Consider the following 144179-nt stretch of genomic DNA (forward strand, 5'->3'; position numbering starts at 1 on the left):
GAATCCTTTTTGGCTTCAAGAGATTTCTGTCACTTGTCTGTCTGACTTTCCTCATCTTTCCTAGTTTCCTGCTCTGAGAACCTGTATCCTATTAAAATTACCTTAAACAAAGAATACCCTTCTCATCTCTGGACCTTCTCTTTCTTCTTACCATCACAGTTACTACCAAGCTGAAGCACCCATGCATCCTCTGAAATCAGAGCGCTTTATTCTCCCACTTTTCCTCCTTCAATGATTCTCAAAAGTTGCTTGAGACCTTTACACAGCCTGGTTGCTGAGTTCTATGAAACAAGAGGTGGGTCAGTTTGAAATATATTTAAAGACAGCTGTGTATGCTAGAGCCAAACTGAAGTAACATCTCAAATCCCTGAATGCGCTGTGCTGTGTCTCCACAGAGATTAGCGCGAAGCATAAAAAGACCGCAGTACTAGTTTCACAGACTGATGGGGAAACCCAAACTGCCTCCATGTAGCTGCTCCAGAAGCCTTCCATCTTTTTTTTTTTTTTTTTTTTTTTTTTTTCCACTCTAGTCTTAAAGAAATGCAACTTTCAGACCTTAGAATTACTTCAGCTCCACTGGTGGCTGCAGCCTGTATTGTATTGGCTGGCTGTCAGGCATATTATAATGTTGTTGGTTATTAATGAGCTTCAAGTTTCACGTGGCACTTCATATACACGGTCTTGGAAGTGGTAAGGTAGGTGGACCTTTCCTGAGGTGAAAGAAAAGGATGTTGTCTCTGTAGTTTTCCCAGCTCAGTGTGCGTGCCACGTGTTATACTCCTAGCAGGGCAGACCCCACTTAGGGTCCCGGGATGAATATTGCTGTGTGCATCCTTGAAATATAAAATTACAGAATAATTTAGGTTGGAAGGGACCTCCGGGGGTCATCTAGTCTAATCCCCTCCTCAAAGCACGTATGAACTGTGAAATTATTTCCAGTGAAGAGATGTAGTGTCACACTGGTTCCTTTAATACAATAGTGCTTCTTTGGGTAGATTTTTTTCCAGTCTGTATGTCAAAAAAACCAAATTGTAGGATTTCGTTTCCTAAATATTTAGATACATAGGTGTTAGTAAACAGTAAAATTGATGCCAAAAAATGATGTATTTCTACTTTGCTTTATTGTGTATTGTATACAAAACTAACATTCAGAAATGAGAAATTTTTTTATTACTTTTTACCAATCTAATTTCAGAGGTAATTCAAGAAAATAAACTAGTTTTAGTTCTGGTTCTTGCCTTAACAATGGAGTTTATAGACTCCATAAATCAGTCAAAAATTATTTTAAGGCATTTTTTCCTGGAAATAAAGTATATGACAGAGATATTTATACCTGATTTTTCCCATATAATCTTTGAAGACAAGGTGGTGTTAATTATCCATCTTGCCTCTGTTTCCATCTGTCCAAAATGAAGCGGTGATTGGAAGCACCAAATTGCATGGTTCTGAGAGACTTAGAGCAACTTTAAATAAGCTCTCATTGAGACTCCTTAGCTGTTACTATCATCTAGTCCAAAGGAATCTATTTAGAAAGTGATATTACAGATTGATTTTTGCAGAGGTAACAGCCTTCTCCCTCCAACCCCTCTCACCCCACCCCAAATGAACAGATATGATTTGGATTTAATCAACCAGGAAACCATAAATCCAAGCTGATATTTCTACAAAGTCAGTTTTCAGAACAGAGCTATGCTTAAATTACACACTTTAGTCTCTCTTAAACTCCTCTGCTTCCAAAGGAACTTTCATACATAAAGGGATTTTTTTTTTGTTAGAAAAATGTAAAATCTACTGATAAATCAGAAATGTGTATTTATACAAGGGAATAAAGTCTTGTTGATGTCTATTTTCCCCCCTTCCAACTGAAAAAAATGTCTAATTTCAGCAAGAGGTGTATTCATAGTAACAGCTGTGTCTATCTCATGGGCAAGTTGAACTTCAGAATTTGGGGTGAGATACTCTCAACAAAAACTTAACCATATCTTTTTGCAAACAAGTAGTTTAGTTAGCCAGGGTACGGATAAAAAAGGCATATAGCATTTCATATATTTTGAAATGTTGGTTACTTTATGGAAAGGCAATTGCTTTTTACATGCAGTAAACATTGTCCTTTTTTTTTTTTTTTTTTTTTTTTGGCAAAGGAATTGTTTTTACTGTTCTTTTTATTCCAGGCCACAATGGAATAGTATAACAAATTGTTCTTTTTTGTTTTTAAAGTCACTGTTACCTCTTACCTGACTTGAAAAGTATGCAAAGGACAAAAAGAAACAGTGTTTGCAGTGTATCATGAGCTGAAGCCAGCTGACACATGTAACCGCAGTTGGCGTGATCAGGCGGTTGACAACAGGCAAAGAACTATTCTGTATAGACCTCCCACCCCAGTTGATGTCTGTCTAGTGCCACCTGTATAAGACCTTGCAATTGCTCGCTGGGGTGATTGGGCTTTCAGCAGGCTACAGCCTACCAGGCAAGAAAATACCTCAGCTCATTGCTGCAAGCATTAGGGTGCAGATCGGACTTTCTTTTCAGAGAGGAAAAATAACCTCCTTTCCTTAGCACAGTTATGCCACAGAACGGGGAATTAGTCCTTCAGGAGCAGAGATATAGGTCCAGTGGGCCTAAAGTCTCTGACCGCTGCAAGACTCGCAACACTTAACTAATATTTAACACATGACGTATTGTCTTACCTGAAACTAAAGTTTCAGTAAGTCGTCACTGAAGCAGAGTAGTATTTGTATAAAAGGTGGAAGTGGGAAGTGCAGGTGACCAGCTCTAGCTGTTGTGCTGCTTTCTGAAGAAATAATGCTGCTCGGTAAATGTATTTTGTGGGGGGCTTTTTCTTTAATGATTCTAAAGCTGTAGAATAGACCGATTCCATTTGGTAACTGCATTTGTTAATTGTTAGTAAGTTTGCTGTAGTAGTGTAACTCAGTTGTTCCCGTGTTTTTCTTGGGCCTGATCCAAAAATCTCTGAAGCTCTCCATTTATTTAGAATGGATTTTGGATCAGGCACCATAGTGAGTTGTCAGGTTTGTGTAAATGTTTATTTATTTTGATTTGATTTTAATCATTCCTTGCAGAATATTTGGTTATGTGTTGGCAACGTGTAGCTTGGTGAGTACAAATGAAGTTGACGTTTATCTCCATGATTTAATCACTTGCAATGTGATCCATTAACAAAACAAAACTTCAGTCATCGATGTTGTGTTCATGTGTTAGATCCACATCTGTTTGTCTGACACCTGATTTCTTAGAATCATAGTTACTACTGTTATCTTTTACAATTCTAAAAAAAGAATCTGTGAAACTTGATTTGGCATATATATGAAGTATTACTTTTTTCTTTTTTTTTTTTTTTTTTTTTTTTTAAATATACTAAAACAGGTACCACAAGCGGATAAGCGATGTGCACTGCCCTGAGCCCGAAGGCACGTGGGCCTGGCCTCTCTGACATGCATCAGTACAGTCAGTGGCTTGCGAGCAGACATGAGGCCAACTTGCTGCCGATGAAAGAGGATTTGGCCCTGTGGCTCACAAATCTACTGGGTAAGATACAATAAGATAGACTACAGATACTGGACAGTAAGAGAACTCTGTACGCCCTTAGTTGGGAATTCAGTCCTTCAGACTTCTTTGCCTTTCAAAAATGAAGGTAGTTATGGTTAGATAGCAACCTCCGTACAGTGCTACTGTTAGCAAGACAATAAGTAGTTAGCCTCCACAGTGTTTCTGGGAGCGGCATCGTTGAACTTCCTTATGCGCTTCATGCTTCTTTTTCCTCAAATTTCCTTTTAAACGTTCTTTCCTGTGTGTTGCCTGTATTAATACCATTGAGCTGAATGGTGCTAATTACTGCCATCAAGTACCTCTTCCATTTTTATTGGTTTTCTCCGAAAGACTATGGGTGTACTGGCTGTCTTGAATGGAAGGAGCCATTAAATAGCTCTTTGCTGACCAAGCAGTCTACTGATGGATAATTGCCACTCAAGGCAATGTGTGCTAAGACTTGTGTAAGTTTTTGCATGGAGGGGCCTGACCTAGTGGCTGCAGCTGGGACCTGGGGATTTACTGGTTGCAGCTGTATGTCTTGGTGTGTGAAGCTGAAATATATTGTTGATGAAAGGGGATGCAAACCAAAAACCAAGAAAAAACAGGTAGATCTGAATAGGAGTGAATTGGAGTATGTCCTTGGCAGGAAGGAAAGAGTCAGTTCTTTGGGATATATGACTCGTTCAACAAGGCAGCATTTAGAAACTATGAGCCAGGAAATAGTACGTTGTTTGGTGAGAGCATTCAGGGGGAAATGGGTTTTGTGTGATCTCTGTAAGTCAAAAGGATTCTACCAAAGAAATACTTGACTTACACAATACCTCATCCTAAGGGAAACATGCCAGTAGTTAAACAGAGGAGAAAATACTTTAGAGGAGGTGATGTTTACATGAAACTTTTGCTGATGTTACTTTAGAGGAAAACTTGGATGAGCATTTTTAAATTTGTGGTGTGTGGTTTTGGGTTGTCTTTTTTCTGTAAGTCTGTTCTGGTGAACAGTCCTTTTCAGCATAGGAAAGACACGGACCGGTTGGAGCAGGTCCAGCTCTGGGGCCACAAAGATGATCAGAGGGCTGGAGCACCTCTCCCATGAGGACAGGCTGAGAGCGTTGGGGTTGTTCAGCCTGGAGAAGAGAAGGCTTCACGGAGACCTTATCGTGGCCTTTCAGTACCTAAAGGGGGGTTTTAAGAAAGATGGAGACAAACTTTTTAGCAGGGCCTGTTGTGATAGGATGAGGTTAACAGTTTTAAACTGAAAGAGGGTAGATTTAGATTGGATATTAGGAAGAAATTTTTTATGCTGAGTGTGGTGAAACAGTGGCTCAGGTTGCCCAGAGGGGTGGTAGATGTCCTGTCCGTGGAAGTGTTCAGGGTCAGGTTGGACAGGGCTTTATGCAACCTGATCTAGTTGAAGTTGTCCCTGCTCATTGCTGGGGGTTAGGAATAGATGACCTTTAAAGGTCCTTTCCAATCCAAACTATTCTATGGTGAGACATAAGCAGTATCTTGTCTTGGCAAATGCTGTGGCTGAACCATCTCAGTGATATCATACAATAATAAAGTATATCTAGTGCCTTTCATCTGCCCATCCTACATTGCTATATTTCCTCTTTTTCTAAGAGGAAGGGAAGTATTGTTATGTTATCAGAGGTGTAGTCAATAAGTACAGTGTCAGTAGAATGCAGGAACACAGTATTTTGCAGGTAGGCGATACCCATTTTAGAGTTGGAGTGGTTATGAATCCACAACTGCAAAAGTGGCACTTTCTTTAAATCACATCTTTGTGTGGTACTTCCATTTAAATTAATAAATTTTGAATATAAAATTGTCTAGGAAATGCCAGAGCAAAATGCAGAAATCCTGACTCTTCATTCCAATTACCACAAGATAACAATCCAAAAGACTGTTTTTCGAATTAGAAGCAGCACATTCCATTAAGGATTTAATATATTGTTTAAATATTTTAAACAATGAAGTTTTAGTGAGCTGCTCTAAAACAAATAGAAGCTTGTTTGCAGTTCATACCAGAGTTCTCACAGTGACAAGTTTAGGAATGAGGTCACTTTTTTAGCAAGAAAGTAGCAACCAGCAGGAGGTTCTGAAATGCCAACTATAATTAAAAATCTGATTTTTCATATGGACACCAAATTCTGCACTGCAGAACTAAATAGGCACAACCTTCTTTTAATTAAGCAGCATACACAGTTCATTTGCTTAATGCATTCCCCCACACCTTCTCACACCAAGCTCCTCTTTTCTCAGAGTTTGTCCTGAAGAACTGAAATTATAGTGTTTTGTTAAACTGCTTTGAATGCCTGTGTAGACATTGTTATTCAAATTAATAATTCAATTAAGTTAAAATTCATATTGAAAATAAATTAAGTGTAACTGAATTAAAGTAATTAATATTCATATAAATATTTTATCTCAGAATTCAAATTTGGTTTAATTACTGTTTAATTTAGGTTAACTTTAATGAGAGGAGGGACATGTGAGAATGTTGCTGTAAGATAAAATAGGTTTGAATTTATAGCATTCTGTTACCTTCTTGTAAAAACCTGTTTGTATTCTCTCACTTTTCAGCATCCAAAAGGATAAAAGGATCTGCAAGACTTTGTTTGTTTGTTTTGTTTTATTGTGTTTTTTTTTTTCCTCCATGGGAGAAATAATGTACTTTGACCATTAATGCAGTAGATTTTCATGTGTGTGGATGTGCAGATAACACAGAGCAGATAATATTCTGTGTATCCACACAGATCTAGTATCTAGTTTGCTCTGTGCTATGACTTGTTTGGCCTCATTTTAACTGTCTTTATGCCAGTTTTAATACAATAGGACTTCTCAATTTATAAAGAAAATTAATATGTATTTCAATTAATTTTTGTCGTGTTGGTTCATGCTTTTTCATCTATATTTTGTTTGTTCATTTGTACTGTGACTCAACAAGGACACATAATCTTTTCAAATAAATGTAGATTTAGGCAAGAACGTTTCTGAGGTATTTTGATCAAGTGATGGTGTCTTTGTAAATTTTTGTGGAGAGGCAAGTATGTCCTACAGTGTTACTGGCAGTTAAGATGGTGACAGTTTTGCAGCAGCAAAGCCTGGTGTGGCTTCAATATTGCAGACTGGAAAATATTGGAAGGATACTGCATTTTATAATATGAATGAAGGGTTTTGATATTGGATGGAAATCAGGCATAGCTGGAATTTGACCTTACCCGAGTGATAAATTGGAAGACTGAGATACATGGTGCAGCTGGAAAATAATGCTGTAAGAACTTTTAACCCTGAGACTTTGGACATTTTCTTCTCATTTAGCGTGGACATTGTTGTGGTGGTTTTTTTTAGTAATCACTAGTACTTTTGTAGGCATTTTGCTAATTATTTTTGGAGCCATGTCAGAGAAACCGGGAGCTTCTGAGAGGGCGATTTGTCATTACAGCTCCATTGCTGAATGGATTTTAGCTGCATGTGTTCTGGGGGCTGGAAAAAGGACATTGCAGATGAAATCGATGTGTCAGATGGGATTGACTAATATGATATGGTACATTATAGCATCCTCAAAGTGGGACATGTTAGCGTCGCAGAGGTGGGGGTTTGCATGCTGGAGAGGAAGATTTGAGCTATGGATGTTTTATCTCTTACCCTCATTTCCCTCTGGTGAGCTCTGGTGGCTCAGTCGAGAGGTCCTTGCTGTGGCAAAGTTAAGAAGATGTATTGACTCAACTGTCTTGCAAACCATGATCATCTCTCAGCCTTGTTTTTATTGTGTATAGACCCAATGAAACAGTCAGCAATGCTTTCACTGCAGACACGCACCAAATTCGGTAGATTATGTATATGCTTATTTTAGTAGAATGCTCTTGTGAATAGGGAAAACTTCTGTTCCACCTCAAGTGAGCTTCGCACGGGAATTAGCACATGGGCCATAGTAGTCTTCTAGCTGAGGCAAATGGCAGTAAGATATGCCCTGGGCATACGTCTGCGCTCCAAGGTTTCAGTGTTGAGACCTCTTCCTTACAGAGCTCTCTGGGCTTCAGAAGCTCATAGGTAAGGAGCTGGGGAATGCAAGATACTGAGGAATTGAACGTGTAAATGTTGAATGTTGCATGAGGCATGTAAAAGTTCCTTGGGAGCAAAAGTGAAGTAGGCTTGGAGAAAAGGAACAGAGAGGTAAGAATGTCAGGAGAGGCACTGAGTTGAAGACCAGGTGTGGAATTTAAAGGTGTGTTGAAGGAGGACCAAAGTTTGGAGGATGAAGGATGGGACATCTTCTGCAAGAAAACTGTCTTTCTTAGACTCTGAATTAAAGCAAAACCTGCTTCAGCTCGGTGTTCTTGCTCATTTTGCTGTCTAAGAGGATTCCATAGCAGTACCTTTATTTTCAATATCAGCATGTTCAGCTCAAGCCAGTGGGAAATGCAGGTTTTAAAGATCTGAATATCAAGATGTTCCTGATAGTTCTAGCTATTCTGCTGACACTGGTGCAGTTTATTATTCAGTTGAGAGGCTTTATAATTTTAATATCAACATGCCTTTGAGATTGTTTATATGTCCCATTTCAAGTAAGTGATAATGTCTCAATGCTATCAAAATGGTTTCTCTTGCTGTCAGCTATTGTAGGAAACGGAGTAGCCATGTCAGAAAAGAACCAGTTTTGCACGTGCATAAAAACCATTGGCCTTTGTTTTCTTTGTTTTTATTGCGCTTTGTTATCTTGGTTTTAAACACCACGCAATTTGAGCGGACCAATTTGTTGCGCTGATGCCTTACTATTGTAGAAGCTCATCCTTCAGAGATTCACCTGAGTGAAATGTTTCAGTTTGTAAACTAGTAGTTTTGTGTTACCACTGAAGTGGACAATTGAAATAGTCGATCAGCTAGTTGCAAGGCTGGAGTCAGTGTCTTGCACTGTAGTTAGTAAACTAAGCATGGAAGAAGCCAGTGCAATAATAGAGGAACCAACTAGATTTTGGTACTTTGGTTTCGTCTCTCTTTGAGCCCATCCGCCACCTTCTGAAGGCTCTGCTTGTCTGAGATGGCCCATAGGGAATGCTTTATCTTTGCCCTCTTTGGGCACACACCCTGGGCATGGGCTCTTTTTAGTTGTTCATTCATAGACCTCCCAGTCTGGCTGCCCGCAGGACTGGGTGGTCTTATAGACAGCTGCCCGCAGTTTCCCAGTGGTAGGTGTTCAGGTATAACAGTTTGTCTTTTTAAGGGGCATCTGGCGATTGTGGTAAAAGAGAGGGTAAGCAACGCTTGGAGGTTTGAGACAGCCTTCATATTCCTGGGTTGTTTTTTTTCATACTTTTGGTGTTGTTTTTTTATTGTACTTAATGTTATTACCATTCTTTAAAAACATTGCAACTGCTTTCTTGTAATTATAGGGGGAGTTATACATTTTTAATGGAGTTTAATGTTTTTTCCATACAAATATACAGAGCCATTTTTTTCCTCAGGCTATGAACATTACTCTCATTTGAATCAATACATTTCAACTGTTAAATATGTCAGTGTCTGTTTTAGCAAAGAAATGCCACCTTTTGGAGCCATAAAATACAGTGAATTGAAAGCTGACACCTAATATATTTTTCATTGGATACAGATGTTCAATGCAAAACTCATTCTTTCAGCTTTCATAAAAGGGAACAGAACTAAAATACTCTGGCTTAGTGTACAATATGCAGTGACCAAACTGCTAATGCAATTCAGCATTTAAAAGAATATAAATGTATTGTTAAATAGCAGAAGAAGATAGAAGAATTTTTCCATGCTGTGTAAAGAAAAAATGCCTCTAAATAGTTTTAGGATTTTTAATGCTTGACCAGTGAAATAACACATTTATAAATCATAGGACAGAATAGATATGGAGAATGTGATTTTTCTTTTACCTGTGGAAAAAAAAAATATATATTATGCTTTCCAAAACAAAATAAAAATCTTGAGTAGGTTAAAAAATGTTCGATACACTTTTTTTTTTTTTTTAGAAGAAAATGAGTGGATTAGAGAATGCAATGCTGTATTTAAAATAAAGCCGTTCCTGTAACGTAGTCATTTTTCAAATTTAGCTTTCTAAAGGCTTTATACCTTTTGCCAAAAATGCTGATGGGGCAAAGGGGAAAATATGTAGGCTAGAATGATGATGAAGGTTTTTGAGGTGCTGAGATGGTCGATTTTTGTATCTGTGGGCTATTATAGCTTCAGTCCTGGCTTCAGCTGAGCTGGAGGCACTGCTAAAATATCACCAGTTATGCACAAGCTACCACATAACGTCTGCATTGCTGCTACTGCTCTTTTGCCTGGAGAAGTCATTTAGGTGTACAGGAGCTATGAAGTGGGCTGTATGGCAGAGAAAATTAAGGGGGAATAAAAAGGGGAACAAAACTTCACATTAAACAGATATTTCTGAGGTAGAAATGCGTTAGAAAAACTAAGTTTAGCTGCAACCAAAAATATGTCTACTGTTGTATCTGAAGATGATTTGCTGCAAAGATATTTATTTTAGTCTTTGATTTTTAACTGACAAAACTGGAAAGACTCACAATTTTTTGCCCAAAGGGTGCTGAAGTGTCTAACAGTTTCCCGACAGGAGCTTAGAGAAATCAACCTTCCTTCAGCATTTTTGTAATCGTAATACTGCTATCTTTAGTGTTATAAGTGACATTGACTATCAGATTACAATGTATAAGCAATATATCGCAGAAGTAAAATATTCATTTTTTATTATCTCCTTCATTGTTGTTAATCTTGAATATTATTTTTCCCCTCTCTTCTGAATGAAAAGGTATAGGAAAGCTTTTCTTCTTTTTTGAATCTACTTTTCTTAGGGTTTTTTTTTTTTTTTTACAAAAAAAAAAAAGTTCAGATCCTGTTCTAAACAGATTAATGTTTTCAGTTTCCAGACATCTTGTTGTAAATTATTTTCCTCAAACTAACTAGAAAAACAACAAAAAAACCGCCCGGTTTAGTCAGGCAGCTGCTTGTTGGTCAAAAATCTGTGGCAAAAAAACCCCAACCAGCAGCAGGTAGACTTCCACCTGTTGTCCTGATTGCAAACAAGCTGGTTTTTAGTAGCAGGGGTGGATCTGGATGGGATGAAGAACCGCTCTCGCTTCAGATTTTAATTTTGTTAATGTTTTTGGCAGGGTAGAAAACTTTTACTGATGATTGCTGTGTATAAGCCTATGAAAAATGAGTTGATAGTGTTATTCCTATTTCCAAATGACATATGTAATTCCTATCTAAATAGGAAGAGCAGGAATTAGTCCTTGATGCTCTACTAATATTGGTAGAAGTTAAGAGGGCTGAAGAATACAGCTGCTGGTCAAAAAAGTGTCCAAAGAGAAGGCAAATTTTCCAGTAGAAATGTGAAAATGAAAAACCTTCTAAAAGAAATAGGAATCTTTTCACCTGGAAATGATGTTAAGATGCCAGAAGTTTAGTTTAAGGTGGTAAATGATTTCCTTTTCATCTGGCCTGTCCAGCCTGGTCAGAATGCACAAGTCATCATGGGACTCTTGTGATCTTCTCTGCCAGGAAGATGTAATTACGGTGTAATGGAAGGTCGTCTGGTCTGCTGTAGCCAGGGAGGATGATCTGCTGAAGTACAGCTTCATGTAGCATGATAATGATTGGTATATTATGAAATAAAGTATTTTTGGCTTTGATCTTTGGGTGAAAATTTTAATCTGTGTGGCAAGTGGATACATGACATGAAATTTCACTCTCTCCCTTTTTTTTTAAGGTACCTTTACTTCTGAAAAAGCTCTTTCAAAGGAGCATTGCAGTCACTGTAGTATCTTGTCAACTTCTTGCAGGATCATGTCTTAAAGTATTTTTTAAAAAATACAGTCTGTTCCTTCTTGACATGGTTTTCTACTTCAGTTACAAAATAAGCTGCAGTATTGTTAGCATCTCTTATGCTGTAGCTACCTGTGGACACTGATGTAAACCATTTGCCTGCTGTGCTCTGTCTTTTAAAACATTATGTTAAAAGCACTGGAATTTTGTAAGTAAAATGAGATATGTGGATTCTGATATGCTGGAATTACCGTTGAAATAGCACATGCCTTCCCAAAGCAAGTATGTGATTTCTGAATAATTTGCTGTGTGTCTACCAGTAAAGCAGTAGTGAGGTTATTCACTAAATATTCGTAGTAATGCAAGTGTCTCAGTTAAAGCATATGTCAAGATTTCTGTTAATTTCTCTATTTACAGAAACGCAGTCTATGTTATTGCACGCTTTCTGCCATGTTAACTTTCTGTTTGCTGTTCAGGTAGAGAAATAACAGCAGAAACCTTTATGGAGAAATTGGATAATGGTGCCTTGCTTTGTCGGTTAGCTGAGACCCTGCAGGAGAAATTTAAAGAAAACAGCTTTGATGCAAACAAGCCTGGCAAAGTAAGTGTCGGTAACTGTTCTAGCATGTATTATCATGTAGTATGTAGTATCTAGCATGTAGTATTCTAGCATGTAGTATCGGAGGTATCTGACTGTTTTGGTGCTGAACTTTTTTGGGCAGTTAAGAGATTTCATTTGTGGAGGTTCTGCAAACGGGCAGGGAGGGAATTGCTCTGTGTAGAACAATTACAATATAAAATTGGGGAATTCATACTTCTTGGGTAAATACTAAGGTAACTATGAGAAGCAGTCACGCAAAAAATGAGTTGTAAGATGAGGAGGAGAAGACCTAGAACAAGATCTAGCAATGTGGTGGGGCAAAGAAAATGTGACCCTTGTATTTATTGGCGAGGGGAATATTAAGTAGCTGTGGGAGGTGCCTTTTCCTCCATAGACAGCTCTAGGGAGGCCAATAATAAAATTCTATAGTTAGTTTTGGTGCCTTGAATTTAAAGGTCCTGTTGGTGTACTGGAAGAGATTCAGTAAAGAGTTGCAGGGATGATGTGGAAGATGTGAACCTTCAGAAGATACTGAAGACCTTTGCAAAGATCAGATTAAGTTCTTGCTTCACCACAACCTCCCTTTAATTTAAACGATTTTCATAGGACAGTCTTATTGGGAGAAATTGAAGAGTGCAGCAAGTTTCTTTCTGGGAGAAGTCAAATTAAATGGTTGACACATACATGAATACATTTACTGTGAAACGGTTTTTATTTTTCTTGTTGAATTCAGATACATCTCTCTTGAAAGCTAAAACAGGCAAATACACAGCAGGTTAAAAAAAAGAGACCAAGAGCAGAAATCACATAATCTTCTATTCTTTATGTTTTCATAACTAGTCTGTAGCAGAAATTAGGACAGCATAAATTTTATCGGCAGTTCTGAGAACTGACAGCCTTGTGTCAGCTGCAGCTGCGTAAGTTGTTTTTCTTGGTTCCAAACTCATAATTGTTGTTGCAGAAGAAATTGTCTGGACTAAGGCAGGCTTTATTTATTTAGTTTTTTTAAACGTGCTGTGGGCTGGGGGGGGCTGTAGGGGAGCATTTTTCGCTTGCTTTGGGGTTTTTTGTGTTTGGTTTTTTTTCTGAAGAAAAAGGAAAAGATAGCTGGGAAGAAAGATAAGTAAAGTAGAGAGGCAAGGAAGCCTTCCTCCACAAAGGAGGAAAAGACAGCTGGAACCCGTATTTCATATTTCAAATTATAATCAGCATTTGGTTAGTTGAAGTACTGGACGACTTCCGAGTTCCTCTTCACAATATGGTCCAGCTTGTCTTCACCTAAGTGGCGGCCTGTTATTTTCATGGTAGCTCCCAAGTTGAGAGAACACTTATGACAGTCTTTCGATTGAGCCAAGGAACTAGCTAGGCACAAAGAAGAGTTACTTGTTTTGGTTTTTTTCCCTTACAAACAAACAAACTAAAGGTACTATTGCTGACAAAACCTGCTAAAAGCTACAGTGAACACCAGAGAGGTAAACTTGGCTACATAGTACTAAAACTTTTTTTTTTTTTTTTTTTTTTTTTTTACAAACTGACATGTCAGGAAGCCATGTCTATTTAATATAAAATTCTCAGGAAAAGTAATAGTCATAAATTCTGCTACAAAGTTCTAGTTAATATTCAGAAATTCAAACAATTAGATATCTAGCAAAATCTTCTTACTGCTTTTGGGGTTTTTAATTGTTTTGTTGGGTGTTTTCTTTAGTTTAGGTTTGGGGTTTGGTTTTTTTTTTTGTATCATCAGACTTTTATCTGATGGTGGCTCATTTGGAGAGAGCCACCATTTGGAAAGATAACCCAGAAATGTAGTAATGTTTGGTACTTCTGTGTTTTGCCACTGCAGAGAGGTAGACCTCCTTTCTTGTATTAACTTCCTCAGCTGAGAATATGGCTTTCTTTACTTCAATTAACTGATCCCCCCCCCCTTTTTTTTTTTTTTTTTTTGAACCAAAGTTGCGTTAGAAGCCAATTAGACATTTGTAATCCCATCTGTTGTAATAACTTAGATTTATTGGTCTTTTATTTGTCAAACTGGTATAACGGGCAAAGCAATTAAAGGTAAAAATTCTGCTCCACTACTGTTTTCTCAGTGTATATTATTTCATACTTAGTATAGTAAGAATTGAAAGATATGGCAGAGTAGTAGATTTGTGTCATTGTAGACTATTAGGGAGCTATTCATCGTTTCAGATTGTAATTCCCTGTGTAGCAGTCCTAGGCAGTAGGACTAGTCTACACATTGGAATATCTGATGTGTGGTGCCAAGGAAGTCTATTAAGAAGATTATACTGTACGAAATTTAGCATAGTAAGAATTCCACAGTCCTCCCTTGAATCATTATTATGCACTCTGTTAATAATACATGTGGAATTTTGAAGCCATTTGGCCATTTCTCTGTGCACAGGAAAACAGAAACATTATGATCTTTCACCCAGGTGCCCTGGTGACTTCAGTGGCAGCTGGAAGAAGCTGCTGTCTTCTATAGAGTTTAGCCTCTAGCAAAATAGATAACATGCTTTTCTATCCATATATGTAACTTTTATTTTTTTTAGATAGAAGCAGACTGATATAAGATGAGTGGCTGCCAGAAGGATCAGCTTGCAGGCAGCGCCAGGTTGCAGCTGAGTGAGGGAGACAGGGTAAGGCTGTAGATAATGGGGAGAGGGCGTGTGTGTAATCTCACCAAGTCCCTCCAGAAGCTTGAAGATTTGGTCTGCTTTCATAAGTGAAGTTTTTCCTTGTAGGTGAACTACTTCCTATATAGCAAAGGTCCTGAAAATATTTTGGTTTTAGTTTTGTCTTAGAGGAAGATGAGATATCCTGTTCTGCTGGATATGTACTACTGATCATGAATTCACTTGTGCAGCTCTTTGGGGCTGTCTGGCCAGTTTAGCAGCTGTAGCAATGCATGTAAGAAGTCATTAAAAACTAATATTGCGTGCAGTGACTCATCAGTTGTTTGTCATAATTCCTTAAGATCATATTGCAGTACTCCACCGAATGGCGGAGGTTAAATCCTGTTGCTTCTGGGTTAACTGCTTGTGCAATACGTTTCTAGTCACCGTCAGTTTTGCAGTTTGTTTCTTAACAGGACTGTATCATTCCTTTTCTTCTAAGGGAGGACTGAACTGACCCCGTAGATCAGCATTGGCCTTTTTGAGTGCAGAATTAATCGGGAAAGCATAAACCAAAAATGTTTTGCCTCCCAAAAGATCACGTTTTCCAGATCTGGAACGAAGATGATGGTATTGATATAAACACTTCCTTTTTGTGTCATGTGGAGACACTTGTGGATACTGGGGGCATTGTCAGAACAATTGGGAAACTACTGGTAATATGATGTGGGAATACAGCTTTAAGAAACTGAAAAGGAGATTGAAAGTAAAGTCTTCTTTCCTTAAGATTCAGAGGAGGGCAATGAAGGAGTAACATTTTATGAGGGAAGGAGATCAATGGAGTAGCTTTTTACGAGTGACTGAGTAGGTTATGATTCTGCAGCGCAGAAGGAGGTAGCATGGGGACATATAATGGAACCTGCAAAATCAGGAATGGCATGGCAGATGTTCAGTCTTTTCTGTACAAAAACTATGAGACATTGCATGAAGCTAGTAGGAGTCAAATGAACAAAAGGGGGTCCTTGTCTAAAAACCTGTTGGAAATTTGCTAATGAGTGTTAAAGTTTACCTGGTTTCAAGAAAACACTGAATAAGGTAACGGAAGAGAGATCTCTTGGAAGGCTGAATACACAGGAACCCCATCTAGATGAAGTCCCCATAGCTGAAAACGGTTGGAGCCTGAAAAAGTATTGAGAGATGTAACATACTCGCTGTGGTCTAGGTCTTCTCTAAATACTTATGGCCAGTCTGCATCTGGTTTAGGTGAACCTTTAGCTGATCCAGTAGGGTCACTCTTACGTTCTGTGTTTTTTTGCTTCTTGGGGGTGAATACCTCGCTGGTTGTGCAGGTGGACATGGGCAAAACTATCCTTTCACAAGGGTCAAACTTCAAAGAAACTATTTTAAATTAAATCTGTATTTTTTTGTTTCTATATGAAGATAACCTCTTTAGGACTGAATCCCTGCAGCTAAAAATAGCACCTGAGTCACACTCTGCTTTGGAATCTCTTATTCAGGGGAGTAATGTGTGATTGAGAGCACTGGAGCTTGGCAGCCTCTGGTGCCATTTACGCAGTCGCTGCTTATTGCTCTTCTGATTTTAATGCCATAATGGACACTTTTGGACATCATAATAGATACTCTGAATACATCCTCCACGAGCCTAGCTCCCTAACCTTGTGGTGTTTGATTTGTTAATCACTCAGTAGTAAGTTATTAAAAGCATTTAACTTTCAAAAGACGAAGCATTTAACAATTGCTCATTTCAAAGGATGTTAGGTGCTAGGTTCTTTTGCAAGTCCCAGAAGACAACGTTCTTTATTGTTAAGCAGCTAAACCATGCTTCAAAACCTGACTGATTCTGAAAACGTTGATGAGGTATTTGATCCTTTGCTTCAGACAGGCAAACCTGTGAGTTTTAAATGAAAAGGGAAATTTTAAACAGGGACGGCAGTATTAGACTGGTGTGACTGTGTGCTATTTTTTTTCTTTTTTTTAAGTCATTTTTTCCCCTTTTTGGAGATTTTACAGTCATAAATAAATCTAATGATGTACATTTATAAAATGACAAGGAGATGACTGATATCAATCTTAATAAATGCTCAAGATTTGTATGGTAGTAAGTTGTTGGAACTACCTGTGCTGCCGCTGCTAATGATCTACTGTCTAGAAACTACAGACTTATTATTATAGCAGGAGTTATTCCGTAAAAGTGATTCATGTCACAGGATGCCATTTTGTAATTTTCTCCCATTGGCTTGGATTTCATCTCCATGTTCTCCTGGCAGTATTTTACTTTTCCTGACAGATAGTTAATTTGAGAATTTCACAGCTGTACAAACAAATTCAAAGCATCAAGGCATGTGCAGTATGCACAGAGCCCACATTTGCTTGGGCTTAGTTTAGTAAGCCCATTAATTAAGATTTTAAAATAAACATAAATAAATTGTGTTAATAGTTATCACCATTTTAATAGGCAGGGCGTAACAGTCTGCCCACCATCCTTGAAGCTGCCTATTTATTTATGAACATTCCACTGAAAACAATTTTTTCGTGGCAAATGAATGAAAACAGGTTGAAGCTGAATCATTCTTTTTCTCCGAGTCCTCAGAGGTTAATCGGATAAATCTCAGCTCAAATCTGTCTTAGAAATACTTTTGTATAATGAATCAGGATCTAAAATTGAACCTTATTTTCAGGAAGCTGGGATCTAGATTTGATTTGGCCTATAAAAGAAATAGAAGTACAAAATAAATCCAGATGCAAATATTGCTTAAGTCCTAGAATGTTTAATTTAAATATAAATTTAATTTTATTCTTCCAGTGGGAGCTGATTTAATACCATTAAACTGAATGTGCACTGAAATAAAGCTGTTGTGTAGAAAACAGCGAGTAAATTTTGCCCTTGGACGTGTACGTGCACTTCCACTGAAACTGTTTATGAAAACTGTTTATGCAGACATGTAGTCGTGGATTTCCTAACATTAAGAGATTCTGTCCACATCTTACCCATAGTCCTTGTATCTGAAGTGTATTTTGCACTTGTTCCGTATCCAAAGCTTTCATTTGCCCCTAGGAAGTGTACGTAGCAAACCTGAGAGTTGGTGGGTGTAGATCACTGTGACAGCGTCGGCTTCTCAGAGTCGTGCAGGTTTGCGTAAGGTGAGATTTTGGCCTCGTGAGAGAATTGTGAGAGTCACATTATGCATTTTGAGAGTCACAATTAAGACATCTAAACTGAGATTTGGGATGAAAGTCTTTTGCCCTTAATTAAGTTTGAATATTAAAGCTGGATCTCAGAGGCTTAAAATTCAGCAGTTTCACAACTGAAAACTCAGTTTGTTTTAAATGTCAAGATGTTTATGTTTCTGAAGAGACATGTATCTGTGGAAGTAGAGGCAGAATCCTTTAAACTAAAGGGCTTGAAAAGCCAGGGAATTGACTTGAATTCTGTCAATATTGAAAGAAGGGGCTGGTGGCAAAAGAACAAGATTATAAACTGGAGGCCAAGTTAATTTCCCATCTCGGCTGTAAGCGTATTGTTTGCTTTTGGGAGAATACATCTCTGTGCCTTCATTTTCCACAGCTGTAACCTGGGAATAGTGTTCACCGTACAGCAGTGGCTTGATTTGTGAATGTCATAAAGTGCTTTGAGCACTTTCGGTATTGCTGCCCCATTTGGTGAGCTGTGATTAGAATTAGGTAGTTCCCGTTATGAAACAAATCGATATTTGACTCTGCTCATTTACAAGAAACATGGGAACTCGTGGTTCTCTAAATGTAGATAGGAGACAAACCTTTGCTTGTGAATAAACTTTTTCAAAGACCTTTGTGTCTGCTCTGCAATGGGGCTGCAAGCATAGGGAACCTAGTCATCCTAAAGTAGAGAATCTGGACAGAATCCCAAACCAGTGAAAGTCGGGATTGAGTAACAGTTCTGGGATTGTTCTAACGATTTATAAGAGCAAAATATATGTTTATGCTTGTTCTGTCTTTTCAGCAATTCCTTTGCATAAATGGAATTACATGAATGGAGAAATTATCAGAATCCTGGAGGTTCGCGAGGAGTAACAGATGCCTCTGAGTCTCCACTGCATGTATTGTCAAAGAAAGCAAAGCGTCTGGCAGTAGTTTAGGCGTAGGGAAACTTGTTTTTAGAACATCTTATGTATCTTCATATGGATATATTATCACAGAAGTTAAATGACAAATGAATATGCTACTGTAACCCTCATTTGTAAGTAATCCAGGAAGATTCGTTCAAATGTTGGACAAGGTGACACACTTGTACAGATACTGTGTGGTTTAATTGTTGGTTTTGTTTACAGAAGACTATACACATCTGACAAATTGTAGAAGTATAATAGGTCATGTTAGTATATTTTCACCTAAGCTGATAAAATATCAAACCAGGAAGAGAACTAGGAAAAAATCTAATAATTTTCTCAGGCAGCTAGCTTGGCATTATTCAAAGACTCAGTAGCTGGTTTAAGATTTAGCTAAACCTGAAAAAGTAGTAAAGACCATAGTGTTTTTGAAGGGCTCTTAAAAATGAGGAGGGTAGTAAAAAATTCTATGAGCTAGATATTATGGTTTACAAAATCAACACTGAAGCTCTTTGAGCTTCCCTTACTGTAGTTGTCGAAAAGTGGGTGTGCATCAAAATTATTCAGGATATTAAAATGCAAAAAATATTCTAAACCAGATACCTTTATTTTTCTTCTTCAAGTAGAAAAGGTCCTGCCCTGAGGAAATCCTCTGACAAACGATTGAGGTGCTGTGCAGTGAAAATCAGTAAATTTATAATTTCCTTTCATTTAGTATTTCTGAAATATAATAATACATTTTGAACTTACTGAATCAAAGTATTCTCAATTAAGAAGAGTAACAGATTCCTAAACAGAATCAGATATGTGCGATTGCTATGAGAGCATCCATAGGTACAATGGAGAGAACTGTTTAAATGGTTTTTAAATGTGGAACAGGTATAAATTTTCATGCCTGAAGGTGTAATTCAAGTTCAAATGGAAAGGTGTAAGAATAAATTTTCTTTCTGGACAGTCTCTTCTATTCTTTGTCTGCTTTGAAGTATCTTCCTTTGAAGCGTGTGGATCTTGCTGTTCCTAGACCCTGGATGGCCAAGCTGAAAGTCTGATCTAATCAACGTCATGGTTTTATTTTTACTGTGGGCTTCAGTTTTTTCAAGGTTATCTGTGTCCTGTAGATGGGATGGATTCCCAGCAAACGTGGGATCTGTAAGCTTGATGCCTTGAGCCTGTCTGCTCAGTGTAAAGAGTCCTCAGCTATAGCAAAGCCATGTTCAGGTGCTCTCTGTAAATTATAAGTCTGACTCTCGAGTTGAGAATTGCATGAATGTGGTTAGGCTCTGAACAGATTCTTTGTGGTCTGGGGCAGCAATTTGCTTGTCTGCACACTTGTACTTTCTGGAAACTTTTGTTTTGCAGTGAAAGCTTGTGGAGCCAATTTCTAACCGTGTACAATATAGATATGGCTCTCGGTTACTTGGGAGGAAAAAAAAAAAAGCACAGCATTGTCTTTTTGTGTATTAATCTTTATAGAGGCAGACTGATGTGGATATGAGAGGAAAAGAATAATCTTGCGAAATAACTCACAAGTGCTAATCCATCTGGAAGGAATCATTTCCACAAGACTGTAAAGCTGTTTGTTAGAGACTTCCTTGTACCTTTCTCAGACATGTCAATAGCTTGCTGAGCTCATGTTCAACTAGATTGCTACCAGGTTTCTTGCAGATACCGTAAGATTTGCCTGCAACAGGTCAGGTGGACAAACCCTATATGCCTCAGCAAATAATTCTTACAACTAAGGCTTTTCTGCTTGCAGGAGATTGCGTGGTAGGAGAGAGTTCTGTTTCTCACTAGACCATAAAAGGAGATTTCTGAACAAATTTAGGATATTGTGTGGTTGTCTGCTTGACACCTTCGAGGTGAATACATTGAAGAACTTTTTTTATAAGCTCTTAGGTACGTTTGAAGCCACGCACTGTGGTGTAGGTAGAGCTATGCAGTCCTGGAAGGAGCCCTGAGACATCATATCTCTCCAGATTGTTCTTCCCAGTGATACTTTTTGTCCTTGGGGAAAGCGTGGTTTGTTCCCTCGTTTTGCTGGGGCACATTTAATGTCTGTGAACTGGCCGTGCTCTTGTCAGTGAACCTGAGGTAGGGATTCTCCTGCATACCCCTATCTTCTACTAATTGACATGGCAGAAATAATCAGAATTTGCATCTCAAGGCCGTTGTCAGGGAAATGCAGTGCAGATTTAAGCAGTTAACTGCCCGTTAGATCCTGCTTTGGAAAATACCCTAATGATTCAAACTGCAAATCAGGTGAAGAGAAGAAGGAAACTTTGATTTCTAATAATATCATTTAACAAGAAGACATCTCAAGATTTTTTTAATTAACATTGTTTTTGTATGGAATATTAATACTTTGATACTTCATAAAACTTGTATTAAAACTGGAAGTTTTTGCAACATTTTTACCATTACTTCAGTCCAGGTATTGCAAATAGGCATGGTATATTTTCTGAGAGAAATACGTAAACAGCCACTTTTAAATTTGCTGGATTTTGCCTTTTATGTGAAATGCATTGTGACAATCCTGTTATTTATTTTAAATCTTTAAAGCAAACTGTAAAAATCTTTCTAACAGATCTTTCCAAGGGGCTTTTTATTTAGATTATTAGCAATAGTCTGGAACAGCAAATGTAAGATCAGGGACTCGAATGGAAATTAGCATATATTTTTAAAAGCTTGAGAAAATATACTTTAGACCAACTGTCTTCAGCTTAATTGTGCAATTCTTAGGTCAAACTTAGTGTTAGTAGTTTTTAGGGAATAATGAATAAGAACAAACTATGGAATTTGGTCCATTTACCAACAGCAAGTCTTGAACTTAAAATAATGAGCCAAAATTTCTGGGATAGTGAATATACAAGCATAAGTGATGACTGCAATGTAGGAGGAGAAAACACAAGTCACTTTCACGCATAGACACCAATTTATAGATATCATAATTATGTCTAATTTGTTTATTTAAATAAACATGTATTCCCATTTGGGCCTGCATATAAAAATTGGCCCCAAATGCTTCAAATATACAGTAAAGCTTTGTTTGCAACTTTAGAGGCTGATTTAAGGCTGGTTTGGAAATTTGGCTGTATAGATTAACATTCCAACATGTTTTTCAAATCATGGACATTTTTCAATTCTACGCCAGCTTAGAATTCCCAGGGCTCTAGCAGTTTCCTTGTGGTTTCTAATTGGAAAACTCACAGAAAATCAGATTCTTTATCATAAAGGCAAAGATGGATTTTTTTCTTAAAAATGAACATACAGGGCTTTGGAGAATCAGACTTCAAACTTACCTGCAGTGAGCTACATGTGAAATTCTTTGTGAGTGTTTTCAGCATCTGCATAAATATTGTTTGTTAAACATCTGGAAATCCAAAAAGCTATCAGATAAAGCACCTGAAAAAATTCTGTCTTCCTTTAGACCGCGTAGACCTTTATCACAGGCTTTCTTGACACTTGGCTCATGTTAGGTAAAGCACCATTTGGAACTAATCTTACAGAAAGGGCTGGGAACACCCCCACCCCGCCTCACACTTCGAAAGGTCACCAAGTGTGAGATTCATCGTTGAGAGAAAAAGAGGAGGAAAAGGAACAAGAGGCACGACTGTCATCCAGCAGTGTACCCAGTGTTATAATTATTACATCAAGGAATTTGAATGGCTTTTTACCTTTGTTATTCAGACTGCCAGGGAAAGGTTATCCACTACAATTCCATAGATCAAAGAAATATGGTGGTTATTTGAACTGTATTACACCATGCTGTAAGTGAAATTATGGAAACATCTTTTGACATGAAATTTTAGAACGTACAATGTGTTTTGATGGACTTCAGCTATTCTGACTAAAATTTTCTAAGCATTGTCCTTAGTTTGGGTTGTTCTGGAATGATTAAGGGGAAAAAGTGATTTTGAAGTTTCTGAGACTAAAATGAGTTGTTTTTGCCAAAATTTAATATTTTTCATATTTAACTTTATTTTGAGAGAATCATATCCCTTTCAAGAATGTGATGTTTGATAAGACACAATTGTGGGTTAATAAGATGCTTTTTGAAATGAGTCTTATGAACTCGACCAATTTATCTCTCATGGAAAAATTGCTGCTTATGCATGCCTTGATCATTCACAGCTCCTACTGTGGGACAATGAAATAGCCACAAACAACTTACTCAAATGCAATCCTCCTGTTTGTCTGTGAACGAGGGAAACTCAGAAACTAGGATTCTTCAACTAACTATGTTAATTCAGCTCTGGCTTCTGTGGTTGTGATGGGGAAAAGCTCAGGATCATGTATCAAAGATAAGGTGAGAATTGCCCCATTCTGTTCTAATCAGACATTATCGAAGAAACCTGTCATGAAATGCAAATTTTAAAAATCGCTATCGAAATGTAAATTCTGAAAACCAGATGTCTAAGGACAAAGTACAGAGCATTTACTGAATGGGAATGAATTATGTAATCCAGGCTTTGCCCCTTGCATTTGTTTTTAGGAACACTGCAAGGTCTTTGCTACGACTTACCTTAGTGTCTCTGTCTTAGTTTCTCTGTTTATAAAATTCTAATAAAATTCTTTTGATTTTAGTCTCTCTCTTTAATGCTATTTAATGGTAGTCTCTCTCTTTAATGCCCTTGTAGGATTAGAAAAAAAACAAACCACCTTTAATTTTTGCGTTTTGGCTTGCTAGCATTTTAAGATTGTAGATAAGTAGAAGTAATGGCTTTTAATTTGTAGTGCATACACGCCTGGAGTTTGTAAATTACTTCTACAAGATCTCTGAAGGACTATTAATAAAAGTGAATTTGTCAGTAGGCATAGATATGTTATGCGGTTAGATGTCCAGAAATTTTGAAAGTCAATTTGTAGACCTTCCCAAGACTTTAGAGTATAGTGACTCAATCCCATCCTCAATTACGCAAATTGAGTGGGCAGGAACAGAGTCTGACATCTGTTTAAACGGGCTCTTTGTTGTCAGCTTCCATTAGTTATGCCTCACCTGCTCTCCAATATAACGTTCCTGGTTGTCGGCCTCCGTGTTATCCAGCTGCACAATAGCCAACCTCTCATAGGTGGCCTTCTGGTTCAATCACAACTTGTCCCACAGGTTTCCTCCTTTAGTTTCTCTTTCCAGACATTTTCAGGTAATTCAGTTGCCGAATATCAGTTGAATCTTAACTGAAGTTCATCACGTGTCATATTTTACTGAGGCTTTTGCTTTCAGTTATATAGATGTTGCTTATTCTGGCAAACATTGTGATTTTGCCTCCATATGTTGAAATGGGCATGTTCCTTGACTGAATTTAAATTAGTTATTGGTCAAATAATCAAATGTGCTTAAGCTGGTGAATGAAGCTTCTGCCTTTCCAATTTTTGACATTATTTACTTTTGGGTATCCCAGTTGCCTGGTGCATTGATGTGAATTGAATCATCTCTTGTATTCCTTGGCTTACTAACACACCACTAGAAGTAGGAGTCGCGGTGTTTCTGTTAAATTAATTTTCATAACTATTTATTAACCTCATCTCTTTTGGAATGATAACCAATATTACCATCTTTTGCTGTGTGACCAGTAAGCTGTGTCTCAGAGCACTTAGAAGAACAAAACCAGGAACAAAATCTTAACTTTTAAAACTATATTGTTGTTAAATTAAGCTTATTCTCCCAACTGTACTTACTCTTATGAAGTTAAAACTAATGCTACGTGGAAGAAGTGGGAGAATGTATTCTACTTTGACAGTAATAGCATGGCTAAACCATTTATTTAGTTCCGTATTTATTTTAACATTGTAGTCTGTATGTTGATATAAAGCCTTGATGATGTTAACTATTTTTATTGGCGTATCATAAATCTGTTAGGTATTCCAAAGTGATCACAAATGCTTTCTTAGAACCTAGGAAGTCGATAATGAGTGATTTTTGGCTTTTGATGAACTCTGCAATGATTATGTAGGGTAAAAATCCAGGCAACGCATGATCTTTAAACATGAAACCCAACCTGCTATTCCATTAAAATGACATTGCTCTACGGTACTTAACATGACAGTGCAAAGACTGTATTTCACTGAAGGACAATGTTTTGCCAATTGTTAAGTGAATTGCTTAGGGATGCTTTCTTTGTTGTAAGTGCAATGTCGTTTTTCATTAATATGGAAGCTGTTCCTGTTGCCACGTCTGTTGAAAAGTTGGGCAATTTTTATTTATGTCTCCCAAGCCTTCGAAATTTCCATGTTGAGGTTTTGTTTTTTAAATTTTCCCGGATTTTAACTTTTATTTTGGCTTTGGGAGGGCTTGGGGGGGATTTTCTTCGGTTTTATTTTTTGCAGTGGGAAACGCTTAATTTTAAATTCTACATAGGCATTTCCATATTCAGAGTTCCTTCTGTCCATTTTGTGTATGCATTTAGCGCATTCTTTTGATTGTTGGTCCAGTTGTTACATTTGGAAAGTGTTCTCTCCCATAGTAAATGGGGTTGGGGGAAAGCAAAACCGGGCCCACCTTGACAAGGAGTAGTTATTTCACCTTGTGGGTATTGTGGTTTCATTTATTTAATGTCTAGTTCATGCTTGTCGTTACTTTATAGCTATTCACTAAACCTGAATTTTGGCACTGCAAAGCAATCTCAGGTAAACTTAATTTTCCTTTGCTGAAATGAGTGTCTGGGACACCACTTCTGTGACTTATAAATGGGATCTGAAACGTTTTAGGTTTCCTAAAAGTTCCTGAAGAATTAAGAATAGCAACTGGACACATGACGGTTGGCTAAGGCTATTGTCACTCTGTGGTGAGGTGAATTGTAACAGAGTGAGTTCTTGTAGAAGTGAGCTTTGGTTCACTTATGTTTAACAAATTAATAATAGACAGGGAGAAAAATTGTATTTGCAGAGAAGACTGTGGCAGAACTTCTCTTTTGTATTCCCTACCCTAAAGAGCTAATTTGGATTCTATAAGGGGAAGGAGGGCTTTTCTGAGAATGCCAGAGCAAAGTGAGGGAAGAATTTAAAGAGAAGAATAGCTCCGTGGCCAGTAGCAAAGTTTAAAGGCAAAATTTTAAAAAGTTCCAGAATAGATGCATGCTCTATCTACCTGATAGACTCAAATTTCAGTATGAATTTATGCTTATGTAACACTAAATAGTTACGTGAGAGACACCGCTGCACTCTCCGTGGTGCAAGTTTCCCCCCCTTTTTGGTCAATGTAGGTCATCAGGCAATAAAATTAAAATTTTCCTATGAGTGCCTAACTAACTGTAACCCTCCTCCATAACAAACAAAATTGCTAATCTTTTTCCTTTTATTCAAGTGCCAGTGACAGGTCAAAAAACTGTGAAATCATCTATTCAAAGAGCGGGGCATGATTTGGAATCTTCAGGAAGTGTCTCAAGTCTGCCATAAAAAAAAAAAAAGGGAGTTTTTAACATGTATTTGTGGACCCTCGTTGTGGAAAAATGGTACAAAAAATACATTTTTCCATGTGATTTCAGAGCATCGGTGTGAGAGAGTCCCTTTTGGGTTCAGAAGTGAACCTGACAGCATTTTTCCAGGATTGCATCATATGTTTCACTCACACTTTCACATCCTGCATTAAACCACATGCATGCACATCAACAAGACAAGATTGTAAAAGGAGTGTAACTGGGGAACTGTTTTCGTGATATTTGATAGGAGTAATTGCGGACACTGCCGTTTCAAAGCAACTGCGGTTATACTATACTATGTCAACAAAAGTCACTTTTGCCATATGGAAACCTAATTACTTCAGAATGATCTGTTAGAAAGCACTTTTGAGATAGTCAGGCCATTTATACAAATCAGTAAAAAATATTTGTGCACGAAACCTTTCTTAAATAAGAGCTTTCATGTGTTATAGGTTGAACACTACAGTGATAGTTTTGGAAATATTAAAAAAGTAGACTTCTATTTAAAAGGTGGTAGGGAAATTTATTAGGTGATAAGAAAATACGAGTATTTCCCTATGATTTCTGTGATAAAGCCGATTGTGCCATTGTTGAATGGAGAGGAGGGTTTTTTTGCTGGTCTCTTCAGCAAGACTCTAATATTGTGGGAAATGGGATGAAATATAGAATGCCACATTTTAGTGAGATCATGTGATGCCAGGGGATATTTATCTCTGTAGTATTTGTTCCATAAAATGACTTAAAGCACTTTTTTTTTTTTTCTCCTTCAATAAGTAGGTTTTTTCCCTTCTGCAGTGCAGGACACGCCTTGTTTTTACATTTGGACGTTTGTCACTTTTGAGTTGTTTGGGGCGCCCGTTAATCAGACATTTTTTTTCTGTGGCTGTGAAACTAGAGACTATCACAAGTTTGATTAGTTGAGTGTGATAGTTGTGTACCTAGGCTTTTTATTTGCTGTCAGTAGCTGTTACTACAAAAATGTACTTCTGAAGGACACTGCAATCTTTATAATTGTAAAAGAAATGTTGCGAGCTCCATGAATGTCTCAGTTTCACAGTGAAGCTAGGCTGACTGGTGCGTTTAAATGTCTGTCTTGGTTGTCAAGGCATAGAAGTGTAATTTATGGATAGTCTGTTATGTAGATGAAGTTTTAGATGGTTTATTTGCTGACTTTAACTCCACAGATTTCTGACATGGAAACCATCTGTTCTGAATTTCTTTTCTTGAAAGCGCTTCTATATTCAGTCATTACGTTCTACCTAAATCAGAAGACATAAAATATTTAGAACCAGATTTATTCATGTGGTGTTAGTACTGGGGAGCAGCAGGGACCCAGGGGAGAAAACTAGAGTTCTCTGCCTTCCCGCCAGGCATTGCAGTGCCTTCCCGACAGCCCCTTACGAGAAAGGCAGCGAGGGTTCTCCTGGCTATCTCCTCGCTTCTAGCCGCTATTGTACTGCTGAGGGCATCTGAGCCAAGGAGCAGCTCCTGCTCTCCAGGACCAGTGCTGCAGACTTGCTCGTGCCCTCTGGGCTCTGGGCCGAGGAGAGCAGATTGCTTGTGCCCGCACTGGGTCCAAGTCTCCTCTGATTGCCAGATGGCAACCACCAGCCATCTAGCACAATATCTCCTTTTTTCCTTTTTGTGGGTTTTTTTCCTAGTTCAAATTTCCTGAAATAATATGAGGGTTTTATCGCAGACTTCCAGAAATTGTTTAACACCCTTAGCATGACGTGAAAGCTATAGGCTGGTTAGTGGGGAATGTGGCAAGACAAAGTAATTTAAAGGCACAGAATAGGCTGTGTGAGTTGGAGAACTGAGTGGAAGGAAACAAACCTGATATGATTTCACCTGTAATACCCTTCTGAGCTGTTGCTGGCTTTATAAGCAGTTTCTGCCTTGGAGAAGACTTGCTAGTTTTCTGCAAAGGAAAGCCTGAGAGCAAAGTAACGTATAGGCAGTATGGAAAATCCAAGATGAGAACTGAGGAGCGAGCTGGGAGGTGACATGATTTGACACTTCAAGTCTGCTTTCAGACAAAAAGTAACTGTAGCTTTATCTCCTTTCCATGCTCTCTGCAGTAGCTTACGCACAACTCCGCAAGTGCCAGGAATACTGGAGCTGGCTTCTTGTCAACTTGTTCCTGTCACAGGGCTGCTAATCCATTATAAGGTCATCCAGGATTTGTGCTTTAAATTGGACGTGGTCATTCACAAATTCCAAAGAGTGTAGTTTTGTCGGATGTGATTTGTTGGTCTCCTTACGTTGTTAACCTCTTAACTCTGTTGGTTCAACATCTATACTAGACTATACTTTGGATATTCTGGTCCAAGGTATTGGAATCGATTTTAATGGTGTTAAACTAATGTATAGCTGCTGGTAATTTGGTTTTGTGAGAATATGATCAAGTACGTTGTGTGTACAGTGGATTTTTTTATGTAATCAGATTAAGATGCAGTGCTACGAAATGGCACCTCTTTGAATCTACTGACAAGTTGGAGTTGATTATAAACTAGCTATGTATTTCTGAAGGCACTGATTCCACTGAAATACTGAAAAATGCACAATAGTTGCTGTCAGGACTTGAGGGAACAAAAATACTTTAATAGTCACGACCAGCCTCACCTGGGACCCCAACCTCCACTCTCTGCCCGTGGCCCAGGAGCTCCCTTTGACCTCAGCCCCACTTCTTGCCTGAGCCGTGTTGTGGACAGGACATCTCCAGCCTTGCATCCTGCTGGCTGGGCTTCACGGCTGGAGCCTCAGCCTCTGTGGTAGCCCTGCGTCCAGCCTTGTCTCCTGCTGTTTCTGACTTGTCTTCCTGGAGAGACACTAGACCTGACTTGTGACCTCACCTTGACACAGCACAGTCGGCTAAAGCTGTTATGTCACTGGCACTACCTTACTGGGGTGCTGTGGGATGGCACCATTGCTGGTGCCATCACCTGTGCTGGGATCACCATTGGCTCCTGGCTTATATTCCCCCATGGAATGGCCCAGGTCTTGTTGGTCCCTGCCTGTTTCCCACCCTGCGTCAGGCTGCTGTTAGAGCCAGTCGAACATCCCTGCCCACACTGCTTGTTCCTCTTCTGTGCTGGAGAAAGGTCGATCTGGTTAGACTTTAGCTGCAGAAATTTTTTTGAAGAAGGAACTTCCTTAAGGTTTTTGCAATGTTTTGTGTAAGATTTTAGTAGAAATGAAACAAAAGGCTGGTTTCGATAGCTTTTCTCTTAACGCAGACTGGACTGCTTGACCTTCCTCCAGCAGGCTGCCAGAGAATTTTGTGTGACTCCTTTTACAGAAGCGGGTGCTTTTTAAAGACTATTAGACTTGTCCAATTGCAATCTCCTGAGAAAGGATGGGGGTGGGGAGGAGGGCAGAGATGGACATATGCTGCATTGCTTCTGCCTAAAGGCTGTAAGTCACAAGGGGAAATTCAGCATGCAAAGCAGTCTGTAGAGTATAATGAGAACTGCTTCCTTGTGCTCGGATCGGTAAGGTTGTTCCATATCGAGAGCCCCTTGGAAGAATTCAGGCTTTTTTATTATTATTATTTATTTATTCTGGATTTAGTGAATAGCTGTCTTCCCTACTTTTTTCCTCCTTCCCCTCCCTTGTTCCAGGATGGTCCAGGAGGAGATGTGGTGTCTGTGACACAAGGTTTACTTGGATTTTTCTTTAGAATATCATGTGAAACTGGTCAGTGTTTTCTGCTAATAGAATATAGAAAAGTATTCATAGAGTCATCACAGAATCATAGAATGGTTAGAGTTGGAAGGGACATTAAACCAACCCCCTGCCATGGGCAGGGACACCTTCCACGAGACCAGGTTGCTCAAATCCCCATCCAGCGTGGCCTTGAACACTTCCAGGGATGGGGCATCCACAACTTCCCCAGGCAACCTGGGCCAGTGTCTCACCACCCTCAGGGTAAAGAATTTCTTCCCAACGGGTCTGTGTCCTTATTGTGTTGGAGGTCTCACGAGAGTGGAGTAGAGGGGCAGAATCCCCTCCCTCGCCCTGCTGGCCACACTACTTTTGATGCAGCCCAGGATACAGTTGGCTTTCTGGCCTGCAAGCATACATTGCCAGTTCATGTTCAGCTTCTCATCAACCAACACCCCCAAGTCCTTCTCCTCAGAGCTGCTCTCAATCCATTCTCCGCTGAGCCTGTATTTGTGCTTGAGTTTGTCCCGACCAACATGCAGGACCTTGCGTTTGGCCATGTTGAACTTCATGAGGTTCACACGGGCCCACTTCTCAAGCCTGTCCAGGTCCCTTTGGATATTATTCCCTTCCCTTCAGCATGTCGACTGCACTGCACGGTTTGGTGTCATTGGCAAACTTGCTGATAGTCCACTCAATCCCACTGCCCATGTCAGCAACAAAGATGTTAAACAGCACCAGTCCCGATACCGACCCCTGAGAAATGCCACTCATCACTGATGGCCGCTTGGACATCAAGCCATTGACCGCAACTCTTTGAGATTAATATCTCCTTGTAAATCTTTTGAAACATATGCATAATTTCTGCAAAACAAGGTAATGTAAAAAAAGTGCAATTGGAATAAGAATCATGGGGGAATGAGAGCTAGATGGTGATCTGAGGAATACATATAAACACTTACAAGGCATGCGTTTATGTCTAAGACAGTTTATAAGCTCCCATTGACATACTGATGAAATAAGTAGAATGGTGTTTTTCCCTGTAGCCTTTCTATTTGCAGTTTATTTGGTTTATCAGGTATATAGAGGGTGAGTAGTTCTGTGTATGGATATATATTTTGCAATTACATTTTTGCTATCATATCTCTAATATAAAATCTTGTATCAACTCTTTCTAAGCTGTCTTTAAATACTGGCATTAGTATTCTACCAGCAGCTGTTACAAGGGGAAGCATACTCCAGTGTCTTTTCTTTCTCTCTCCAACGTTTCTTCCATGAATTTCTCCATGGTTTGGAGATTTCTAAAGTTATGTAATAACAATGTTTCATTCTGTCTTCATTTTGCCATAGACAAGGGATATTTTTCATTTAAGGAACAGAAACCTCAAATAAGAACTAAATGCTAGTTTGTTGGGTTTTTTTAATGTGTCCCGGTAAAGGTACCAATACAAGCAAAAAGTGTGCTGTGGTAACTACTCCGTTTGCTTCAGATATTGATATGCTGTATCAGTAGCATCTCCTCTCATAGCGAAATCCTGTAAATGGAAATACTCAGGTACAATGAGAGCCCGGCTGTGTGTCAGACCTTTATCTTGTAGCTACTAGATTACGTTTCTGTGCTGTGGATAGAGGGCTTACGTGTGGTGTTAAATGTGAGACAGTGGCATTTCTGAAGTGTTTACGGTCTTTAGTCCTCGAGACCTAATGCTTTACACTATGATTGCCTCCTAACATAGGTCTGAAACTAATTCACCCTTAATTTTGCAAAAGTTCAGTCCTGGTTTAAAGTCTGTCTTTATAAATTTTTTCTTTTTTTTTTTTTTTTTTTTAATTCCTTGAACTGGACCATAATTGTAGTTGCTAATATTGCGAAGAAGTTGCTAATGCTGATTCAGCTCTGAACTTCACACTGTGCAGCCCATCATAATGCTTTTGAAAAGACTGTGAGTTGACAACGTTGTGCCATTAAATTCACTTCTCATTTTTCTTTGTTTGGTATTCTTTAATGGACGAGGAAATATGTTGGCTCTGTACTCGTCCATCTATGCAAAACTTGCACATTGATTTCAGAATACTGAAGTCCTGTGCTTGGAGGTATCGTTTATCTAAATAGAGAACTTCTGTTTTTCAGACCTTACCAGTACGGAAGATTCCATGCAAAGCCAATGCTCCTTCAGGGTCTTTTTTTGCACGGGACAACACAGCAAATTTCTTATCCTGGTGCAGAGATGTAGGGGTGGATGATACCTGCCTGTTTGAGTCAGAAGGTTTGGGTATGTATTTGTCTACGTAGCAGTTGGTAATTTTAACTAACTTCTCTTTTGTGTTTTGCATTGAAAGAGAGAATGACTCTTTTAATAGATTGTGAGTCCAAATCTGACCTGTGTCTGTGTTAATTCTGCCCCTTATCGGAAGCATGAGCAAATAAAGTACACATCGCTTAAAATTCATTTAAGTGAATTTTAGGAGGAGCTTAAATGAGACCAAAATTTTGCTATGATTTGTTGCACACAGATGATTTTTCACCCTACGCACACTTTTTTGATCATGGAATGCTGTTCCTTAGTTTGATGTATAAGATGATGCTTTTCTGTTCGAGGAGAGAAGGATACACGTGCATGCTCAGTTTTGGCTGCAGACATTTAGCTATTTGTGGAGACTCAGTGGATTGCTCAGGGCAAAAGAAAATATGAAATTTTTCTCTGCGTCCTATACGGACCTTTTTTTCCAGCTGATTCACTAGCGCTTCAGCATGTTCCATCAAAAGAATTGGACTGTTTAGGAAATCACTGTTCGAATAGTACATATTCTTCATTATTTTAACTCTTTTCTCTCTTCAAAGGAAAAATTATGAATCTTACCTCGACAGTTTGTTTCAGCCAAATATCATGAAGAGAATCAAATGTTTTGTTATCTGAACTCAGATAAAAGCGTAAAGCAGTTGTGATGACAGACAGCTCAGTTTCTATGGAAGACAAATGAATGCACTGTAGTGAATCAAGAGGCTTCTCTGTTCTGTTGCTCAAAAGGTCTTTGCCCAGTTGAATTTCTTATCTGTGTTGCAACTGATCTATTCCCCTTCTTTTACAGTCTTGCACTTCCAGCACAACTGTTTCTGAAGCAGTTTTTGTCATTTGTCTGTTCTTTTATCCAGTGAGGTTTTAATTAAACTAAATGATTTTATATCCCCAGGAGAAAATGCTTGGCAGAGAAGAAATTAGAATCACAAAGGTGACAAATAGTAAGGAGGATATATGTATTGTCTCTGTTTTGTTAATTAAATCCCCAACATGAAACTTTTATTGGACCTGGTAAATTATGTGGAAGATGAACAATAATGGTATTTCCAGAGATTTGAAATGATTGAGAAGTTGGACGTTACCTAGGGCAAGGAAACTTGCAAACACAAGAAGGAAGGAGACACAGACCTCCAATGTCTGAGATAAGCAGAAGAACCTGTGGTTAATCCAATGCTGAAATGATTTTACACTTTGTACTGCTGTGGTAAACTCAGCGGTATACCATTGTTCCAATAATAAGTTAACTGTGTAATCGAGAGCATGTTTATGAGGAATTTTCTTGTGCATTGTTAAAAAAAACAGATCCTGTTTAGAGATGGAATTGGCATAGCTGAAATAGCGACATTTACTGGATAAGTTAATTTTTACACATACGCAGTGTGACACTGAGTGCAAATGCACCTGGAAAGCTGATGTTCCAGACGACGATTTCTCTCGGAAAAGAGAAGTGAAATATGCCCGGACACACAGTGCACAAACCAGATAGGGCTGCATTGGATTAGTTTGATTAGTGACTGATTTTTCTTTACTGATTGAAAACTTGTTCTGTTTTTTCCCTTCTCTGAGTGTTACTGTTTATAGATGCACGTGTTGAAAAGATTTATAGTGCTGGAAATAGGATTAGGACTTGAAAAATAGGTCAAGATATTATCTGTACCTGAAAGCGAGAGTGTGACCATGCCATTTGTAAAAAAGATTAAAAATAGAAGCTACTATTCTCCCTTGGTTTGAGCTAGAACTCTTAAAAGTTTTGATTTAATTTGAGGTTTTTCTAATGCATTAGAAATAACAATGAATCATAACAGTTGTCAGTCTAAAGCTTTTATGTTCCTCTCTCTCACACAAATCACCACTGCATAGGAAACAAAAATTCAGCAAAGGTAAGTAATGTCAAAGGTTCTGTTTAAAGCACTGAGAAACGTGTGTGAGTGACATCTAAGTGTTCACACTGCCTCATGGAAGTCTGCTGTATTTTTGATAAGAAATAATTGTGATGAAATGATGGTTACAGAGGTAACTGGTTTTCATGTTTTCTTGTGTTTTTTTTTTTCCCCCCATGGTTAATAAACTGTATTGATGTGTAAATTGCTGTTGATAAAGCGACTATTTTCTCTCTATACTGAAGAACCTTACTATGTTAATGTTCTTAATTGATTTTATTTTTATCCTCTGTTTTACTGTATTCTGCCTGCCTTATTGTGTGTAAATACTATATTATTCAATTAGATGCACATAGTGGTATTTTCTTCATGCCATTGTATCATATAAAACATTCCTGAGGCTTTTTTCTAGTAAATTTCTATTCTAACATTATAAGAGTAATTTTTAAGATTTATCGCACTGAAACACTTGAATGATGGATTTATGACACTACTGATTTTAAAAAAAAGAAGTCCAAAGTCTATTCAGAGATCAGCCAAATTAGATATATACTAGCTAAGAAATTATTAATTGCTATTATTTCTAATTACTTAAAAATATGTTCTCATCCTGATGAGTTTTGGTCTTTGAAATCATGCAAGTATAACTGTCAAACAGACACTACAGCAGATAGGTGCAGCCCATGCCCGAGGAGCTTGCAGGCGAGTGATGTTAATGGGAATCTTGACTGTTCTAGTGTCCTAGAAGCTTGGTTCTGCCAAGTGTTAATGTTCTGGGGCTGATTCGGATGACCAAGTGAGTAAACTTCCTGATGTCACTCTTATGTCCTAGTTCATCACTTGTGGACTGATTTAATTATTTAAGCATGTGTTTAATTGCTTTGTTGGATTTGGGCTATCCAGCTGAGCTAAACAAGATAACAGGATCAAAAATCTTTCTTCAAAATAAACAGAAGGGAAAAAAGAAAAAAAAATTGCTATTTGTTATGCCTTCTAATCCATAGAGTTACTTTAAAGATCCTTGAAAGAGATCAGTACAGAACTCAAAGTTTGAAAATAATGCGCTTAGACTGCTAACTGCAAGTTATACAATATGATGTATTTTTGTCCTGCTGAATGTTATGATGCTTTAACATAGTTTAAAATACAAACAAATTGGAAATACAGTCTTCTGTAAAGATTTATAATACAGCCAGGGTTGACCGGTGACAATCTGTACCTATTTTGCCCTCTGCACTTACCTTAACACAGAGACGTGGCAGGGAAGTCTCGGAGTTAATGCCTCTGTAAAGAAAAGGTGGATGCTGTGCCTGTCGTGTGAGCTGCAGAAAAAACATTAGCATCTGTAACAAATACAGCAACACGCTGTGTAGGGATAATCCTGATTGCTGCAAGATAGAGGGAGACTCTGTATGTTCCCTGCACTCATTGACCAATTTAGCACGCTGCTCTTAATTGTTATTTTTATAGTTAGTGTATTCAAAGCAGAAGGAATTGTTTTTGTTGATACCAAAAGCTCTGATCTGAAGTCCAAACTTTCATCATCTGGGTGAATCTTGAGACATACTGTCTTTGAGTGGGGTTCTTAGATACATCAGATGTCAAAATTTGTCCCATATCTAGGACTTGGAACATAGTGCACTAATTCTTTTCAGTCTAAGAAAAGTAATACTGTCTGTAACTCCTCTGTTCCCATGATATGTATGTTTTGTAAGTCCCCCTTTGTAGGTTTTAGGGCAGCAGATCCACACAACTATGGTAATTCAATTTGTAGAAGCATTCTTGGTGGAGATATTTGTAATTATGGTGCTCAAGCCTGAAGAGTGTAATACTCGAAGAAAACTCTTCTTGGCCAAATAGTAAAAATGGTAAGATTTTCTATGATTGCTTTAGTTAAGTGATTTGAAGCAAAAGTTATGAACTCTTTGTTGGTAATGTAGTGTTGTTGGATGATTATAGGATTTGGAACCAATGAATATTCTGCCTCTCTTCTATGATAAAGACTCCATCCAGCAAGAAAAGGGTTTGCCACTGAGTGTGCCAGCATGCTAATGTGCGTTGTTTGTTTTGGGAGTTGTTGGATGATATTGTTTTGTTAATGTTTTGTGCTTGTATATTCTGTAACTGTGTGTGTGTACACACAATATGAGGCATGGACTTATTTTGATGCAACTTACTGATTATAGAGTTTAAAAGACAGGACCTCTAAACCACGGCATCTAGTGTTTTAGTGGAAATGACACACTTAAAACCAAACACCTCTGATCTCTATTCTGATGTGGGTGTTTTAAACGTTTTTAAAAAAACACTCAAATGTTGATTACTTAAAAAATTTTATGCGTGGGGGCAAATGATTTTTGCAATTAATAGTCTAGTTCGTCTAGTTTCATGTTGCAAGATGGAAGTACGCTTTTCACCATTCTTTCAGTGACACATTTACAGCTTGTAATAGTGTGTTAAATTTTACATGTAGTTGCATCAGAATAAGTCTTTGTCCCGTCTTTCACAATGTTTTACTAAACAACTCATACTTTTGTTGAATATGTCTCGTTTTGAGGACTATAAAAGCATCCTGGACACTGTGTTTTATTACCATTGGATCAGCATCTTAAATTAATGGATTCCAGTAAATTATTAGTGTTTAGATGATCTCCATATTCATTCTAGATTAATTCTTTACTATCCATAGATCTACTGTGTTTGGAATGTTAATTGTTTTGAGACTTCCATAAGTGATGGCACTGAAATGGGGCGTGCGGGAACACAGCTCCTTGATTTAGATATGTCATAGTGTAGCTCTTCAGTGCAGAAACAAGGATAGGTTTGGGATAAGTTGAACAGAGTAAGTGTTGTCAAAGCAATGTTAAAAAAAGGAAAGAAAAAAAAAAAAACACCAAACAAACAAAACAAGACTACTGTAGGATCAGAAGAAAAAGTATTAAAGGAGAAAGTGAAAGACAATAGGACGAAGGATCAAAGGATCAACCTTTTGAAAAACTCTCCCTAAACATGTGTGTGAATACTGATGGCAATTGGAAGCCTCTGATAAAAAAAATACTAAACCACTTCGGAAAAATCTTTCCTTCTAGTGAGCCAAAAAATGCTTTAGAAGCAGAAATCATACTCACTTTTTTGACTCAGCTGTGCCTGAGGTCTTTAAAAGTTTACATTTAGAAGAACAACTGACTCCACTAATAATGGTGTATAAAAACGTTAGGAGCCAAGGCTTGAAATGTGGCAGGAGGTGTAAGAAGTTTGTTGCTGTATCATGGTTGGGCGTACTGCTAATTTAAAGGAAAGAAAAAAAAAAAAAAAAAACAAACCAAAAACAAACGAGCAAAACAACCCCCGCTCTCACATTTCTTATTGGGAACTCTCTCAGTTTAAATGTGCTCCGCAGACACGTGCTCTCCATGCGCGGAGTGCTTTCTGTCTTCTCGCAGCCCCCGGGGCTGGTCAGCACTGAAAGCAGAGGCTGTTCCTCCTCTGCTCTCTCTGCTTCTCCTGGTAGCATCCGGGCACCGGGAAAGGGGGCAGTGAAGGATGCAGAAGTGTGATGAACAGTAGGTAGGAAAGAAATGAAGTACAAGGAGAACAAGGGGTGAGTGATCAGGAGAGGAGGACCTGTATATGGAAGGAGAAGGGGGCAGCAACAAGACAGGAGTGTGAGAAAGAAGTTTTAGCCAGGGATAAAGAAGTTTTAGCAGGAAGAAAAGCTCACTAGGAGCTGAAAATGAAGTATTGTTAAAAAAGAGTGGCTGGAAGTAGCTTGAAAAGATGGAGGCTATAAGGACAGCAGATAAGGATTTGAAATGAGCGAGATGGAAAGCAGAAGGGTCGGTAACTGTCAGGACACCTAAAATAAACTGGACTTGTATACACTATTTCTAAATCTTCACATTGCTGTCTCCTCAAGCAAATATCAGTGAAATTCTCTGGCAAGGTGGATATTGCCATTCACCTTTCACAGTAGATGTGTGCAGCTTATGTGTCTTCTACTTTTAGAAATTGCTGCTTGCTTATAGTCACCTACTCGGATGATTCACCTTGCTGATGTTTGATAGGGGAGGGCCGGCCAATGATTCTCCAGGAATATTGTTTTCTTCTATATATGAAAGCCTGAAAAATTACAGGAAATTGCATACAAAAAATGTATTAATGCTGCAAAGTGAAGTATTTGGGCTATAATTAAGGCTGACTGTGCTACATTAGTTAATGTACAACACCAATGTGTTGGTACAGTATGGTTCCTGAAGTGAAAGAAACTCTTGCTGCTGTGTTATTTTCTCCTCGCATACCTCATTTGTTGCAAATATCTGAAGATGTTTGGAGAATGATGCAAGATGCTGCAGGATAGTATTTTGACGTTGCTACTGAATGGTGTCGGAAGAAGTGTCTGTGGCTCTATCACATAGCTCCCACATACAGCAGGAGGATCCGTATTAGACTTTGTAATGGGATCACTAGTTGCGTTAGCTTTGATTTTGTACAAAATGTAGGATTAGAAAACTCAACAGTACCCTGGAGATCAGGCAGTAAGTATTTTAGAATAGTAACTAGATGAGTGTGCTTTTTTTTTTTTTTTGTATTTAATATCTATACCCTAATTCTATGTATAAGATGGGAATAATATTACTACTTACCTTATCGAAGTGTTACATAGAAGTGTTTTCTTTGAATTCGTCATAGCCTGCAGTAGCACTGTTGTGGGAAAGAATTGTTAATTGTAGACTTCCAATGCTGTGCAGTGAATTGTGTATGTGGCCATCGATACAATGAAGATGATGTCTCAAAATCGTTTTTCTGCTCCCAGTATTTACCATGTCTAACTGCCTATAAACTGCTACAATTACAGAAAACGTGTTGCTTAGCAAATGTCTGTATGCCATATAGGATATCTGGGATTAAGGAAATGGTTAGGTCAGAAAGTTTAGATGGTGCCCGTTACAGAAATGCAACTATTAATATAGATTATAGTGAGTAATTCAGAGAATGGTAGCTGTAGTTCCCGCAGGATACAACAGAATACCATGGGCACGGGTGTTACATTGCAGCCTGAGCTTGTAATCAGGCACTTCAGAATGAATTGCTTCTAGTCCTCAAATGATTAGTTATTACCATATATTGGTGTACAATTACATGTTTATAAAACTGTTTATGTGTATGTAGTGTAGTTAGCCGTGACCTGCAGTACAGTCGGAATGTAAGTATGAATTTAAATTACAGTACCGTGGGAATTTAAATGTGAATTATGAGGACTTCTACAGATTTTCTGTTTTAGTGGCATACTTAGTTTAAATAATAAGTGATTTTGATGCTGTGTAGTGCCTTTGAAATAGTTTTTGTCATCTCTCCTATCAGATGTCTTTAAGTGCTTCAAAAATATTGATTAATTCAACTTCTGTAAGTAAAACTAAGAAAGGAACTGTAAGAAATATTTATCTTTCTGTATTCTAGATGGAAAAAAGTATAAGGTAGCTTTTTTTTGAAAAAACTTAGGAGGCAGCCTTTTGATAGTGACTGTAAATATCTATTTTTTATAAATATCTATTTTTATGGAATAGCAGGAGACAAAAGTATCTCAAAATAAGTAGTCAAGGCACTTAAAAGTGCTACTTGTTCCAAAAGGCAATGGGCTTATTTGCTTGCTCAAAGTTATACTGGATGTTTGAGACCAAGACAGGTGTGGAAATGCAGGGTTGTGTCACTGTGGCTTTTGCTGTAACTCCTGAGCATTCTCTTGCGAAGTGTTAGCCCATTAAACAGCTGTGCTTTTGGGGGGAAAAAAAATGAAAATTTCCGTTTGAGAATCTAAATTATTTCCAGTGGGTATTGCAGTATACAAAATAACTTTTGTTTGTCTCTGAAGTTCCCGAATACATATGCTGGTATAGTCCTCAGGAATGCTAACGTTTTCTTGTTAGAAGTGCTATGTCTTCTTATCTCAGATGACCAGATGTTTGTTTTTGTGGCTGGTTATTGCCTGCACAGCTCTTCATCCTCTAACAATGATTTCACTGTGTCACATTGTTCGCTGTGAAATGCATGAAATGTCTAGATTACGTGGGGTCAGATTTGCTAAAGGACTTTGTATTTTGTTTGGGTAGAGGAGCTTCAAGCATTGGCGGAAAAATATTTTACCTCTCTTAATCAAGTCCTCTTTCAATTGTATTTATGGATCCTTTTGCACGTAATTTTACTTGAGCCTCTGTTTTCCTCCTCCCTTCCAAAAGTTATTCAGATGTGTACATATGTGAATTGCAATTAAGAAGTATTGGATTCCCTTTGTCTATTCCAAAACCAGTTTAATTCCATTTTTAATTTGGAGGATGCCTTATTTCTTAAAATCAAGTTTTCCTTTGGGGCAGTCCCAACTGATTTAGAACCAAAGCAAAAGAATATGTTTCTAGTCACGAATGTAACACTTAAAAAATGCTGATTACTCGTGAAGGTTAAATGTTTCATAAAATTACTGTGTTGTGTAAAGGAAGAATATTGAGAATAGCTGAATGTCCAAGTCTGCATCTTTTATACTTCTAATAACAGATGGCTGAAGGATAAAAAGACTTTTCCTACTGCAGTGCCATTTTAGTTTTCATGCTCTGCAGTTTCACTTCTGGAAATATATTTGGATGAGATTAGAGGGGAAGGATGCACGCATCTCAAAGTGGTATGTATAGAAAAAGATACCTAGTAAAAGATACTGGGATGAGCATTCAACTAGCACGATTCACAATTACAATGTACCCAAGTCAGTGGAAGTGGAAGCTGAAGTTGCGGAAGCAAAGATCTGCCCCAGTAGGCCTTAGTTATTTAGAGATGTTTTAAGTCTGCGGATTCCCATACTGGGTCTCATGCATACGGTATAGGACAAAGCAATTACTTTCAGAGCTTTAACTAGACATTGAAATATCTTTTTCAGGTATGGTATTTTTTTCTTCATGCATTTTGAGTTAGGTGAGTCCTTAGATAACCAAAACATTTATGCAGCAGAAGTCTTGACCTTCACTCATTAAAAACAAATAAACTTTGTTGCTCTTTCTTTTTCTGATTTATACAAATATTCACACACTTATTTCTTGGTGTCAATCCAATCTAAAGTATAAGGTACTCATCTTTTGATTGTTGTGGAAATTTCTAAACCTGAGTTTTATCCACAACACCAGGGTTTTACTGCAGTAGGTATTTCTGGAGAGAAGGTGGCAATGTATTCATAATTCCTTTTTTCTTTTTTCTTCTTATTTTCTTTCTTCTTTTTGGATTTTTGGGGGGTTTGATTGTGCAAACAGCCACAGGCCTGTCGTCATCTATTGATTTTGGATTTTGCTTATGTATTTTGCTGGACTTCTCTACAGAAAATTACCAATCTGAATTATGGGGTAAAAAGAAAGAATTATCTCAGATTGTGGTAGTATTTCTTAATGGGAAATTCATGCTGTATTACAGCTGCTTCTGAAGCTTAAAAACTACAGGTCTTGTGTGGAATCCAGGCATGAAAACTTGCATATATGTGTGTATATATACACAATAAAAGCTTTTTGTTTGGCTGAGTTTTTATCTATGATAAGCTGAATTCCTAAAGTATTCTAGTTTCGTATTTGTTTTAAGAGTAGATGTAGAACACATTCATGACCAAATTTATAATGAGCTATATCTTTGCTACTGTAATTTTGTTATTTTTGTGATTTAAATAGGCTAAGGAAAATAGTGATCTAAAGGATAGGAATTCCCTTAGTTTGTAGAAAGAAAAGTATAACTTTTTAATTTATTTTTGACATTCTACTAGTTTAGTGTCCTGCCAGAGCTCTTGATTATTTTTAATAGTTACGAACTGCTTGCAGGTTATCAAATGGCCCAAATAATTACTCAGTGATTAATATTTAGAATGGTATTTTCAAAGGAACTAAAGGATAACTAAATGGGAACTTTCTAAATCATCTACTCTGAGAACCACTCCTCAGTCCCATCCTTTTTATTCCAGTAAAGCTCCACTGCAAGCCAAAGAAAAGCAGGTTTCATCTGAGTCAAGATTTACAGATCTTGATGATTAGGTTCCATTCATCACTAAAATCTTTAAAATAGCTTTTATTTATAAATGTTTTCTGTCTTCATTTTGCTTTTCCAGTTCTTCACAAGCAGCCAAGAGAAGTGTGCCTTTGTTTGCTGGAACTTGGAAGGATTGCAGCAAGGTAGGTGAAAATATTTCAAGAATGAAGAAATATTTACATTCTTGACAGCAGTGGCTATTGAGAGACTTACTAAATCAGCACATCTCAAGCTCACTTTTATGCTCATTAGGTTCAAGGAGAATGCTTGTCTTGATGTCACTCAAGAATATCTTGTGGGCAGTTGTTAACAAATATAATAAAATCTCTGTACTGTCATGTCAATGAAGGTATTTGTTGACTATCCTCATATTAGGAGGGGGAAGAGTTGAATTTTTTTTTTTTTTTTCTAAATAAAGCTTGGAGCTGTTTCTTCTAGCAGTCGGATCTCTCTACAAACAACTGAGATTTCATAGACTTTACTGATAACAAATTGATGTTCGCATGACATAAATCTGGCCGAAGCAGCACTGACTCTTATTTATTTAAATAAACTTATCTCTGATTTTCACCAACAGAAGCAATACAGGAATTGAGTCACAGTCTGTGTTCTATCTCTGTCAGATGATTCTAGACAGGTTTGACCCTCAATACATTGTAACATTATCTTTGATGTCAAGACAACAGTGACTTTTGCTAGACAATCAAAACGACAGGAACTGGAATGTGGTTTTTCCCTTTTTGCAGATGCAGATTTAGCCAGCAGAGCACGTAAGATTTGCTACAAAATATATGAACAGCAGCGCTGCTGCCCAGTCTTGCGTGTAAATCGCAGTTGCATTCATCCACGTGTATGGAACTGGAGTCCCTTGCTGTTCAAATAGTTTCATTAATTTCAGAAGAATTCCTTGTGGTTACAAACAATGCAAAGGAGACCCCCGTTTATTCCTAGACTAAGAACTGGTATTTTCATGTTATAATTGCATTATGGATATTCATATTTTGTGAATGCAACTCACTTGGGAAGCTGCTTGACTAGAAATTTGTTTCTTGGTCAAGCTTCAGAAAAGCCCTTGCTGTCAGTGGAAGCTCGCATAGGAAAAGCATTGGCCAGAAAAAGAGTTGATTTCCAGTTTGCAGGAATTTTATTATCTCTAGAACTTGGATTCAGTTCAACATGGCCAAAAAAAAAAAATTAATTTAACTTTCCATGAATAAGAAAGTATTCTGATCTGTAGGTGCTCAATGAAATTGATTTTCATGAATCCTAAATTAACTGAGGAAACAAACTGTGCTTTCAAGGTCCCCAGCTTGGAGACAGACCTTCCAGCATCCAGAGACCCTATACTCAGGGTGTAGCTGTCGGGAATGTCTGTCCCAGGTTGATTACTTGATAGTATCCAGCTTCCGCAGGGAATAAAGGTCAGTGGTTAGGCTGTGTTGGATTCTGCTACAGTTGGTTGAATTAAATTAATCTCACTTTGCAATGAGGTTTGATTTCTCCACAGATATACATGGGAATTAAGATAGACTCTTACCCTTCGTATTTGTCTTTTATCTTAAGCTTCCGTATCCCAGATGTTCTCTGTACCAGGCATGAAAACAAATACCGAACCAATAAATGAACGATGTTTTCATTTATTGTGCATATTTATCCCTTTGCTTTTACAATATTTTAATTTCATTTTTAATACGTGTATACTACCAAGTATCAGTAATGTTTTCTATATATTGTATTTATGTTACAGTATTTTATTTTTGTTTACAGCTTAGGGATCAAATAACATATCTCTACTTGTCTGCTTGTTCCTGCTCTAACATCTCTTCGAAAACAAACGAAAACCCATTTATAATCTTGTACGTTTTCAAGGTGCACAAAAACTGTTGACGGGGAACATCAGGTTAATATAATTGAGAAGCAAATATGCGATGCCCGTTTTGCCTGCGATATGGTAAACTAGAACGGTATGGAAAAGGAGAATAGATAGTTGCCTCCACTACACATAGGAAAGAGCACATCAAACTGACATTGTTGTTGCACTGCTTTAAACAGGAGATCAGTCAGGTGTATGCTTGTTTCATAAAGCAAGCTGGGTCTGCTTTCCAGAACAGGAGCTGCAGAGATCTTTGAAAAGGTACCTCAGTATGTTTTGAAAGAATGAAAAGAGTAAGAGACACTGAATAACTTCTTACTTTTCTCTTCCTTTTGTATTTTAGAAGCAGAAAGACGTGTTCAAACTGGTTTATTCATCACAAGCAGCCAGCTCCTGGTGCACTTTGCCCAGCTAGATTACTGTTAGTCTTCAGGGTCTGTAACTCCCATAAGTCAACTTAGGTCTCTCTTCTTAATCAAAATAATCTTGGGATTGAGGCACGACTGAGCGGGAATGGGGATTGTTTGAGGCGGAGATCGAACTGAGCTCTGTTCCACTGAACTTGAACCCATTCAACAGGTACTCTGTGGATGAGGGGAGACAGCTGATAACTTACCTGTGCTTTAGCAGTGCTTTTAGCGTGTGCTCCCATAGTGTTCTTTTAGCCAAATTAGAGAGAGGTGGACTGGATGGATGGATGACGCAGTGAGTGGGAAAACTGGGGTGACCATTTGGCTTAAAGAGTGGCAGTTGGAAGCTCAGGTACTAATAAAAATAGACTAGCCTGATAAACTATCCGGGATTTCAGTTGTTGGGGTAGTCCGTGAAATATCAGTAGCTAAAATGGGCCATTGTGCGCAGCGGCAGGGGTAGGGTGGGTAGGGTGAGAACATTTATGAGAGGGGGGAAGTGTTCTACAGGATGAAATTGAGCATTGACAATACACAGGGCTATTGCAGTGGCTTGCACAGCTCCAACATTCTCCCAAAGTATTTTAAAGTCAGAGTGAATAATTTAAAATAAAGTGATGTGAGGACAGAATCGATCACTGCATAATCTGTAATCAAGACTTAATGGAAAATGTAATTATTTGCAACTAGATGTATATGTGCTATCCGTGTGTGTGTATAAAGAGAGCTTATACAATGAAAAACAGCTAAGTTATCTTTTCTGCAGAAAGAATGAAGATCATGGGTAACTGTTAAACTCTGGGGGGTTAAAGAACCCCCACAGGTCTTTTGAAATTACTGTTGAGCAATTTCAAGATCTTTCTGCTATTGTATTCATTTTTTCCTTGGTAAAAATGGGAAGTGGTGCTCTAAGAAGTCTATTGGAGATCATGTTACAGTCCAATGCTGCTTCATTTGTAGTTATGAGAAGGCAGGCTAGAAAAGAGCAGAAAAGGAAATTCTCAGCATACCTTCCAGACTAGAATTTGCACCTCTACCCCTCCCACAAAAGATGTGGTTTTTACCATTTCAGCTTTCCAGCAACTTTGCTTCAGGTTGATCCAATACTGGGGGGGGAGGGGGGGAGTGTGTGTGCATGTTTGTTCATTTGTTTTATTTTTCAATTCATCACTGGAGGAATTCAAAATACTGGAAACACAGGGAACTAAAAGTCTGTCACAATGACAAAAATTGGAGATTATGAAAAGCAGTAGAAGCAAAGAAGCAGCGTTGCTTAGAGTGGAAGAGTATGATTTGATGAGTAAGGCTGCATGCAGGTGTAGGCTTAGAGCCCGGTGGGAATTTAATGATTTACAGCCTGTCGGCATCTGCAGACAGACAGGAAGTAAATGGATTGTATATAAGTGCTTGCTTCAGTGTTGGATGACTTTTCATTAGGCAGACTGCACCAGTTAGAAGCCAATACAAGCACAGATTTGGTTCTTGGTTTTCTTCATATTAATTTTTTAGGCAGTAGTGTGACTAAATTAAAAGTTATCCTAAAAATACAAAAGATAATATATGCGCTTATGCCTTTTCTCTGTACACTTTTAACATTATTATGATGTTTAGCTTAGATTTTCATAACGTATTGGTTACTGCTCAATGTTTTAGTGTCCAGATCTTTGCCTAGATAAGTTAGTGTAGTTCTGCATCTGGGCTGTTCTACTACAGGAGAAAATATGGTTTCATTTATGCAAGTAGTTTGCTATGAGAAGCCTACCTGGCATGATAACTTTTCCAAGCTGGAGTGCTTCTCTGAAAAAGGAAATCTTTCTATTTTTCTGGGGTTTGTTCAGTGTTGGCAAAGAAAAAAAAACAGAAGGGAATTATCAGTGATTAGGAAAATGGGATGGGGCTTTTAGACTTCTGACACCGTCCAAGCTCTGCCGCTTGCTGTGAGATACTGGCTTAATCACTTGCCATAAAACTTTCAAAAGCCGGCATTGTTTTAAAGAGCCGTGCTCTCCAAGTGCTGTGTTTGACATGCTCCGTGCCAAAGTTGCATGTATTTTGTTTTAGTTGGAGCTGCAAGTGTTTTGCCACTGGAAACAGAGATCTGAAGATTGGATGTCAAATATTGGTTAGAAAAAGCATTAGCCGCTTCTGAAAAAAATGTTGGCCATGTTTCAATTTATTTATCTATAAATTCAGTGCATTTCTTTGAAAAATACTAACACAAAATAAAAGCTATCAAGTAATTTGAAAGAATGTTGTTTGGAGGGGAAAAAAAAAGGGGGGGGGAAGTGAATGTACTGAGCTTGAATCTGTCCTGCATGGCATAGCAATTTTTGAGGCCTAGTGTTGTTTGTAAATTAGTCATTCACCAACATATATGTTATCAGACAGAGAAGTTGAACAAAACCTGCATTTTCTGTAGATTTGATCAACTGAGAGATTCCCTCCAAATTAATTTTTTATATTAATTTGGAATGACGGCATTAATGATTGACGTATTTTATACATGTTTACTAATGTATGTAGCATTCTATTATTGCATGGTAGTGCAATACAGAAAGTATAAATTCTTGCCGCTGTTTTGTTTTAAAATAGGTACTACTTCATAAAGACTGGTAATTTGTTTGCATGTTTCCAAAAGGTTTGGGGTGGAGCCTCCTGGATTAATAAAGTTGGAAAAAGAGATTGAACAAGAGGAAACACTTTCAGCCCCCCTTCCTTCTCCTTCACCGTCACCGACAAAGTCTCCTGGGAAGAAGAGCACAGGGAAACTGTTGGATGATGCTGTAAGTTGAGGGAGGAAGCTTCTTCCTATCTGACCCATTCCGGTATGCCCTTACTTTCAAAGCACGCAGAAGCCTGCATTTAACATCTCGCTGTATTTTAAAGATTTGCGGACTGATAGAGTTAATTTATTTTTCACCACAATTATTTATGCCTGAGGTTTGGAAAAAATGTCGCACTGTGTAGGAGATCTGCAGTTCAGCCTAGCTTTGTGCTTAGGGCCAAGTTCCCTTCGTATTACTCGGTTTTCTTTTTCTGTTCGCTTCTTATTCATCAACTCCCACTTAGTGTTTTGTCTGAGAAAGGACTGAGTCAGGACTAGGAGATTTGGCCCATACTGACTTGTACAGATTGTTAACAAACACTTCGAAGTTGTCTCAGCCTAATTTTTATGCTGCTGTTCTGTATGTTTGTCACGTGGTAAAAAAACAAGCATTTTTTCTTCATTGTTAGAAAGAAAGGATCTTTCCTTTGCATTTCATTAAACTCTCTGTACTGTCCTGTAGTGTTCATTTCTCTGTTGCAAACCCTGGAGGGGTTCATTTGAAACAGCTGGAATCAGATGAAAAGGACACATTTTGAGACGATGAAGAGGTTAAACTTGAAAAGTACAAATATATTCTATAAAAAGAAGGAGTTACTATAGAAACCGCTATATTACAAGGTAGATGTGCCACCTGGGAGTTACAAAGGACTTCTTGAAAAATCCATGAGCCACTTTTTTGTTACAAAGAGCAGATGGGATATAATGTTCGTTCATTTTATTGAAATACTTTGTACTATTTGATGCAAATAATTACATTTAAGGTTCTTTACATTTTGTATACCTTTCTTAGCTTTGCAAAACCACTTACATTTCAACAGAAATGAGAAAGAACAGTTATGTGTAGAAGGAGGGTGGTGACTGCGTATCTTGTAGGAACAGAACAAAGACTGTGAAGGTTGTCTCCAACCACCTCCTTTAATTTAGAAAGTAGTAGGGTTAGAAACAGAGTGGAATTCATCCAGCTAGATTCCTGACCCACGCTGCCCCAGACGCTCACACCATAAAATAGCAGCAGTGCTCACGTAGTCCAGACACAAAATAAAATAGGATATAATTCTTCCCTCTGCTTCCTTATTTGATTTCCAAATTCCACTCAATAATACTTCTGTGTCCTTTGGGATAGTAAGGTAATGGAAGCCTCAATAGCAGGATCAGCAGTGAAGGTCTCATTATCCTCTGTTTTACACCAGCATAAATCTGTTGGCTTTCATTCTTCACAGGACTATGAGGGCTCTATTTTGCTTACACAGTTCAAAACAACCTTGAAACTGTTAGGTCTGGCTACTCTGGGTTTTTGCTTGCTTAGGTGAACCCTAAGCCCTTGAACGCCCGCAGCTATTAAGGCATAGTTCACACTATCCGTTTTCAGCTTTGAATTTCAAGAGCATCTCCAGAGGTGATAACTGCCATAGGTTATTATGTCAGAAATCACTGATTATTGGGCAGCATTCAGAGGCTGGTGTCCTCTAAGCACAATCCCAGTTTTGGTACCACATTCCAAGAGATGCAGGAATGCACCTTTTGCATCCTCAGCAACCTGCACTTGGATTTATGTCGTTGACCGCTGACTTCATATGAGTTATTCCTGTTGCACACTAACTGTATAAATAGTTTGAGTCTCCAGAAACGGAGGCTGACACTCAGCCGTTTGTTCATAAAAATCACTGGAATAATTTGTCATAAATAATTCAGTGATTGTACATTAAAACTGATGACAACTCCTCTGATAAACACAAAAAATGTTTCTCAAGTAAAATATATGTAGAGTTCCTCTACTAAGTGTTATTTTAGAATGGATTTTTTCACAAAAATATCATTCCCTGATTTAAAAAAAAAAAAGTTATAAGAAATTATTCCACAAAGTAAAAAAGTTATTTAGATAACAACATTGAACGCTTTCAGAAATAATTGGAAAGCCTTTAAATCAGTCAACAGGTCTAGTTTTAAAAGCATTTTTGCTCCCTATTCTAGGATAGAAACATGGGTATGTTAACCATGGTATGGTTGACTTTAAATTTCTTTCCAGTTTAATATGCTATAACCTCATTCTAAAAGCAGATCTGAAAAGCATTTGTTGTACTTCAGGAACTTTTCCTGTTCATTTATTGAACGTAACCAAAACACCTATCAGAGTGCCATAGCTTTCCCTGATTTCTTTTTTTTTTTTTTTTTTTTTTTTTCTGAAACAGTTTAAGGCTTTCTTTATTAGCTGTTCTGAGAATATTCTTTCCCAGACCTCAGACCGTTTTTACAACCCTTGGTTTACAAACTGGATTTGAAAAGGTCTGTGGAATATTAGTTGAAGTGGACAAAACCTCTAGGAAGTTCCTCCAGCATTTAGCATTATTTGACACTGACATACTAGGTCAGCATTCATCCAAGAAAACTGCACTATATCAAAATGCTGCACTCGTTATTGCTGTTCCTATGCGGTAGTGCAATTTGAATGTCAAATAAGAGTTGCTCAACCAGATCTGCTCTTTTGGCATTGACAGCTGTGCTACTTTCAGATCACTGAAGAGTACCAAATATACTTTTACTAAGCATTAATGCCTTTGGTAGCACATGCAAGGCCAAGTTTTCACAAGAGGCTGAAGTTAAGCTGATACAGCTGATAAAAAGCAGGAAAGTAGTTTTCATCTGTATTTTCTCAGGCCTTATTGTCGGCAATGAAAAGTAGAGTACTATTAAGGGCCCTTTAAATTACCCTTGATTGCACTAATGCCCTCAGGTGGAGATCATCAAAGTGTAGTTAGCAATACTGGGGAGCATCTTGGCATCGATTTGTGATTGTGTCACAGTATTCTCTGTATACTTTTTTCAAGGTGTAAATGCACTATTTGAAAGCGCCAAGTGAAGGTATTGGGAGGGGCCTTTTACTGATAAGCAAGATGCTTCTGTATTTATTTAGAAGGGAAAATACATCATTATGACATCTTCATTTAGCCTGTCAGCTATATTAGCACTTTGACAGTTGAGCTGATTCACCATAAAATACTGAGAACACATCTACAGAAGTTTGATGCTGAATTCAAATTAACGAACTGTTTGACTTCAGTTAAACAGTGCAAATTGTCTGTTGAACTGTGTGACATTCATTTCTCTTTTTACCTCATCACAGCTGTAAAATCGTTCTTGACATTGGAAGCACCATAGTCTGGGATTACAGAAATGTTATGAAAATTAAGAAAAACAGAAAATATCATCAGTGAAGACTTAGATTAGTGATATCATGTTATGGCAAATGTCTTAGTGAATGTTTTACTATACATGTTACTTTAAACAGTTTCTATCAATAACTTCCATGTTTTTCAGGTCAAACACATTTCTGAAGATCCACCTTGTAAATGCCCTAACAAGTTCTGTGTGGAGCGTCTTTCACAAGGAAGGTACCGAGTTGGAGAGAAGATTCTCTTTATTAGGGTAAAGGTTTTATTTTTTATTTTGTAGTGAATTGCTAGTATATGCTACCTTCCACTTTGCAAATGATATCATTGATTAACAGGAGAAAATATGTGCTTATTAATGAGCGTGGTTTTATGACGCTGTCAGGGAATAAACTACAGTGGGTTAACTGACTCAAGGAATCATTAGCACGTGGCAGATCCTTCTAACTTTAGGTCATTGAATTTGCTCTCTCTTTGATCAATAGCAATTGAAAGTCTTCACAAACTCAGGTGACAACTTCCTCTCAGTTTGGTTTGAAAGAACATCCACTTCATTGAAACGACCATTCCCCCACTTTGCTTTGACTGGTAGTATTTGACAGGTCAGGCAAAAGATCAAAGACTTCATGATCATTGAATTGCAAAATCACGACTAAGATATGTTGCTAAAGTAGGGTGAGCAAAACATTAATATCTATAGTACTTTGTGTGATCAACAGATCTTTCCAACCCCAGTGCTGTATTTCAGACTTTGTATGTAGTGTATTAACTCCCATAGCACAAAGTTAATTGTTAATATAAATATTTGCTAGTATTAATATCTGGCTGAACTTAGTACAAATATACTATCCAAACTTAATTTTGATCCTCTTAATCTTTATATATGCTTATGGTAATAATAATGAAAATATGCTAATCATATTATTCTCTACTGGTAGGTTAAGAATCTGATTCATGCTACGCTTCTTTCCATTTTCCATTTTCTTCTCCACGTGTGCTATCCTTGAGTAATGACTTGAAAAAATGATAGCTCTTGCTCTCAAATAACCGTTATCGCTATTTTGCTAAAGGCATACAACTGTGACCTGATAAAACTGAGGATTTAGCACTTGTGAGAACAAAAGAAGTCAGAGGGACTCCTTCCCATCTGTAGAAGTCAAGTTCCTAGTTCAACAAAACACGGGAGTGCTTGCTCTGTCAGAATCTTACGCTTAACTTACAATGAAGTCAAATTTAGAAAAGGATTTAGGTTTTCTCGCGTGTATAAGGTTGAAAACATGTTTAAGCATCGTGCTGAATAAGGATTGAGAACTCCCAATTAATTCAGTAATAGCTGAAAAAGAAGAAATAATACAGGATTTGTCACAGACAGTTTGAGATTGAACGTGGTAGTATACAGGATTAATAGCTTTTCTGTTTCATAGCCGATAATACTTTTTTAAATTCTGCAGTATTTTTAGGTACTAGCTTTATTACTAGCTTCAAATTACTTTGAAGAAGGTAATGTTCATTAACCAAAGATCCCAGTAATCTGGCACAGTTCAATACTTCTGTTTTTTTTCTTTTGATTTTAATTTCAAATAGCAATATGAAAGTATTTTTAATCTTCCAGTTTCGATAAACTAAGTTTTTCGGCCAGAATGGTGAGTGTCAAATTCCCTTTAGCTGGCTTCTTTATTGTGCAGTCTAGTCCAAGGCAGATTTCATTCCAAGTTTGCAAACAAAACACCCTTTTCATATCACGCTACTGCATTCCAAGTTGAATTGTTCCAAAAAATAACAGTAATATAGATTAGACATTAAACTACAGGATTAGAGATCATTCCTACAACACTGATATCTATGGCAACTTGCCATGAACTTCAGCGGGAGCAAGCCCATATTCCTACGTTTTAGAAGTCAGTTGTCTTTTGGTTTTGGTTAGTTTGAACCTCATTTTGGAATGCTTCACTGGATCACAGTAAGTTTTTACTCTTCATTCTACATGCTCTTATTGTATACGTAAGTAGATTTATTAGCCTTCCTTTGGAATCCTTTTGCATAGCTGACTTTGCATAGCTGACTTTTAATTCTGTTGGTATTTGGCACCCTATTTGATACCGCTGAGATAGTTCCACCTGCATTATATGTTCTTTACACAGCATGACACAGCCAGATATATACCACTTGTTTATAATCCAATGTATTCCAGTTGAATTGAGGCTGACAGTTTCATCGTTTTAAGCTGACTTAGTGTACCCATTACTGTTTCTATTACCTTTCTGAAGTAACATATATAGGACTTAAAACCTATATAGTTTCAGTGATGCTACAAGTATGCCATGTGATAAAACTTTACAAGTGCTAAGTTTAAATTGGAGTTAACACCTGTTAATTGATGGTTAAGAATTTTTTTTTTCCAGGAAATACTTAATTGTATTATATCCATAACAAATGTGTTTTATTCTACAAGTTCTGTTAAAAAAAAAAAGTGTCCAAGTCACACTTTTTCTTAATTTATATCTGTATATGAAACAAGTGAAAAAGAAATGGCAAAGAAAAATAAAACCTGGCAGAACATAGAATTCATGCAAAAAATCACACAAAAAATTAAATGCGTTAATCTAAAGTAATTTTAAGTGGGGGAAAAACCAAACAGCCCACCTTTGGAATATGTAGCAAAATGCAAGGGGGACGGTCCTTCAAAATTTCTCTTGTATCATAGTAACTTCTTAAGGTAATGGTCTCATTAAAATTAATTGAATAAAGATTATTTTTTTTTTTAATATGGAAAAATGTTTAAATTTGAGATAAAAATAAACCATGGAAATCCATGAAGTAATGGAAATAATGAAAATCCATGAAAACATTAAGGTACTTAATTTTGCTGGTAGAAATGCATGTTACAAAAGTAGTTCTGTAGACATGAAGGAGTTGCATAATGCATAAACTGAACGTGATTACCATAATGCCGTCGTGTCTTAGACGCTAAAACTTTATTTTCAATAAAAATTTATCTCCTCGTGAATTCTTTTTTTTTCCTGCCTTATAGGAATGAAAGTGTCTAAATTCCACTTATGCAAAAATGATGGAAGACATGTTTTCCAAGAATGGATTATGTTAATAACTTGAAGTAAATGAAACGACTAGCTTATTTAAAACTGAAACATTGGTTTGGAATTGATGTGATCTCTGTATGTGTGCCATATACAGTCAATTATTGACCTATTCAGTCTTAGATCGTACTGTTGTGACATGAAGTGGTTTAGGGAACAAACCTTAATCTTTCAAAGTAGAACTGAAATAATAGGACTATTCTTAAAAATACAGAATAATAAGTAATGAAAACTTACCTTGCACAAAGGCATAGAACTTGGAAAAGAGTCACAGGGTTTGATGTGTTTACTTCTTGAGAAGGCAGTAAAGGAGTTACTTAGATTAATAGAGATTTTTATAGTAAGAAATGTCAGTCAGGCCTTAAAAAAAGGTAATTTTGTAACAATTTCAGCGGCAAATATTCTTATTTCAAGTTATCTTATGTTTATTACATTGTATATGCATAAGGATGTACAGTTTCCACAAACTAGCAAGCTTCTCTCAGGAAGATCTGTCCTGTTGGTCCGTGCCCATAACAACATGCAAATCATTGGGTTCTGCGCAGTGGAAAAATTATGTCTTTGTGCAACTGGAGTCAGATTAGATGATATAACGGGTCCTGGCGTTAAAGCCTATCACTTTTTCTATAGCTTACAGGTGTTCTCTACTTTCCAGACCAGATGATAAGCGTGTGATTGCTCTTATACTTTTTGACCTTGTACATTTAATCATTGATATCACTTAGCATTATTTTGCTGTAGAAATAATAAAATGCTTGTTTAATACTAACTTCCTCTAAATCCCAGGAAACGAAAGGCATTGTTTTCCTGCTACAGCGCCTGTGTAGAAACTTTACTTTGGGATTCACTATCAAAATATGTGTGTGTGATATAGATGTGTATGTGTATAAAAGACACTCGCGAACAGTCTGGTGTCCGCTACTGCCTCTCCCTGGTGAGGAAAATGTGCTCGTGTGCGAATATGGATGCGCGCTTTACTCCAAAGCATCCAGGTAGGCACAATAGACTATCTGAGCACTGGCAATGAGGAGAAATGGAAAGCAGATTGATTATACAGTTCTCAAGACTCAAATGTCTCATTCTGCTTTTCCACTCCAAATATGTAAGTCATACTCATAGCTTTTGCTTGGTGTGCCTCTTGTTTTGCGTTTTCTTATGCATCGTTTACCTGGCTTTTGTTGTCTTCCTTATTCCGAGGTTTTTAACAGTTCTGCTTTTCCCAGGCCTGTTCACTCCTGTCTAGTCTACGAAATAGCTTATTTTTTTAGCACTGAAATTCCTTCCCTAGAGCTTTATCGGTATCAAATACCAGTCAGGGATGTTTAAAATGTCAAAAACGTAGGCAGACCAGGAGTTTTAATTGAACTAACGCCAAAGGGCGTGCAGTGGGATGCCTGGGAGTCATCTTGCCAGTGAATTCTGCAAACGCGTCTTGGGCCTCAGGACAGCGGCAGTCACTGGCTGCTTCTTTGGGCTTCTAATCTCAAGTCTCCTCATGCTTATAGACCAACATACAAATTCTCACATTTAGACTGCAAAAGACCCAGGGAAAGGCATGTCTAAAGTTCAGCCCTAATTTATGTCCCAGGGGTAAGGTGTTTTTGGAGACCTTCCAGCAGTGGGTGGCTGCACGTTTTTTTTTACTATGTGCCAGTTCCTCTCCAACTGCTTTACGCTCACAGAGTAGTTGGCGTGTTTCAGTCTTACTTGCGCTAGTGAGGGTGGAATTCTTCTCAACTTTCTCAGGTTCTGGGTTTTGTTTTTAAAAAAGCCCTTAAAGGGCCAGTAAAATTCAGTCCACAAGACTCAAAAGCTCTCGGAGAAACAGTGAACCTGAACACGTCAGTGGGAGACTGGAGTCCAGGGCTGCCTATAGGACAGTCAGGTAATCTGTTTTTTTCTTTACTCTGCCATTAATCTGCTGCGTGACGTTAGGCAGACCCCTGCCCTCCCCCAACTTAAGTTACAGCATGCTTGTTCTCAGTGGTACGCTTTCTCTCCTGCTTCTCCCTTTTTACCTTTGTGTTTTTCCACCTTCCTGCCTTGAACCTTTCTTATTCAGACCTAGCAGCCTTTGCGGGGCCAGAAACCCGCGGACATCCTTCTGTTTACTTTGTACTTAATGATGCTGTGTTTGTGCTGAAAACAAGAGCAGCTACAATTCCACTGTCTGGTTCTGTGAAGACTTCACATTTTTAGTTAAATAATTGACAGATTTTCGCTGAGGACTAACCAAACCCATAAAGGACTAGAAATTAAATATTCCTCCCCCCTCCCTTGATTTAGTTTCCTACTTTTTTTCTTCCACATGCTGCTTTTGCATGGCTATTCTTGTTAATTTAGCATCTAGAACTTGCATGCGTTGGGATAGTCTGGAATGCATACTGCGAGCAAAAATGCTTTGAAAGGACTCATTGTAAACCTTATGAAAAAGCTGTGTAAGTCAAATTCTTAGATGCTATTTTAATGAAAAAGTGATGGAGTTACTCCTTTTGACTTTCATTCTAATGGTGTTCTCATTAGTCTTGGTTGAATATGTTTTGACAGAATGTATCTCCAATGCAAAACTCTGATTCAGTGGAGGCGACAGGCTATGTGATAGCTTAGCACTTTTTCTCACTACCTTAGACCTGTTTGCTTTAGTGGCCTCCTTCTGTGGACAATACAGATTGTCTTGTCTTTAATTCCCAGTGTCTCCCTCTATGCGGTGTAGCTCAATGAGAACTCCACTTGGCTGTTTGAAAAATCTTTAGCAAATTGCATTGTGCTTTTCTAGGATGTAATACATCTTTCCAGAAGTGTCACATTCTAGTTCTTGAAATACCTAATACACCCGCAGTACTTTCCTGCCAAGGTGTTTATAATTTAGGCTTCTGGAGTCCAAGTGATAACAATATAAGGTTCCCTGTGTTTGGTGGGAAGAGGAATCTCCCTTGGGAGGTGGCTCAGAACAGGAGGCCAGGGTAGAGTATTTCGAAGCTATGCGTGTAATATCTTTAAAAGCACCACCCAAAAATTCAGCTGACTTCCTTAGCGCAGTGATTTAGGCTTAGGAAGCCTTTGCTCCGCACTAGATGCGACCAGTGCCTGCGAGAGCTGAAGATTGCAAAACCAGCCCTCCCTGGGCGCCGGTTTCCGCTCTGGCAGGGATGTGCCAAGGTAAAATGGCCCTGCACGCCGCTGTCAGCAGTGTTTTCTCTATGGTGACTAATTACACTAAAAAATTCTCAATGCTTTACACGTAAATAAACATGAATAACAAAGCTAGATTAATACATTATGTATTACAGATGATGTTATTTTAGGCTTTTTTTTTTTCCCCCTAGAAAGCTGAGAATAAAAATAGACCAAATTATATAACTCCCCTCCTGTTTGCCCCCCCTCTGCTTTTTTTTTTTTCTGCTCCTCTGACTCCTTTTATATGAAAGGCATTGGATCTGCATATCCGAGAGCAGAGATAGAGTGCTAATCCACTCCACCATTAGTCTACAAACAAAAATTACTTTGCAAAATGTAGAAGCCTTTTATAGTTTGTTATTGAGAACTACAGATCGGGTCCCATAAGATTATGCTGAAAGCATTAATAAGGGAAGGTATATCTTTTCTGTTCAGTCACTTTTTTGTTGTAGTTCTGTTTCATAGATTAATAATTTTGTAGGAATCCATTTTACATTTCCTAGACTAATACATCTTACATTAAAGATGAAACAGCAGTTAAAGCTCCCATTTTGGAACTAGTAAGCGTTAGAACTGGAGATGCAGCTATTTGTGGTGTTGCTCTTTAAGGAGGGTAACACAAAGATTTGCCTTTTCTTAATTAAAATTCTTCCGTGGTGAGGTGAAAAGTTCTTGTATGACAGTAACTTAAAAAATATTTAACACAGTCAAGGTGAGCACATCTATCTTTAGAGAACAATGCTGCAATATTTTATGGGGTGAATTAAAGTTGATAGTCTTCACCGTAGCTTTAGATAATTAGTATTCAATGCTAATTAAAAAGAAAAAACTGATTCTTTATTGTGATATATTTTGTGTACGGCATACTTTTACACTATAAACATAACTCATGCTACCATCTAGAGAAATGACAATGAATGAGGCTTATGTGGTGGCATCAGTAAACCAAAGTTTTTGCACTGTTCATTAGAGATTCTCATCGAGCATTTAGGATTCAGGCATAAAAGTACATTGATTATCTATCGCAGTATTGTTTAGCTTTAGGGTAATAATACTAAAGAGCTTGTGGCTTACATGGGGATTTCCAACTGGGCTTTATATCTTGCCTCAGGAATGATGGTCCTACATAGAACTGAAGTGGCCATGATTTAACAAAAATGGTATGTAGGCTTTTTAAATATTTATTATGATGTGGTTTGGCCTTTCCAGTCCTGAAATAACAGGAAAAAGTTAATGCATTTTAAAAAGCGTTTTATTTCTTTGTCATTCTCTTATCAGTGTGAAGGCAATGGTTTCTCCTCCTGTTGCATCCAGTTACACTTTGTATGCATTCATGTTGTTCACTAAAAACTATTTATATCTACTGTATTTTATTTTGAAATTAAGCTTCATTGCATTTCTGTGGCAACATGCAAGATGCATGTAAAATACTTTTTATCAAAAATAAAGGCAGCGGGATTTTATCCAATGTGTTTGTTGAGGTTTGTCCTCTGTGCTGCCTTCTGATTCCAAACAGTAGAAAAGTAGTAAATGCTCTGTTTCCAAATCCTCTTTATCCCATTGAAATATAGAACATTGCATTTTAATGAGAGTATTCATGACTTGATATCAATGAATTTATCAACCAGTCTGTTCCGCTAGGAGGGTTTTTTCTTGCAGAAGTTGCGAGATGCCTACTCTTCCTAAAGAGACTAGGGGGAAGTCAAGGTTTTATTTTGGGGTTTTGCTCTCTTAAAAAAATGAATCTGCGGTCTGGATTCATCTCATCTAGGCTTGATGCCTACGGGGGTGTTTTCAGTGGAGAGGAACACATAATTCCTCGCTATTTGTATTGTGTTGATTAACCGGATTGTTAAAAAATTTACAGAATTACGTGTCCTATTATGTTACTTATGTCTTAGGTTAAAAAAGAAAACTCTCCATTTGAGATATTCTTTGTTCTAAATTAAATTATGGGGAAATTTTTTTACATTGATTTTTCAATAATCTAGCTTGAGATGTTATGTTCCAACTTTAAAAGAAAACAAAACCAAACTTCAGCTGCATCTGTGTGAATCAATAGGAATTGATTTCTCTTTCAAAAACCAAAAAAAAGTATTTATCAGAAATAATTTTTTTCTGGCGGAGAATAGATAAAAGAATGAGACATTTATCTGTAACAGTTACGTCCTTGGATTGTTTATTAACCTCTCTAGGAGCCAGAGACTATGAAACAGTCATGATAATTTAGTGTGTCTATCGTATATATGCAATAGTGTAGACATAATACTTTTAGGATATATTGAACAAGTAAAGTTTTTTTAGATTTTATGTAACTACAATATAATAAATTTTCCTTTTGAAATGTAATTTGCTGTGAATAATTCAGCAGTGTATTAATAGTTAATTGCATTTCATGTTTTAAAATTAATTTGCTAATTTAATAATTCAAAAAAATTAGAGTAAAATTTAAGGTTTTGTGGTTATGTGCACTCAAATTTGATTGTATATTTTGCTCTCATATGATAACAGCTTGCCCGTTTGAGCTGTTTGTGGTGTACATATATAAAATTTAGTTTATGATCAAAATAGCTGAACAGATTAAAATATAGGTTTTACTAGTTCTCCACAGGTAAATGTCAGACCCTAGACTAGATTGTATCAGTTACTGTCTGCTTTTTGAACGTGTGACCTCTTTCTATGTCACAAGCAGAAATAGTTGCAGCAAACAACGACCCCAGTTCACATGGGACCAAAATTATGCTTTCATGGCTCCTGTTCATGTCAATAGAAATTGCAAATGCTCAACCAGGGTCAACATTTGAGCTTGACTTTATTTTCTGTTTCTGTTTAATTTTTTCTTGGCCTTAGAAGTAGCATTTTTTAATCCAAATCCACTCATATGCTTTGTGCATCAATTAATGAACTTTCACAGAAGTTTTCTACATCGTTTTACTCCTTTAGCAATGGAATATTAAAAAGGCTGTAATTACCACCTTTCTCCTTTATGAAAAATTTATTAATTATCACATGAACACTCTAGAGTAAATGACAACTTAATGAGATAGATGTAGGGTGGTAGAGAAATGTGGAAGTCAGTGGTAGCCCACAAAAGCCAAAGGATTAAACTTCTGGCTTCTCCAAATGTGGAATTTGGAATTAAAACTGGATATGAAGTTTTATTATAAACTTATACCCAGTGCCATTATTTAACCTTTTTTGAAAACAACATTGTTTTATTTACATAAATCCAGAAGTGATTTCTTGTGATTGTCTTGTAGTGATGAGCTATTTTACTGAGGGATAGCTGTATATTAAAACAAATTTTACCATATATTTTGATTTTAAAAATGGTGAGGACATAAATTTCTAAAACTTTTTTTAACCAGTTTTTTAAAAATCATCTTGTTCTTCAAATCTCATTGAGACCTACTCTGTGTAAAACTGATCTGAAGCTTTTGAAAAGATGATGTGTGTGTTTTAATGGAAGATTAGGAGCCTCTCTCCTGCTCTTTTTTTGTCATTAATTTTTGAAAATCGGAGCAAAGCAAGAAGAATCTGTTGCTGTAAGGAAGTATTAAATACAGCAAACATTTTCTTTGGCAAAGATTAGCAAACTCTGGAGATCTCAGACTCAACTATTTATTGGAAGGGTATCTTCCAAAAACCAGCAACTATTAAACTGAAGACCAGATATAGATTGTTCCTCAAGTCATAAATCAGCATCAGTGGATTCAGTGGATGTCCTGTCATGCCTTGTTTTCAACTCGCCAGAAATGGATTTACCTTAAGGTTTAAAAAACAACCCCCCAAAATCAAACAAAAAAAAACCCGCCACACCAGATAATTAAAATTGTAGTATTTTATCAAGTTAGTACTTGAGTCATGCCAACATATACCCAAATGCTTTTGTTGTTATAAACACTCTATTTAGATAAATACATGCTGAAATCGGAACTGCTTAGATCATTTTAGGTTTTGCTGTCAAAAATGGGCCTTTTGTCTACCCAACCTGATGCAACCCTATTCGCACTTTTAAATAGCTGAAAGAGAGCCAGAACCATTGCCTTAAACATGCCTTTTACTCTTAGTTATCAGGTTGTGAATGCTTTTTGTAAACAATGCTGGAGTAACATTAAGTAAATTTTTAACTTGCATTGAGCCCTCCTTTTAAACCCTACTGCAATAGAGCATAGGGAAAAGGAGCTGCTTCCTCTGCTGTATTTACCAGTCTGGATTTTCTCATATCATCTTAAACATATGACCATCTGAAATACAGTAACGTTCCTGTGAAGTTAAGAGTAATTATTTATTCATCAAGATGTGTGGTTATAAGTATTAGTCAAATGCACAGACGTAATGAATTGCCGTCGCATTTGAAGGAAGACCTAACAATCTTAAAGACTTTCTAACTACAGAGGAAGTCGTTTTGTGCCTCAATCTCAAAGTTCTACGTCTGTTGGACTACCCGTGCTCCGTGTGAAGGACTGGGTTTCTACCTCAGCAGCGCTCTGCCCCAGCAGCTCCCAGTCTGAGACCTTTCCTTCCCCTGGATTTTTAATTGTTCCGTTTGCTTTTGAGTGAGATAAAAGTATAACCCTTGATCTCTACGCATCTGAATTTCAGCCTTGATCCCAGACACAGTTTGGAATCTTGCTGTTAGAGCAATGATGTATGGAAATAAGCGTGCTTGCGGCACATGGTTCTGGTGAGGCAGGGAGGCGCAAAGATGTGACAGTGGCCGGCGCCTTTTGGCTTAGCAACTGCCAGCTTCCTGTGCCCCTTCTACGAGTGTTGTTTGACATGGAGCACATCAATAGCTCAGTTAAAGATGATCCAGATAAGTTAAAAAATTAGAGTTTTCTATCACTTTTTTTATTTTAACTGACAGATGTTTTTAACACTTTGATACAATTTTGCCCTAATACATTACTTTCTACGTAAGACATTGGAGGTTGACTTAGGTGATATGGTCTATGGTATTGCTTCAGGTTCTGAAACTTCTCAACTTGTCTTCAGGGGAACGCATTCAAAAAAGTTTAAATCATAGTAGTTAATCTTTTTACAGCTCAGGTTTCTCTTTCAATATTGGACCTGGGAAATGTTTTGCCATTAGCTAGCCAGTTACCCGACCAGTTAAACTGATGTAGGTCACTGAGTTTTAAACTTTGTATTTGATCATAGTATTTGAATATTGCTTTTAAAACTGAACTGAATTCTTTTAACTGTATGATAGGATTTTTAAATTTCTAACCTAAAAAGTTTCCCAGTCAAAAATTTCCTAAGTTTACCTTGCTGTCACTTCTTTTCGTTTTATTGTCTGATCATCAGGACAATGATCTGTATTGTTTCACTTCTTCATCCATCTTCATGGTATTGGACAAGATTTTCTTTTTTAAACACCAAACATAAGCAGCCGATATTTCTATGGAACCTGACTGACTTGCTGAGGACCTCATTCATAGTGCTGCCAACTGTCTTACCCTTTCGGGCAGTCTTACAAAACTAATGATGTTTTCATATTCTGTTTCCTGATTTTGGTTTTGGTCCCATCCTCCATGTACTTAAATCTGGTTTTAAATCCGAGGAAGGCCAGTCTTGGTGAAACAGCCGTGGAGAGGAGCGCTTGGACGAAGCTGACCCTTCGTAAGGGTGCGCACACAACTGAAAGGAATCACTTGGTTCCCTGGGTACTCAAAAGTCAGGTGGAGAATAAGCTGGCCGGAGTCCGCAACAAAGTCTTTCATAATTGCTGTTATTGTTATTTCCTTGTTATCATTCTCAGTTAGTGAATGGATGTTGCTGAGATCCCACCGTGGTTATGATGTAAGGACCAGCAGGCAGGTAAACTGAAATTAGAAGAAAGGAATAATACATTCAAATGTTTTACAACTTCAACATAGATCAGGAAAATTCAATATCAAAAGCATGGAAAAAGTGAGTCTGTAAAAAGTCCTTACATGGGGTGAAAAAGTAGAATCCAGGATAAATCCATCAGAATTGTCAGTATTCCCAGTCCGATGCTCTGCTGAGAGTTATCTGAGAGTTATCAAGGAAGTCGGGAAGGTAATATACAACTGGAATGTTTCAGTTAGGCAAATGTAAACATAAAGTGAACAAAAGCAACTCCCATTTTCCCTTTTTGTTAGTATAAAATTTTCAAACTGTTTTATTTAGCTTTTTAACATGGTGGTTCTGTTCTGGGAAAAAAATCTCAATGTAGAAACCACAACAGATATTCACTAAACTTGCTGCAAAACTCATATTATGTCAGTGGCTTTTTCTAATCAAACATTGATTGGAGCACCTTTAATTGTGTAATCTAATTATGCTGTATATGGGAAAGCAGAGCAAAAATTAAGACGCGCAGCGTGTTGACTTTAGGCTGCCTGAGTGTTCCTGGCTGGTACTGCAGCCTGGGAAATGCCAACAGCTTCTAATTTCCACTTGTAAATAAGGTCAATTTTTCTCTTTTGGCATGATTAGAATGGTGCCCGTTTTCTGTGTTCCAGCAAATCTATTTCCAGTCTTTTCCCTGTTCAAATGCACAAAAAATTTAGTGAAAGCCAAAGGGGTCTGCAAGTGAGAAGTAAAATTAATACCTAAAGGTAAACTCCAAGCTAGTTTACAGCTTGAGCTAAAAAAACCCACCCCCCCTCGCACCTCCTCTGCTGTCAGGGCATAGTTACTCTTAGGATTTCTTCTCTGTATACATGTAAAAGAGAGACATCTGTTACGACGAACACGAGGATAATCCTGGCTGGCCTAAAATACCTTCTTTGCAAAAAAAAAAGTATGTATTTTAAATATCAATATTCTGTTGTGTCTACGGTCTAGAACTACAGTGGCGTTTAGAATTCTGTGTAAAACCTTCGAACCGGAGTCCCATAAATCAGGTAAAGTGACAGGCTGGCATTTTAGCTAAACCAGGTTTGCAGAAGTGACTATGCTGTTTGTGCTAATTTCTTGGGTTGTGTTACTTAACTACTTCCCCGTGATTTACTGAGGGGCAAGAGGGAGAAGGAGTCATTTGGTGTTTCATAAGGGTACAAAGAGCCCTGTTTCTGTTTCTGTTTCCTTCCCTCCTCCCTGCCCCGGTCTCTCAAAGTATATATATTAGCACGCCAAAGAATGATATCATGGCACTTTCGTGCTGAAAGTGTACATTGTTTTCAAGTCTCCCTCCTTCTCTTTAGTCTGCTTTGGTAGAGTGGTGGGGTGGTGGTTTTTTTTTTTTTTTTGTTTAAATTAAACATAGTGTTTGTAAAAAGAAGCTATAGGAAGTCCTACATAAGCAACTCTGAGCATAAGCCCTGATTTTTGAAGGAGTCAATGCAAGCCCGTTCTGCACCTATAGATAACTGTGTTTCATTACCTTAGAATCATAGAATCAGTGAGGTTGGAAGGGACCCTTAAGATCATCAAGTCCAACCATTAACCTACCCTGATAAAAACACCACCACTTCTAAACCATGTCCCTAAGCACCTCATCTACCCTTTTCTTAAACACCTCCAGGGATGGTGAATCCACCACCTCTCTGGGCAGCCTATTCCAATGTTTAATAACCCTTTCAGTGAAAAAATGCTTCCTAATATCCAATCTAAACCTGCCCTGACATAACTTGAACCCATTTCCTCTTATCCTATCACTTGTCGCCAGGGAGAAGAGGTCAGCTCCCATCTGTCTAAAACCTCCTTTCAGGTAGTTGTAGAGGGTGATAAGGTCTCCCCTCAGCCTCCTCTTCTCCAGGCTAAACAACCCCAGATCCCTCAGTCGTTCCTCAATCTTACAGATTCAGGTATAATGGAGCTAATTTGCTTAGGGTTACTGTCTTACTGGCCTAATTTTAGAACACATTTTCCAACTGAGGGAAAGTAATAGAAAAGTAGAGTATTTTGGTTGATTGGTATGGATTTTTTTCAGCTATTGGAATTTAAGAATGTGAGTGGTGAATCTTGACCTAGCCCCGACTCCCTTGCACGCAGCGGTTCTCAGTGCTTCAGAAAATCCCGTCAGCACAAAAAGAGCTAGTAAGGCTAAGTAAGCTGCCAGTGGGTTAGGAGCACCTGAGTATGTGTAGAAAGACCTTCTGTTAAATGTGCTAAGCGTCCAGATCCTGTGTTTCAGCTAGTGAAAAGCATTGCAAAACGTCAGTAACGTACTGACGAGGCTTGTGATACTCCTTTTTTATAACTCCTCTGTCTTTTCTCCACTGTGGTTTCAATTTTCTCCAAAAAGCTGCCCTGAGGGTTAAACCAGATGAGATGCTTTCAAGCTCAGAGCTTTATCCCGTGTGATATGGTGCCTGTGGTATGAAATCTTTGCAGTAGGAAACGTGGAGATCAAGTGTTTGATCCAGGCTTGGCAGTGTATCTATATCTGTAAAAAAGGTTGGTCAATGAATTCTTCTCTAAAGCCAAGAGTCTGGCTGCATTTGGCTTAGAGCCATCAAGTAATTTTTTGCAGATTCTAGTGAATATTAATAAATTGCCATTTAATACTTCAGGAGTTGTTACGTAATATCCCCATTTTACTAATAGTGAAGTAAAGAATTCTGTACAAAACCAAGACTATATTGATGATGATGGTGACCTGAAAATAGAAATCTTTACGTTTTTACACTGCCATCTTCACAAGAGGAATTCATTCATGTTTCATGGCTGTTAAAAATCCGTAGTAGCTGCTTAGGAGAGACTTCGAGCAGAAAACGGTATGGTAAGAATCTCTCAGAACTGGTGCTTAGCATTAGCAGTGCCAGTCTGAGGGGAAGGGCTCTGTGGCTTTGCCTCTGTCTGAGGGCTACAGCTTGGGGTTAGCTGTGACCATGTAAGAAATTAAAACCAACAGTCTTATCCTACCGATTAGTTTCCACTTTCAAGATTAACCTAATAACAAAAACTGCTTTAAAAGCAAAGTCTTTTTAGAATGAAAGCTAAAATTAGCTTAATAGATTCTCCAGCCTGAAGAAGCTTTGTTTTACAACGCTCGATTCTTTGGCTTTAGTCATAACACAGAAGTGGAAAAGAATGTTATGAAAATATTTTATGAACCAGTTGACCTACCACCCAAATACATATGTTTGCATTTAGGAACTCTCGCCTGCTTTATACACTCTGCTACCTGGCCACAGTGTTCTTTGCGTATTTTATGTGAGGGTGTGTGTGTGTGTGTGTGCACACCTACACACGGGTGTGTACAAACACACATGAGCCACGCTCTTTTGTGAATGAAACCATAGTCCTCTGACTAAAATTCATATGATGCCAGCTCGAAATGCATCAAAGAGCGGTAGTGTCCAGCTGACGGTTTGATTTGCTGAACAACCACTGCAGTTCAGACCAAAGCATAAGGCAGACCCCGAACTGGAACTGCCTGTCGGACTGCAGCTTCACTCACCGTGTGCACCCTTATCCCTGCTCCCAGGTGTAATTCCTGTGCCAGCTGGGTGGCTCTGTGTTTCCATTCTGTGCTGTACTCTGCTGGTAGTTGTAGGGCCAGTTGTGAGCTTTGTAAGGTAAAGGATGAGAAGACTAATAAGTTCAAATCTAAAATACTCCCCTGCCTTTTCCTGGTGCTTGAAATTCACCACTCCTCCTCCAGTGTTCATCATTGATTTTTAGTTATTCGCCCAGTCTCCCAAGGTTAGATCTTCTCCTTCTGAGAAATAGCTCTTGACCCATCCTAAAGGCACATTTACTGCCTTAACTGCTCCACAAAATGCTTATGGCTTCAAGCAAGTTCAGGCTGGCTAACCTTCTGCTTCTACGTGCAAGCTGCTCTCCAAAACACACTGACTGACCTGAGTGTAGCCCCCTCCTCTTGGCGTCGTCTGGCCCTGACCAATTCCCACCTCGAAGAGGTGAGAATATGCATATGGTGAGAGAGAGTGTGAAGACAGTAAAAATGAATCTCCCTGGTGCCAGCTGGGAAACTGATTTCTCACAAAAAGTACCCTCAAAGACCTGATCCTTTCCATAAGGTACGCGCCACCAGGAGCTGCTTTCAATCACATATGGCTTAGTAACTGTTTCTAACTTGCTGTGCAGTTGCAACGGATTTCTTTGCAGGACTCTGGGCATGAAGACTTTGGCTTTCAGTATCTCATTTGAAAGGATGTGCTCATTTGCTTTCTCTGTTTAATATGTTACATTTGTAGAATTTCAATATTTGATTTCAAGAAGTCAAGAACTGTCATGCTTTGTTCTTAGATTTCATATATATATATCTTTTTAATAATAATTTATTCATTGTGGCTGGACTAAGGGATCATAATAAGGCTTTAGGAATTTAACAGACCTGTAGATTCAACCAAGATTTTTAGGAACTGCAACGGTAGTTCCTTCTAGGCAGCTCTGACTGTGTTTAGATTACGAAATAGTTGTTATTTTGGATACACAGCCTTTCTTGAATGTGCAGATTGTGTATGCAGCTGGACCTATTGTGGCTTCTCTTCTGTGGAAACCTGAAAGTAAGAGGAGAGATAAGGTTAAAAAGAAAAAAAAAAAAAAAAAAAAAGTCTTGCTTTGTTATGGATTAAGATGTGGCCAGGGCAGCCACACAGGTGTGGGACATGGGAAGTGCTTTCTACCCCAAAGTTCAGATGTAGCAGCAGTGGATGAAAGAAAATATTTGAGAAAACACTTCAGCCAAGAACACTTCCGTAGCTTTTTCAGGCTTTACTGGAGCATCACCTGATCACCTTAAGGAAAAAAAGAACAAACCCCACCAAAATGAACAACAAATACTAACACCAAACACTCCCCCCCCCTCCCCCCCACCCCTAGTCATACAAATAAATGTCCTTGGTGTGCAAGCTCGTCTTGTAAACATTCATAAAATTCTCTATTAGAGCATTATAAAAGGAAAATCTATTATGCTGACAGGAAAGAAAAAAGCACTTCTCTGAAGGAAGTGAAGTCGAAGGATGAAGTATTGAAGTATGCAAGTAACCTTGCATACTTGATCCCTGCATACTGAGTTTATCTAAAGGTAGTTCTTCCTTTTGTTAGAAAGAATTTTTTTTATTTTTTTTTTTAAGAAGTTTTCCATCGTTTCTGCTATTGAAATCATGGTTAAAAAGCATACATGGAATAGAAGTACTCTTTGTGTCCCTGTCTTGTGTGTATGCACTCCATCTCCTGCAATGTAGGACTAAATGGTATAAAACTCATTTGTGCTTCTGAGTAAGTGAAAACTGGCTTGTGAACTCTAAGACAATCAAGTCACATATAGTCTAAGCTATACGCAAACTAGCAGTGAGGAAAACACCTTTGCCAGGAGAGTCAGTTCTAAATCAGAAACAAGTTTACATATTAAAAGGAAAAGGATAGAAACTCCAGGCTACTCTGTTACAGTAATCAGTGCCTTTTTGGCAACTAGCACATTTTCCCATTCCAAGATCTTTGCCAGAACCTAAAAAGATCTTTCTTCTGGTATTTGCGGAAAGATATAAAACTGATGAGTGCAAAGAGATCCAACATACTAGAATATATACAACAGGGGATTTCCATGTGACTAAACCGAAGTGCCGTCAGGTTACAGCTGGCAGCTATCAAAACTAAACTAAATTACTAATACTAACTTTAAATAATTCATTCCTGTGTCAAGAGAGTTATCGGAGTCCTGAAATTATTAAATATCCTAAAGAAAAAGAGCACCACGTGTAAAATCCATGCACTATTCAAGTCTGATTTCTTCTCCCTTTGACCCCATCAGTTCTTTATCTTAACTTCCACACCAAGGAAGTGGCTTTTTTTGGTAGCACTCGCGGCACTTAAATGGATTTCAGGGCTTGGCACCTGGTCAGCCGCTCACGAGTGTCATGAAAATACAGTACAGTAAACTGTCCTAGAATGCATTCCAAAGATAAACGTGGAATTCTGCAGAACAAAAGTGATAGTATTACCATGATTTTTTCCTGGATCTGTCCCGTGGAAAAGTGAGGATTAGGCACAAAGTATCAGATGTGCTGTCAAAGTAGGGCTGAGGAGAACAAAACCATCAGTATTTATTCTTTTATCACCCAGATTTACCAAACTGGTAAATCTTGGCGGTTTTATGTTCATGTAAAGTATGTTGTCTTGTGTCAAAACAATTAAAAAAGCAACATTAAGTAACAAACTAGATGAGACTATGATTTCAGCTGAATTTCACTTTGGACTAAACTTTTTTAAGAGAAATGCCCAATTAAAAAAAAAAAAAACAAAACCAACACTCAGATGATTCATATGTGTACAGCTTAGAACACTACAAAGATTTGTTAGTGTTCCTGAGAACTGAAATCACTGAAACTTCTATGTTCAGTTGTGTTTGGTCTTGATGGAATAATAGTGTAAGATGATATATGGGGTTCTGGTAAGGAGGTCCAAAAATGGGTGTAATGACTGTGACAAAGTAGTTATGTGTGTGAAATGAAACAGTCGACTTCAATATGTAAAATTCATACATTTTGTAAGGTGAAATACAGATCCTTCATTTCTCTGTGGCAATGTAATTTCAGAGTAAACCCATTTTAGGTTCAAATGCGTTGGAAATTTGATTCAAGATGACTGCAAGTGCCAATTTGAAAGGAAAAAGGTGGAGCAAGGAACATTAGTAACAGTGAAATATCATGCAGCCATATTATCATATGTTAACTTGTGCTTGTGCTACCCCGATCAATGCAGTTAAATCACCTCTAATTTGGATTTGGATGACTGTTTTTGGAAGCTGGGAGAGTGACCAGATGTGGATTTCCTGCTTTCATGTTGTATCAGGAGTAAATTTTGTCCACTTGACGTGCTAGTTTAAATTCTCCAACCATTTGCACTCTTCTCCAGTCGTTGTACCTGGTATGTAATTTCCAATATTGTTTATACTCTGACCAAATTTGGCCCAAAGACTTCCATGCAAGCTGCAGTCACTTGAACTATGGTGGATGTGAATTCAGGTGGATTTTATTTTACTATGGATTGCACTTGACGGGATTTGGCTCTATAGCCAAATATATACACATTTGGGTCTATAGTCAAGACTGATGATTGCAGTCTCAGATGAATAATTTCTGGTCTGTAATATCTTAATTTTCTTCAAAGTTGTTTATTCCATTCAGATTGTTTTCACAATTTTTAACACATTAGTATAGCTTTGGTTCGTTACTTACAATGTTGCTTTCATAGACTTGCAGTGACATAATTTCATTCCAACCTTGTAACATCATACTCCATAGGCTCACACTGACATCATTTTGAAAACTTTGAGAGGATGCTTTGTACTATTTAAAGGAAATTAAGCCGAAGTATAAACATTATTGAAATTATGCTACCCTCGTGCTCCCCTCATTACCCCAGTGTAAATTAGAAGCCATTTAAATGAAACCCATTGAGTTAAATAAGTTTATTTCAGGCCCATGCATTTAAAAGAATAAGCTCTAGTCTTAATTCAAGCAAGATCTGATGAAATAATCTTTCTCCAGATACTTTCCAAATGTAATTTTCTTGGTTATGCATGTTACTCTGTTGATTTAAAAAACAGAGGATGGAGGTAGGAGGCAGTTTCCAAATCTCTGCATCTTACTTCAGGACATCTGTGACTGTTTTCATCATTTTGGTGTTACCCTGAACTGTTCATATATAAGACTCTGGAAAACAAATCTTGAGAGTTTCATGTTCTTTGTCTATTAGATCTTATCTAAAAGCGCACGGACTAAGGTTTCCAGCATAACTAAGAGTCACAAAACGGAAGGAATCTGAAGTACCCGACAGGCAGCCAACCAGTATCTTGGGCTACTTGTGCTTTGCACAAGTTTTCAGAAGTATCTTAGAAGATCCTGACAGTTCACGTGAATGAAATCAGTCAGGGATGGTTGCAGGAATGTTACTTGAATATTGCCAGCTCACAGGTATTTTTATTGTAAGCCTTTTATCTCTACTACAGGTGCTAATAACCAAAAGATTCTTCTCTGAGATAATATTCCTGTAAAAGCTATAGCTGGGCCACTTCCAGTGATAGGTCAATGTAAGCAGTTATATGGCAGGATAGAATTGGCAGTGTACTTATTGCTTTTGGGGTCTTAGTTTCTTACATAATGGTTATTCCCTTATTGTGTTATTTAATTCCAATTTACATGGAACTACAAATTGTTTGTATTTAGACTGTACTATATATGTAATCTGAAATGAAATTGAGCTGGAATTTGACAACAGCGAGAACATCGAGTTGCTAGAAGAGATAAGGGTCAAATTTGGGGGGGAATTGACAGTAGAGTGAGGCCATGGGACAATTACAGTACAGAGAACTTGCTGGCACTCAGGCCTAAGAAATAAAATATAGAAATGATGTGTTTTTCAAAGACAACTGCTGTACAAGTAGAAAATCTCATCTAAACCTGGACTGAAATGAATAAAAAATAGCTGTTAGAATGACTGTTTAATATACTAATATTCAGTATAATTAAGCACTGCTTAAATATCGATTGTTAACTACGATCTGTTCACCAGATACATGACAAATAATAGAGGAGATAGACATATGCATATCGTGACCTTTAATCTTAAACATTGGTCAGCTCATGTTTTTTACTTTGCCGCGCTCTGCCTACAGGGCGTAGGAATCTAGGAGGGCATTTTTCAAGAGGAAAAGGCCACCTAGTTGAATGAAGCTGTAGAGGTGGAACTGTATAAATTTGGAGGGGGGAAAAAAGAAAAAATAATCTTTTTCTCTTCTTAACTATTCTCTGCATTATTTGTCCTGTTGTCCATGTACTCTTTTTTCTCTCTATACACGACGTCCCCTGGATAAGGCAGGAGTGGCATTGGTCTGGAGCCCAGAGTTCCTTACTGCTTAGGATAAGCAGCGAGGGTGTAAGGTGCAGCGTTCTGCTCTCCTGCAACTGGTCAAGGGAAGGAGGTGGAGTCTGGAGCGGTGGAAACATTCCTACCAGAGAGAGCGTGAGTGGGAGGAGATGGGATTACAGCTCTTGCCGCACTACACACCATGGGGGGAAGCGATCGGAGGCCAAGCCTTCACTCCACGCTCCAGAACTTTTTGGAAGAGAGTAAGACTAGAAGATCTGTTTCAGTATATTGGGAATTAATTTACATCTCTATAGAGTTAGGTTATGCTACTTAGATTTTTGGGCAAATTAACCAAGTTACTTTTAGGGTGTGAGTCAGCAGCATGTCAACTACTCCACACAAGTCAGTCTTTCGCGTTAAGGAAAACGTTAAGCAATAGTCCTTACTGCACTGGTACTAAAATTATATTGCACCTATTTGAGGAATGTTCTGGCCTCAGAATACCAGAGAGCTAGGAGACTGGGGTGCAAACAGTTCCCCGTTTTCTCCTCCTTGCCATTTTGGAGTACTGGATTGCCATGGGGCACTTGTAAAGAGAAGGCTTGTGCCCTTCTCCGTTTCTGTACTTGTTCCTTTGTGCTTCCAGTCTTTGGCAGGTTTTAATTTTCTCTCACCTATAATGCAGAGCGCAGATTTCCCTAATGCTTGTGGGTTGTGGAAAGTGAAGGAAAAACCCATCCTGTAGAGGGAAGATGGAGGAAAAATGGATGGATTAAATTATGGAAATGTAACCCACCCTTAAACATGATAAATGTACCACAGTGGTGTTTACTAATTCCTGTTGCTATTAGAAGAGATTTTCTAAGCAACATCCTCAATAGAGCCATATTTTAATGAGTCTTTTTCATAGAGAATAATATAAAGGAATAGTTTCCTTCTAACAGGCCATATAGTTAAATATATTTAAAGATAGGACTAAACAGTAACATGTAACCTTTTGAATTAATCGGAATAAAAGGCCAAATGAATTTATTTACATCTCTATTCTAGGATCACTAAGCAACACCTTGTCACCAAGGACAAATGGCTTTATGTCAGGTTGGTGTATTGTATTGCTTTTAAAAAGAACATTAGTTCTTTGGCACCGGAATAAATGGATTGTAAACATATTACAGCTCCTCTTGAATCGGGACATATTTCTAGGTTTTGGAGCATGATCTCCCCAGGCCAGTGTATTCACGCGGCTGGGGCTTCCCCAATTCTAGATTTCTCTCTTTAATTAAACTTCAGAACTCTCATAATTACAATGCATTGTGTTGGTGTCTTTTGTGTTTGTTGTTGATTTTTTTTTGTTAAAGTTTTTATTTTTTTTAATAAGCTGCAGATATGGACTTAGTGCCCTTTGAAATCGTGCACCATAGTTGCTGCACATTCGGGCACGTGTAGGCGGCTAGAGAAGCACAGAGCAGTTTCGTCTGCAACCATTCAGTGAGGAGTCATGGTAATGCATGTGTTAGTCTTAAAAACTTTTTAATTTCAACCGTAACCACTCTCTGATTGGTTTACATCAGTTTTTGGAAGCTGTACTTTCTAATGGTGATGTTTTATCCACATATATTCAAAGATCCTATCTTTGACTAGCCGGCAAGCCAGTACACAGAAGAAATGGAAAAAATAAGCCTTTTTATGCCCAGACTAGAGACTTGAAGTGTAGAATTACAGAATATTTACTTGCTGAAGGTCATGTGAAAAGTATGTCTTAGTGCTTATAATTAAACCTACATCTCTCTCATAAATTTGAGGAATTGAAATGGTATTATAGCCATTGTGTATTATTTAATTCTATGGGTTGATACATCCAAGCACTCTGCCAGTCCTGACAGTACTGCCACGCAGAGGTAAAAAGTCTGAGTAACAAAGGCATTATTGAACTTTTCATCAAAAAAATCCTAGGCAACTTCTGCACTTGAGAAGGTGCAGGTTATTCTGAGAATGTCCTGAAAAATACAGATCTCACTGGCATTCTTTCGCTGGAGCCCTCACTGCGGAGTGCTTTGTAGGGTTTTGGTTTGAGTGTTATTGTTGCTTTCCTGGAACAAGATGTAATGAAATAACTTCCTATGTAAATTCCAAAGACGATCTCATCTCAATATAGCACAGATTGAAGGAGAGAGAGAGATGCTGCTAGATGCGGCAGTGAACATTAAGGTTGCAAGAACTTCCCTTGGCAGAGCAGCAAGCTTTTCATGGTGGATATCTAAGCCCAGACACACAGCAGGAGCTGTTGCCATCAGCTTCATGTTCAGTATAACAGTTCTTGTGTGGTGACTGTTACTTGTGACATAATTCAGCTTGTGGAAATCAAATATGTGGATACAGGAAGAGAGAAGTACTCTTTTTTCAAAAATCTTTTCAAACTGCAGGTAAGCAATTGAAAATAGGGACATGCCTACCCTCTCAGGTATCCGTGCTGGAAAGAAGAACGGGTGTGTGTTCTGGCTTACACCCAGAGACAAGATTTTCCTGTGTTTCCAATGATCAAACAAAAAATTATACCCTCTTTTCCGTCCTAGGAGCATCCAGTCTTTGTGATCTCCATCTCATAGCTAAGCTATAAGGCATGTTGCCACTGTGCAGGCCTCCTTTCTCCAGTCTGTAGAACACCTCAGGCTATTGTCTTTCCTTTCGCTTACTTGGGAGGGTCAACCAAATGAGGAAGGTACTAATACCAAATGAGCTCAGAGACAGCAGAAAATCATCTAAAGTCAAGGTGCTGGCTATGCTGGTCAGTGCAGCTGGCTTCTACAGCATCAAATATTCTTTAGTTCTTCACAAAGATAAATCTGCAAACGTAAAATACATGGCATTGAGTTTCTTGTCTCTTAAGTGTCTGGAAACTTTTAGTTTTCATTACACAAGCAATTGAAAAAGTTCTAACTATCCTTTGTGAGATCTTCACCTGTCCTGAACATCCTTTTTTGTTCCGTTCTCTCATGCATTTAACTGATTGCGGTGTTTGTCTGCCTCCTTGTGATGTTCTTTATAATTGCAATCCTAATGTGTTCAGTGGTTTGGGTTTTCAGTTGTGTTTTGGGTTGGTTTTTTTTTTTTGTATAGGCCATGCTAAGCAATTGAATTGTATTGTGATGACTCTAGGCATGCCATTTTTTATGGATTTCTCAGAAACACATAAGAATGATGCCCTTGAGAGACTCGTTAATGAACAGATGAGCGTGATCCTGTGCTTCGTCATCATTTTTTCTTCATGTAAGTGATAGCTGATGCTATCATACCTTCCCGTTCTGACTAAGTTTTTAATCTTGTGACTCAGTAAGACATTACGCTATCCTAAAAGTGACTTCATCTTGTGTGTGGCACTTCGCTACTCCAGGCAACAACATTTTCTATTTTAAGTAATGTTATATTTGTAGTATGGGATGCACAGCTATGGAAAGTAGCTGTTTCACTAAAAAAGGGAAGAAAGTAAAATGGTTAGAACCAGATCCAACTGTAGAAAATCCTGAAATTTGGGAATTCTGAATAAATTATTCTGTTATATGTCTCTTTGTTTAAAGGTTAGGACAGAGTGGTGATATTTTTGCAAATCTTTCATTTGCAGTACAAGAAAATGGGGTTGTTCTGATTTATAACTTTATTAACATTACGAAAGTTCTGGTTTCATTCTGCAGTGAAGTCTGCAGGACCTAAACAAGATCAGGTCTCACGTTAGACATTGTAAAAACTTACACTAAAAGCTGACTCTGTTTAGGTTTTCACATTGTCAGAGTAGACAAAGTAAATGGAAGGGCAGTGAAAGAAAAAAGAGCATGTTCATGGAATTAATTTCTCAAGGTCATGGAGAAGGTCAGTCATACAAACTGGAATAATGGCCAATCATGCATCCAGTTCTTGATCCTTTGTGTCTCGCTTATGTTCTTGGACCTGAGGTCTGTAGAAGCTCAGAAAGTCAGCTAGGCAAAATGTTTAAAAACACCAATTGTTGGGGTTATGCTTTACTGTTGGGGTTTGCAGCTTGTGTTTTTTCTTCCAAAGTGTTATGGCTTTGGACTTAACATGTTAAACTGAAATACTAACAGCCAGCTTGAGGACTTTGCCATACCAATCTCCACTGAAATTAATTTTGAATGTAGGGTAAATCAAAATAGCTTAAACATAATTTTAAAATTTATGGGTCATGGTTATTACCACTAAGGGAGCTGGCAGCACCTTTATTTCAATAGGAGGCAAAAGGTGGGCCTATTATTTTTCAACACAACATGGTTTCAACTGGAAGAAAATCCAGACATGCAAGTCGGAAAGGAATGAGGGGACCAGAATTGGGGAGGGGAGGGGCAGTGTGAACTGCCTTTAGATGCTGGTGGTTTAAAGCAGCTGCTAGTGAATGACAGTCTATGTGAAATGCAGTTCAAACTCCCATTGTTTGAGGTAAGGTGAGAGATTTCACCTTCTGGCTCTCAGCAATTTGTGTTCATGAATGCTTTATATCAGTATCTCTGTGTGATAGGAAAAATATAATTACAGATGCTGAAAGCTATATTTCAGCAAAAATATGTTCAGCTGCTTTACTCACATGTTTTTCTGCTCAAGGACTTTCCGATCTCCACAACACGCCCGACTGTCACATGCTTTAAGTGGAATAAATGGCTTCTAGTAATGAAATTTCCTCCTTCTTCCTCCCTGTTTGTGAGAAACTTCATTCCTCTTGGTTGCTTTTCTGTACTTAGGCTATGCTCCTGCTGCAATGCTGCTTTCTCAAAGCACCCTTTTAGGTTTACTGCCCAGAGAGGTCAGAGCCTGTTTGTCCACTGAGGAAAATAGTGGTTTGGGGCAAAGAGCATATAGTCACTGTTGTGATCACAACTGCAGGAAGGTTATTGCTGGGTCTGCCCTGCTGGCATCCCTGAGGATATGGATGCACAAAGAAGGAAGTAAATTAAACATTTTTAAGTCCGGCTTGTTCATTAGTCTTGCACGTACTTGAAAGTAGCCGTTTAAAGCAATTCAGAAGGTTAAAAAAAATATCCAGGCAGAGTTAGGGAAATATCCATGTTGCTGCAGTCAGATGCATGCGATAAGTCAATCTGTGCCAGACTTGCAACGTGTCTGTGTTACTTAACGCATGCACATCACTTCCATAGGCAGCCTGGAGAAGAATTCTGTATATGAAGGTGGGTTTTTTAATTTGGTTACAGGAAATACTTTCTTTTATTTGGCTGTTTTGAGGCTGTTATTCAGAAAATTAAGAGAGACAGAATGAGTCTTGAGAAAAAAGCTAGAAAACAGATGGCACTTTAGGGTTCAAAAGAACATTTTCATGTACTTCTGCAATGGTATAACACGAGCGTGTTCACATGCAACCCACGCACATTTGCATGGTGAAATCCTAGATTTGCTGAATTCAGTGGCAAAATCTAAATGGATGATCACTTTGTGCACGAATACACTCTAAATGACTTAATACCCTTACAGGAATGTAGATTAGGAGAATCTTGATAGTCTGGGTAAAATGCATTCCTTTTGTACTTGGAGAGGTTTCTGTTTTAAATTTGTGCACTGTTTATAAGAGGAACTCATTTTTATTTCTCATTAAATTTTGCCTCTCTCACTCATTCTGAGTAGTATCTCACTGCTCCAGTCTACGATTTCAGTGGTATTCCTTGAGGGGTAAAAATTTACTTAACTTTAGAAAGTGAGACAGAATTGTCCCCTTAGCTATTTGTTTTTCAGAGAGATTTTCCAAGGCTCAAAATGCTAATAAAAATATTAATTATTTACAATTAAGAATTATTTTTTTTAACTCAAAGGTAAGAGTAAAGCCTTTTCTTTTTTTTTCAAGCAATCACTTATACATTTATTTTGGCAACCTCATGCTTATGTGTTTGAAATGTTTTTTCTGAAAAACGGTCTTTCCCTCCCCCCACTATTTGATCTTAGTACATCTGGTTTTCCGTGTCTTCATCCAGAGACAGCATTTGCCAGTTTACGCTTTGTCTTTCACTTAACCTCATAAACTCTGTCTGATTTCTTTCTCTGTGTTTAATCTATTTGCCATATCATCTCTTCTGCTGAGCGTTGCATAAAATATTTCTTATGAGTCAGTGCTGTAGCTAGAAGCAACTAGATTTCTGTTAAATATCCCGCGTTCCAGTTGATAGGGACTGGGTGGTCTTTGTGGCTGGCCGGCACGTAGATGTCTGGAGGGGAAGCAACAAGAAAGCGTCCCCCTCGTTGTCCTCATCGTCAGCCAGGTGGAGGGTCTCACCCGAAGTGCTTGGCAATGCACAGTCCCTTTACCTACAAATGCCATTCTGAACATGACTCCCACATCTAATGAATTCCCCTCGACGATATTCCTCCTTGTCCGAGAAACAAAAGCCTCCACTTGTCAGAAGTTCAACTTGTCTCTTAATGGATAAACAAGTGTGTTTACTTCTGTCTGCATCTGAGTCATTTCTCGCACACAAAGTGCTCGCCTACGCAGGATGCTTTTTTCAAACAGCAACCGAGGTCTGGTGTTAATTAGACACCAAACGTGTACTATTCCCAAATTCTATAAAATTGTGTCAGACGGAAACTAAAAGTAAGGTTTGAGGGAAAGTTTTATCAAGAGTGAGAATCTCAAATGTCCAAACTCTCATGTTATTCATATCAGTACACATCCAAAGATGTATCTCGATTTCAGTTAGGCAGGAATACTCTGAATAATTATTTCAATGACTCTGCTCTATTCTGAAAACAGAAATAAAGACTTTACTTTCATTAAGTGCAACATTTGTGCTACAGACAAGACAATAATTTAACCTTCCCCAGTGCTTTCCCTTTGTAAAAAAAGGTTTTATGCAACTTTGCCTTTTCTGTAACCTCCAGGGGTCAACAGGCTGTTGACCTTAAGGTGTCTGTGCCGGGCAGGATTTATGTGGCTGTGGTTTCACCCTCTAAGCCAAGTCCTGGCTTCTTCGGGTGTGTGAAAAGTGGCTAAGCTCCTGTTCTGTTACGGTCTAGAGCTTTGCAAATGAGGCTGGCGCCCTGCACGTGTATTCAATCCAGACCTGAACCAGTGGAACAGGCGATTTTCTTCAATAGTTCCTATTCCACGTGCATTAGTGTCTTATGCCATTATACCAAGCACATTCACTTCATTTCTTGCCAAGAACAAATAAAGGGAGGAGCTTGCATTTTTGCAATGTGAAAGGGGAAAAATTTCAGTTTCCTCGCTTGATTATTTCTTTTGCAGAAGATGAGATCTTATTTCATGGGTTCTAAATATCTTTAATGGTAGAATGTCTGTGGAAATGCTGCTCCTCAAGCTGGGACCTCTACCGCTAATCAACTGCTCGTTCCTCAATGCCTCAGGCTAATGAGATCTTTCCATTCACTTCACTGTGCAAGTGGACCTTTCTTCTTTCCTACCCTGTTCCTATAAAATTCTAAGTTCTGCTGACACTGCCTTCTATATATGTCTTTGAATATATCTCAGGTCCTGATGTCAGGAATCATGCGCAATTCTCCTGATCATTGCTCCATAGTTTCAATCTCTGCCATCTCTTCAGATGACCGGGTGTCAGCTAATAATCATCTCTATGCTAGATCCCATAATTTATTGGACGGCGTTGCCAGTCACGCTTCCAGTTTGTCCTTTGAGTCTTTAAATTGTCTTTAAATAGTTTTCAGTAATTACTGTTAGTTGCCCCGAGATCTCTCTTTTAATCTCCATCCTTTAATATTCCATGCCTTGCATCAGTTCAGGGTTTCAGTGTGCTGCTTGATTCTTGCTCACTGTTAGATGCCTGCTGAAAAGAAACTTTCTTTCCCCTGGCTCTTAAGCATGGCTGTTTCTAATGTTTCCGTGGGTGTTTCTGGGTCACCCATTTGTTACCATCTCACTCATCCCCACATCCCTGTTTTCTACCCTCCCATTCTGTCAGCACCCTGCTGTTACTGTACTTCTGATAAATCCACAATTGCTGATCTTCATTGTTACCCACGTATGCTGTTAGATTAGATTTATAGGACCATTGCTTTCAGCAATTGCTGCTGCCCCTTTTGGGAGGCTGTTCTAGTATGATCTGCTGCTGAAATATCAGGTGGAAGAATCTTCTGGCACATCGTGCCTGGTACCAGTGTAAACATGCCATTTGCCTGTTCTCTGAGTGCTTCAAGTGGGGGTCATGGTCCTAGTTATCCTCCATTATTTCCCTCGGATTGTATGAGGCTTTAGTCGTTGAGCATTCTATTTATTCTGTTGTCTTAGACACACTGTGTCTTCATGCTCAAATATATGTTTCCTGGCTTCTCGCAGACCTTTATAAACTGCCCGCTTTGAGCAGCTGTTTGTTATAAACCAGGATGTAACTAAGAAGCCATCTCAACTCTTCCAAATATGTACCTCATCTAGGGCAGAGCTCTAGGAACAATTTATAAGCTCTTTCCCCTTGGTATTGGGTTTCTAACCTGAGTCCGTGCTAGTGTGCTGAGCTGTGACTAAATCTAAATGAATTTTTTTTTTCATTTCGTATTGCTGTGATGCTTGGTGAGAAGGATTTGCCTCCTGCATAAACAATAACCGAACAGCAGAATTTAGCTCTATGTAAGGGGGAAAGGCAGAGACTTGAGATACCTGTTAGCGCTGTCCTCAGGTTTCTAAAGGGTTATACAAGTTGCACTTGCCTTCCTGCTCGGGGGAATTTACATGAATGCATGAATTACATGTCGCTTAAGCAGTGTTAGAGCATTTTAACTGTCTTCAGCAGGTGACCAGGTAACATAGGTCATACCAACAAGGTATGTTAACGTATGAAGCCCTTGTTTTTGAGATACAGCAGTCTGCTTTCAGTTGAATCACTAGACACTTATTTTTGTGCCTCTCTGTCTTCAGCAGGATACATATATCTTCAGTTCCCAGTTGCAGCATCAGCCCTGTGCTGAAAATGTGACATCTTATAAACAGTGTTTCATAAACATGAGAAAGAAAGAGTTTAGACTGATAAGGTAGTTTAACAACTTGAGAAAGTATTGGAAAAATAAATTGAAAAGTTGTGAGGTGGAAATCTCAAATGAAGTCCAAAAATCCTCTAGCAGGAACTTGCAAATGGAATACAGAAGGTTTGAAAAGAAAGTGAGTCCCAAGAGGCAAGGGTGTTCTCATGTCAGGTTGGCTTTACTTGCCCTCCTTTTGCTTAAGTTTTTCATGGGAAGGACGTTTTTGCTAGCGGAAGAAGTTGCCAAATGGACAGTTGATGACAGTAATGTCAGTCTAGAAAAAGGAGAAATAAACATGCAATCAAAATGACTGACTGGTTAATTAAGTAAGGATGAGTTGGGTGAAAGCAATTCACTTCATATTCTAAAAGAAGAGAGCTCTCCACAGTGTGATTTAGTGAAGTAAAAAGGTTGCTGCTGTTATGTATCTTTTTATCAAAATATCTGTGAGATGGAAAGGAGAATGAGAAGGCTGTTTTTTTTAAGGGGGGGATTTAATTAACAAAGGATATGGTTTTAAAGCCCTTATCCTTGGGGCTTCTTCAGAAAAGAAAAAAAATAAATACTTATTTTAGTAAAAGGGTCAGGTTCAGATTTCAGAAAAACATGACCCAAAATACATTTTGAAGAATGAGATAAATTCCCATTGACTTCAGTAGGAACAGGATCAGTCACTTCATGAAAATGTTGTATAATTGGTCTCATTCAGTTTTGTTAGATTTCATTATGTTTCCTCTGAGACCTTTTGGTGCATATGTCAGTTAATCTACTAGGAAACAGGGACTTAACTTACGTACTTCACATGGATCGTTTTAATATCAATGTTTAAGTATTTGGAAGCTTGCAAGCATTATGCTCTAAGTGTTGTTAGTGAGCCTTCTGGTTTTAGAACCATAGAAGCATAGAATGGTTTGGGTTGGAAGGCACCTTGAAGATCATTCAGTTCCAACCCCCTGCCCTGGGCAGGGACACCTCCCACCAGCCCAGGTTGCTCAAAGCCCCGTCCAACCCGGCCTTGGACACCTCCAGGGATGGCACAGCCACAGCTTCTCTGGGCAACCTGGGCCAGGGGCTCACCACCCTCACAGTAAACAATTTCTTCTTAATATCTAATCTAGATCTCCCCTCTTCCAGTTTAAAACTGTTACCACTCATGCTGTCACTCCACTCCCTGATCAAGACTCCCTCCCCAGCTTTCCTGTAGCCCCTTTAGGGCCTGGAAGGGGCTATAAGGTCTCCCCGGAGCCTTCTCTTCTTCAGGCTGAACAAGCCCAACTCTCTCAGCCTGTCCTCATAGCAGAGGTGCTCCAGCCCTCTGATCATCTTCATGGCCCTCCTCTGGACCTGCTCCAACAGGTCCATGTCTTTCCCATGTTGGGGGCCCCAGAGCTGGATGCAGCACTCCAGGTGGGGTCTCCCCAGAGCATAGTAGAGGGGGAGAATCTCCTCCCTCGACCTGCTGGCCACATTTTTGTGGCAAAGTAGTAATGCTTGATCATTTTTCAAACCCCTCTCCCTTTGCCGCTTGAAGATTGCAATTTTCATGGTGATGCGGAACAATCTTACCTTCTACTATCACCGAAAATACTGGCTGTTAAAGGTGTCTGTTGATTGCCCACTAAAACTTGAGTCTCTCATTATGTCTTAACTTGCTTGAAGATAGGTGGCTTTTTTTAAAAGCTAAATCTCACTCTTAATGTGAGTCTGATGTCTTTATCTGAAGCATTTGGAGTTGAATATGGTAAATGGTACAAAAATATGTCATTGTACCCTAAATCCTTTTTTGTTGTGTGATGATGCCTTTGGGCACCTGGTGCAGATCAGGGATCCTGCCATATATATGTAGTGAAAGATCGTGTTTGTCTTTAAGATAACACTATAATACATTGCATCACTAACATTCCTTCTTTTATCTTTTGCACTCTAAAGTAATAACAGTTTTTGCCTGGGAGTATGTATGGAAATTAATATTCAGCTCAGAAAGACTCACTTACTAAATTTTAACTTCAAAGCGGATAAGGATAAGCTTAAACCCACTCCCTGTCTTTATTGCGGCTGACCTCCTCAATGAAAGTCCTGTCTGCAGAGATAAATCTATGGTCCCCTCTGATGAATTTTGTTTGACTGAGTGAAGTGATAGCCAAATTTTGAAAAGGAGAAGAGCAGATACTTACACCTGCCATTTTCTGTTCCATACCTCTCATGTTTAAATTGCCTTTTGGGTATTTACATGTGCAAATGATTATTTAGATGCCTTTTGTATTTGCACACACAAAGTCTGCTTGTTCTTTTGGTCTGAAACAAACTTTGAAAAAATGACTCAATGAATTATAGGAGGCTTCTGATCGATATTTCGTGTAAGGGCTGGTCTATATATGCTTTGAAGCTCTGTGTCTGCTTCACCTGGAAAATCTATCAGGCTTCGGTGTATCAGCAGCCACTAAAAATCATTCCAGCTGGAACTACACTGATACAATTTTTTGTCCCACCTTTTTAAGTCAATACTTCTTTCGGTGTCGTCCTCCCCCATATGTCAGTCAGTAGGCATGGAGAATATAATTGTGGTGGTGTTGCTGAAGCGATTGGGAACTTTATTAGGTTCTACAAGAAAGCTGAGCTCCTCGTTCAGTGAGAAATATCACTTTGCAGAAAGCAATAAACATTATTCTGCCCCAAAATGGAGATTTAGTGATTCTGAAGAGTGCCTCCATTCTAGTTTATTTTCCACCATTAATATTTACTATAAAATCAGGAATGTTTGCATTTGATTTTTTTCAGGAATATAGACTTTAACCAATGAAGCTGATAAATAATTTATCAAGTCTCATTCCATCTCATTCTCTTTTTTAGACAACATAGTATAGGAGATTGTTTCAATAAACTGAGTGGATACCTGTTAATGTGTTTGATACAGCCCATGATAGGACATTGAAATAAAATTCTTTGTAATTGAGGAAATGCGTTAATTATAAAACCCAACTCCAGCACAGGTAGAAATATTGTGACAAGCAATAAGTCAAACAAGTATGCTCTTGACATCTATTTTTCAAGCGGAGCTTTTTTATAATGCTTTTTCCAGCTAAGTGAGATTGATTTTGTGTGATTTACTACATAGAATTCCCTGAAAATGAGAGGGAGATGTTAATCCAGCGAGCTGTCTATTTTCCATGTCATTCTCATGGTGTCTGCAGAGAGGGGAAGTGCAGGCTCCTTTATTGGGGTTTTAGAACGACAACACAGAAACTCAGCGGAGGTCCCTAAACAAATCCATATGCAATGACGGGAGTGATACAAGTTGCATCACTTGGAACTTTTAAAACTAGTAGACGTAATCCAAAACAGTTTTGTATAATTCTATATCAAGAGGGGGCCTAGGCAAAATGTGCCTTAATGAGGGATGACAAGGAAAAATGAGGAGTGCATTTTTCCTGTTTTTCAGGTGGGGAAAGATTATTTATTATTTTTTTTCTTAATACAATCGGATCATAGGATGATTCAGGTTGGAAGGGACTAAAATACTATTGCCTGCCAAAATACACATTAATATGCTGTAAGTAGATTACTTCAGTGCGGATGAATAATTAATATCTGGAATTGGCTGCATAATTTGCACTTTTGCAGAGCTGAGGTTTAATTTGAGTTCCTTGGATGTGCACTTAGGCACATAAGTGAAATCTTAAAAGTCTAAAATAAACTTTATGTTTCATCAGAGTCAAACTTTTCTCTGAGACGACAACACGCACAAATTCAATGACAAAAGGAGAATGAAAGCCAAGAAAAAGGAGGGAAGCTTTCTAGCTTTGCAGCTGGAAGGTGGTATTCTTACATATCCTCTTGGGAATTGCTCCCACGATCCCTTGTGTCCATGAGGGTGAACTCTATGTATGTAGTAGCAGTAATACCTTTTAAAAAAATGTATGCTACAGTGGCTGTAAACTTTTTAAAATAGGAAGGTATCTAAAGCTAACCTGACCGGTGTTCAAATCTGATCGTACCGCAGGATTTTGCTAGAAATTTTACTCTAGAGATGGAGTTGTGTAATCTCTGCTAACAAAGTATTGTTAACATCTGTAATTATGTGGCTTGCATCAATTAGTCAGGAGACTATTACACATTCCTGATGGTGTTTTCAGGTCACTGAATTCTCAGGGAAGTAGAAAAACTCCATGTAGCAACAGTTATCTACAAATTTCTGAAAATTCACTTCCCTGTTTGAATGTATTTTGAAGACTCGGTGTAAATGCCGACTACCGCCTACTACCGCATTTACTGCACGGGCAGGTACTGGAAATGAGTAAACTGTTGATATGATAACATTCGTGATTTCGGAAATACGAGGTTGCTATCCGTCCCTGCGAAGGACCACTAATCCATGGTCCACAGGGCAGCACTGCAGATCTTTTTCTTTTGTCCAGTGCCCTTGCACTTGCTCCTGTCAGGTACCCTCAAAAGCTCCATGGAACAAGTAGGAATCCTAACACCAGTCTACTACTGGCTTGTCCCATCGGAGGCCAGCCGCTCTCAGCATGTGCTGCGCATCTGTGTAGTTTCCCTCAATTTCTTTTATAATCAAACCCCTTTTCAGACCAATTGTCAGACCTTTATCAGACCAATGGTCAGTACCCATTCAGCTCTCCTCAGTGTCCTCTTCTTGGCCGGTCCCCAGTCATCACCTCTTTGAATGGAGTATTCGCATTGTCTGTTAACATGAACTTGTGTATGTTTTGGTGAGTGTCAGGGATGTTGAACTTCTAGCGTTGGAGCTTCTGTGAAGGCATAGAGCTAGATAGACTTCTCTGCACGTTGCCAGTCTTTCACAGGGTCTTTCTCAGGGCCTGACTAGGCTAGGCCTGGCTCCACATTAAATGATGTGAGCATTGTCAGTGGCCACCTTCAAGAGGACTAGGTGACTGCTGGGAATTGCTGGGGAATTTGAGGACTGATTTTGCTGGCTTTAGAGCTTTACCATTAACATTTTTTGCTGTGAGAAGGAATAAAATTCTGACACTCGACAACATGGGCCTTGTTCTCTGAAGCAACAGTCTCTCAAGTCCCAAACTCATACTTTTTCCTCTTCCATGTAGATATGCATACCAAATGCCAAGAAGAATTCACCTTCTGTCAGCCACACACACAGCCACAGGCTGCAAGTTCTCTCCTAACCTCAGTTCTTCAGGCCACAACTAGGAAGATGCTGAGGGAGACCACGGTTGCTTGTGTGGAAAAGATGTCCTACTCGATGAAAATGTCCACATGCGCTATGTCCTGTGGAACAATGTGTCATTACTGGACAATACCATATTCTGGATACAGGCTCAGAGACTCGCTGGGGCAGGCTGGTAGCCCAGATCTGGGTCCTGTTCTTGGTCCAAGAACTGCTCTCACCTTCTTTTTGCTAAGAATGGATAGTGAATAATAGTGAGATTTGAGAAAGCTTTTTTTTTTTTTTTTTTGCATAGACAGCAGGATAGATCAACAATTGGTACAGACAAGCTGGAGCAAAATGATTCCTAAGTAGCATCATCTGGGCTGGCAGCAAATACATATAAGTCAGGTGCCATGTCTGAGGGTACCGTGTGCGCGTGAACTAACCTCAAGCCTCAAAGCCTGCAGGGACGGTGTTGAGATGTTCCAGCTTGCTATGGGTAGTGACCTGGCACAGTAACGTGGGTAAGTTTTAATAACACTGGGATTTTCTTAGTGTTGGCCTGCGATGTCTCTGGGGTCAGTATGAAAATAGATCTAGAAGCCCATTTCCTGGGCTGAACACCTCTCAAAGATGGTCCTCTAAATGCTAAGGTATGAGAAACAAGGGTTATATCTACTGATGACAATGAGTCCAAGTGGCTCATATTCAGTAAAAATTAAAACTGATGCGTTTTCAATACTTCTCTTTCCCAATCTCGTTAATGTTTCACTTTTGGAGTGCAGCGTTTTCTTTGCACAGCCACTGGTGCAATGCGCTGTGTTATTTTGCCAAACACCTTTGGATTTTATAGTCAATGTAGTCTCTGTATGAAGCCTACATCATTCTGAAGTTGGCCTAAAATCACAGCAGCTAGCTCCAGGCTATGATTTGCTTTAGGTTGCTGCGTTTGCCTTCCAGAGCCCAGCCCAGGTTCCCTTCGAGTCAGGAGGATCCTTTCTGTTGGCTTTTGCAGTACTTGGATGAGGTCCATAGCGTGTAATTCCTCCTCCTGCTTCCCCTCCCCTCCCTGAAATACTCTCTAAGAAAGTTAAAGTATAATCTGAAGAATAACAATATAGGGCCAGATTCTTGGTTCCTATAAAACAATAGATTTTTTTTCCAAGTCATTTATATGAGCTTAATATCTTTACATGCAGCCTAATATCTCTTTAATAAGCCATAAACCTCTCTAAACTTATTTATATGAAAACCAGAACTGTTTAGACTATATTTCACTGTGATACCAAAGTCCTATGCAATGACAGCTTAGTTCACCGAACTTCTATTGACTGTTTTTCATGTTATCTCTTGATACAGTCTTAACGTACACCAAAACACTATAATTTCTCCCTCTGCGATGCTATGGTCTGGTCATCTGCTTCACCACAGATTCAAGTGAACCACAGATTCTAGAGGGAACAGCTTTTGTGACAGCCCTGCTTCAGACACAACTGAAATAATAAAGATTTATGGCAGTCGTAAACATATGTTGGATTTTATTTTACAGAAAGGGTTTTCTCAGTTTCAATTGGCTGGATGGCAGTGTGAAAATACACGTATGTCATGAATTTATTTACATCGATAACTGACTAATAAACTTTATTATTGTAGAATCCAACTTTTTCTTTCTCAGAGATCGCATGCAATGGAAAAGCTGAATTGGGTGGATCACAAAATCTCAAAAGTTTTATCTTCAGCTAAAGTATGTTGGGAGGAAACTGCTTTTTCAGTTAGAAAGTAGAGCAAGTTATTTTATTCTTTTTCTTTTCTTGGTGAGAAATCCTTTGTACTTCTGTGAACCTGGAGCAATTTTGAAGCGAGCAGAATTACCCTGGATTTGTGCTGGTGTTACTAAAATCAAGATATGGCTGTAGGAGTAAAATGGTTCTTCAGTGGCACAGCACAGCATGAACAATGACTATATTTAGGATGTAGGAAAACCCAGTCTCTATAGAAAGCAAGCATTCAATGAATTTTATAACAGTATAATAATACAAAGAGAAAGCAAAAAGAGGGGAAAACGAGAAGATGTACGTTTAACCTGAGCATCAGGAAATAACATACCAGCAGTAGGTTTTATTTGTCTGCACAGTAGTCCCTGAGGGCAACTGAACCAAATATACTTTTTGCTAACTTTCCATTCCTAACTATTAATCAAAAGTCCAGATACTAGCTGCTCTTGCAACGTGAAACCCCCTGTGACAGTAAGCGGAAGCTGAAATTCAGCAAGAGTTAACTCCTTCCCACAGCAGCATCACATGCTGTAGCGGACCGCAGTTGGGCTTAAAATGCTTTTATGTGAAAAGTTTTTAGGGCATTTCTTAAATGCTTTTCTAGGCATTCAAAGAGGAGAAAGTTGCTAAATAAAATTCTCTAGACTCTTTTGTCTCAAGGCTGTGTCACCATTTGAACTGCAGTTTTCAAACTTGATGTAAAAAGCATTTGCTTCTTCCATGATATGTTGTCCAGACTGAAGACTTGACTCAAATCTCATGCCGCTGAGGGCTGATCATACCATTGTCAGTTCAAAACGAAGTCTTGAAACTAAAGTACAACGCCTGAGAGGAGAGAGAAAAAGTGTGACAGGCGAAGATGTGAGCCTGATCCTTCCGTACCCACGTAAATCTCGAGCAAAACCTCACTTGTGTATAGCTCTGGCAGAGGCTAACGCTCCTACAACCCAGAGGAACAGCACAGGCAGTCACAGTAGCTGAGAGATGTTAATTAAACTAAGAGTACTTGAGTGTGCTCTCATTAGGATGGATCGGAAGTAACGTTATTTTTCAGTATCTATAAAGCTGAATTGACTTCCCGCTGTGCTTCTCATAAAAACCAAAATGCAGAAACAAGAATTTCCTCGCGTTAAAATGGTTTCAATGAGAACTTTCTAACAAGAATTCATTTACAGCTGCTTATTTAAAGGAAGAGTTTGATCCTTTACAAGCTTATCCCCAACTTCAGAAAGTTGTACAGCTTTCCATGCTTTCTTCACTCCCCGGGAATCTGTCGCCTCACGTAACAGAAGTCAAACAACATATTTTTAGTCTGGGCTGTTTGTTTGCTGGTTGGGGTGTTTGTTTTTTTTTTTTTTTGTTTGTTTGTTTTTTGAAGAGTTGCGTTTTTGTCTTTAATTTTCTGTGATTTTGTTTGATTGGGAATTTTTCTTGTTTTGTTGTCTATGCTGTGTGTGTACTCATCTGAATTGTGCTACGTTACAAAGGGCTTGTGTGCCACTTAAGTCTCAACTGCAAAAACTCTCAGCCCCCGAGGGAGTTTTGGACGTGTAGAAGAGCCCATATACACGTCACAGCCATAAATCCAAACGTCATTACCCAGACTCCGTTAAACATCTTCTGGCGTGCCTTTTACACCACCAGTTTTTAATTTCTGGCACTGCAACTAAATGATGTCTAGTATTTCAAAAGATGTACTAATCAAAGCACTCTTCAAGGCGTGATTTATGATGTGGCTTCTATAGAATAAGCTGCTTCGTGATACCTCAGTGGTATTTATTTGACTGTTGTGCGTAGAGAACCAGAGGAGAGAAATGACAGTGAAACTGCCAACTGAACCCACAGGCGCAGCCGTGTGAGAAATTACGTTTGTACTCGGTGAAAATTTTTATTTGAATTTAGGCAGAAAACGTGTATCCTCCAGATCCGCACTCATCAGAGATAGGCACCTAGTTTGGCAGTTAGATACACCTCTCAACCCGAAATTGCTTTGTAGGTGAAGCCCCAGTGTTTCTGCAATAAAGACAGCGAGCGTGAGCACTACTGAGCTTTCCCGCTAGTAAGAGCCTGGGGACTTTTCTTGTACTTTCTTGCACAACTCAGCATAAATTCAGGTATCTCCAAACGCTTCCAGATACATTATTTCTGATGTCCCTCATTAAGCTAATTTAAGTACAACATTAGACTGAGTTAGACTGTATGTCAGCAATGCTAAATTGTGAAACTAAACGGTACTTCATTTTCTTAAATAATTATTTCGATATTTTAGGAGGCAGGAGGGGATTGTTTGGGTTGTTTGTCCTTCACTACTCCTTTTCTATAGGTCCCTATTCTATAAAGAAAAGCCATTTTGGAGACCTATAAAATGGTGTCTTTACTAACATATTTTGAAAAAATTAATCTGAAAAACATTCACGTTCCCTAACATGTTTATAGTAAACGTGTGAAGAACAGGATCACTCAGTGCTGCAGGACTAGAAAAACATGTAGCATTGTTTACATAAAATACGAAAATCTTTAGTTTTAGTTTCCTTAGTTTCTTTTTAATTTATTTCAAATAAAAGCCATTCTATTATTTCTTTTCCTTTCCTTTTATTACAAAGCAGGCTACTAACATACATCTGGGACCTTTAATTAAAGTAAGCACAGTTTTTTCCGGTAGAAAAAAATGCAATTTCCACTGAGTGGTTCACTTTCACGAGTTTTTGTGTTTTTTTGTTTTTTTTTTTCTCCTTTATATGTAATTTCAGATGCTGCACAACAAACATGTGATGGTTCGTGTTGGAGGAGGATGGGAGACTTTTGCAGGTTACTTACTGAAGCATGACCCGTGCCGAATGTTGCAGATCTCCCGAGTGGATGGGAAAACTTCTCCAATCCAGAGCAAGTCTCCAACCCTCAGGGACATGAATCCAGACAATTACCTGGTGGTTTCTGCCCATTACAAAACCAAGAAGGAGATTAAGTGAAATAAGCTTCTCATGTGATCGGGACTTTACGTATGTAGGTCCAAATTATTTTCTCAAGTGTAGTAAATTTAGTTTATGCTTTAAAAGGACTTTGGAAAATTTAAGACAGACTGGAAATGGCAACCCATTTTGAAGATCTTTGAATTGTAGAACTATTTATTTCTAGTACTGTACCTTTTATAGCAAATTACCCTCGATAGGCTAATTACTACAATCAGATAAGAAATAGACATATATTTTTAGCCAAATTATTACTCTTTAATATGTGAATGTATACTTAGAGTTACATAAAGGAGTGGATCCTGTTAATGGAAGAAAATACACAATACAATATATTTGTATGAAAATCTTATTACATTGAATCCTTGACTGTTAGGCTAGTTGAAAAATATATATGCAGGTGGAAAATGAATATTTGTGGAAATTATTTGGTAATGCCTCTTGAAATGAAATAAAAATTGACTATTTTTATGGGTTGCAAGATTTTCTTAACCAGTAGAGTATAAAGACTTTTTGCATGCCAAACGACTTCCCAAAGCGATTACTGTAGGAAATAAAAAGCCCAAGAAAACCACCCCCACACCTTCTACTCTTTAAAGCTAGAGACAATGCTCAGTGCTAGATCTGTACGGAGACCCTTCCTGTTTTTCACAAAGTTGCCCGATATAGAAGCGTGGGGAAGCTGAGAGGTTGCCCCTTCCTCTATCAGACAATAGAGACGGCCAGTTGTGCTCGCGGGGTGATGTACCGGGAAGGGAAGCAGCCAAAGACGCACGGCCCTTTGACCCACGGAGGAGCTTCAGAAGGTGCTAGTCCCTCCCGAGTCACAAAACCCTCCGCTCTTCTTGAATCTGAGCTTTTCCTTCCCCTCATTTTTAATTTTGTTGGTCATGCCAAATGTGAAATATTCATTACCCTGTCAGTAGAGTGATTCACATTCTTGTAAATCATTCACACACCTCTAAAATAGCTAAAGGCATATGGGGGCTTAGTTCATTATTTTGGCTACTTTTCTATGTTTATATTTGGTAATTTATGTGCCTTGTAATGTCCTAGAAAAATCATTTTATAGGATTATTTCATTGACTGTATAAATTTGAGCAAAACTCAGTTGTTTCATTAAAAATGAAATAAAATTTTTTAAAATACTCATACATTTTGAAAGTCTTCTTTATTATTTGTAATCTGTGTTCCCGCACTTTGCTGCCTCTGCCTGGAAGCCTACAACGTGCAGTACTGCTTGCAAACCTAATAACGAGGTACGCAGAGAACGGACAAGCGTTCACTTACTACAGGCAGTACAGAAATAACTGGATTTTATGGAAAATTAATTTTAATTTCCCTTTGCAGGGAAAGAAAAAAAAATCGAAAGCGCTCTTGAAATCATTTTATAAGCACCAAGTGGTAATTTTCTGTATTTTTTTTGAGGTTTAATTTTAAAACACAGCCTCATGATCCGCTCCTGTGGTCTTTAAAATTGACAGCAAAATGTCTACTGGCCAGAGAGGATCAAGACGTTCTTCTTTCATCATCCATGCCATAGTAAAGTCAGCACGTTGTATCTCACTTCTGCGGAACCATTCTTACCTCACCATCTGTAAATATCTACTACATACAAACAGCTCACAATTACTTGGTAGCAGTATGTAATTCCAAACATGTTTTTAGAACAAAAAATTGCAGCCTTTATTCTTATTTTGAGACATTTTCTAGGAAGATTAAACATATACTCAAGCAGTAAATCCTTTGAAAAGCCATGAGAAGATCCAATTCTCATAGAAGCAACATGCAGCCCTTATGGGAGCAGAGAACAGACCGTAGGCAACATTATTTTTAAAAATGCAGCAAAGCTGAAGAAAAATCACGTTCCTAATATATGCACCGAGAGATCTGTTTTCAAATGAACAGAGAAGAAAAAAAAAATCACTTGTGAAAGTGTCAGATGTTTATTTTGAAATGATGGTTACTCTTTTAAACATAAATAGTTGCATTTCCGTCAACAAAATCAAGTTTACATTACTATTATGTTTTTTCTTTCAAATATTTGAAGGTGTCTACATGTTAATAAATAAAGAGCGGATACTAGTAATTATAAAAAAAAGTATTCTTGGGTTTATTTTAACATTCAACTTCAACAAATAATCCTGGGAAATCCAAACCAAAATTTTAAATTAAACATGAACTGCTTTATGTAGCTATCAAAATAGTCTTGTTTGATTCAAGATACTCAAGCATCTTAAAAAAAAAAAATCACTTTAAAAACACTTCCTGACTTATAACTTCAACTTAACCAGCTCCAGAATGGGAGACCTATAAAGGATTTTTTTTAAGTATTGCCACTACCACCTAATCTGTGTGAAAAGCTTGCAGGTGGGACTTACTGCATTTGGTGCACCTGGTGTGGGTGTGGATAGCAGAGGAGGAAATTAAAGCAGGAGCATCAATAAAGCAAACAAAAAAAGCACAGAACGTTGGCTTGCTCTGGAGGAAGGGCTTGGGAATATCTTACTCAGAAGGTAAGTGTTGCTGATTAGATGAATTGTGTTTTCTTAGTGTGTTAGACCCAAAAGCAATGTAGGGGTTGGGGAATTTATTGTGACTCAGAGAGCTCAGAGGTATTAGGAGCCTAAGGCTCAACTTTCAAAGCTGAAGCTGAGCAGCAAAACCCTGCTTGGAGAGGTATGACCCTTGTTGGTTGTTACAGTGATGGGGACAGGACAGGTTTCTTCACGTAGATGATATGTGGGGAGGAAAAGAACCCCCACCTTTTGACCAGCTCGCTGTAGTACATGGATCCTGAGGTTTCTGAGCCATGGGCTATGACACTAAGGTACCTAGTGTAGCTTTTTAGAAGGCTAAACTGAATGGTAGAGTACAACAGGGAAGACCTGCAGCTCTTGTCCCCCCACCCAAGTGAGGGAGCATCTGCTGAGACTGTGAAATAGTTTCTTGTTAAAAGAGCAGGTGATGAGATGCTGAAATGTTAAGCTGGCCATGGAAGACGATTGTAAGGAAGAGTGCCATGTAGTGATTTTTAGCCTGCTGTATAACTCGGGTGAATGTGAGTGTTGAGGGGGGTGAAAGTCCTAAGAAGTTGAACAGTTACGGGCTGCAATGAAGCTTCTTCTCAAAGTACTCGTTGGGTCATAGAACAAACCACGTGGGAGCTCCTGCTGGCTGTGAACAAGGAACTGTGCTAATACACAACTCAAGATGGTTAAATTACATAAGACTGCTTTTAAAACCCATTATTATAATGTCAAATAAGCATTGCTGTGCCGGAAGCGATTCAGAATTAGTTTGGAAATGCAACCATAACATCTGTTATTGCTCATTACAGGAGGTATCTTCTGTCATGTTGCTGTTCGTGTTACCCGGAGTTTTCCTTCCAAGCAGGGTTATTTGCATAACTGATTGAGGATAGGCTTTTTTTTTCTTATCTTTATTATAGTGATAATTGCTCTTTCCTTTGCATTATCACCTTTTTTCCAACAGCAATTTAGAGACGATAGGTAAAAATCTATGGAAAGTAGTTCAAGAGCTGTCGGTGGGGATGAGTGAAATGGGGAGGTGTCGATACATGTGTGTGGGAAGGTATAGCAAGTTTCTTATAACTTAAGACCCAACACTGAATTCATTATACGTGTTCATTTTAGACGAGGGAGACGAGCTGTTTGCCACACCGCAGTGTTACAGAAGCGTCTGCTAGAGATGCTTACAAGGGTTCGGTTCTTTTTGGGCATACGTTTTGTACTGCCTCGCTGGCGGCCGAGACGCTGTGCCTGACAGGGAAGGAGGTCGACTGCTTTTTTTCTTGGCTTTGTGTCTCCTTCTTTTTTAGCCTGCGGTATGGTAGGAATCTGAGGTAAGGTGAAACAGACACATGGGATCACGCGAATGTTTATGGGGCTGGAGAGGTTTTTTTCCACCCCAGTCCAACTGCTGGCACCGCTTGTGCCTGATGAGCTGTGTCCCAACGACCGAGTCTGTCACCGGGCCAAATCCACATGCTGAAGTCATCTGCTTTGCTAAGGGCCCGCGGTGGTGCTGCCTACCCTCGTGGAGACACAGCTTCTGTCCCCTCCCAAACCCCGGCCAGTTCTGCCCCAAACCCGCTCCCCCTGGCGTAGTCTCTGTGCTTTCACAACATGCAGCAGCAGATGGCTTCACTTTCTGTTCCTGCCACAAAGATTCCGCTGTCGCAGTCAGCGAGAGTCAGCCCGTTCCGTTCGGCTCACGAGCATTCGCCTTTGACTGCCCGGAGGTTTTCAAGTCATCTGCGAGAAACTGAAAATGCTTTCAGAAGGTGGAGAAAAGAGGAATAGCGGTAGTTGTTGTGAAGCAAAGAAGGTGTCAGCTGCCTGGATAATCTACACCGACGGATGTATCTTAACAGCCTCTGAGGTGAAGTAAACATCTAGGATTGGGGGAAATGAGGACAAAATTCCTGTTGTGTTTCATATTTACTTGGTGCAGCGCTGAGTGGTGAGAAAGAGAAGGGAGGTGTCTGTTTCTACAAGGACATAGGGCTCAGCCTTAGCGTTTAATGGCCCTCTTCGGGTGGCTGTCAGTTGTATACTGCTGACCTGCAGTGCTTTCTGCTTTCGTTCTCAACTGAAATTAACGTTACCAAAAAAACTTAAAACAATGAGAGGTGATTTTTATTTACCCAAATCATTTCCTGATGCAGTTCAGAGTGGCCATCTGAACAGTTAGATGGGTATGCTATAGAAACTTCTTTAAAAATAGCTTCATCAATGGTTGATTGGTTATATAGATCTACACCCCCCAAATCCTCTGATGCGTTTCTTAGTTGTAGGAATAAATCTGACATCCAAAACCAGGACTCTGAAGAAGCACAGAGAGATCTGTTTTTTGTTTAAAGGATGGAGAGAGAGAGAGAGAAGAGCAATGTTTTCTTCTGTGTTGCAAGTCACCTCTTAAATAGAAGGTACGCTCAGTCTGAGGCAGTTCAGACCTTCGCTCCCCCGTTCCAGGGGCAGCTGCCATGTGGGCAGCCACAGGCAAGCCAAGCGTCTTCCCAGCACTAAGCGCTGGATGAGGAGCAGCGTGGGTGTTCAGGCAGGGTGGCCACCTCTCACTCAAACACAGAGCGCCTCGAGTGGTGACAGAGCCGGAGCAGACCAGGCTCGCCTCGGGCTGCCGAGCGAGGATGGGCAGCACAGCACCGCACCACTGGATGACTGCTTCACACTGGAAACTCCTCCGATGGTGACAGCGCAGAAATATCACCAGAGACTCAGGAACTGTGATTCGTTTCACCGGGTTATTTCAGTTGTTTTAACCGAAAGTCTTCACGACGTCAGCTCAAGTGCAGGCTCCTCTTGGGTCAGCGTGATAGCTCTATTCACCGAGCAGGGGCTTGCATGGAAAGAGACTCATGGTTATTTCCTCTCCTTATGGTTTTGGGGGAGTGGAATAAGAGAGTGAGAAGACGACTGTATTAAGTTTGAAATACCCCAAGTGACCAACCAAGTGTTAAGTGCTGCTTGAGTGTCTTTGTGGGACACCCACTGTGACAGGTGTTGGATTGAAATTCACATTTCAAATTAATGTTTAGTATATTTTATTATATTTCAATGCATTTTCATTAGACTTAAAGTTTGCTATGACAAATTAATACACTGAAGAGAGCAATTGCCAGCAATCAAAAGAAACTGAAGGTATTCCTCTGCTAAGGACACAGCCTTTTAGCTCGAATACCATTATATTAATATTGAAAAGTCTCCCAACTCAATTCCGACGGCTAAGGCAGGAAACTCATTGTGTCAGGACTGCGCTCCTAAGACTGTGTGAGACAGTACTGGGGGAGATAAAAGAAATGTTAAAAAAAAAAAAAAAAAGCCTCTGTAGCCTAAAATAGGTCAAAAATGGGGCCAGTAACGCAGTGAGGCCAACCATAATGCTCTCTGGGGGAAAATAAGAGCCAGATTCTCAGTGCTGATCCTGCTGCAACAAACATCCCTCATCCATCAAAGCCGTGGCTTGAGACCACTAATTTGAAAGTGTATCATCACACTGTAGTTTAAGTAGCTCTTAAATAATCAGTCACCTTCACAGTGGGGAAAGGGACTACAGACTTTCCTGAATATGGAAGAAAAGTGACAGAGCTTTGGGCATTTGGCAAATGTTACTGCATCGTAACAAATCCACCTAGATAGTACAGAAACTTTAGGAAATGAACCATGCAAGAGATGACGGAGTTAAGTCTGGCTTTTTGTTTTTCAAAATCCTCAGAAATGCAGCACTGCCCTCTTGTGGTAATAAAGGAGAACAATTAATAACAGTATTTTTAATTTAACATTTAACTTCCAGTATTTGCGATAAATACTTAGACTCCAAAGAAATCCACAGCAGAAAATGGGGAGAAAAGTTATTGGACTCATAATAAAACAGCTTTCTTCCCATAACTATACAGGGTTTACAAAGGTTTCTATGTTTATAACTAGTGTCACAAAGTGTTTCCATTTGTAAGGACCTACCGTGAATCTGCTTTCTTTTCTGAAAAAGGCACTAAATCCCTAAGCAGTTCATGAGGAAACTGGAGAGAAACGCTGTCACCCACATATTCAAATATATATATTTATGAACAGCTTTCTACACGAGGACTTAAAGAATAAGTTTAATTGTAGACCTTGAAATAAGCATCAAAAACAACACATGGGCACCGGAGCTGTGCCTAAGCTGGTCGTACGCAGACACACACGCATCAGCCGACCGGACGGCATACGCGTACGCACTGACTACAGGTAAGGAAGCCACTTCCATATGCGAAAACCCCCCTCGCTCCCTTGACAGGGAAGGAAGAAAACATGCGCATAAAACAAACAAACAAATTTGGCCAAAACTTAGTGTTCAGAGTTAGTTCTTGGGTTTCTTAGTGTGTGTGTCCACATCTGTCCTCCCACAATGGCAAAGTACTGCTGAGTCTTCATATGCAAACAGCAAAAGCCACATGACGAGCAAGTGCCACTCTGCTGCAGAAACTGGCGAGTTATTGGCAGTAAACATCAATCTTCTCTTCAGAAGTTGTAGCTCTTTATCCAACCTGCCACTAAAGACAAAAACAACAAAATGCACCACAGGTTTGTATGAAGATAGGGAAAATAATAATAAAAAAAAAAAAAACAAACCACGCACCCAAAACAACAAAACCACCACAAGGTTGCGTAAAGACAGTAAATTCCACATTGTAACACCTTTTATCTCCAGCAAGCGAGGGACATGCAGCCCATCAGGAGCGGCTTATACAAACTCCTGCCCCAAGTCGTAGATAGCATTGAGGGTACGAGATAAAGGCTTAAGAAGCCCATGTTTCGATAACCAGATGCATCTATTGCCTTGCACAGCTTTAATTCTTAATTACAGCTGTCTGGCCTTCTGAGACCAAGTTTACATTAGAAAAGCAGTGGTAGTAGCAGTAAAGTTCATCGTTATCTCTGCCAACAGTCTATGTTTCTTCTGGAAAAAAGAAACCGATCCATGAAATCCAAAGCCATTACTCTACTTAGTCGCTTTTCCCTCAATTTATAGCAACTGTTTGAACTATCTCAACCAGTAGTGAAAAGGGACACTGAGCACAGAGCAGCTCAGTGAGGAGGTCCCGGTGCTGAGAGTACTGTAGAATTGACACATCAGAGGTGCAGAAACTGGGGAGAAAAAATGGGGGGGAGGGGAAATAGGTCTCTGCCATCCTTGCTGTCTTTGTGTCCCAGAAATTAAGTCTCATTAAGAACACGGTGTGATAATGACACGTGTTTCCATTTCCCTTCCTCTTGTTTTTTCCACAAGTTTGTCAATCTTGTAGATGACAACAAACCAGGATTTTGTCAGGGAATGCAAGGACAGTTGCATCATGTTGTTTCTTTTTTTAAACTTACTCTCAGTCCTCCTTCTCCTCCAGAACCTGAAGCTGCAAGTCTTTTCTCTATTTCTTCCTGTTTCTTTTTCTTCTGCTCTACAGAGTAAGCGTTCTTAATACCTCGAGAAGAAGCCTGGGAGAAGACACATTTGGGTAAGACCAGTTAGCTGTTTTTCTGGATAGAAACCAAACTGCAAGGCGTGACAACACTATTTTGTGAACTCTGGTTTGCGAGAAAAGACTGAAACATTAAATAATGCTACCATTACATAAAACCAGACCATTCAGGGTACTTTTTCATACTGTGAACTCTTGATCCCATAGATACGTGAGGGTGTTTTTGTTTCATATTGTTATTACATCCAGGTGAACATATTTAATGCAATTACGTGTACCTGCTTTGCATCCTAAGATGCGAAACTAGAACTTCCCTTCCCAAAAGTCTCATAAATTTTTAGTCTGTGTTTTTTCCAGTGTCAGGGGCTATTCTTTCCCTCACAAACAAAATTAACTGGGAAGAGATGATTCGGGCAGACAGAACTCCCAAGAACTTTAGCTGTTTCACCACCTGTTCACTTCTTCCATCTCTTTTTATCAAAAGGCTACCTAGAGAGAGGATACAGATGATGGAAATCATAATGACAGCTTCTAGTCTAACACTCAGTAAGTGGACAGAGAAAGTCACAAGCTCTGTACAGCTGCTACCAAAAAAAAAAAAAAAAAAAAAAAAATCAATGGGAACTCTACATGCCAGGGAGAAAAAAGGGTCATGTTAGCAGCGCTCGGCCAGGCTGTCAGAAATCCAACTTCTAAATTGTGCTCTGTGAGAAATAACCTGTGTGATCATCTACCCTTCCAACTTCACAGGATGTGTGGACAGCAGTAGCACACAGATGAGAAACCTGTTGTCAGCTGCCTGCTTCGTACCCTCATGGTGATGGTCTAATGAGGACCTAGACTAGATGGTAGGAAGATCAGAACGACAGACAAACACTTAACACTATAAATTTAGAAAGAAAATATTTTAAAAAATGATTCTTAGCTAAGTTTACTTATACTACAGCATAAGCTACGCAATAGATGTTAAAATCTACCAAGGAAAACCAGCAACGCTCTCGCCTGAAACTGAGAAATTCCAGCCCCTGATGGCAAGCGTGACTCTCAATGGGCTACTAAAGCAAATCTTACCAACTGATATTAACTTAGCCCCCATGATTTCTTGCTATTAGGCAACTGCCCTTCCAAGCGAGTTAGGTAGCCAGACTGTCACTGCAGCACCCCAAAAGGACGAACACCTCGCACGACTTCAGGCTGAACAACAGGCAGTTAAGAAGTGTGTACAGGAAAACACTCAGCAGAGACGGACATGTGATCTACTCCCTTGTCCCTCACGAGGAGGAAACGAAATGAGGCTACTTGTGAGACGTCTCCATCACCCAATATTCAGAGGCTAAAACGCTCTCAAAGATAGTCCTGAAAAATCCTGTTTTACCTACAAAACAAGTAAGACAGTGATACTTCCATTTTTCTTTAGCAGCTTAACGGCTACCACAGAACTTTAAAACCATCTACAGCCCAAGTTGCTTCATTTTTCCTTCCTCCCAGGAAAGCTTTTGAGTCATTTAAGAACTAGATGGGGATGTTCCCCTTGCACACGCTTCTCAAAAGTACATTTCCTACAGTTATGCTCAAAAAAACCCTTTGCAACTTAAGGCTACATGTGGATTGCTTTTAGTATGTATCTGACTCAAAATCAAGAGGTTTTAAAGGACTCCAAAGCATCACTCAGCTGTTGCTCTGATTATTCACCAAACTCCCTTAATACCAGTTCAACATGGTCCTCGTCAATAACGGTCGATTTTTAATTCAATAAAAAAACGTCACTAACACTTATACAAACAACTAACTCCTCTCTCTCCACAGTTCAACAGTGGTCGCTAAGATACACTTTTTACTTATTGTAGATTTTGCATGGTGCATGTTATAAGCCTTTTTTGAGAAGTATGGAAAAGAAGAAATAGGCCAGCTAGTTCTACGTTCTGCTAGAATATTTGCATCCTAGCTCTTCTTGTTTTAAGGATATTTAAGTAGTTGAAGTTTACTAAAACTTAAAGATAGACGAATAAGTTAATACTATTTCTTTGATGGATTTTTTGCTGAGGAACGTGCTCAAATTGGTGCCGCATTGATAAACTCAACTTGTAAGTGCCCATAACTTGCATTTGTAAGAGAAGTACAAGTGCAATACCACTTGAAATTGCCACCACGACAATCGCTTGGCAAATCTGGTTTGAAATATTTCCCAGTCTTTTGTTTTCAAGTCTTATAATGGGGAACTTGCTCTTCAGTTCTTAGGTTGTTTTCTAACGACTGCAAAACTTTGCCCTTCCAAACAAGCTGTTATCTTGCAATGGTGTTTGAGCACCTACCTAGCTGTGAAACTCTACTGCAAATAGATATTAAAAATGGTATAAAGGTAAAACATTAATAATATCATGAAAATATTTAATGAGAATTCCCACAATCCAGGCATGATATCCAGCGTTCCCACAAAAGCCCTAGCTATTTTCCCCATAAACCTGTTACCAAAATATATTTTGAATAAATGGCTTTTTATCAGACATTACCTCCATCTGCCTCCTTTCAGCAGCTTCTGCTAGCTGTCTTCTTTTTATTTCCTAAATAAAATGTGAAAGACAGTGAAATTCTATTCTGTACATTCGTTTGAAAGTCTTAATTTTTTAATATGACTCAAATCTGTAACGCAAAATGCCAACCTTAAGTCAATTAGCATCATCTTTCCCTCCACCACCAGTCTGCAAGAACAAAGCGGTTTTAGTGACTAATATGCAAAAGGAGCAGCTGCTGACACATCTAGAGAAACCCCACCAGAGATCTGTATTCAGCTGTCTGCACAACGCCTTCACTCCAAAAAATTCAGGCTGGAATGAGAAGGCACACAGTGTGTGAAATGCCCTTTTGGAGTTTGACAAGGGGAAAGCTCGCTCTTCCAGGCCAGACGGGCTCCTTTTCTTCTCCCCCATAAAATCCTCTGGTGACAGGTACAAAAGCATGGGGATGGAAATTTCATCTGATGGTCAGTTAGAAGTCAGCATCACTGTGCACTAGAGGGGAAAGCACAGTTTTCACAGAATCATAGAATGGCTTGGGTTGGAAGGGACCTTAAAGATCATCTCGTTCCACCCCCCTGCCATGGACTGCGGCACCTCCCCCCAGCCCAGGTTGCTCCAAGCCCCGTCCAACCCGGCCTTGAACATCTCCAGGGATGGCGCAGCCACAGCTTCTCTGGGCAACCTGTGCCAGGGGCTCACCACCCTCATAGTGAAAAATTTCTTCCTGATATCTAATCTAAATCTACCACCCTCAGACTAAAGAATTTCTTCTTAATATCTAATCTAGATCTCCCCTCTTCCAGTTTAAAGCTGTTACCACTCGTCCTGTCACTCCACTCCCTGATCAAGACTCCCTCCCCAGCTTTCCTGTAGCCCCTTTAGGGCCTGGAAGGGGCTATAAGGTCTCCCCGGAGCCTCCTCTTCTCCAGGCTGAACAGCCCCAACTCTCTCAGCCTGTCCTCCAGATCAGAGGACTGTCCTCCTTTCTGGGCTGCGAGTGCCGTTTTCCCCGTTTCTGGTTAAAACGAGGGGCACTTTGGCCTCGATTATGGCACAAACCCCCTTCACGTGAGACGCTCCCCCTCCCCCCCACTGCCCACTCGTGACGGGACCGGCGGAGGCCGCGGGGTGCCAGGCCCCATAGGCAGCTCCCCCCTCCCGAGGCCGGAGGACGAGATTCCCCCGCTCAGGCGCTACAGCAGCCGTGAGGCCTCTCCCCGCGGGGAGGCCGCGGCCCGGCCTCCATTTTGAGGCAGGCCGCCTGTTCTCCCCCCCCCCCCCCCCGCCACACACACCCCGCCCCGGCGGGGAGGGCCCGCTGCTCCCCGCGCCCGTCCCGGCGCCGCTGGGCGTCACTGCCCGCTGACAAACAACCGGGCGGGAGGAGGGAGGAAGGGAGAGAAACCGGCTCTGGCTACGCACTCACCGGGTCGGGCGTCTCCACCACGTCCTTGACGGCGCCCCCCATGCAGGGCAGGCACAGCCCCATGGCGGGCCCCACCGCCCGCAGGGCCGGCGCCCGTTGCGGAGGAGGCGGCGGCGGCGACGGCCCCGGTCCCGGCCCCGGCCCCGCCCGCGGCCCCCGCCAGGCGCCGCGCTCCGGCAGGGCCCGCCCCGTCATGGGGCCGGCAGCGGCGGGCGGGCATGGCCGGCCGGAGGCCGCCGGGGCCGGCGCGGTAGAGGGGACCGCGGGGGAGGCGGGCCAGCGCTGGTTCCTCTCCCCCTCCCTCCCCGGGAATTAAGCTAAATTAAATGAATTCTGTTAGGGCAAAAAGAGACAGTGGTGTAATTAACTCCGGTGAAGCTGACACAGGGGCTCGGAGGCGGCTGGGGGCGCGGCTCGGCCGCTGATGGGGTCCGGTGCCGGTGCGGTGCTGCCATCCGCCGGCCGCGGCCCGGCTCTCGTGGAGGGTGTCACCTCCGGCCTGTGAAGCTCTGAACACGGTTCTGGTGGTGGTGTCTCAAAAGGTTCTTTTAATCCGTAACATCCCTTCTAACCGAAACCATGCGATGAGTCTGTGATTTGGCTATTGCCAAAGCCGTAAGTGCCCTCATATAGTCTTGGCCTGACGCCATCTCATCAGTAAGTGCTACAAGGAGCTGCGTGTGCTGCTTTTTCCTGAAGAATCATAGAATGGTTTAGGTTGGAAGGGACCTTAAACATCATCTAGTTCCACCCCCCCGCCCTGGGCAGGGACACCTCCCACCAGCCCAGGTTGCTCCAAGCCCCGTCCAACCTGGCCTTGAACACCTCCAGGGATGGGGCAGCCACAGCTTCTCGGGGCACCCTGCGCCAGGGGCTCACCGCCCTCATAGTGAAAAATTTCTTCCTGATATCTAATCTAAATCTACCTTCTTCCAGTTTAAAACTAGTGGTCCTGTCACCCCACCCCCTGATCAAGAGGCCCTCCCCAGCTTTCCTGTAGGTACTGGAAGGGACTCTAAGGTCTCCCCAGAGCCTTCTCTTCTCCACACTGAACACCCCCAACTCTCTCAGCCTGTCCTCACAGCAGAGGTGTTCCAGCCTTCTAATCGTCTTTGTGGCCATCCTCTGGACCCGCTCCCACTAGTTCATGTCCTTCTTATGTTGGTGGCCCCAGAGCTGGAGGCAGCACTGCAGGGGGGTCTCAGACACGAGGGCAGCACAGTCACCTGTGTGTAGGTGTTTGATGAGACCCGCGGGGCTGGGAGGGGATGGCGTGGGCCTGTGCAGCCCACTGTAAGACGTGTGTCTGTCCCATCCAGCAGCTTTCGGCCTTTTTGACTCCCACGTGTAGCCAAAGAAGACTTTATTCACACTTGATCGCCAGTAATTTATGTTCATCCTGAGATGTATGTGATATATGTGATTTTTTTTCCCCCTATTTTAATATTTTTAAATGCTCACGCTTCTGGTTTTAGATGGGTTAATGCTTTACTTTGTGTTCAATCTTTTGTCCTGTTTGAGATGGTTTGCTGTGCCTTACTGCCAGTAACTGCCATGCAAGAATTTCTGTCCTTGCTGGCCTTCGTTGGTTTCCTGTTTACTGATACCAAGTTTTCCAAAAGTCTTTTCCTCTTGTCTGGCTCTTCCAGCATTTGTCTCTTTTTCTTAAAATTTTGCCACCTTCTCTTCTAGTTATTTATAGAAGACTCCAGCATTTGTCTCTTTTTCTTAAAATTTTGCCACCTTCTCTTCTAGTTATTTATAGTAGACTCCAGCATTACCTTATTCAACAACATTTCCTGAATTTGAGTGTTGTTTTGTACATCCATCCCCGTGGATTATGTGAATAATATTGGTTCTTCATAAACAATGCAACATCTTCCCAGCTTCTTTCCTGCCTCTGTGATTTTGAAGGGGGTATATCTTGTTGCACCAATGTTCTTGTCCTGCTATTTATTCCACGAGTCCACGATGTTGTACGTTATTGTAAAGTACTAATTTAAGTTCTTGTGTTTGTTCCCTGCAGGTGTAATTAGCCATCAGAGAGGATTATCGCATTGCTGAACTAAGTACCCTACACAAGTCACAAAGAGTTTTCTGAACTGGACATCAAAAGTCTCACTGTCGTGGTGGGAGATGAATCAGGCTTGTGGGCGGGGGAGCAGAAGGAGGCTCACCTGCCACCCATCCCTGGCTAGCGAGGCTGAGATTGTCTGCAGGAGTGCACAAAAGCTCTAGCAGAGGAGCTGGGCTGTGGTGTGTTGTCCTAGGAGCTGCAGTGTGGTGTAGTGTGTTATGGTTTAACTTTCTGTTTTGTAATGACAGCATTTTTTTATTATTATTTTTTAAGCATCAAGTTGCTATTGTTTTATGATTATGTGCTTAGTGTTTGTCAAGCTTCAGGTTAGAACTGAGGGATTTTTGGTTTCTTGCAGTCCCCTGTTTGAGCCACCAGATGATAATCCCTAAGTGTAGCTAAAATACACTTTGCTGCATCTAAAAGGTTTTAGTGGAAGACTGAAGCGTGCTTGGACAGAAGTCCGCATAGAGGAAGAGCTCAGCTTTCCGGTAGTACGAGCTGGTGAGAGACATAACTGAAAAGGTGAGTGGTTCAAGCAAGGCTTCGGTCCTTTAACAGTGCCTGTGTAAGGTATGCGGAACGTTATTTATTGAGAGATAGCAGGAAATATGGTAGCAACTTTTTCTTCTATAACAAAGGGTTTATGGGTTATCAGCGAGGTTTTTTCAAGGCTTATGTTTTTACTGCAGAAGTTTTAGGGCTGACCTTTTGGTAAAATCACTTAGTTTGAGGTTGTTTAATAACTGGTTCTTCTTAAGGATTCCTGGAATGAGCTTAAAGAAATTCTGAGCATGTGGTAGTTTGAAATGAAATCAACAGGATCTTGGTGTGTTAAGATACACTTATAACCAGTGGTAGCTTGAAAATTAGATACAAATTCACGTTTCTGGGTTAATTTGGGCTCTGTATGAGCAAGGAGATAGCCTTGCTGCCTTCCAGGAGCCAGGTGAGGGTTGATAAAGAGCTCTCTGGCCTGGAGCAGCTGATTCCCTGGGGTGGGTGGGTGATAGCACTAGTAAAACACAGACCTGTTGTGTGGTTTTGGGCTGAATTAATCTGTGTTGCCTCGGGAAGCATATCTGAAAACATGCAGTGGCAGTGAACTGTCTTTTTTTTTTCTTAAGAGGAGACTCTCTTAATCCTTACCACTCCAGCTCTTCGTTTCTTTCTCCTGGAAATTTACTCCCTTGGTGGGTGTGAACAGCGCAGAGCATCCCTCTGCCCTTTGCCCGTAAAAGGGGTGAAGCTCATCTTTGTAAACACAGCAGCGATCGCTTGACAGAGTGAAGTGTGCTCTTCTCAGTTATGGGTTGTGCTTTGATTAATTGTGTGCTGAGTATTTCTTGACGCTGTGAGATCAAAAATGTTAATGCCTGGTAGCTTGATAGTAATGGATGATAGGGGTTTTTTTGGTTTGTTACTTTTAGTGGTTTGGGGTTTTTTTTTGTCCACTTCCCCCACCTGCCAAATAATATAGTAGTGGAATAACATATTAGTTATGTAATCTACTTTTTTCTTAAAAAAACCCGAAACTAAAGACTGACATTAATAGTAGTAGCACATTGCTACATTTAAATGGGACTGCTAGGCTAACCAATTTGATTTTTTTTTTTAATATTTAAATTGTATGAGTGAGTTTTGAATATCTGATTTAACAAGAAATACATATTAAAAATGTCAGTGACCTTCCTGTGGGTTTTTGGCAGCTCATTAGAAGATCTGGCAATTTGTTATTGGTTAATTTGTAATGGTTTAGTTGTGGTGGCATTTGTGGAAAAAATACTATTGAATTCCATCTTAATCTGACTTTTATCAATATTGATTAGCCTTTAACTCTCTTCTTGAAATCCAGCAGGTGGTACTATTGACACAAAAATTTCCTGTGTTTCCCAAATGTATAACCACACCTCAGGTTTATTGTTTTGTTTTGGTATTACAGGCAGTGTGGCTTTCAATGGGAATGCAGATGCTGCTGTCTGCTACGTTTCTGGAAATGTCAGAAGGCTTTTCACAGTATCTGACAGGACTGCGGGGGGGAGAGGGGGGATAAAGGCAGTTTTTACCCAGTACTATTGTGTGTGTAGGATAATGCGGGTACACGGGAAATTGCTTCAAGAACCCTGGCCAAGTGACTCACAGGTTCATGACTTTCACTTCCAGGGTGAAAATTAGCCCTTATATGTGCTCATTCTGGCCCATAAATGTCTTTTTCGATACCTCCATCTTCTGAAACAGTTCATGTCATTACACCACTACAAAAGAGAATCTATCGAGTACGAGGTCTAAAGGAGCACAGCAATTGCAGGGCTGACCTTTGAACGTGGGAATGTATTGATAATGGAGGATTCATATTGTTATTGCACTTAAACCTAGAGAGAGAATCCATTTCTGACGGATAGTTTAGCGAGTTACCGTGCTCATTTAACTATTTAAAAAGAAAGCTTATTGCTGATTAAATTATAGTTGGGAATAAACCCCGGAATGTTTAGTTACTTATCATACTTCACTTCCAGCTAATAGAAATACTCATTTGCATTTTAAACTTTAGGATTTAAGAAAAGGCTGTAAGAGTGGCTGTGACTCAGTTGTAACTGTGGCTTGGGAATCAGCAGCACTCGCTTTCGCCACAGGCAGCTTTTAAAGCAACGAAGACATGGAGGCCTTTCCAGGAAAGACGTGGAACAGCTTAGTGCCAGGCTGTCTACCGGAAAAGTAATTGCGGCATCTGTGGACGTGTATATAAGTCTTTGTGGCCCTGATGTGTTACTCTATCGTCGTTAGCCACCTGTTTAAATATCAATAAGAAAGGGCTGAAGTGGATCAATACAGAAGCTGTCATTGATTTCCGTGAGAGCAGACGCAGTCCCGACGGGCGGTGATGTGCGGCGGGTGTCTGTCAGGTTGGGTTAGCTCAGCCTCCGGGTCTGACGCTCTCCACAGCAGTTCTACTAAGTCAGTTCCACTTAAGTTGTTTCTTCTCGGGCCGTATTGTTGCCTGCCACCATCCTCTCAGGGTAGTGAATTAAAGGGGAAAATCAATTTCTGGTTGTAGAAGTGTTCTTATCTCTGTTGTAAATGCCACCTGCAATGCAGGGGAACGTGCTTATGGAGTCCTGTCAGCTACAGAACAGCAAGTTGGGCTGGCAGGGAGTGTTTCCACCTCTTTGCTGTCCTCTTCAGGGCCAATCGAGTGCTCTATAAAATACGTATAATCCAGCCAATAAGCTGCAGAAACAGGTGGGCTCTCTTACGCCTTAGGCACGCTGAATATATTGAGGTTGGCAATGGTGCTGGTTTTGGGTCCTCACCTGCCTTGTTCTGGCTCCTTCCTTCTCTAGCAGATTCAAGAGCAGCCATGTGTCAAAGCCTTCCATCTGTCCAAAGGGTGCTTACTGGAGATGCAGGCTCTAAGTACTGGTGTAAGGAATTAATAAACAGTGAGACTCTGATTTATTTTTAATATATTTTTTTATTCATAATGTTTTATTTATATATGGGAGGTTGATTCCCACCACAGAGATCATGAAATTTTAAGATATGTGTTCATTTTCACCTCAGTACCTTCTTAGCAGTTCCATCAGAATTCATGGAAGAAAAAGATAAGGGTCTTTTCTTACTGTTGCCAAATCAGGCTCTTAATTATTATAATTGATTGTGGGCCAAGAGAAGAGAGTTGCATAAGAAGACCACAATTTATTGACTTAGTATTTTGTGTCTTTTTATTGGATGTAACTCTTGAGATAGAGACCTATAAGAACTTTGGATTTGTACCTCTCTGGAAACATAAGAAAATTTCTAGACAGTGTCTGGTTTTGGACAATTTAGAAAACTAGCTCTTAAATCACTGTGCAAAAGATACTTTATATATGTGCATAGTAGAATATTAGCAGTGAAATAATAACAAACTTTATTTTTTTCCTCTACTTAGATGTACATAATTCTGCACAAAATGTCGGGCAGGACATGGGATCTGTAAGGACCAGCTAAATGAAAATACACAATTAGTACTTCATAACAAATTAGATGTACTAGTTCTCAACATCATGGAAAACTTAAGATTTTTTTTTAAAGAATGTAGCAAAGCTGGTTTGGTTTTTTTTTTAATTATTTATTATTCTAACCAGAGGTGAGCAACTATGGTGTACTGCTTAATTGTAGATTCCAGATGCAGATATTCAGTGTTCGCTTCATGAGTTTCCTCAAATTTCTTTTTATATTTCAGCTTAGGTATTGCTGTGAATGTCAGACTGCAATCCAAGCTCTGTATGATCTCTGAGAGTACAGCTTTTGTTGAGGTCCATAAAAATTGAGCGCTTTTTTTAAGCTATGGCTTAACTTTGGAAGCTTTCAGCTAATCCTGGTACTTTTCCTTCATTAGCAATGAATCCTTTTCCATTAGTTTCCCATCTTTCCTCACGGCTTGTCACGGTCTGCTCCGCAGAAACAAGACAGCTTTTCAGATTTAAGGATGTAGTTAGTTGGTGACTTAAAAACTTGTGTGCTGCATACAAGCCTGCTGTCTACGCGTTTTCCTGCTGTGCAAAAAACCCCATACACGCGAAGCACTGAAATTTCTGGGAAAATTCAGTGTACGACGCAGTAGCATCATATCCTTGAATAAAATCTGTGAAAAGCACGTGGAAATCCTGCTGGACCGGCTGTCCAGCATCTGATGATAAACTCTGGATCCTGGTGAAGCTCCTTCCAATCTTTTTTCTAGCTGAAATGAAGAATGCTTTTAGGTACTGTGCTGAGCATGTTCGTATGATGCGTTTATCAGCCCAGTATACCTCAGTTAGACAGTAATTAGGGGCTGCCAAAAGAACATCTGTTTAAAGTCACCACTTCTAAGGATAAATTTGCATCATGAAATAGCTTGTGCTTGAGTACAAGGGCAATTAAAACCGAGAAGGAAGATTTCGCTGCTTTTTAAGGTCAGATTGCGCTCTGCGTGCCTTTGTGCCGCTACGCGGTTTGAGAAATCGCTGTGCGATAGATTCCTCTACGAGCCATGCGGCAACGCACGTGCTTTCTCCCTCTAGCCTGTTAGCAGAGATAGGCTTTGAGTTACTGGGCGTAAAGTAACTTCTAAAACAAGTGAAATGCAGACCGTTTTCCCACAATTGGATAAGGATGGGAGCAGATAATTCTTGGCCTCTGTGCGTTCAGCTTGGCTTCTGCAGGCACCTGATACTCTCTAGCCCTGCCTGGGGCACCAGTTTCCTATCTTGGGTACGGAACACATCTGGCTTCGGTGTGTTGAATAACCCTCACCAATTTGAGGAGGGGTTCACAATCTGTTCCCTGCCGTAGTGTCTGTATTCCGTGAGACTGGTACAGCTTTAACGTGCCTTATTAAAAGCTGATATTCCTGCTGAATTTTTTTTCCGGCTCAAAATTGGCTTGATACAGCTGCTCTAACACTTCCCTGTTTAGGTCTGTTGCTGGTTGACCACTCACTAACGTGCGTTGTAGAGTTGTGTCTTCAGACTTGCAAAATACTTAGGCCCTTGGGGTCTAAAGAGTAAGGCTGCGAGAGCAGGGACATCCCACAGCCTTCTACAGGGGTAGGGTATTTTCAGACATAAGTGCACTTTTACTATTTGTGTGTGTTTTGTTTTCTTTTTAAAAGCTCTTGCTTTTGCTTGGTGGGGAACGCTTGGATACGCTTACACTTTTCCAATCAGTATTGTGGCAAGGGGAACCCAGCAGGTGAAGGACACTGACGTGCATTTCTTTTTCTCATCCTGGAAATGTGGCTTAAAAACTAAGCCTGTACCTTAAGAAAAAAGTAATACCTTCTTCCCGTACCAAAACAAAGCGTCAAAAATTGATGTTTGCAGTCAGCAGATGCTGGAGTGTCTGACAGCATCCTTGGCTGCAATCTACTTTTTTTTTTTTTTTCTCTTTCCCTCTTTGTGTAGAGTATCAGACTAGATCTTAAGGATGAAACTTTTAGTGATATGTAAATTATTCTGTCACCAGAACCCCTCGGTGCACCTGCTGGCATCTATTTGCAATGTTTCATGGTCTTTTCAGTCATATGGCAGCCTGTCTGTGTGATTCCATGAACGTAGCAATATTTCTTTGCCTTGATTATCTCCTTGAAATGAGAGAACATACCTAACCTTTACCTAGACACACAAACTAGGTCTAGCGGTAACTCCATGAGTAATGATTTTAGGACTTCATTTACAGTGTAATGCCTCGTCATAGTCTAATAAGTAGAATTCGGAAAGCTAAAGGCAAAAATCAAGCATATAACATTACAATGGAGTTCTAGGAACCTCGAATAATTTAACTTGTCAGAGCTATAAGGAAAAACAAGAACACTTGTCAAACCCTTAGAATAAATTTATATAATTCTAATATGGTGCTTAACAATAAATGAGTGATGGGATTTCTTTATTATTCCATTTGAAATAGTGTGTTTTGAAGGAAATAATATATATAAACCTTATAAAATTATATGAACTTCTGCTTTCCCATGTGACTGACTCTATTTAATTGAAGGCTGTAGGAATAATTGAACAGAAGTGATTGTGCAGACCTTATGGGTTGTGTCACAATAACCGTAGTGAAATTCAGGAAATAGTGAAGGCGTGGTAAACTCCCAGAACTTTGCCTTTGTATCGCTTTGCCAGCAAATCTTGTTGCAGTAAGTTGTCTTTATTCACCGGTGTTTCCAGAAATGGCTGCCACAGTTTTTGGTACTCACCAGTCTCTGAGCCTGTTGATCCCATACTGGAAGAGAATGGCAGTGGGAAGAGCATTTTGTGTTCCTGGCCCTTTACTGTCCTCTGATATGCATTCATGGTGAATTGGGTGTGTTCTTATTAATTACCAGCTAAAGAACAAACAAACAGGCCACGATCCAAACGAGCCTTTCCAGAGAAACACTTTTTCAACTATAGCAGAAGCCCGTACGCAAGTGTACGCATGCACGTGTGTGTTTATAAACACACACAAATGCTTAATGGGCACAAGAGTGAAAAGTTTGCTTGAAGGATAACAAAGGGATTTTTTTTTATTTTTCATTGCTATAGAAACACTCTGAGAGTTTGCTTTGTCTCCTAGGTAGAAAGTTTGCTGGTTGGAGCACAGTTAATTTGCTTGGGGAAGGATGCCTTGTAGCTGTTCCTGGACCAAATGAGCAATCCGCTGCTCAAAATGCTGACCACAGAAGAGACGTGGGTGCGCCTTGTCAGCGGAAGCGAACACAACAGTGTTTAATAACCTCATTGCTTCGTCCTGTGACATTTTAACATTTATACTCCCACGTTTTGTGTCTCGCCGGCATTTCAACTTTCACGTTCTTTTTTCTCCGCTGCTGCTTATAATTTTCCGACTACTTTTGTCAGGGGTGATCTTGCAAAACCCTTTGTCCGTATGCTGACCCCGCAGAAGAATACTGTCTCAATTCTGCTTTTCTACATGTGCTTATTATAGACAGCAGTGTTTGTGTCACTCCGTTAAAGTTTCCTGACACTTAGCATGACAAGACTTGGGTTTCGGCTTTTTCTAACGCTGCCAAACTTGAGCTGCCTGGACTGAAATTCTTCTCGTGGGCGTTTGCCTCGGGCTGCCTTTCTTTGAGGAGCTTCAGCAAAAAGTTTAGCTACGATGGGGAGTATTTGGGAAGCACCAAGACGGATGCTTAATGCAAACGACTGCCCCGAGTCTCTTGTGTGCTACAGCGCTTTTGCAAAGGTCTTACCCCGGTGTCGGGGCTGTGACTCGTGCTGCTGCAGGGGTAAGCTGCCAGCTCTTGGCAGCTCTAGGTATCGGTCAACGTTGGGCACACGTGGGAGTTTTGATGACTGGTTGTGGAGAAAAAGCTGTGCAGGTGGAAGAAATGGCAGAGTAAGTGGGGAAATATAACTCCTTCATGCTGGCTCTCACTTCACTGTTCTTGACTACGTCTTCAGAAGCAGTGCTCACTAACTGGCTGCAGCAATTAAAAAGAAATACTGTCTTTTCTGTCAACTGGAGATCAGACCCGAATCTCGTTAGTATAATGTTTCCATGGCAACGTTTTGTCTGTTTGTTCTGTGTAGTTGAACGCAGAATTTGGGTTCAGACAAACTTTTTTTCCATGCAATCATTTCTAAAACTGAATTAAAACAATTATGGTGGGATATCGGTCCTGACACTGAATGTGAGTCAATTCCAATTGATAGTTGACTACAAATAAATGGGAATTACAAATTTCTTTTTAAGCTTGCCCAGTTAGCAGTCAGACTTTCTTTGACTGACTCTTTGGACTACAAAAGAAACATTTCTTCAATCACTACACATTATGCATATTCTGTTACGAGTCACAGTAATAGCATCTGTAGTAAAACATGACTTGTAGAACTAGCGGGCTTCTCCTCCTTATCCTTAAGGACTCGAGGAATCTGGATGAAATCCAGGCTGCAAATTAATTGTGATGCATGATTGCGTGGTTTATTATTTTTTTAAAGTTTGCGGTTTATCCCAATATAGTTTCAAACCATGTATAAACTGAAATTGCACAAAGTGTGAATCTGAGGTGCCACTGAAATAGTGGGCTGTATTATCCAAATCTCATCTGGTATTACAGGAGCCGTTGAAGAGCAGCAGTATCGGATGCAGATAGGCACTGCTGGAACAATCAAGCACTAATGTGGCACTGTGGAGATTGTTAATGCTACAGGTCTTTCTGTTACTGCAGTGACTTGCTGGAAACAGACGAAATAACAAAGGACAATAATAAGCACATCACCATAGATGAATTCTATACATCTTTTTAACTGACTTGCAAAACATTTGTACTACTGGCTTACTGAGATATGTTTTCAATACTGCTATTATGCTTCCTCTTTATCTCAGTGTTTAGTTATTAGCTTGTCGATGACTAATTTCAGCTGGTTTTTAATATATATGTTAGCAGGAAAAAACACAACTGGATTGTCAGGGTGAGAGGTGTAACTCATAGCTGTATTTAAGGAATTTGTAAAATCAGAGTCTGATCTCACAGGTATGAACTGTACTCACAGGATGGTGGTTGTGCATCAGATTAATGAGAAGTATGCCTCAGTGTTTTCCAAGGCAGCGTTATTGGTATGCTATATAAATTGAAAATGCTCTTCCACAACATTTTCAAGCTTGTGCCTTTTTAAAATAGTACTCCAAATTAGGTTTGGAATATATTTATATTTGGTACTTAAAATGGAAATGTACAAATCCTGTAAGGGAATCTATGCGTACTACCATCTCTCTTTTTCTCTGTGTGTGTATATATGTATAGATACATGCCCGCACATGCACACACACGATTGTCAAATGTGAGGTTATGACAAGTGCTGGTATAGCAGCACATCTTCTCTATTGGGTGCTGGTAACAGCACAAATTAAAGCAACCCAAGAGGGATGCTGGAGAGCACACTCCAGAAAGCCAAGACATGACTTGGAAAAATACCAGTGGAAATTATGTTTCAACTGTGAAAACACAAACTGGTATGTAAGAAACAGAAGAGGAACAATATAGTACCATTAGATAGGTGATTATCTGTGACAGAACTTAATGGCAAGCAAATAATCAGTGTACCATTTAAGCACAGATGTTTCTGAGTGTCTCAGGAATTATGTCTAGATATTTGAAGAATGGCTTGTATCTCTGCCCTTAACATTTAATTCTGAAAGCCAGCAGCTGATTGTTTGGGCAAAAGAAGAGTTTGTGATGATCAAGATCCCAGAACTCTACTTACTGTTTGCAAAATAAGCTCTCCTGGGGACTTCATGATGTACTATTAGGTATGAACATTAGGTATGTTCATACTATTAGGTATGAACAGTAGCACAGACCACATATTCATACCATTAAAGCAACCAGTAATGTAAATGTATATATTTTCTTATTTATTAGTAATAGCTGCTTGATGGCTTCCCACCCGCCCCAAGCTTCCTGTGGTCGGTTTAAACACTACGATTGCCGGAAACACGTTTGGAACCCGCTTTTCTGGCTTAAAACTGAGCAGATTAAAAAGCTTGATGCCTTTTAACAGGGAAGATCTTGTCATATGGTCCAAGTGATTTGATATCAAATGAGAAAATTCATGAAGCCCCAGTGAACTTTGGGGACTGTCAAATTTGGTATTTCATGGGGGTGAGAGGGGAGACTTTACAGTAGCCTTTAAGTTGCTGTTGCCCATGAGTTACAGCTCAGTCGTCTTCCACTTAGTCATGCCATTTGCTCTTTCTTGGTGCCATTTAATTTAGTTGCTTTTGGGGAAGAAATTCTGTTTAGCTGAGGTTTTAGTGTGTTCGCATACTCCGTAGTTCCACCAGTGTTTTCTTTTATAATGAAAGAAAAGTGGGTCACGATTTAAAGAAACTTGGACTGCTGTTCTGATAAAATCTTGCAGCATGTGCTCTTGAGCATGATCTTCCATATCTTTTGACTAAAGTCCTGTAAGTAACTAGTTCATGTAGCAGGGTTTAAAAACCCATACCTGCCTGATAAATTCTGTGTTTCCTTCTGTCAGCCACTTAAAATCTTCAGCTATAAAGGTACATGCTTTTTAGAGGCATTGATTCAGCAGTATTGAAGAATGATTCTGGTTGGTAATAATTGACTTTTACGGTAAAGCTTCCAAGGTCAGTGCTTTGCTTTCTGCTGTGCAGAAAGTTTCACTGTACCTTTATGTACGTGTGCATTCACAAGGTGGAAGTTGCTGGTAAGTTACCCTGAAATTTAATATTTGCAGGATACCGTCGTCTTAGGTTACCTCCTGCTTAATGTGGAATCATACAATGGTTTAGGTTGGAAGGGACCTGAAGGATCATCTAGTTCAGCTATCTAGTTCATTTACTCCTGAAATACAACAGGAAGGAAGCTCTGTGAAAGTACTCCTATGTTACATAAAACATCAAGACCATAAGCATAGGAGCTATTACACTAAGTGAAGAATTAGGAGTGATGAAAAGAAGATTTAACTTTCCCCATCTTTAGAATTATATTCCTTATTATTCCTGCAGAAATAACATCTTCTATCCACTGATGCTGTGGTAAAACTTACAATTAAATCCATTCCTGGTGAAACCAGTAAGACGTAAATGTTCATACATATCCGTGTAAATTAATTTTACTGGGAAAATCCTAACATAAGGCCACTTATTCTGATACATCAGTTTCAGATGTCCATTGTTATCTGTATATTTTGCAGAAATGGTGCAACATTACATCAGAATAGAACTAAGGTGTTTTCCCAAGAACTGCATCTGCAAAGAGAAGCTTGCCCTTCCACAGTGCAGAAATTTGTGTGTTTCTGGCATCTAGGGAGCTTGGAAGCTTGATAACAGTAATGCGTTCTTGTTCTCCAAGCCTGTGCTTCCATGAGCTCTGGCGTTCTTTTATCTCCCCATTAAGAAATATGGACTTTGAGGACACAGTACTGCATCTTAATGATCCCTAAACAGAAGTGAGGTTCCATTATACAATGTCATTATATGCATAGTTGTTTCTGAGACCATATTACTCCATCAAGGCTGAGAACAAGTCCAGGGAAGCACACATACAGCTTTATGGCTGGAGAACTCAAGGCACAAAGCACTTCACCAGACTCAGCAGGAGGTTCCTGGTGAAGCGAGGGGCAGCATGCGGAGCTCCTGAGGACCACCAGCCCAGCACCTACACCTCAGGATGGAGTTAAAACAGCTACAAATTCCTGCACAGACTAGCTTCTCCCACAGCCTTGTTCAGGTACCAGTAGGTATGTTAAGATATGTATCCCCTCCGTATAGAAGACACATTAATGGCTTGCAAGTGAGAGGGTGTGAAATGCATATATATATATATATGCATACGTATATATGTACAGATCTAAATAAAAATTAAAAAAATGTAATTAAGAGGTTGGACGTTCTAAGTAAAATGGAGGCGGGTGATACTGTTCTTCAGAAATATTATATATTATCTTGAGATTTTTCCAGGATGAAGTATATCTGCTTCACTATGGCTGTGCATCCTGCAGTTTTATGTGATAATCCATCTAAAATATTTGGGGCTTTACTTTTCTTTTTAGAGCTCCTGTTATTTTTCTTCTCACTTAAGATGTAAATGCAAAGCAAACCGCGTTTATCGAATCTGTTAATCTCTGGATTAACAGGAGTTGTTAAACTGATTTGCAGAGCTTGTTTTGAGAGCTATTAAGTTTCACCTCTTTCCCCGTATTTGACTGAACAGTGATTTTTAGGATTACTGCGTAGTTTAAATTCTCTTCATCACATAAACCAAAATTTTGGGTACTTTCTATGAATAGTAGTAGAAGCAGTGCTGCATTTCTATTTACTTGTAAATGTACGTTGTTTATGGAATATTTTTATTTTATACTTGCTATTCCAGAAGAAGTTGAACTTAAAGTCATTTCAAGATCTTGGATGCTCTAGAGTCTGTGTGAATAGAAAGATACGGATCTGAGTTGAACTTCATGTCTAATGTTGGAGGTCTAATTAAACTAGCCGTATAACTTACAAATGAGTGAAAAAGTCTCGGAGGAGTTGTGTTTTCATTTTAGGCTAGCCCCGTCCTTTTTAATGTAGGTCAGAAATGGTTTTATTAATTCATAGGATTAAATAAATTTAAATGGTATTTTTCTTCTGAAATTAATTCCATTATGGAGAGTCCTATGGCATTTAACAGGAATGAAACCAATAAGGTTTTCTACATAAATTACATTAGAAATGTGCATATTTTAAAGGAATTAGCTGTTTTTTAAAGAGGGTCTTTGAACCCATCTCCAGAACTGTATTGCAGGGATGGAATTCTTTCTTCAATGCCAGGAGATACTTTAGGATGACTATTCCTTTTGTGATATTTTAATAAAACCTTCCACAAGGTTTTCCATCATGAGATGTTCTGCTGTAATGCAGTTTGTGACATTTTCTTTCAGGTGAGTCAGATGTTCTGCAGACTTGCATGTAAACATGAGGTGAAAAATGTTTGTTTTATTTCGGTAGCGCCATAGCAGAGCAGGTAAGGGGATGGAATGAATTTTGCCTTTCAGATGTTTAAGATGTGCATGAGTCGTATCTTGGCTGACCGTGATCTGCTTTGAACTGCACTGGGCTATGTGGAAAGCTACTGGCTGCAGGCATAGTCATTCACCCACTTAAACATAATAGATGAGTCAAACATAGCCTGGCACCCTCTTGCTCACTAATAGGCATCCAAACATGTAGCAAAAAAAGTCTTTTGGAGTCTCTATTAGATTACAAGAGATACATGCATATATTGAAATCAAAATAAATTAATATTTTTACTCATAAGAGAGGAACTATTACTCTTTTTCTGTTCTTGGCCATATTTCACTTGGCCGTGCCCAGTCAGCTCGTGACAATAGCTTTCCTATCTTGTGTGTTGCTATCACAGCTGCTGTGGTTTGGCTGAGACAGCAGCCTTAAAATATTTTTGATCAATGTGTATGTACTTAGAGGTTTAGGGTTAGCTAAACGCTTGGACTCTTGGAAAAGAGCCTAAGGTAAAGTGGGAGCCCCTGTGAGTATATGAGCTATTCACACCCTGGGCTTGGGTTCGTGAGGATGTCACTTGTGGGGATTAAAAAAAAAAAAGTGATGTGTGGTGTGTGTGACAGGGAAGCTTTGGTTCTGCTTTTACAGTAACTCAGCAGAACTGTGGACAGAAATGAATTATTTTGTATGATGGCTCTGGGTCACAGGAGAAGCGTTGCTTCTGAGAGCAGATCCTGAATGTCAGTGCTTCCTCTCTTACTTTCCCACCAGAAATCTGGCAGCAAAAAACAGCCTTGAGAGGTCGGAAGTGTTGTTTTAAATCTAAGGAAGAAGAAATTGAATCGTGTCTCAATCCTGCACCATCTGACCTATGCCTTAGTCCTGGCCCAGGATTAGTGAAAGGGTGTGCGATGCTTGCGATTTAAAGACCCATCCTGCCTTTATCCTTTCCTCCCTTACTCCCTTTAGGAGAAAAGACATCATTCAAAACCTCTAGGAAAGGTTTCCAGATCTTTGGTCCAAGGAAAAGCCAAGGGCGAGGTGCTGAAGCTCCAGAGAGCAGAATTAAACGTACGCTTAATCCTTGTTTTGTTAGCGAAGTCTCTTGCCGGGGAGGTTCTCCATCCCAAAGTCTGCCTTGATGCTTTACTTACTATTGCTCTGCTTAACACAAGGCTTGGTGCCCCGTTTTTAGGGTGGGTGTTTTTCAGTGAGGTACTGCAGTGCCATTTCTGATGTCGAAATCGCTTTATAGCTATGGTCCTTGTGCTCTGTAAAGACTGATTCCAGTCTGATATAGAACTCTCAGATGTCATTATGAGTATATAATGACTTCAACGCGCATGACGGCCTGCAGCTGGGGGCATCCATCGAATAATTTTATTTTAGCAAGGCTTTTCTAAACAACTTCTTCCCAGTTCATTCTTGTCACCCAGTTTGGGATGATAAACTGGAGATAACAATGGTTTTGTGTTTTTTTTTTTTTGTTTTTTTTTGTCCCTGCCTATGGCAGGGGGGTTGGAACTAGCTGATCTTCAAAGTCCCTTCCAACCTAAACCATTCTATGCTTTTCCGAAACGTGTCTGTTATTAAAAAGCCAGCAGCAGGGCTAAGGGTTGAATATTCAGCTCGTGGGGAATTGCAGTGTCTGCAACATAATTGTGCCAGAATAGCACGATGTGCATAGCTGCCCTGGGTGCTGCTGTGCTGCTCGTTCCTTGTTCCAGAGCAAAGGTCCGACAGACAAGAATAGTCCCTGAGTAACAGCTCTCTTAAACATCTCCGGAAAGGTTCCAGGGGAAAAGAAATGGAAAGTTTTGAGCCCTGGGAAGTAACAGCCTCGGAATGAGGAAGGGAGAGGTTTGTGGCGTTCAGTTTGTCACTGGTCAAAACGGCCTCGGAAAGGAGGTGCGCGCCTACAGCACGTGCTGCAGAGCAGAGCTCAGGCTGGGGCTCGTGCCGGGCACCGATCGATACCCACAGCACTTGATCGATACCTACTGTTACTCCCTCTCATTTGTTCGTTGCATAATAAAGCTGCAGGGCTCAAGCAGCACTCTGGCCCGTGTTAAGAAGCTAAAGTTCATAGTAACGATAATGGGAAGACTGGGAGCCAAACGGAGCACTTGGTGTTAGGGCGAATTTGGGTTATCGGTTTACTACTGGGGATTTTTCTGTTGAAAGAAGGGTTCTTCCTATGAGTGTTACTGGAGTTTAGTCCGCACACCCAAGCAATTAATACCATTATAGAATAGTTTGTTACAGAGTAGAGCTGTGGCTAGTATGGTGGGGAAAATGATAAAATATTGTGCTTGAAAACACAGACTTGTGTGGTGGTTTAGCTGGTGTGATGGGTGGTGCTAGAATGAGAGGGCTGACTTGAATTTTATTGCGGGCTCCCATGCGCCGCACCGCGTTCCCGTGTGCCCCTGTCAGCCTTCTACCGTAGGACCCCACTGCTTTCTACATAGACCAAATCACTACCCATCTTGATCGCTGGGCTTTCAACAGGGAGGCACCTGGCTAAATTCTTCTACATACTAAACACTTGTAATCTTGGTTCATAAGTGCAACATCCTCTAGTTGCATTGTCACCACTAAGGTGACCGCTGGGATTCCGCTTTTTGCTCGTGCAATCTGAGAGATTTTTCTCTGGCTGGATTTGGTCCTGTGTTAGACTGTTTGTAAGTGTCTTTTGTACCTGAGGTGCCCTGACTTGCTACACGAAATGCTGAGCAAATGATCAAGGTAGAAAAAAGTCCATCCTGTTTTCCTTGAATATTGGAGTATTCTTTGCTGGGAGACCTGAGAAGCGATCAGTATGCTATTTAGTTTTGACTGGTAAATTGAAAAGACACAGCAATTCCATCAAAAGATTACCATTAAAAAAAAAAAAAAAAGTTCTAAACTCTCAGATTTGTTTCACTGCTTGTTTTCTTCTCAGCCTAATTTCTGTTGGATATTTTGAGTATGCTCAATGCAAAATATTTTGTCCGTGCTCATGTGTGAACAATATTTTGGAGTTCATTTTTCAAAGCAGATGTGTATTAGCCTTTAATAAAACAGAAAGTTTCATTTTCTGGTTTGAACAATGTGCCCGTAATATAGAATCCTGACCTTGTACACTTGTCTTCTGTAACCTGCTCTGTGGGCTTGTTTTTGGTGTGTTTGTTTTATGTCCTTCGCAGATTTGCACTAACCTTGCAGCTAATCTAATATTGATTTCTTTCCCAGAAGTTTATGGTTTGCAATTGGAAGTATTTTTCAGATTGGATGCTATACTAATTTTTCACCGCACAGGACTTGCGGTGCGTGGGTTGTTAGCTGAGATGGGGAGGACAGGAGACCCACAAGTGCCCAAGGCCCCCCTCATCTTGGGTGTGAGCATTCCCGAAATACACAGCTGTCTTGGCCAGATTTAATAAGGCTCTAAAACATGAAAGTAATTATAAGATTCCTGGTCAACATCAGCATACTCACCACAGCGGGGCAAATAATGAGTTCTGTTATGCTTTTATCCTGAAAAGAGAGTTGTGTCTTTTGCCCAGGAGAGCGTTAGGGGCTCGGTGATAAGTTGGTGGCCAGGGAAAAGCGCACGAAGTCCTTCCAGCCATACCAGCGCTTGCTTTTCAGTCCTAGTGCTTATTGAGTACGTAATGTAGCCTTTCTGACTCGAAACTAGGTATTTTATTTCCCATTTCAATTACTCTTTAAAATGCATCATCCATCATAGTGTTTTAGCATGTGAATAGCCCCAGTGATTGCAGATTGAATCAGATCAGGGTTTACAATGAGACATCTGTCGAGAAAATACACTTACCAACAATGTAAATATTGTATTCAGATACAAATGGGAATCCTCTTGAAATTATGCATTGATTTAGAAGAAATGAAATGATATTTATCTCTCTCTCTCTCTCTCTCTCTCTCTCTCTCTCTCTCTCAGCACTGTATCCTATGGTATAGGAATGTTTCCCACCTCCATTACGTGGCTCTCTTTAGCGCCTGCGTCCCTTCAGACCCCTGGGCTGCAGACAGGAAAAATAGATTTTTGGGGCTTGATGCGAATACTGTTCTTCAGGCTGAAGAACACGTTAGCTTGAAACTATGTTGGAGTCAGTTTTGGCCCAGGTGCTTGGAACCAGCTATTAAAATAACTCCCAGTTCTCAAGCTAGCTACTAAAAAATGTTGCCTGCAGGAGGCTGGGCTGCCTGCTGCTGCTGCACCTTTCGGGAGCTGTTGCTGGTGTTTGATAGAGGGACTCTTGTGGGCTTTGTGGGTTTTTTTTTTTTAGCTCAAACTCAGGAGACCGTGAGTACAGAGAGTCCAGCTGGTTTCCCGCTCCTGGACTGCCCTTTACTCCTTTGTCTTGACATTTATTTTGGTAATTCTACCTCTAGGAGGAAGGAAACGAGGACTTAGTCCTTTGTGTAAGTCACTGGTGTTTTGAAAGACTTAAAGAACTGTATACTAAAGGTGACAGCGGCAACAGCGGGGGAGCACGCCTGTGAACATGTAATCAATCTGTCCAGTAATTTCAATAATTCAAAGTACTCCAAGCTTCAGCCTCTTCAGAGTATCTGGCACTTCGTACCCAAATCTACGTGGGGGCAGTCAACCAGGTAGGCTACGCCATTGCGTAACAAAATTGAGCCTCTTTGTTTTAATGGAAATCAACTATGGCTACAGGAGGCAAGACGTTTGTTTAGGTGCCTAACATTTAGCTTTTCAGGTAGAATATTTTGGCCTTCCAGAGTGTTCCTCTTTTTCCTCTTTCTTCCCCAGCAAAAGGCAAGAGTAGATACAATGACTGTTGTCTCCTGGGGGTCGGTGGGACTTCACGGGCTGGTACGTGTTGGCTATTTGTTTTCACGCAGTGCTGTGTGATTGCATCAGGTATGTGGGTCTGCAAATGATATTCCGCTGTAGTGGGTTTTTCCCCGTGCAGATTGTCTAAACGTACAGCCCCAGCAGCAGACCTGTGTCCTGACTGACCAGTTTCTTCTCTAGCTGTTTCTGCTCTATTCAGCCCTCCGCCAGTATAACCTTTAATTTTTATGTGATGAGGAAAAAAATGATTCCTCTTCCGATGTCCGGCAGAAACGCTTGGACTAACCTCATTGCTATGAAATCCTGTGTGTGGCAACTGGTTGGCTTCTGCCCCTCTGGGCTGGTGCATCGTCAGTCGTTTACAAGGTTGGTGCTGATGTGGTTTGATTAGAGTGGAGGAGGTGTGAGTTAGCATACGGTTTTTGAAAGACAGCAGTAAGGCTCAGTGTGTTTATTTCTTTCAGTAGCTCATTTCTTGGTTATCTTTGTGGATTCCCCCCCCGCCCCCACTTCAAGAGTATTCCCTACAAGCCAGTTCCTTGACAAGAAAGGTGACCCTTGTGAGGAATGCGGAGCCTCACTCTTCAAAACACCTGCTGAAATTATTTTTCTACACTTATGTATGGCTCCTGCTCCCACCTTTTTCTCTGAAACCAATGTAACATTTCAGTCGGTTCTGTCAAAAAAAAAAAAAAAAAAAAAAAAAAAAAAAGCTATGTCAGGTTTCTGCCTTGTGCTGATAAACTTCAACTTGACAAAGTTACAGGTAACAGAAAGGTTTTGCCATCAAAAGTCAGAGAAAGCATGTCCACTATTACCCAAATTGTGTTTTCCATGTGCGTTTAAAAAAAAATTTAAAAAATATACTTAAACAAAGCAAATGCCCCCACTCCCCTAAAGAGAAACCTTTTGCCAAAGCAGAACTGGTCCCTGCTTAGGGCTTTTTTCTTTAGACAAGTACAAGCTGTGCCCACAGCCACTTCAGTTTGTGGAAGAAAGGCTCTTTCAAGCAAGAATCCCTTTCTGGAACCCCTCTGTATCTTGAAAGACAAGGATTAAAGATGCCGAATCTCAGTGAAAAGGTTTTGGACAGTACGAGTGTGCTTTATGCTACATGCTCACATTCGGTTCTGCCTAAATCCAAGACTTGGAAGGACTTTCTGTGGGTTGGGGATCCTCGCGGAATTGAGGGCGATTCCATGCTGGAGCACGGAAAGCTTTATAAACTTGGAGAGCAAAAGAAGGATTCGTTTGTTGGAAAGGAATAACTTCATCTACAGAGTTTCTGTATTGGCTGTTTCATGTAAATAGATTTATTATGTATAATATGTCATTAAAAATGAAATAAGCTAGCCATCATAGCGACTGCTTTTTGACAAGCCATTCACAAAGCTCTGCGATGTTTTGCAGCGTTGAAAGTTGTTTTGTTTTTAATTATGCTGCTGTTGCATTAACCAAGATGAGCTTACAGTGGCTGCGGGTCTGTGTACCGGTTGTGTGCCTGCGGAGTTATTTTTCAGGTGTTGAAACCGTTCTGTGTGCACCTTGTGCTCATGCAAATTTTCAGTTTTTTACTGGTTTTAGGCAACTAAACCCTATAAAATAGTCTTACACTATTAAAGGCCAAATCCTAGACTTTTTTTTCCTCCTAAATTCCTACTGAAATCAGTAAGGCAAGTCCTGTAGCCCTTAGTGAAAAGCTTTGCTTTTATGAGGCTGGATCCAGCCCTGTATTAGTTATTTTCATTCAGTGGATGTACGTCCCCTCCTTTCTTTCTCCCAGAGGAAATCTGACGGCTCGTCTGTTCCAGAGGCTGTGAAATATTGGCAGGTTTCAAAACTAAACGTGTCAACCTCTCTGACAAACAGTCAGTCAAAGGGCGGGCGCATTCCTATCGTTTTTTTTCTGAAAGCTGCCAGCTCCGTGCTAGAGAGGGACCGGCTCCGTGGAACAGAAGCTGCAATGAGATGTTTCCCAAAGTTCTGCCCGTGAATGTGCGTTGGCGCTGGAGACTGCACCAGCTGCACCTCAAGCATACTCTGCTGCTTCCAGAAAAGAAAGAAAAGTATCCCACCCGCGATGCTGCAAGTCATTTCTCTATGCTACGAAACCCCGTGCTGGTGGTTATTCGAGCAGCTCTGGAATCGGATAAGGCACTGTGGTGGGCAAGCCCCTGATGCAGCTGCCTTTGCCATGGTTCTGGAGGAGCAGACTCCTCCAGTCTTAAGTTTTTTGAGTGTGCTGGTGCTTTGATGGAGGATTTGGACTTTGCGGTTGAAAAGGCAGGAGTTTTCTTTTGAGAGGGGAAAAAAATAAAGCATGTTCTTTACTTGCCTAACGTCACCCGTATACTCCTGAACCTGATACAGTCATAGAACGGCTTGGGATGGAAGGGACCTTTTAAAGATGATCTAGGCCCAACCCTCCTGGCACGGGCAGGGACATCTTTCACTAGGTTGGGTTGCTGAAGGATAACGCTGCTTGGGTGAGAACTGTCAGTCCCATGTGTTTGCAAGGGTGTGATATAAGAGTGGTGTGTGGGATCCCAGTCCAGGCTTATGGTGATGTAGGGAGAAGACAACAGAGCATTTAACTTGTGCTTCGTGGCCTTCGCTGTGGGAGTGGGACAGGCTGGACATTTAGGGTTGTCCTGACATCAAATCAATAGCAACTTGAAGGTTTGCAAATGGTAATGTTTTAACCCTTAGCTTTGGCCAGCTGCAGGTACTTCACAGATAAACAAATTAAGTGTTTCAAGTTAAAGGTGTTATTTTTTTAATTCTGGCTAGGAGACCGTACACCCGGGGGTCTCTAGTTATGTAGTAGTAATAATCCTGGCATGCCATCATTGAAATATGCAGCCCCTGGCTTATCTGTTGCACTTTGAAAGCTGTCAAAATAGCATCGCTTTGGAGATTCTCTACCACAGACATGGTGTTACGTTGTTTACTTGCCTTGTCCTCGCTACCTTTGAAAGAGTAGTTCCAGAAGTTTCCATTAGCCGGGGGATTTCTGCCAGAAATTATTTTTAAGTCTGCTGTGGAATGAATAGTTCATTAAACTGGGAAATGATTTTAAAGCGTTCAAGAGCCTGGGGCTATCATAACAACCAAGGTTGCAAATGGTCCCCAGCTTTAAGGCATATTTGTTATTATTTAGCAGGATCGGGGATTGGAGTACTGCTTGCAACTTTGCAAACTCGGTGGGTTAGTTATGAAGTCATCCTTTGGTGGTGCTTTCTTCCATTAAACAAACTCGTAGGTTTATTCAACTGTACCTTTTGCGGATGGGAAGAACCCGCGTCCTTTTCTAAATCAGTTGTAACATGCCTTAATAGATTATTGTCCTTTCACGCAGCAGAGACTAGAAATACTAAAATACCACAAAGCAGATTGTGTGTATTTCTGGTCCGCTCGGAAGCAGGAAGGGGAAATCTTTCAACAGATTGTTTTTGTGAGACTGATAGCCAAATGCTACAGATTTTCAGAGCTCTGCTTTAAATAAAAAATGCTCCAATTGAGGGCATGTTCTTTTTGGTAGGGTTTTGGTTTTTTTTTGTTTTTATAGGCAGAAGTTGATTTTTAGAGTTCCATCTGTAAATGTCTGAATTCGTAGCCATTTGAATTGTGAAGGGTACATGTAGCCCTTTGGGAGCGGTTTACCGTAAAAAATACATTTATGAAGATGTAGGATTTAGAAATAGAGAATAAAGCATACAAAGAGTTGGGGTCCTGTAAGTAATAGAGCTGAGTTATGGTGCTGTACCCCCCTGAAGTAATTCACTGACACTGGGAGCAGACTCAAGGAGCCGTGTATATCTGTGGGTAGATTGATGCTGTGTGTCATGCTATGTATTGCAGTATGGTCTTTGCTGCTCTTTGAACATAGAAAAGGAACTTTGAATATATCTAAAGGATCCTGATAAATATCTGGCTGATGTAAATATGCCATAAGCTTGAAGCAAGAAAGAGAAGGACAGCAGGGATGTCATGAACAAGTCTCGATGACATTAACTGCTGTGATTGCAAAGTAGCAAGACTGATTTTTTAGGGAATCCCATTACATATGGGATGCTTAAAAAGATTGTCGGAGAATAGTATTTTTCACTAAAGAGAAAAGTAAATGACATGCATTTTAATAGGGAATGGGAGTATGTTAAAAAATATTAAAATAAAAAATATTAAGAGGGTTTTCTAATGAATTTTGAAAGAGAGTGAACTTGGCACCATGATTCACGATCTGATTTTCAGACTACTTGAACCTCACTCATGAATAGACATGTGTTATATATTTCATCTTCAGGGGAAAACTTGCTAGTATTTTATACATTGAGACAAGAAGCGCCATAGATTCATGTTCAGCAGGTGATGAAAGGGTGCTGAAACGATCTCGTTTCTTCCATTATTCTAACTGATACAGGAGGTTAGCTTTGCTGTTGAAGACGTAATATTTTTCTTGAATGCTCTGTATTTACGCGTCAAGTTCCTTAAACCACAGAGAACGCTTTGTGTGCATCAGGAAGTTAGAAGTTGACTTCTTAATCTAAATTTTTTTAATACTGTCATTAACCGACAGGTTTACTACAGTTTTGATAACTTGTTTATTTAAGCAAAACGCCGTCGTGTTTATCTTCAACATGCATCAAGATAATCAGTTTCTCTGGTGACGGTGCAGAAGCTTTTAATGTCTAATTTCATAATGACATTTCACTTTCCCTTCTTGCAATGAGAAGAATGTTCACGCCTTGGAAGTCATGATTATTTTATTCATCGTCTGTTTATAAATGATCACTGACCATGTTTTCTGTCTTTACATGCGTGTGTTTTTTTTTTTTTTTTAATACATTCTTGGTGCAGTTGAAAACCTTGGCTCTCTGCTTAGGGTGCAGGGTAGATGATGTGTTGCTGTGATACAGAGCATGCAGCTGCCCAGGGAAATGCAGGGATTTTAATGCCAGCCCTCAGTGTTTAAGGATCCTCCTCATCCTGCTATTTGCACTAAGAGCACCGTACAAACGAGCAAAGCCAGTTCATGCTCAAGTGCAGCATAGGTCTTTATTCTTGCACAAAATCTCTGATGAGAAGACGGTACGTTGATGTAGTATTTTCTGTAGGCCAATGCAAATCTAAGGTGTCTATGTGACTATGAATTGTGAACTGAAATATATTTATTGTGAAGCAATACTCTTAGTCTTTATCAAAGTGACACAGCAAATATAAATCATAGAAACTATCTGCCGACTTCTTGTTTACTTGCTTCGGGGGAAACTTTCCTGCTGATCATTATCCTATATTTATCATGTCTTTCTGATGCTGTGTGTGCTTCTAGCTCCAATCTGTGATCGTTATGCTGATAATATTTTGAAGTCCTGTCTGAAAATAATGTCAGCGTGGAGTAGTTGGACAAATGCAAACATATGAAGGTGTAAAAAGTTACTATTTCTTCCCCTCATCATTTTGTGAGCTGTAAGTGTGAAGGAAAGAATCTGTAGATGTAATTATTTTGATTGATATAAATGCCGTTTTAGCAAAAGTTGAATGACTAAAATCAAGTTTTTCAAACCAAACTGTTTTCCCATGTCAGCCAGCATGTGAATGAACACTGAATATACCGATTCGTTGATGAAAGGTCATAGAATTATTTCAGGGCAAGTAATTGTGTAAAATAGGATAAGAAAGCACACTGGAGTCCCAGTAATGATAAACAGTACTTGAAAATAACCAGTATAACTCATCTTGCACAGCAGAAATTGCTTACAATGGCCATGACATCTTTAAAATGGAACTGTCTTAAATGGTGTTGCTTCTTCTCCCTGTCCCAAAATGTTAGTAGTTGTAAAGAACTTTAAGGAGGTGGAGAAAAATCCTCTGTAAGTAGGTTTCATGAAATCTGACTGCTGTTTTGATACACAGATTAAAAAAAAAAAACTTTCCACTTCTTGACAGCCCAAGGGAAATTTGTTCTTCATCACCATACAGAGTAATGAAGTATCTTTTCATGCTGGATTTCTTAGTTTAGGAGACGTTCTGTTTGCAGTAATAATGGGGGAAGGAAGCGAGTCCCAAGCGGAGGTGTAGAGCTCCAGGCAGAGGCAGGCTGACTCTGCTTGGGAACATTTTTCAAATTATTACAAACAATTTTGAAGTTACCCAGAAAAAAAAAACAAAACAAAAAAAACAGTAAAGAGCAGATTACCAGAGTATTAATGCACTGCATTTATTCCTTTGTTTATTCTAATACAGGCTACTGTTTCATAAAGTAAAATAGATTAAGTTAATTCAGATAAAATATACTCCGTACAGGCGATTTACTGCACTATTTAGTTTCCTTAAACACTTGATTAACAAGCATTACTATTATCTCTTGTCACTTCAAAGCACTTAAATCCTTTATTGCTTTCTTTGTTTCAAAATGACTTTAAGAAAGGAGGGAAGGCGGGAGCAGGGTGTAAAAGTCAAGGGCTGAGCTGAGCTTTTGTTTGCAGCTCTACCCGTGGATTCGCTGAGCTGCTGCTTTTCCCAACTGCAAAATAGATATAATCACCTGCACCGTTTTCTTTGAGGCTTGGTTTGCTTCTGTTTACGCAACACTGTGCTAACCTTGAGCAGGCAGTTCGGTGGCAGCGCCAATGAATCCGTAAGATGCTAGGGTGATAATTATAAATTGCTTTGATCAAGCATGGTGTGGGGCAGGTCTGAAGGGTAAGTAGAAAACTTAATCAGAGCTGGGCTGGCACCAGTTCTCATCTAAATTAGACTGCTACTGGTCTAAAGGTGGCCATCTGTGAGATGGGTGATAGGAGCCTTTGTCCTGACTCTCTTAGATTATCTTCCATGCTTAGCAGGTCAGATAATGAATTTCTCTTCAGTGAGAAAGTGACTCCTCCCCACTTGTCCTTAGGAGAATTACTGAGATGCCGTTCCTTGCTGACATCTCTAGGACGTGGCACGCTGGGCCTGGCTCTGTCCCAATGCAGTGCTCAGCTCACCTGGTGGGTCACTGTGTTTTGTATCTGGTACCCAATGGGTGTAGGATATCGGTCATTCCCTCTCCCATGAAGTGGACTGTGGACTAGCATAAAAATGATCTTCCTCACTTTCCCCGTGGTCCACTTCATAGTTTGCTTTGGAGAAAAAGTGAGTCCATGTGGCCTGAAATCTTCTGCAGTCGTTTGAAGAAAGCTAATTTAAATGCTTCTTGTTATTCATTGTGTGAGAGTAGTGTCAGTGTGGCAGTTGGGGGTTCGATGGGCTATTGGCCACTGCTGAAGTGCACTTTGGTAGCCGAACCTCTCACAGTTCATGCGATCTCTTCGTTTTTGGGTTTGTGGTTTTTGTTTGGTTTGGTTTGGGTTTTGTGTGTTTTTTTTTTTTTTCATCTTTGTTGACTGTGCAGTAGAGAGCTCTCTTGCCGTTACTTTATTTTACAGCAAAGATCAAGTGCTTCCCTACTTGAGAAAGTTTGATTGATGCTTTTCTCCCTTTCCCCCCTCCAAACTTCCACCCAAGTAAATTTGTGGGCATGCCAGAATGGCCTTTCTTTTCCAGGAGTGCTATAAGCTCCTGGTCTGATGGATGTTAGCAGTCCTCAGGACTCCAGGATGGATTATATGGAATCATCCTATTAAGTTTGCCGCAGCTCAGCTATACCGTTTTTGCAACAGTCACTATAAAATCAATACGGAGAAAACATCCAGATTATTCAACGGTTGAAAGAATGATAAATAGAAGTTCATTGAAACAGAAATAAGCTTTAAATACACCAAATGTAAAGCAAATCCTATAGAAAGAAGGAGCGTGAGCTTACTTCAAATAAGAAATTACCCTGGAAGGCAGCAACTAAAAGGACCTGGGGGTAATAATACACGAGCAACAGAACATACGCTCTGTGTGCTGCTGTAACCAAGCAAGGTGAGATGCTCTGCAGGGGGATGAATAAGGGAGCAGTAAACAGGAGCAAGGAAGTGATATGTCCCTTTACAGCACTAGCGAGAATGGTGATACTGGTATTTGGTGCTGAATTTTCAGTAACTTCTTTTAATGCTGTGACATGCAGTTGATGATCTAAAAAAGGGGGTGGGAGAGGTCCGACACTTTTGAAGGCAAATAATGAGAGAAGGATCAGGATATTTGGTACTTCAAAATCGAAGCAGAAAGGAAAGAGGAAGTGAGAAGTGACAGAACATATATAAATTTAACAGGAGGAAAACCAATAAAAACTGAACCCCCCACCCGCTGATCACCAAAATGCTTCAGACTGGTGGTGCCCAGCAGCTGGAAGCTGAAGCCTAACAAGGTTGTGCTGGAATCAGTTGTTTTTTGGGATTTTTTTATATTTGGGTCATCCGTCCCACCCCACCCCACCCCCCCCCCTCGCATCGCAATGCGGCGATTGGCCATCAGAGCTAATTACTAGGGCAGTTGTAATTCCTTTCCGTAATCTCAGTGTTGTTTTAAATCAAGACTGACCGCCTCTGTGAGAGATGCAGTTTAGCAAATGCGCATTGCTGGATCCGGTGCTGGAGCAACTGTGTGAAAGACTAAAGCCTTTGGCCTTACAGGAGCTCAGGGTAATGAACTGATATCCCTTCTGGATTTGCCTCTGCATTCGGGGCCTGCATGACCTCTTCTGTCAAGTCAGCTTTGTAACCTGCCCCACACCACTCATGGTTCAGGTGTTTTTTTGGAGTATGGGCTGATTAAATAAATCTATCAGCTCTCTAAATTTTTTTTTTTTTTTTTTGCTTGTAGTAAGTGACTGCAAAGATAAAATTCACTATATATATTGTCTTTTTCTATATTTATTTGACTGGACAACAGATGATCTCATGGTTAAACGGGACTACCCTTCTTGCTATGGTGCATAATAACTTCACGTAGTGGCTGCTGCTTGACTGTTTGCTCAGCTTGCACGCGCATGTGTGTATGCATATTAAAAATATATGTGAAAACATAGGAAGGGGTTTTAAAAAAAAAAAAAAAAAAAAAAGCCACAAAACAAACAAAGTAAATACTAGTAGGCTGTAGGGGGAGGAGCAATTGTTAAACCACTTACCTCACTTTTAACCTGACTACAAAGTTGAGGTCTAGGTTATATTAACTAACTACACTTTTTATGCATCTAAAACACTGCTGTGGGTGCCACTTCTCTCGATGAACAGGTACCACTTCTAAATTCCTACTTTCTGACCTCTGCTCTTGGAGACTTTTATGTTCCTCTGAACACCAGATATCGGCCACTTAATCTTTAAAACCAGGCTTTGAGTGAGGCGTGTGGGGCATGTCATAAAAACCGTGGTTTCGGTTCCTTTGTTTCAGTTGATTTTGCGCACCAGCAATCCCCGTTGCTGTTGTCCTTCCAATTTGGGGTTTATATATTAATCTCAAAGCAAAATTCCTATTAAACCATCAGGTTTCAAGGACGGCGGTGAATTTCCTTTTGCGTTACTGGGCGATGCTTTATGAGTGCCCTCAGAGCTTTGTGGACTGTTTGGTGGCCATGAGCCAGGCATCGTAGGCTAGAACCTTGGCTAGCCTAAACGACTTTCACACTTACCACATCGTTGATCTGAATGAAACTACGGTGCTGTGTAAGAGCTGAGGATCCAACCTCTCCCTCTAAATCCCAGAGCCGGAGAAATTTTATATGGTTATCAGTCTGAGAAAAAGACTGAATTGTATCGACCTGCTCACTGTAGCTCTTCCAAAATGCTGCCGTGAACTACTTACCAACTACCATACGCTTAAAGCGAGTGGCCTGATGATCTGGTTGATCATCAGAGTTGTTCCGTAATGCGTATGGGAGGAGGAGTCCTTCGGCCGTGTCCTTCCAAATTGCTTTCCTCACGCAACTATGCATTACAATCTGTGCCACATAGCAGCCGAGACAAAAACAACTCTAATGGGTTTGAATCCTTAGTCACTATGGCTGAATTTCTGATGCCCTGGAGATATATTGCAAGAAAAAGGCACATAATTTCTAGTTTATTAGTTCTGTTTCACTGGTATTCTATTGCTTGTTTGGTCCTGGTTTGCTTAAGTATGCAAAGAGGGGGCATGGAAATGACATTTATTAGAAATGTGTTGACTGGCTTGATAAAATTTGAATTCCAGCGCACTGGAGCATTTTCTGGTCTGTGCACAAAGCTGATAGTTTGGCATGGGTTCCGCTATTTTCTACCCAAAAAAGCTTTTCCTAGGCTGTGCTTCCTATCAAAAATGAAATTTCTAGAGAAAATAGTTACTATAAATTTGGATAGGAAACTACAATGTTGCTTTTTTCTTTTTTTCGGTAAACACGAAGTGAATATTTATGGAAAAATCTCCTATCATTCAGCTAGCGATTTGTGAACAGCTTGCAAATACAGATAACGGGAACTAATGCAACTCCAGCTTTTTATTCAGAAATCTGCCCAGTGGCAAAACTTATTTTGTTGTAGAACTTAATTTTCATCGTATGCATCGCTAGAGATGATCCCCAAATTACTATTTTCTGAGTAAGTCCTTGGGGATCAAACCTACCGCATTCCACCACCAAACCAGAAATAACTTTGACCATCTGACGAAGCCAGCGTACATTCGTTATAGCCGGCTTTATTTTGCATTCAGCCAGCCCTCGGAAAATAATTACAGTGGCTTCTGGTTATAGCATAAACAAAGATCTTTCTCTCTTTTTTTTTTTTTTTTTTTTCTTCTCATTAGCCTAGTGAGGAAACTGAAATGTGGCTATTCCTGCTGTGACTGTACAGTTAGTGCTTCATTACTACAAAAGGTTTTTTCTAGCACATCGCATGTATGTATATTGCAGCTAATTTGAGATTTGTAGAGACTTTTTTTTTTTACATTTGTAGGAAACTGTTATTTCTATACGATCCTTCACAGAAAAAAAATGTCAGGGTCTGTGTCACCCGGTGCTTATAAATATTATATTATGGTAATAAGCAGTTACTTGTCAGAGTTACAGACAACATTGGTTTTTAATTTGGGATAATAAAAATAGCTATTTGGGTAATAAAAATAGCGAGGTACTTCTCTACTAATTTAGACTGTGACCAGATATGTCAACTTTTCATAAAGGAGCCCATTCAGTTTGTCTGGGGTCGTTTCTGCTTGCTTTGCTTTGGTTTTGAAATATTCTGGTTTTGGTGGACGTGGGGTTATTATACTCTGAAGCATCGATAAACCCTTATAGACAGAAAGAGCTTCAGTATCCTTAACCTTATTCCCCTTGTGCTGAAGAGTTAAATATTTGTTGGTGTAGCAAACAGAGCCGGCATGACTCTCAAGCCCAGTGGTTAGCTGGGAGATAAGGAGGCATCCATCCCGGTGTCTGTGCTGTTCGACACTTTCCTTGCATTAAGGATTCAGTAGAGCAGCACGGAAAGCTGTGTTTCCCTGGCGAATAATCAGATACCCAAATCAGTGGTCTGTGAATCCTTTTTCTCCTTTTCTTGGCTCAACGAATATTTAATTCGTCGCTGCGAAACGGTGTAGCTTTGGTGGAAAAGATTGATACCGTTGCCTTTCCTACCTCAGACTATCCCGTATCGGGAGGTTTAAATGTTTCCTGTGGCAGCTTAAATAAGATGAAGGGTGGATCTGAGCTCATCTGCCGTGTCTTCTGTCGCTGGTTTAATGCTGTCAGTGAGGAATGAGAAGACTGAGCAGCACCTTCGCCATGTCTCTCTCTGGCACCTCGTCCACCAGATACACTTGCAGATCAGGTTCCAAATAAAGAATGTTAATTTGGAAAGTTTAGGTCCTGTGGATTTTTGGAATGTCTCTGCAAGTGAGTAGTAGCTAAGGTGGGGAGGAAGGAACCTCTGCATGGATTCTGTTTGTGGTGTCTGAACCTCGTTTCTCTGCCAAGGGAGCTCCTATCTCTGCCTACTTCAGAAAGGAAGAGGAAAATAAGACAGGAATGCCGAGTCTGGCTTTTGTTCTATAGCTCCCAACAAATGGACGCTAGTTTTGAGTGGCTGTGTACACTAAAATAACTATGTAATACTTTAATAGCTATAGTTAAACATGTTTTAAAGCCATTTGCAAATTGCGTGGCTTTTTCTTTGCTGTGGGAGGAGAGATTTTCTTTTTTTTTTTGTAACCTTAGACTCTGGCTATGACTTCTCAGCATCAGCTTGGGTGCTGATTGATCAGGAAGGGTGTAACAAGTTTGTCTGGGCAAGAGCCACTTGGGAGGGAAGACTGAAAGAAGATGTAGTGTATGGGCAATGAGGACTCGAGAAAGGCTGTTTGATCGCAACACAGCGACGAGTCCCGTGTGTGCAAACAGTGAAGAAACGTTCTTGCTTCTGTACAATTCGAGAGCAAAACCTTCACCGACCGGGAGGTGTGGGTTCAAAGAAGAAGGTCCAGAAAGGACGAACTGGAGCTTTGCTCACCAGGAACTCCCCTTAGATTTTGCTTTGCTTCCCCGGCATTGCTGCCTCGCACTACCGAGTCATCTGTGTCATCTTGGCAAAACCCATTAATCTCAGTGGGAACAGTATTCAGTATACTGTCATTCAGTATTTGTTTTGTAGCTGTACCAGTATTGCTATCAGAGCTGAGAATAAGTAATACAAATTACAGTGTTCCCAAACGGGGGAAGGACTGTCATTCAGATTCTGTTTTTGTAGCTGTAAAGTTATAGGACGGAACACATCTACTCGTACTCGTTTGGGATATTAAACAGAGGGAAGGCATTGGAAAATTCTCATACTAAACATTGATCTTGTTGTGATTATTTCATGAAATGCTTGTACACATTTCTCTTTAGGATAGGAGCGCTGTGCTGGAATATCTGTCATACGGTAACAGCTGTCAAGCAGACAGGCAGATGCCGTTCCTGTATATCAGAAAAGGCTTGGACATATTCCAAAAAAGTAAGCGGAATTCCTGCTCTGGAACTCTTTTATTTCTAGTTAGGTTTGGTGCTCAGCTGGCTAGGGCGCGATGAGTTATTTTTATCTTGTGAAAAATTAATTTGAATTACTGTGTTACGTGTGGTACTGCGTGAGCTGTAGAGAAGGGAAAGATAACCTCGCTCTATAGCAGAGCACTGTGTGGAAATTTGGAGTGCCAGGCATCTAAATTCTTCTCTTCCTCATCCCTTAGCAGTCCATGTTCGCAAGCTTCCCTACAGAATATGATATCACATGCATTCCATCCCCCCCCCCCACCTCCCAAAAGCCACCGTAAGACGGCAGCAGCAGAGTGGGGTGGCTCTGAGTAGTGTTACCCTGCCGGTCCCCTAAATGACACATCGCGCACGATCGATTCCACTTAACCATTTCTCTCTTCTGTTCTTTTGCCTAGCACTTAAATAGCTGTTTTAAGGGTTTTTTTTTCAGGGTCGATGTGGAGCTTTGCGTTGTTTAACGATGCAAGAGGACAATACAAAAATTAGAGAACGTGCAATACATAACTTGGATTCTGGAAAATAAAATAGAATCCTTATCCCAAAATACTGTCATAACCAGCTTATATAGCTCAAATTCCCATATGTTCGTGTGCGTAAGCCTTTTATAAAAAGTGGCAGCTTGCATCTCCTGATGCCCATTACCCGTTAAACACGCTTCTTCGGGCTGGTTTGCAGAGAGCTGTGCTTCAGCCGTGAATCAGCCCAGAGATAAATGTTGGTTCCTGGTGTTTGCAGTGCTCTAATTTCCCTGCTCAAGGCAAGAAAATAAATGACGCTAGAGCCCTGGAGCTGAACTGCGAGGCGTTTGCAAAAATCTCACTGGAAGGTCTTTTAAATTTGTGATATCCTCACGCTTTGTGTGCTGACTTCTGTTACCAGCTCATTAGGCTTCCTGGCTTGTCTTTCCGTCTCTGGCGCGGTCTCACATTAGGTATTACGTAAAGTAATGCTTTAAAAGCCCGAGGTGTAATATTTTTATAATAAACGCTTATATATATGCTGGTATAAAAAGAGTGTGTTATATAAATATTCAGGTGAAGTTGGGTTGGTGTGATCCACGTGTCATTTCCTACAGAGGAATGCTACGTCTCGGGTCGTGTGCGTTTAATGAACCAGGACAGCTTAGCAAGCTTTGTCTGGGAAACATTTCCGATGTGTTTTGAAAAGTGTTAGAAACGTGCATATTATCAACTGCATAAAAAATTTCTATTAAGCACACATTGCTCTCTACGTGGAGGTGATCAGGGATTTTTAATTATTCTTCAGAACGATAGAAACAGGCCAATATCCTCTTCAAACCTACCTGAAATCAAAATTCTATTGTTTGGGGCTTATTTTAAAAAAAAAAAAAAAAAGTAGTGAGGGCTGCTTAGTCATGCAAATTCATGTATAATTAAATGCCGCAGCACTTTCTTGGAAGTCAAGAGATTTTGAAACTGAATAATAACATAAGGTAGAGTCCATTGGCAAAACATCACAGTGAGTCACTCCTCTGTTTGCTGCAGCCTTGTGAAAATATTCATGACCTTAGCCAGGTCCCTGGTCGTCTTGTGTTTTATTTGCTTCATTCATACAGACTACAAAATCCCCTATTTTGCCACTGTGTCTTTCGGAAATGTCTTTCTGACCTTCCCAAGTTTGCAAATGACTCCTCCATGTAAATGAAATGGTAATCACCAAACTGTTTATTACCCAACAAATGAGAAATTCAGTTATATCTAATAGTGAGTCGAGTCACGCTTGGTATTTAAAGCTTCCCTTTGTGTGTTTGTCTGTTGTAAACCAGTGTATATTCCAACAGAGGATGCTTCAAGGTTACACTAGACTGTTTTTGCCCTATTTGAGTTCTTTAGTTCTGAGTTTTTCATTTGTGTAATGACTCACCCCTACTGTTTTCAGTGAACTTGGAAAAAATGGCATCCTATTTTGTCTTGTTCACCAATTTGATACATTACTCTATTACAGCCACAAAGAGATACAGTTCTGTCAGAATCTGCTTTGCTCTACAAAAACAGACCCTGACCCAAAGGTATCACAGTCATAAAAAGATTTTGAGACAGGCTGCAGCACATTTATCTCTATGGCTCGGCTCAGAAAGAACGCGCACAATTTTCCAGCATCTTCTCCTTTCTTTTTGTACGGATCGGGACTGAAAAAGGCCAGGTGCCCATCCAAATCCAGCCTGCGGGTACGTGACACTGCTCTTGCTGTATTTGGATTAGCTTGCACTGATTGGCTGGGAATTTTGGTGCGTTCAATTACAATGATAGGCTTTTTTTTTTTTTTTTCTAAATAACAAGAATAGAAGACAACTGACAGGACGAGGTGGGGAAATAACTGTACAGCTTTTATCTGTTAAATAAGCTTTTATTTGGTTTCTCGGAAATTTTTATCAAATGAAAATACTGAAATACATGCTAAGAAATAGGTTACATGTTGTGTGTGGACTCCCAAACTTATTGATCCCTGTACTAATGCTACAACTGATTTTCATCCTGGAAGATCATCTAAGGAAACACCGATGGATTTGAATATAAACGATGGCTTGTATGGAGACTGTTGGAATCACGAGCTCTCCGGTTCTTTTAATTTTTAAATCAAGATTGAAGGCACTTAAATAATGATATGCTTTCATTCAGTCGGGAATTATGACATGCTGCAAAAAAATATTGGGTGAAGTTCTTGGATTCCTGTGTTTTGCTGGGATTCAGAAGAGCTAATCCCCCTTATTAGAGTGGGAGGTGTCCCTGCCTATGGCAGGGGGTTGGAACTCAATGATCTTCAGGGTCCCTTCCAACCTAAACCGTTCTATGAATCTGAGAGAGCCTGTGCTTGAAAGGCACAAATTAAGAAAACTGTGTGAAGGCAGGTTAAGAAAATAGTTATTCCTGGGAAGAAGCCAGTCTGCACGAGGAGCAGTGTGGTTGGCTTTGGGTGGGCTAATTAAAAAATTAATGATTGCGTGGGCATGGCTGAAAACTGTAGCAACTGAAATGGCTGTAGTTGCAACTGCACAGCTGTCTGTTTGGTAAATAATGCCCTGGGATTTCTTGATATTGCAGCTATTGCTCGCACTTTCAATTACTAGTCTGTTTATGCACATATGGAAGATGCAGACAATTTTTCCTATCAAGAAAGCTTCCTTTAAATGTGACCTTGCCAGGCATTTATCAGCACAGGTTACAGGAAAAAATTTTGATTAACATTAGAATCTGTGCGTCCTGCCTATCTTCTTGAAACAGCACAGCATCGCAGGAATATTTTTCGAATATTATTCCATGCGTGGTACATACATTCTTTTTTTTGGTTGCAATGTAAAGTCTGTTTTTTGATAAATATGAATCACGGGGGAAAAAATTAAGATGCTTTGCTACTTTTTGATTATTCACACTCTACAAGGATTTCATGGCTAATTTATGCCGCACTGTGGCTGTTCTATGGAGAATGGCTTTCTGTGCCTATCACAGCAAGCTTAGTGGCTTCTGATCTGACCTTATTCTTCAGAGGAAGAGGTAACAAAGGATTTTAGTATTTGAAAGGACAATAGAGAAGAGGGGATATTTATTCACATGCATTATTCAAAGCAGAAAAGAACAATTGCAGCCCAACTCTCCTGTGCCCTGAACCATTACTGCGTTCAGATACACTCATTTTGCTTCTGAATATAAAATATTTTGATTGTAGAGCACTGTCCACCTCTTCGCTACTGTTGCCCTACCAGAAGTAGGTCTGACTGATCACCTGGCTGGTGGGAAAGGATGACATTAAATGGGTAACAAGAAGGCAGGGGCTATACCAATCCTGCATAGTTATATAAATACTTTTTTGCTTTTTCCAGCTGAGACTCAGCAGTGTGCCTGGCATGTAAACCACTTTGCAATGGCAGGAACTACTTCGAGAGGTCTGCGATGATGTTCAGAAACCTGCTCTTATGAAAGACTTGAGGGACTTGGGTCTTTTTACTCGAGAGAAAAGAAGACTGAGGGGGGATCTTATCAATGCTTACAAATCCCTAAAGGGAGGGTGCCAGGGGGGTGGGAACAGGCTTTTTTTCAGTGGTCCCCCGTGATAGGACAAGAGGGAACAGGCACAAACTTGAGCAGAGGAAGTTCCATCTCAACATGAGGAGGGACTTCTTTCCTGTGCGGGCGGCAGAGCACTGGCACAGCTGCCCGGAGAGGTTGTGGAGTCTCCCACTCTGGAGCCATTCCAAACCCACCTGGACATGTCCTGTGCCACTGCTGGAGGTGCCCCTGCTCTGGCGGGGGGGGTTGGACTGGGGGAGCTCCAGAGGGCCCTTCCAACCCTGACCATTCTATGACTCTGTTTAGGGGAAAGCATCTTCCTCCTGCTCTCGCTGAGTACGATTAGGTCAGTAGTATAATGAACCAGTGTGATGACTGTTGCCTAAAATTCTAATTAAACTTATCAAGTCTGAGTGTGATATGAATATTTTCAGACCCTGTTTTAGGAAAAACCCTGAAATACAAATAATGGGAGTCCCTAGAAGGAAAGGCTTAGGTATGGAACAAGTCAGAGTGATGTACAGACAAGTGTGTGAGCAGATAAGGGTATAATATACATAGGCCTTTTGTGCACCTTCGAACTGCCTAATTTGTAAGATGTTTAAGACAATTGTCTGTAAATACCAGATATCCCCAGAAATGTGTCAGGTGTATAGCTGCTCCAGAGATGGGCTTGGAAACCTCACCCTTGTCTTAGTGTGGGATAAAACAACCCATCGTGTCTAAAAAAGGGAGGAGGAGGGCAAATTCTCAGCCACTCTGTTCTGCAGATCACCAGGTCTGCATCATTAATTTTTGCTTGAATTTGCTAAACAGCGTGACCTGGTTTAATCTAATACAATGACTTCTTTCTTGTGCCCTTTTTTTTTTTTTTTCCATATTTTCCTGAAATAGCACAAGATTTCTCAGAGCGCTGAATTGGAGTAATGACATTAGTAGTGATGTTGAACTCGGTTATTTGTGAAAATAAAGTATTTGAGTTTAAAGATGCTGCTGTGACAAATACCCTGGGAACTTTAGTATCATTTGTCTTAATCAATGAAGGAGCACATATTTTGTTACCAAGATTGTTAGAGCGGTAGGAAACCAAGTGAAGAAAGCTGTCTTTCAGATAAGTGTATAAAAAAAAAAAACAAACCTGCATGCATAAGCATATTTTGGGGGTTTGCAAAACTGTGCCAGAAATCTGAGACTGACAAACATTCTGCTTTCTAACTGTGCTGGAAGGGCTGAGGTTGGACTCCTTTTTCCTTTGCACTCCTGCAGTTCTCCTCGTGCTTTGCATACGTTTTGTAGTGTACCAGTATTGTCATTCTCTGACAGATTATGCGTATGAATGAGACGAGATCTGCGAGAGAAGCAATATCAGATATGGTTGGAAAAAACAAAGTTTTGCATGTACGAGGTTGAACTTAAAAAAAAAAAAAAAAAAAGCCTGTAAAGGCTCTTTCTTCATCTATCAATCAGCATAACAAAATATGCTACCTCATCCTACAAAACTCCCCTTTTAATCAGGGTTCTGTGTCTACTGGATTTTTTAATATAATCTATAAAAAAAAAAAAAGGCAAACTGCAGTAAATATGTAAAAAAGAGTCTGAGATATCACTATTTTGATCTCAGCAGGCTTTAATGGTTTTGTGTGACAGATAGCTTCGAATTACATGGCAGGTGTAAGTGTATTACTGACTCTATATACCTTCCACAAATAAATAGGGAGAGAGAAGTCACTCTGCCCATCCCAGCTTCAAGAGGGGTATTGTGACGCATTTTCTGCGTTACCGTTGTTTTGCTGGTATGGCATAATGAGGTGGGGAGGGGCCGGGGTGTAATATTAACTCTGCCCTGAAAGTTTATAATTTGAGGTGCCTTGCATGCATTTCTCTGAACTATGTAGCTTAGATAAAGTGCCCTAATAGCTCTGCTGGCTGGTAGAGCTCCTAGCAGGAAGTCTGGGTTTTGGTAGGATTTGAGGTTTTTTATAGAAAAATAAGAAAATGTTTAAGAGTCCTTCTGATTAAGGTACACCCAAGGATGAACCAAGTCTAACAAACGCAGAGGGATGTGTCCAAGCAACGTGTGCCACCGTACTCTGGTGACTCAGCTCAGCGGAATATCGCTTGTGGGAAGAGCTTGAGTTTAGCTAATGCGTCTCTTCCTTTCTAATTCAGTTTTGGCTCAGGGCAACAAAAAGGAGGGTAAAATGAGAGAGAGAATAAAACTGCCTCTAATCTGCTGCTTTCTGATCTGCAGGTGTTGGTGAAAATACCTATGGTATACGGTGAGAGGGAGCCTGCCTTCCTAATTATTTTTTTTCCTTTGAATAAGGTTTAATTAACTTAGGGCATGAGAAGAAAAGGCACGATACAAGGAGCAATTCTAAACAAAAAATAATCCCTTATTAAGTCCTCCGACTTAAGAGAGTACGTAGAAACGCGAAGGAGGTGACCTCTTCTCCCTCCCCCTGCACCCACACAAATGTTTTCATGGTCGGCTCTCTATATAAGCCCAGTATGGGGAGAAGAAAAAAATTTTGTTGTTGTTTATAACTAGCTGCTAGCTGTCACAGCTAATCAATACGAACAACCTCTAATCAATCTAGCCCCGATATAGGGGAAGAATTGAGTTTTCAATCTTTTCGTATAGTCAAAACCAGCCAAAGCAATTGGATTCTGTGATGGCAGAAGATTGAATTTCTTATCAGGGTCAGACAAGATAGTTTTCCTGCCTTCCCGAATGATGTAGAAACTATCGTGTCCTGTTTTATAGATTATGATTATTTTAAAAGCTTACACAGCCTTCCACTCTGCTTACTTCTATGTGTTATACGAAAACAAAAGCATTGTGCATCTTTGTACGGAGTTCCCTGTATGAATACCTTCCTGGTACTGCTGCTAATTTATGTGAAGTGATTTTCCCCTATTATTAAGTGAAGAATAAGCGAAATAATTCTCTTAAAACTTTACTGCAAAATTAGGTATAATTCCACAAGGTGCTCTTAAAAAGAGAACTGACTTCAGAGGTTACTGTGGGGATTCCTTTTTCCTGCAATTATTTGTCCTGAATACCTGGATCTCGGTTTCTCTTTTAAGACTGCAAAAGAAGGTAAAATTCTTCATTTAAATAAAAAATAAGCCTTTTTGTTTGGGGTATCTCAATTTTTAATTCTCAGCTTTTTCAAGCCATAAACCTTCCATATTATTTTTGTATCGTTTTTTTCTCTTGGACTTAGATGAGTTGGTGGAGGAGAGGTTGGCACACGAAGTAAATGCAGCAAGAGCAGTATTCTGTGGGGTAGGGGTAGAGGCGTTGAGTCCAATGTCAGAACTTTTAAACTCGTTTTCTCTTTGGATTGAAAACCAATGGGACTGTATCATTGGGTGTACAAAGGTAAATTTGATTTGATTTATTTATTTATTCTGAAACTGGCTCAATCTCAACAGCAGCAGTCGTTCTTAAAGTCCCTCCAGCGGTCGGTGCCATGGAAGTGGGTGGCTCTGGGCAGCCTGAAGGGTCACTTGCTCACAACAGAAATGTTCTTCTAATTTTTTTGCTGTGGAAATCCTGAGGCACAGAGCAAATGATCAGCAGAGATGGGAACAGAAGAAAGAGCTCCAGAGTCTCAGGCATGCGTTTCAACCACTAAATCGCTTCTCCTGCAGGAAGCCAAGAAAACTTTGGTCCTTCCATTTGGTACCCAATCTGTATCCTCCCTGTCCTCCCTACTCTCTTATCGCCTTGCTACAGCAGACCTTCAGCATCGTGCTTCTCCATACCGCTGTCACTTTTATCATCTTCTCCTTCCATGTATTAGCTGAAGCCTTGTTCTTTGCAGCACCCAGCTAACCCCAGTGCACCCCAGCAGCGGTGCAAGGCGATGCCGTTAGGATGCTTAGCCTTTCTCTGAATCCCTGGGTTGGCTTCATTTTCCACCATGGACAGAGAGCTGTTTCTTTTCCATCCGTTGGAGCCCTTCATAACCCTCGTACTTGCCTCTGTTATTCTCTCTCTCTCTTTCTCTGTTCAGTGATGTGAGCCTCATCCGAAGCTTGCTTGGATTCTCACCTATCTGCCATCTTATCTTTCACATCTCTATACTGTAAATATTCAAATCCCTCCCAGTCAGCTACTCTGCTGGATACTTATGAGGCTGCAAAAATTCAGAGAGAATCCATAGAGCCAATTTTTGGTTTGTTTCTTTTTTGTGTCTTAGATTTGTCTTAAGGCCCCCCTACCCTGTTCTTCTCCTTTATCCCTTTCTCTGTGTTTGTGACTTCTAGGTTTATTATTTTTTAGCTCCTGGCTTCTGCTGGTCTTTCCAATCCTCTTTTCATTTGGAAGCAGAAACACCTTCCAGTCAAATAATACTGAGAATAAAACCAGCTCCTGCGACTTCTTGAAAAGATAAAGGTTTGGCAATTGACAGGCCATCTTAATTTGTAGTTCAAGGGTGAATGGATATATCGTGTGTACATTTGAACTTCATTTTTTCCTCAAAGAACAGTGGTGAGAAGAGATGTGCTATAACTCAGGCTGAAGCGAAAAACATGAAGTGCCTGGAGGAAATATTTGTAAATATCCCTCATTTCCAGTCGGCTTTGAAACTGAGTCATTTGGGGCGCCTGGAGCCCCAGACTGACTGTCACTAATCTTCTAGCCTTTGTCTCCAAATAACTGGAACTCTCCTAGTCTGGTTTCCTTTAAACTGGAGCTATTAATGCTCCCTTGGGATCATATGTAGCGCGGTTTCCTTATCTGCGCGAGATACCTTTTACTCAGGGCTTCAACTTGTCGGTCTAGTGTGAGTTGTTTTTTTCCCTCTGCCATCCGTACCCTAAAAAAGACCAAAAGCTTCTGTAATTATTCATTCTTTTAAATTATTAATTATTTTAAAAGATTAATGTAATGGAAGTGCCTGTTTGTCCCTGTATGGGCTTTCTGTATGTGTGTGTATATATATATATATATGTGTGTGCATATATATAAATATATATTTTAAAAAAGTGGATGAGGTGTACCAGCGACACCGTACGTAGAAGGAAGGTCAGTCAAGCAGCTTGAGCGTGTGCTTTCTGTCCCCACGCTATGGTTCCTGCAAAAATGCTTGCATGCTTATGTGGCGCCAGGGCATCGCATGGCTCTCTAGTTGCTTGTTTTTTGGGCACGAACGGACACCTTTGCAGTTGGCTCTTTTAAGTTAAGACTGTATGCT

General features: G+C 39.7%; 2 protein-coding genes across 2 annotated transcripts; one reads left to right on the forward strand and one right to left on the reverse strand.

The window, feature by feature from the left end:
- Positions 1–3404: 3404 nt before the first annotated feature.
- GAS2 (growth arrest specific 2) lies at positions 3405–90195 on the forward strand (the record flags this gene model as incomplete). The annotated part of the gene is made up of 7 exons (XM_082485806.1): positions 3405–3546; positions 11832–11956; positions 31890–32031; positions 42064–42127; positions 46906–47050; positions 50410–50517; positions 89959–90195. The coding sequence occupies 7 exons, from the start codon at positions 3405–3407 to the stop codon at positions 90175–90177; spliced, it is 945 nt and encodes a 314-aa protein (XP_082341932.1). The 3' UTR covers positions 90178–90195.
- Positions 90196–96804: 6609 nt separating this feature from the next.
- Positions 96805–102313, reverse strand: SVIP (small VCP interacting protein; the record flags this gene model as incomplete). The annotated part of the gene is made up of 4 exons (XM_082485110.1): positions 96805–97252; positions 98079–98192; positions 100687–100737; positions 102119–102313. The coding sequence occupies 4 exons, from the start codon at positions 102311–102313 to the stop codon at positions 97238–97240; spliced, it is 375 nt and encodes a 124-aa protein (XP_082341236.1). The 3' UTR covers positions 96805–97237.
- Positions 102314–144179: the final 41866 nt, after the last annotated feature.

Source organism: Vanellus vanellus, assembly GCF_965231255.1.
Source record: "Vanellus vanellus genome assembly, chromosome: 6".
Lineage (NCBI taxonomy): Eukaryota > Metazoa > Chordata > Aves > Charadriiformes > Charadriidae > Vanellus > Vanellus vanellus.